The following is a 108,289-nucleotide window of genomic DNA, read 5'->3' on the forward strand; positions in this document are numbered from 1 at the left end:
TAATACTGCAACTGAGTGGTTGAGGTGAGTAAGGACTCACCAGACCAGTAGAACTATACGCGCCTTCGGGGCTATTATCTACGTGAGAGAATATAAGTTCATAGCTTACTTGCTCACGGATGTTGGTGTAAATAGGGTGTCCAGCGACCGGAAATATGCGTCCGGGATTGTGCGTCAATTTGTTGTCTGTGTAATTATGCATGAATTACTCATGAATTTTAGCTCCAACGTGGAATTTCGAAATCTTTTCTTTCAAATTAATTTCACACCCAATTTTGCCATTTAAACACCCATTTTCTGGCCTAAGATGTATTTATCGTAATTTTAAGTGCAGTAGCACAGTAGAATTTTTACTGTCGCATCGAAAAGTGGAATGTCACACAAGGCAATAGAACCGAAATGTCTTGGCTCAAGTGAGATTCAAAAACACGAAAGAATAGTACTCCAGGTGACGTCAACATCATCTTATGAGGTCGAAGCAGCTTCTTGGCAGGATTGAATTAATTTAAATTTTACTTACAATGCGTATTGAATAACCCATTTCTTGTTCTTGTAAATAAATGAATATAATATTATATAAAACTATTGAAGTGATTTTGGGCGTTTTTAAATTCTTATCCATCGTAGTAATCACGCAAGATAAACATGGAATTTTGTAAAATTTTCATGGAAACCCGGGAATCATGCATGCAATTGTCTGCTAATATTGGCTGGAAACCCTGTGCAATTTTAAATTGCGTGGATTAAATAAATCATTTTTTATGAATTAATGCATTTCTGTGGCAAATAATCCCTTGTGGATGTCTTGATGTTTTTTCCGCGTACAATAATTGACCGTATTACCTGCTATAGTTTAGCTCTTGAATAGCTTGACTTAGACTGGGCAAAATAGTCTCTGCATTAATAGTTAATCACTTATTATATTTGCAAATACCAACTACAGTGAAACCTCTGTTTGAGGACACCTCTGATTTACGGGCACCTCTGGCTTAAGGGAAAGGGAAGGGCGGAAGGATATGCATATGTATAAGGATAGAACTTCTAATATATGCATTTTCTCCCTCTCACAGATACTTTTTAGGCACAATTTTTCTGTGCGACAAATCCATCTACCGATTTGATCGATGGATTTTTCTTCCTCATAGGAAAATCCACTAGGATTGGTAAAATATTAATTGCGTTTCGCTTGGTTTCGCTGTTAGTAGGGCCCGCCCGCCTTTGTGACGGTGCGGGATTCCTCGTCCCTTCCCTTCCTTCCCTATCCCCTCCCCGGAGGCGTCGTCGGGCTCTCATCGCGGCGGCGCCTTCTTCCTTGTCCCTTTCCGTCCTTCCCCTTCTGGGTGCAGAGGAGAAAAGCTAGCGCTTACAGTCCCTGCCCCAGGAGTGTATCCCCGTGAGCCCGCCCTAGGGTTTCGTTTCCATTGTGCGACAAATCCATCTAGCGATTTGATCGATTAATTTTTCTTCCTCATAGGAAAACCCACTAAAATCGCTGGCACATTAATTGCGTAAGCTTGGTGTCGTTAGTAGTAGGACCCGCCCGCCTTTGTGACGGTGCGGGATTCCTCGTCCCTTCCCTTCCTTTCCTATCTTTCCCTTGGTGGTGTCGTCGGGCTCTCATCGCGGCGATGCCTCCCATCCTTATCCTTCCTCTGTCCTTCCCCTCTCGAGGTGGCACGGGCGTATAAGTCTCGGACTTGGTTCCCGGCCCTCGAGAGCGTATCCTATGCGGGGCCCGCCCTGGGTTTCCCGAATCCACTGTGCGACAAATCCACAGAGAAAAAATCAATGATAAAGGAGATTGATTTTTTCATTGTGGATTTTTCGCACAATTTGTGCACATCGGGTGACTCTGTAAAGATATCACCGTGACTAGTCCCGGTATTCTTAAATTAATTCACAATTTTATTCTTTTACGCACACGATCGCCATAGATTTTCTGACCGATCTCATAAAAATTGAGAGTTTTGTTTTAAATAAAAGGATTTCATTCACCTGGCTGTGATTCCTACACTAGGATACTTGCGTGGTAATACTAAGCATGAGGTGAGGTTGTCTTCAGCTTAACCTCAATTTACGGACACCTCTCACTCACGGACACATTTTCGAGGACACTTGGTGTCTATAAATGAGAGGTTTCACTGTATCTGCATGAATTTTTTTGGCATATCATCACTCACACATGAATAACTTAATACGTTAACTTTTCATTTTTATATTACTAAATAGTATTTTTATTTGCCTGGGAACATTTTCGTTTCTTTAGTAATTTTCTCGTTTCTGGTCTGAACGCGTGTCTTTGTCCAGAGTGCATAGCCTGTTTCCGGCAAGCGAGAGCGTTTCTGATTAAGGCTAGAAAGAGTGCTGCATGCCTGGTGTGGAATCACCCAGTAACACACACCCCGGTGGTGGCTTGCACAGGGAACCTCTTAAGGCCGCTATACACGGTGAATGATCATGCTGAACGACTGCGTGATCATTCGCAGGATCATGCCAGCAAAATACAACATGTTCTAATTTTCACTGAATGATCATGCGCGTGAAAGTCCATTCGCGAATTGTTCCGTTATACACGATGAACGATCATGCGCGTGATCATACTGAATAATCATGCGTATGAAATCATTCGCCGTGCAAAGCGTCCTGTAGATGTAGATGAAATTTCGAGAGCAAAATCGCCAGGAAGTAAGAATGAGGAGACGAGCAAATGCACTGAAGGAGTAAGTCGATACCTTTTTCTCCCCAAGGGCTTCAGCTACCGTTCCGGTGAGGAAAAAAAGGTTTTTTTTGGAGAAGATAAGGATAGAGACCGATAGGAGGATTGCTCATCAATCTCCATCCTGTTTCACTCACTATTTAATGGGCTGGGTGGGTGGGTGACGTAGGTGGAGTAGAGCAAACAGAGGCGTGAGCGACGTGGAGCTTCGTAAGAAAAGAAGACGGGAAAAATAAAGGCGAAGAGAAAGGTGTCCTTATTTATTTCTCGCGCTGCTTTCCGGTAGGACACCTGATACTTTGACCAGGTGTAGCCGGAGTAACCGACGTGTGTGGAAGATAATGGTTGCGCTACTGAATGTGGAAAGCTGTATATGTTTTTATTGGGGAAAAAGTATTTCCACAAAGTCTAGAAAGTCACTTTCAGTGTACGAGAAAATTTGTTTTCTATCAAAAGGCATGTTATTCATAAGCCTGATTCACACGATCATTTTTTCCATCCCTTTCGAGGGACAACTCCAGCTCCAATGATAGCGGAAAAATGATCGTTTTAGGGTGTCGTTTTCCGCGACGGGTCGAGGGAGCTCTTCACTTTATTTGTAATGTTCTTTTATACTTTGAAGCTCATAAACTAATTCTATAGCTCAATAATTTAACAATTAATAGTTCAAAGTTGTAGTTCAAAACCCCATTAACTTTACGCCGTTTCCGAATGTGCAAAAGACGAAATTTACGCTACATTATTTTGATTTCTGATTCACGCCTTTGATTTCTGTCATTAGCCCTTTTTAATAAGGGTCCTACACGCTAGCAGAATATTCCAAATGCAGGGTTATCATACACTGCGGCGTATTTTGTACTAAGGATACTCAAGTCATCGGAGTTTGAATATATTTTCGAAATTTTTACAATTTTATTTTGGACCTATTGTTTAATGGCCTTAGTGAATATAGCTTCAAAATTCACTTCTGTCGCCACTCTCTTTCAGAATGATTCCGCCTTCTGCAGTCTTCATATTGAGCTCAATTCGTCTCTGAGATGGGTTTAGGAATGATACCTTGGAGGAGCATACCGGCGGGATAGCGTTGCCTTGGGAAGAGATTTGAATTCCATTTCGTGGAGAGCTGGAAGGGTTTTGTTGGCATTTCTGTGATTAAACTTTGAGACCTACTAAACCCGTCGTTATAGGCTTAACCCTTTCCATTCTTCACCTCGCATAGAATTGATTTTTCTCATCGGGCGAACAAGAAATTCACCTTCCTTGCCATTTTCCCATTTGACGGAGAAAAGGAATATTTAGACCTTCCGAATAGGCTGTTTTGTATTTGAGATTCTCCTCTTAGATGTGTCGATTTATCAAAACGTCGCCTTTATTGTTTTCTTGTGTATAAAATTATTAAAAATTTTATTTTTACTAATCATATACTTATATTTATATTAATTATATACTATTTTATAAAATTATACTACGCTGATGTTATATAATTTTATAAAAAAATATATAACATTCGCGGTAGATGTAGCGGTAGATGTAGATGGGGATTAGTTCCATTTTAAAAGATCAGGTATAATAATATAATTAGAATGAGATGGAGTCGGCCATGATACTACTAATATCTAAAGCTACATACTATCCCGTTTCAACCGTTCAGGACATCAGCCGTTTACAAATGAAAAGGAATGTTCTGACGAAATTGCGCCTAGCATTTATTAAACTCCTTTATTTTTCGGGGTAAAAACGTATTCCCTTACACATCCGTACGGCAAAATATCCTTCTTAATTTATCGCTTCCATCATGCATGGATATATAGTGGGGCCCCAATGATATGTTCTCCGTGTCCCCCTAAAATGTACCAATTGATCAATTTCTCAATTGCTCAAGCAATCTAAGCCTAGCGCTCAGCCTCCGAGTCTCTAGCGACTCCCTGCCTAATTCGTTTAACATCTGTGTAACTCTTTCTATACGCCCTTAGCAATTTATGACGAATCGCTTACTTATCTTTACGCCTGTGGTCTTCGTTTCAACGGATACTGAAGTCTTCTGACTTCTTTTCATCCCTGACGTATTAGTATAACGCCCTTGCGTTCGTCATTTGTTATTAATTATTGTCTATATGTTTAGGATTTGCTCAGGTCTTCGAAATTTATCTCTCAAGGTGTCTCTATGTGATAATATTTCTTGAATAGCCTCGTTGTCTTTTTCTACCAGTTCGCCAAAATACTTCTTAGCCATTTTTCGCACCACCTTTTTGGCTGCAGTTACTTGACTAATCGTGTACACCGCTCCATTTCCCAAACATTGTCTTATTTTAAAAATAGAGCGCAGGTGTCGTCTCTCCATTCGATCGATTTTTTCTTTTGTTAGTAAACCCCACCACGCCGGTGCTGCATACAGTAATGATGACTGAATGAATGATTTGTATAGTATTGTTTTTGTTGCTACCGGCGTGGCGTTGATTTTTAAGATGGGGTTTAGAGACACCCTCGCGCCTATGTATTTTGCCAATGTATTATTTAGTTGGCGGTTCATGTTTAATTTCCTATCAAATTCTACGCCCAGGTATGTATGTATTCTTATTTTCTCTCGTCTGTTATCTTCCATTGTGGCCTGCTTCCTAAACATAATCGCGCACCTTTACCAATAGGTAAAGCCTACTTAATGTTTTTAGTACTACCGTGGGGTAGCCCTTGTTGTGAATAGAAAGTGGGAGTCCAATTTCTAAGGGGAGATATGGAGGTGTAATTTGCGAAATACTTCGTGTGATATGTATTATCTTAACCGGAGGAATACTTCATACTAAAATTACTACTTTTCATGATATTTTTCTGTGAGGGAGTAAACGCGTACGTGAAACGTGTGAGCATATTACATAAAACCGTTGAGATAAATTCAACGGTTGAATAACCACTTGTATGGTTAATATTTTTATTTTCCTCAAAGATTACGTGGGAGAAAAAGCCACCCTTCTTTGAGTCCTGCCTGTAATCGACCTCTAGCTGAGAGCAAGGTTGTGGTTAAATTCGTCTGAATGTCACGTCTGTATTTAACTGTTGAAAAAAATCGATTCTAAATCAAATAGATTTTCCGTTTGTGTAAGTATTTCACGTCACTTCAAGCTATGAGTTTCGCTATTCCTTTCGCGGTTAGGTGTATCTTTCCCAGCGGCACTTGCTTTTGAAAGCTACTCATTTGCTCGCTTAATCCTTCCCTTCAGAAAGCTCTCAAGCCGTGAGCTTCATCCAGATTTCGGTGGGCTAAGGGGAGCAGGGCATTAGCCCGTTCAAATGTTCGTCTCAGGCCGAAATGGAATGGAACCACTTGAAACTGCTGTGTGCAGACGTTCCTCGGGAAAATTCTCTTTTTTTTCGGGGACAAAAATTTTCGGGGGTTCTCTTTGTAGAACCCCTGAGTCATCGGACTTGAGAGTCTTACGTTGGATGGATACTGCGTGAAAGTTTCTCCGTGCCGTCTTCCACCGAATTGCCGCTTTCGTCTTTGCGAGAACCGCTTCCCCATGCTCGGTGACTTTCGCAATCGTAAGAGTGAGTGCCGAAATTATTTCCGGTGGATGGTGAGATGGTGCGTTTTCAAAGCTTGGAAAAGGTATGGGGTGTGAGGAATACGGTGTTGCCGGTGGCGATTAGCTCCAAAGTTGAAGAAAAGAAAATGGCTGAGAGAAATGCTGATATTTCGTCGGCTTAAGAGTGGAGTGGAATTTTTCCTGTGATGTATGCTTTCAAGCGAGTATTTTGCCAAGAGAGATATCATCACGAGAGATAAAATCTGTATGCTGTTGAGTCTTCTCATCGAATTGACTGCCACTGTATGCCGCCACCATGCTGACGTCGTAATGAAATATTCACAATATTCAGAATGTTATGTTTGTTTGATGTTTGCCTAAATAAGACGTGTAGTCATGGTAAGAACCCTTGAAAATATCTAAAAGGAGGTAGGTTTGCGACTGCGTGATACGAAACCAAGAATTATAGCCCATGTTACTCTGTAATTTATTGTCATTATAGACAACTTAATTGTAATAATATCGTTTTTATTACATGCGAAGTTAGGACTACCTACAAATTACTTGTTTGACAATCACATACATCCATGCTCTGGATGGTGGTAAGTCCACTCAGGCTGGATTCGAATTCACGAGCTTTAGTGCTGTTTATATGGTTCTATCCTTATAAATGATAGAGGTTTTGCAAGTTGCACTAAAATTTGTTTACTCGATTCATGCTTTCATTTTACTTTTGCCTTCGCCCATACACACTTTACATTCGCCTTTGAAAATGATGTGAAAGCATCGAAAGGCGTGTTTTAGTGACTCGAGTTTTTAGTTGAACTTGCAACGTCCCCTTCATTAATGAAGGATCGCTTCCGCCGCATCTCATCGAAAACTAACAGTTTCATTAAAGTCTTATATTTCTTTAGAAACATTTTCCAGCCATTTGAGTCGACTATAGCGCCATTTTCACGTAACTGGCGTAACTTTACTTCAATTGAAGCATTCGTTTGCTAATGACTCATAAAGTAATTCGATAAGGAGCCAGAATTATTTTTATCATGATACGTATCATGCATTATTTCAGTTTATTTTTTCAAAATAACGAATATATTCCACCATTGATCTATATTTTTTGTATGCCTAGACAAGAACAGTCATAAGAGGTATATAAAAATTTGAATCTTCCAGTAAAACGCTGTAAATGTCCATAAAACGCTGTCTGAATAGCTAATTTTCGTGACCGTCAGTCGATACGATAGAATAAGTAGAGAATATTTTTTGATTTTCATGAAAGTGACGTATGCATAAATTCTCGGACCAACCCCTGTTAAGTTTTTGGAATATCTTTTCTTTGGAGATAAGCTGCGTATGTGCAATCAATTTAAGCTTACTTCATCTAATTAACGTCATAACCTTAATAAACGTTTTTAACGTTTTCAAATATGTGATTGTTTCATAACTTGTATGATATGCGCCACGATGTGGTGGAAGGTCTTAATATTAGTTGGATGAAAAATGACAATATTTCAACTGGATTTATTCAAACATGACGCGTTCCGTTGTTACAAGAATTTGGCACTTGATACTGCTGTTGTAGGGGATCGGGTTGGTGTGGTGGCTAGAGTGTTGGCTTCCCACTCGGCAGGGTAGGGTTCAAATCCCGGCAGCGGCAAAGAATTTTTCAGAGACTACCCTATCCCTGCTCGAGTGTTGTGTGGAGGACATTTCAATCGCAACACTCCGTCCGTCGGATGGGATGTTAAGCCGTGGTCCTCTTGTCGCCTATCGTTAACAGTAGGCTAATGCCGACGCCGGGTTTCTCTCCACCCTTCCTTCCATACCCTTCCCTCATGTCGCAAATGCCCTCGGCCGACGGTCGCCAACTCCAAAACCATACAATACCATGTTGTTGTAACAACGGAATGCGATGTGTTCGAATGGATCCTGTAGAAATATTGCAATGATTCATTTAACTAATGATTTATTCATGATTTTAATAAAGAAGTGGAGATTTATACGTGAATTAGATGGAAGAACTTTTTAGCTTGAGTGTAGGAAATATGAAATGGACTCTGTGAGAAGGAATAATTTTAATTAATTTAAATTTAACCATATCGCTAAAAATTATTTTTGTTGTAGCTAAATGGTAGCATGTCTCTCTGATAGGTTACAGTACGGCTCATTCCAAAGCTAAGTGTGAAGTTCACACAATCAGGCAGACTTAGATCAGGGTTAAGGGGGGCATTCATACTCAAATCAATAAAAAAAATACAGGTTGACCAATGAGAGAGCTATGTGCTAGCCCTTATATGCGCCCCGCAATGCGTTTCATAAAACAGTGAATTTGATCGGTAGAATATATTTTTTTCAGCATCCTAACGTAATTCAGCGAAGAAGGTAGCGTTTAAGGGGACAGCTTGACCGATTTGGGAAATGGTAGGCACCATCTCCACACACGCGTGAGATTTCTCAAGGGTGTAAGAGAATAGTATTTTTATTTTCCTGAGAGGGAGAAGGGGGAACCATATCGCCGAATAGGACGCCTTCTTTTTTCTTTCAAGCGGACCCAAACTTAGCCAATATCAGCCTCGCGTTTCCATTAGTTCACTGGGGAGATTATTCGATACGTGGGAGAAATGGGAGAAGTTGTTTATAGCTCCCGGAGAACATCCCCCATCCCATCATTCCATCCGTCTTTTTTCTCTCTCAGGTGGAGCCGTTGTGCCCTGTTTATCACATAATGGATATACAGATGCGGGCTCAGTTCAGCGATATGGATGGGCTCTGGACCTCAAAACTCAGCATTGAAGTTATTGTTATTACTAATAACTCCAGGCTTGACTTTGTATTTCCTTTCTACTATGGAAAATTAAGATGGAATACTTAGTAATGTTCACTCAACATTTTCACTCATCAGTGGCGTAACTAGGAATATGCTGTGGGAGGGGATGATGAGCCTGTGGGGGCGACCCCCCCGGCAAAGAGGAGTCCGGGAAATTTTATGAAAAATGACCTGCCTGGAAATGCATTTTACATCATTTTGTCACTTCAAATTTAGCTTTAACTGATGCTGTTATTTTATATCAAAACTAGACAATAGTTTTAAATATTTTTTTATTTCTCTGAGGTTTTGGGGGGGGGGGGATCTATCCCCTTATCCGCCCCCATAATTACGCCATTGTCACTCATTATCATCATTAGTCAACAATCCTAGAATTAGCAGTATACCTTAATTATATATTTTGGGAACAGATTGTTGCATGCATGCAATCCCATCATCATCCTAAGATTGGTTTGACGCAGCTCTCCATTCCTCTCTCCTATCCGCCAGCCTTTTCATAGCGACGAATTTCTTCTCTTTTACATCCTCTATGACCTGTCCTATGTAACTCATTCGGGGTCTTCCCTTGCCCTTCTTCCCTTCCTCTTGCCCTTCTACGATTGTTTTCACCAGGCCATCATTCCTCGTAATGTGGCAAACTAAGTTGTCCCGTCTTCTCCTTAAAGTTTTTAGAAGGCTACACTCTTCTTATTACCTCATCATTACTTACTCGGTCGATCCATATTATCTTCATCATCTTCGGTAGCACCACATGTCAAATGCTTCCACCCAAGGTTCACTATAATGCTTAACGGACACGATTCGGGTTTCGTAACGTGGCGAAACCCGTTGTTGCGTAGTTATGAAACACCTGAAGATAAGGCTGCGTTATGAAACCTGAATCTTGTCCATGAAACATATATACGTAGTAAACTTTACTAAGTGTTATTTCAACTGTTTTATTTCCTATTAATCTTATTAATTTAAACCACAATGAATTATACAATAAAATGAACTTAATCCACATTTTCGCTCGAAGGTGGAAAGAGACATGTAACCTTATGGAAGAAACTAACTGAAATCCATTTCCTACTCTGTGATTCGAACCAATATTTCTCGATTACCTGTTAGGTATACTGCGTATCGATAAAAATTATCTGCCTCGTAAGCGAAACCTTTCTTTTCCTTTTAATGTTTAAAATAAAGATTAATTTTCTCAATTCGTTGAATCAATAGAAATTATACTGTTTACATGCAATAGGATTTACGGGCACAACATACTGGATTGAGCTTTAACATTGTAAAGATTCCTCCCACGTCGAATTTTTGTTTAGTGAGATAATTGCCAGAACAAACCTCTCAAATTTAGACCAAATTTTTACTTGCTCTCGAAATGAAAGAAATCCTCTTAAAATCATTTCTGTGAGCAAAACTCCCTGGAGGCGAGAGTCATGTATAGCTCGACTTTTATCGATTTTTCGCGTGTTTCTTTCTCAATTAGATGGGGCATTATGTGCAGCAATCCGCGGTTAATGTGAACGTTCCTCGTTTTACGGGTTTTCACCGCAAAAGGCCGAGAGCGGAAGCTTTTAATCAGGTGAAAGGCCACATCGCGATCATCGTAACGTGAACCGTGGTGTTTGTTTACGATGTTTGTCCGTAAAGTGCTCATCAAGGGCTAGGGTGGAAAACTTTTTTCAGTACTTTTTCAAAGCGCATAAGCCGTAGGATTTTGTAGTGTTCTGTGTAAGGAGATTTTGGTCTGTGGGAATCGGCTTTCCGTATTTGTTTCTCTTTGATCATTTCTCTAATTTTACGGATTATGAACGCAATAGTCAGTTTGAAATTTTAATAACGGGCGTTTCAAATGGATTTCAACGCTTAATGATATTTATTGAACTTAATTTACGGCTATAAATGGCGCATCAAATGAAAGAATTGCTGAAACAGTAGTGCTTGTTGGCAACAATGCACTCCCAATGTTTCCGCCGCCATTCGTTAACCCTCTGTCAGACGCGTCACATTTTGCAACGCAATAGGGTAGTTTTCTATTATTTTTTTATTGCCTACATAGAAAGATTTTTACTCCTGGAGTACGCATGTCACGCTTTTAGATTTTTAAATGAGGATATCTATTTTTCGCGATTAAATTAAAAGTGAAAAATTTCAAGCGCGCGAAAACGCGACGGCTAAGTATGAATGATGGGAAAAGTGCGTGTGACGTCGTTCTGGTTCCCGCTGCCGGCGAGTGAGGTGACCTTGGGGCGAGGCTTTGAGCGCTGATACGATGCAGGCTGCTAGCAGGTAGCAGAGTACCCTACTATCAGGTAGCGCTTGGCTTAAAAAAGGATAATTAATACCTTATCAAACGCAGGATACTTTCCGACCATAGACAGTTTTAATAGGTGATTATTAAGAGATGTTTCCCTGAGCTCTGTGCCTCATGCATGCATTGGTAATCTCAGACGATGTAAAACTCCTATCTACTCGTATAGAAACTAGGTCCCTGTGACGCCATGTGGAGTGGCATCGCATGGGCGCCAATCTGGCCTTTTTCAAATGCGGTTAAAATTGGCCATTGCCATTCGTCTAAACTGGGATTGCTAAAACCAAATAATTTGTATATTATGAATACACTAATGGTGGGTAACGAATCGCAATCAATGCATTTCGTTTTCTTTGATGAAGGAAACTACCCTATTAGTCGCGCGGCGTCTCACCGACCGCGACGCCTGTTTGGAATGGTTAAAGAAAATACATTCCAGTAGAAATAACTGTATTGACTGCAAAAAAAATCATTCATATTATATTTAATGTCATGCATGGGCATCAAATATATGCATAATAGTGATGTAGATATTCATATTAACGAAATACTCAATGCACGTTTTTTTACACCAATAATAGTTTCATTCATGTGATGTATTGATTACAATCATAAATGTTTGAGGTATTCTGACCAATGCCCAAGATTGGGCAGTAGCCCCCTCACCCCCCACCCTCTGTAGATCCGCCACTGCAAGTGTTCAATGTTACAACCATTAATCCAAATTCAATGCCTCAAATAGTTGTTAATAATGCTTGTTTAAATTATTAAACGCATTTAAAAACTTTGCGATGAATATCGCGAAGGAATTAACATGATCATAACATAAGATAGGATGATCAAAGAGGTGACATAGAGCCAAGTTCGTAGAGTGGTCAAAAGCCTAATGGCCTCCTAAATAGATGTGTTGCCGGCAGTTCCCTCAAGGGGTTACAAAAATTTGGGGAGGGGGGGCGGGCCCCTATAATCCCTAAAGCCTTCCCTCCCTTGGATACGTGCCTCTGTCTCTCACTTCCATTCCAGGGTAACTGCGGGAACGGGTTGAAGATGCTGCTATGTTTCACTGCAAAATAGCCTGGACACATCAAGTTTTAGGGTGCTTAAATGATACGCTGTGTTTTATGAAATGAAGAGAATCAGCTCTATTTTCTTCCCTTTACAAAAAATTCTTGTAATCATTGACGTACTCTTGATTTGCAGGCTTAAAAGCAGCATAGAGAGAGGCGAGACGTGTTTGCTGGCGGCATCTGGCCTAGAGCGTTCATCAAGGCTTTGATTCATGCTTTTGATGTGCCGGGGCTTGCGAAAAAATTCGTTTACCGCGATTGCGAACTCCCGAATCCCGATTGGTGAATTTGATTGGAGAACGGGTACCTTTCGCAGGAAACGAGCGTTAACTTCAATGAGATGACGTTTACATCCCTCCCAGGAGATTAAGGTTGAACATGAACCTATCTCGAATGAGAGGACTTTGTATGTCAGTGAATCAATTACCTGACGGAAAATCGATAACATGAATCAGTGATTTGCTGTGCGAATGTATTTCATTCATTTTGAGCACGTCAACATGTTGTAGTCCAATCTGATTTAGACGCATTCATTGTCGAACTCCATGCTTTTGAGCTTTTATCGATTAGGTTTCTATTTTTTTGCTACAAAATGGACACGGATTGTTTGCCAAAATAGTCACAAAATAGTTTTTATACATTAACAGCAATATTTTAAATGTGATTTTGAATATGTCGTTTTTGTTTGAATACGGACCCAAATGAATTATAAAAAAATAGTCGTTACGAATGAATGTATTTGATTATTTTATTTTTATCGCCAATATTAGGAAGAATACGCAATTTTTTCGCCATGAGATTTCTCGTGCGGGAATTCTAAATATCATCGAAAATTATTTCGTGTATTGACAAATGATATTAGTTTTATATCCATCTCTAGTTAAGTGAGAGATAAAGACTTGTCTTTGGATAAGAAAAAATTATCACTTATTTTAATTTAATTATTATCATACCACCGAATCCAACACATATCGGCTATTCATCGGGGTGTTCAATAAATTTAACAATCACTCATACGCGAACAACCATGCTCAGGATATGGGTAATCTATCGAGGCGGTACTCGAACCCGCGACCTCTTATTTGGCAGTCGAGGACTTTACCCCGCCGCCACCGAGGTCGGCGATTAGTTTTTTATCCGAACTTTTGACAAGACCTGCCAGAATTCTTCTCTCACGGAATCACCTTGGATGAACATATTTTTTTTTTCTAAGCTGGCGTCATTGAGAACAAAACCACCCCTTGGCGGCTTTCAAGAGGAGCTGCTATCGTTCACACGCAAGGGACAGAAAAAGGGGAGAGAATATAAGGGGTTTCTGCTTAGCCTGTTATGTTGGTGCGTTGGCAATAGGGGTCGGTTTCAGGAGGACTGGCAGTCCCTGGAGAGAGACGGGGGTGCGTTATGAGAAAGAACCGGAGAGGGTGAGAACGGTGGGAGAGTCATTTATCAAAGGTTGAAAGAATAGGAATAAAGAGAAGCAGCGTGCGTGTTTCATCTCCAAAATTCTCATACACACACGCGAACATATGCCCCCACTCATCTGACAAGGTTTCCCGCGGTTAGGAAGGAGATTGAACCTAAACACGCTGGGGACTTGAGAGGTGAGGGAAAAGAATCGCTGGGCACACCGCTTGCTAAATCCCGAATCACAAGATCATTGAAAAAAGATCGGATGCTTTCCCGGCGTATGCTGGTAGTGAAGGCTATTCGAGTTCTCCACCGGGTTATCTCCTTCATGGCTGCCGACGTTTCGGGGTACGAGTCGTACTCCATCTTCAGGGCTGAGTGACTCTCAGCCCTGCCCTGCCAAGCCCTGCCCTGCCCAGAACTCAGCCCTGAAGATGGAGTACGACTCGTACCCCGAAACGTCGGCAGCCATGAAGGAGATTGCCCGGTGGAGAACTCGAATAGCCTTCACTACCACAAGATCATTTTTTCCGTCCCTCAGAATGATAGCTCCAGCGATAGGTTTTAAGGGACCGAAAGAGTGATCGCTCAAGTCAATATTTTATGAATCCAAGGAGGTTTTAAATATGCTGGAGGGGGTACCACTGGTTCCGAGCGTTGAGCACAGTGTGGCAGGAATGGGGGTGCTTGGGTAGGATAGCCACGCCTACTTAGACCAAAAAATTGATGATCCCATAAGAGTCAATACTGACTATTTGGTGAAATATTCGGTCATGATTGTTGTAACGTTGAAATAAACTGTCGCAAACGAAAACAGCAAACCTTTTTTCTTTCATTATGGGAAGGCTTCGTGAAAATATGCCTCGAATATTTTTTCCCAAAGAAAAAATTATTGTCACTCACCACGGTTCCGCTGCGCAACTAGCTTAGCCGAAAATGTTATGGATGAATATTTTACAAGTGTACAATATCCATCCCCCTGTACTTCTACTGGAAATTAATAAGTTTACAGCCAATGGAAATCTTACGATAGCGGACCGGTCGCAATAGTAGTACGATAGTATGTTCACGACGATATATTATTACCACGATATGACTATATGGACAGTTTAATATACACAGTAGTATGACGAACGATCGGAAAACTCCGACGACAATCAAGAAGCAATTGTTGAATTTTCATTTTATAAATCAGAGGCGATAAAAGGAATAGATTACTTGGTTATTATACGTACTATATTATACGCACACTGTTTGAGACTAAGTCCGAAAATTGTCAAACCAAGATGGCGGAATTCTGACCACGCTTAAAACTCGAGTACAGCGCCTCCAGATATTCACAACCTCCTTGTATGAATCACACTGTCATTCCCACCGTCCTTTTTTTCATCGCTTACTCCGTCACTTTCCGTATTTACAACTGCCATACAATTAAACCACAAGCGTGGCGTTACAACCGCTCTCCTTTAATGTGCTGTGCAAATAGTTGATCTCTCACACATGCTCAAGCTCGTAATCACCTTTCATTTACTTTTAGCCTCACACTTCCCTGCACGAGATGATTTACAAAGCAGTATAACTTTGGTCTTACCATGAGAATTAAAGCTACATATGCGCACTACCCAAAAAGCCGCCTCTAAAGGCAAGTGGCGAGGTATGTGGTAGAGAATAAGCACTTACATGTGTTTGTGAATGGGTGAAAATGATCGATTGACCGGAAAATTTGCGTGTTCCCGCCATGAAACGCAAAAAATACTTCTTTTAACAATTGTATTTTTAAAATGCTTCCGCAGACCATATTTAGGACTGTATTTATACACAAATTTATTTCAAATATCAATTTTTTGTCGTAATGTACAGTAATCAAAATAAAGAATTAAAATTCCTGACTTTACCAATGGCACGAATACTCATATGAAAGTATCTGTGGAGTAATACATTTTCGACTAGAGGATAAAACTGTTGGTCGAAAATTGAAATTGTATAAGTATTTATATTACATTTCTCTACAGCCAGTACCATTTTTGGTTATACGTGGCTACAAAAACTGTGAGAGCTCTTATAAATGCATTGATGGAATCCGAATTAATGATTAGTCTACTCACCTTTTCATGTCGGATATTATTCCCGGTTATCATGTTCAGCGTAGTGGAGTAGCCCTCTAATCTGGTCTTTGACATATGATTGACAGCGCTGCCTTTATCGCATTTGAGATACTTACTGTACGACCATAAATCACATTCTTTCCCACGTCCTTATTCCGACATGCTACTCCTCTCAGAAAGAAAATGGACCTCGACGAGAGTCGTGGACATAAATATTCTTTGCAAATATGATCGAGGAGTGTTAATTTTTTGAGCGAACAACCTGTAGAGGCGGAGAAGATTTCAACTTGAAGCTTTTTTTGCGCTAGAAAGTATTTATTTAGCATTGGTGTTGGTTGTCCATGGCTTTAAGTGCGTGGCTGTGAGCAGACGTGTAGTATATCGATATTTGTTGATTTTCTGCGAGGATGTTCAAAGGCTCGAGCGAGGACGGATTTGAAGGTATTATTTCTTTCGGTGGAGGGTGGCTCCTTTCACTTTCAGCGGGAAAAAGTAACGTTGCGTCTTAAATTCCCATTCAAATTTTTGCATCGAGGCTATTTTAATTTACAAACTTGTACGTTGTACTCTCTCGTCATTAACTGGGGCCGGTATTACCTTTGTATCTGTATTATTGTCCTAAGAGCGACATCCAACAATGAACTTTCGATCTTGAGTGTATAGCCGGTATATTTGAGAAATATCGTGAAAGACGATTAAAGGGTTTAAGCAAATTAACAATTAATAGGAATGAAATCGTAATTGCTAATGTGATCCTAAGAATATTTTTTTAAATAATCTAATGGTGAATGTAATGCAATTTTACTCGTATACAACACCTTGGTACTTTGATATGTATGTATAATAACAATGATATGATTTTATAATTGGCATAATTTAAGATTCTTACTTACGAAGGGAATTCTGCTTGAAATGATATTGTTTTTGAAACAACAAAGCTAAATCTTACTTTTCAATCTCCGCTGAGAAAAACGGGCCTATCTGCTACTTATATGGCTAAACGTCATCGCCTGAAGTGCTGCGAGGAAAGGGGGATGTAATTTTTTTCCAGAGGCGACCCTTACAAATTTGATCGGGGAAAGAGCAACGAAGGGGGTTTGTTTTTTTTCCCTCCACGGGGGTATAGTTGGGCATAATTCATTTTTCAATCCGTATCTCCGTATTATTCCGATGCTGGCTGGTACCTTTCTTAAGTTTTTTTTGTGCATTCCTCTTCTCCTTGAGATTTGAAAGAACGCGTCCATCTGTCGCATTTGCGCGTTACCTTGTAACGTTACCGTGTCCAAACCCTCACGCACGACCTCTTTCGGCAAATACCCGAATTGGCGACCCTTATGTTCGCGATCGTCACCTTTTCCGACGCGGCTTTTCTTCTGTCGCAAACATACTTAACCCTGTTTTTTTCTCAGCAAAAGATTTTTTCTTGAAAGGCCTTGATGACAAACAGACGCACGCAAAAGAAAAAAAGGGTGAAACGTTAGAGGAGCTTTGGGAGACCCTGAATGTTACAAGGGCTCGTAAGGGTTCCCTGATCCTCTCGTTTTCACCCAGCGCCTGTCAGATTGAGAGGCAATGGATTTATCTGCGCGCCGCGGGCGTGTTTTGTTCTACTTTCGTCTTAGCGTCTTTCATATATGTTCTTACTCTGGGGCCTAATTCTAGTTCTTTCTGGATATAGCCAACGCGATGTGTCGAAAAGATTGGCGAGCGGTGACTGAATTCGTATTCTCGTTTTCATTCGCTGACTATTTCGCCAGAAAAGCTTCGATTTGTCCCTCTGGCGACGAAAAAGGTAGTTTCGTTTTGTCTGGCGAGCATATAGTTAATGTAAACATTCGCCAGGAGCGTATTTCCCTAGCGACGACAGTGAAGTCGCTCTAGCGGCTTGGCGAAAGAATTGATGAGAGACCGACTCGTGATTTAATTACAGTTATACACCATTATTATGTTATATTTTTGATCCCAATGAGTTTAATTGTTATTCTAATGTTTGGCAAACAACCTGTGTGTTGTTATACTCGTCTCGTCGTTCTACGTAATTCAATAGATGGGATTAAAAGTGGGTTTGCATTTGAATGAACCGCGAAGCTTTTGTCTGGCAAGCGTATTGTGATATTGTGGGAGTGCTGTTTTTCTGAGCATATAAATGTGTTCGTATTGCTTGGGAAAACTTGTTGCTTCGGTTCTTATGCTCGTAAATATTTCATCGGAAACAATAATAAAGAGACTGACCGAAGTTTTGTCTTATAAGAGCATGCCATGTAGCAACTGAAGTAGTAATGTAGTGGCGAGCATGGCTGTGTACCATGCACAATGTAATAAGGTCAATTCCTGCCATGGCCACTTATTCTTCTCTCCACCACAAGGAAAAGGTTCGCATACATAGCTTTTCGTCTTCAGAGGCAAGTCACTTGAAGTTGTCAAAATATTTTCTATGTATAGGTAAACCTCTCATCTGTTGTTCAGGTCTTATATACACTCACTTCATTTCACAATTAGGCTTTACATTTATGTCCGGCAGAGCTCTAAACAGCATAGGAATTGTATTACCTACGCTGTTATGCCGCCTTCGATGTTCATCCAACATAAGTAGATTATGTTATTATGAGAATATTTAACTGCATTCCTTGCCTATTCTTCCCAAAAATCTTATTCTTGACTTACATAAGTTCCTTAGCGTACGATAAGCTGCTTGTTAATTTCTTCCGTAAAAGACTATAAGAAACAGATAACTCTCTTATTTTTTGCCATGTGGGTTCGGTTAAAATTGAAAATATTAACCCATAAGTTTCACCGGAGTGACTTTTGGACTCATCGTTTAATTCTACGAAAAAGATGAAAAACAAAGAGAACGGTTTTATGTTTAACTACGGAAAACGACTAATGAATAAGCAGTGTTGTACAACAGCACTTAATGTAGCGATTTGACAGTCTCACGCAATAAACAAAACATGGCATAAAATATTTTAGAAATATTATTTGAACTTACGAACGTGCTTCGCGTTCTTCAATAGGGTAGTTTCCTTCATCAAAGACAACGAAAGGCATTGATTGCGATTCGTTACCCACCATTAGTGTATTCATAATACACAAATTATTTGGTTTTTGAAATACCGGTTTAGACGAATGGCAAGGGTCAAATTTTATCCTCATTTGAAAAAGTCCAGATTGGCGCCCATGCGATTCCACTCCACGTGACGTCACAGGGACCTAGTTTCTACACGAGAGGATATGAGTTATACATCGTCTGAGGTTACCAATGCATGTATGAGGCACAGAGCTCAGGGAAACATGTCTTAATAATCACCTATTAAAACTTGCTAAGGTCGGAAAGTTTTCTTCGTTTGATAAGGTATTAATAAACCTTTTTTTAAGCGCTACCAGCCAGCAAGGTACTCAGCTACCCGCTAGCATCCTGCGTCATATCAGCGCTCAGAGCCTCGATCAAGGTCACCTCACAAGGCGGGAGGGGGAACCAGAAATGCGTCGCACGGACTTTTTCCCATCATTCCTACTTACGCGTCGCGTTTTCGCGCGCTTGAAATTTTTCACTTTTCATTTAATCGCGAAAAATAGATATCGTCATTTAAAAATCTAAAAGCGTGAAATACGTACTCCAGGAGTAATAATTAATAATCTTTCGATTTAGGCAGTAAAAAAATAATAGGAAACCACCCTATTGTTTCGGACTGCGGAGGCAGTGTGTTGATCGCTGAAATTATCTTGTGACCATTGACTTATGGGTAATTCGTAATTGCTTACGCCACAGCATATCGCCAAGAGAACGAAGTTACCCGAACTGAAGCTATAGGCGGAGCGAAAAGAACGAGAATAATCGCGGAGAAAATTTTCGCGAAAGACATCGAGTTGCCGTGGCGAAGCGAAGACCCAGGCGAAAGGAGAACGAGAATCACCGCCCTGGACATGGGTGTGTGTGTGATCGTCTGCTGTTTATTTTTGAAACTCCCGATGTAAAGGCCTGGTTGTGCTGTTTTCGGGGGTAATTGAAATGAATAAATAAGTAAAATATGCAAACGATATCAATTTTACATCACCTAAGTGATGGAGACGTAAAAGTGATATTGATCGTATGAAATATGTATCATGGAGACTAAAAAACGAGATATGATGCTGCTTGTGTCTTTTTGGCGAGTGACTGCCCGTGTCCGTTGAACATTCATGGAGTAGTCCGTTTTTCGGAAGAAATCAAATCTAGATTCCATCCACGTAGGGGCTAATTTACCGGGTGAAATGGTTAGGGAGGAACTAACTCTGATCTTCGGGTCGTTAAAGACTCGCGCTCTTGCGTGGTTGGATTGCTTATCTTGCTCTCCTCAAAAATTTTCCGATATTTCCTAAGAGCATACATCGAATTTCGATAATCGAGGCCGGGTTATTAGGAAATTCTTCGTATAAGAATCAATTCCCCGAGTGAATAAACCTACCGATGATGGGAATCGATCATCGAAACTTTGCTCTCATGAAATTGGATAACCATTATGGTAAAGGCTCTTTGTAAAAAAGCTTGAAGGTTTTTGTATCTTATTCTTTTTTCACAAATTATGTCAGAGCTATAATGTCGCTTGATTTAATCGCGGCCATCGCCATTAAGAGGAAGCGAAGAATGAAAAAAGAAAGAAATGGTCGAGCAAACTTTGCTGCTCCAATACTGACAGCTTGCAGGGTCTTCGTTAATAGGTAATACAGTATTGATTGGAGATCTTATTATTTTTTATTATTTAAGTAATCTACCTATTAAGGTAGGTTTCTATGGAGTACTTATGAAGCGTTCTGACAGCCTCCCCTTCCTTCATCTACATCTACATAATACCCCGCGAGCCGCCTAAAAGGCCTGTGGCAGGGGGTGGTAGGACACCAGCCGTTTACAACTATAAAAAAAAGAAGTGCTCTAACGAGGTTGGGACTAGCGTTTATTAAAGTCCTTTATGGTGCGGGGGAAAAACGAATTCCCATATCTATCCGTTCGGCAAAACATCTCTCTTAATTTATCGCTTCTATCGGACCTGGAGATATAGTGTGGCTCTAATAATATGTTCTCTGTGTCTCTCTTAAAGATTTCCATTCTCAATTGTTCAAGCAATCTAAGCCTAGCGCGCAGCCTCCGAGTCTCCAACGGCTCCCAGCCTAATTCGCTTAACATCTGGGTAATATTGTCTGTACGCCCGTAGCAGTTTTTGAGGAAACGCGCAGCCTTCCTTCGTATTTTATTCAGTTCGCGGATTAAGTCTTTCTGCACCGGATCCCATACGCTCGCTGCATATTCAAGGTGCGGTCGGACGAGAGCGAAATAGCACCTTTCTTTTACTTTCTCATCCGAAAATCTTCCCAGAATACGCTTGACGAATCCTAATTTCTTCAGGGCTATGCCGCAAATATTCTTTATATGTGTTCCCCACGTGAGGTTCGAGGATATCGTAACTCCCAGGTACTTCACTTCGTCTGTTGCCTTTATGTTAATACCATCCACTGCATAAACATGGTTAGAGTTGGACGAATTCCGCAAGAAATGTACCGCCATGCATTTGCTCAAATTAAGTTCGAGTCCCCACTCTTGAAATCCTTCATGTACGTCCCTCTTCAATTCTCAATAACGCCTACTGCTTTTCATTCTATCTAAAAATCCTATTCTTTTCCTTCCTCTCAGAAAAACGGCTAGCACTGTTTTCAACCTCTAGCCCTCTAGCACTGTTTTCAACATCCCCTCCCCGCAAAGTACTCTTTTCATCCAGTCCTCCTGTGCCTTCCGTATCTTGATAGGACATATACCTCCATTGATTATGCTCTTCCGTCAGATTGCATCAAAATCTTAAGTCGAAGGCTTATATCATTTCATAAGTGTCACTTAATTTTATGAAACGAATATGGAATAGATGAATTCTTTGTGGCAGTAGGTGTTCTTTCATATGACAAGAAATGAGTATTTGGAAGGCAAACATCATGGGTATTCTCGAAATTTGATTTCCATTTGCCTCAGGTACTTTCTCTTAGGAGCGAAAATTAGAGAAAAATTTAGAGCGATATTGGCCTTATGGCGCCAATAGGGAAATTTAAGTAAGGGTGGTGGCTCGAAAATGTGTACCACGCTGTGCGGTAAAAATTCAAGAAACATGCCTCAAATTCTCTTGGCTTTAGCTCTCAATGACCACGCTTTGTAAGGGTACATGCATGCATAAAAGAAATCTCTGAATTTTCATTGGATTTTAACTATTACAGTCCTGAAATTAAATGAGATAATTTTAACTACTCAGCCAGCACAGATGTACAGACTGGGCCGTTAGTCGTGTGTCATTTTTTAACCTCTTATTTTAGTAACTTCCACCTAAGAAATATTCATGAAAATTGGCGTACTTATGGGGAAAGGTCCTATGTTTTGTTAACTGTAAGCAAATATTATACAATCATGATTTTTTGACCTCACAATGAGGTTGCAATCCAAATTTTTAAATTTGCCTCAAGAGGTTTCAATGTTAAAGAATTCGATATAGAAAAAAGTCTGAATTTCACTGACAGAGATGTCAACTCTAAGGTTTTCGGACAGGAGGAAAAACGAAAATATCTCTTTTATTTGCGAAAATTCAATCTTTGACTCAGTAAGGTCACATTCAAGGTAATAGGGGTTGCAAAAGGAATAGCATACCGACAAAGGTGTCGTGTTGATAACCGACATACCGACAAATGTGTATGTTTTGCCCTCCTTAAAAAGAACTTAGCCTTTTAATACGAGGGTAAATTCAGGAAATTGGTGTTGCTGTTGAAAACGTATTTGTGTCTTCATATCGAGTTGAAAGCCTGTTGTGTGCTAATTCAATAATTTTCATAACTTTCTTGGAGGGAGACTTAAAGGATGTTGGAACAGCAATAATAAGGAATAAGTGAGGGTTATTTTTTTATCAAATAACTTTTAACTTTTTCCTATTATACCTATCTATTTATTACAGTAAGTAAACAGTCTGTCTAAGCCGCATGGCTTATCAGAGTATACACATACAATGCCGTAAGTAGAAGAATGGTGTACGAAAATACTTAAAATGTTACAACTTATTATATTATTATTTGACATTAAATATAGCTAATAAATTTAGGTATTCCACATTTTTGAAGCTACAGGCAGCCATACCAAAGTTGAACATAACCATTATTATCCATGGCATATATTGCTGCCAAACTTTAATTATAGTGTCATATTATCGACATTTCATCCATTGTGAGCATTTACTAATAGCAGTCTGGGAGTTGATTATCAATGCTTTTGCGTACCAGGAATCTCGATTGAAATTCTCAATGTTTTAATTCTCGAAAAATATTTCGAGGATGGCTGTTGAGAGTTAATTTGCAAGGGATGCACTCGAAAAAGCAATTCCCAGTAGTGCATATTCGACGTATATCGTGATAAAACAGCAAATGAGGTTCAGTTAAGTTATAAATGGGAAAGTTGGCGGACAGAGAGAGAGAAGCATTGTAGAAGGCAGAACATGGTAGAGAAATCCATGACGGACGATAAATTTAAGGGTAATATCATTTAATCAGTCAGCTGACGATGGAATGGTGAACTACAATTTCATCTTTAAGTGTATTATGGCTGCTGATGACCCATTTGCTATAAATGCAAGAAATATTTAAAAGTGTTCGAATCGTTTTAAATGACTTTCGTGCAGGAATAGTGAACGGGTATTTTTTTGAATGCCAGTGGGCGGTATCCAATTTCTCTCCAATCCATGCATTTCCATGAAATTAAGCTTTTACTAACCTCTTGAAGCTGAATTGCTACATCATTCAAAAGCACTAAGGCCATGCATCAAATGATTAAACCCGGAAAATTGTATTAGCCAAAAGCGATACAAGCGTTCTCTATGCGAGCTTTTCATTTTCCATAACGACCGATGGAAATCAATTGCGCTAGTACAGCACTTTACCCAGACATAAAGGCTGTTCGATTAAAATCGTTTCGGCCCAGAGCAATGTAAAAACTCGATAAAATTGATCGCAGTTATATTCGAAATAGCTCTCCGAGTCGAAATGCATTAAACGCGTTTTTGGCTGACATGAAACAGATTTTGAAAGCCGAACTCGTTGTTGTTTACTCCTTGCTTCTGTCACCATTTTTAGAAAGCTGGGACTTTCACCTTTTTCATGCATCTATATTTTACACGTGTTGTTGGATGCTCATAATAATATTATCCAACTCAATAAAAACGGTTCTGAGCACAATAATTTTACAAAAAGTTCCAATGACCTACATGACCCATATGTACGCTCTGCAACTGCATTCCGCGGTCCGCATTCAATGGGCCTAAAACTGTATATTGCTTTACCTAACGAATTGAAGTGTGTTAATTTAGTTTTCCTGTTTTGTCCGAAAGGAAGGGAATTCTACTTCATAAAATGTATTACATTGTCATTTCAATTTGCAGTTAAGTAAAACGAGTCGATTGGGCGCTTGAATTCATCAAGCGGGTAATTAGGGGGAGTGGAAACATAGTTGTGTCACATATTTTCGAGTCATGTGCCCATAAGTGGTTTAATATTCAAAAATTTCCCCGCCGTTTTTTGAAAGGGTAAGGAACTAAATTTTTCACTGTTAGAAATATTTGTTATTTTCAATGTGATTTTATTTGACGGATAATTGATTCTTTGATCCATTAAGTTAACCATTGACACATAATCGGAATAAGGTTTTAAAAATTTCAAGAGAGTGTTGATTATGTGGTTATTTTTCAACTGTTAAAGTTCATAAGCATTGTGATAAGCCACTCTTGAAAATACAACGCAGATTCTTTAAATAAATATATAAAGATATTCCACTTGCAAAACGAATATCCATAATGCAGTTTGTAAAATACTGAATTGTAACGATTCCTCTAATTTCTTTGGTCTTAAAAAATAGTTATTCTCAAGATATTCCATTTTGCAAAAAAGATTTGGCATATTTGATATCATAATCGTATCGAATTATCAAGTATACTGACACGTGCATTGAAAATACGCAATCCGATTGATTTACCTTCCAATCTTTGATCATCAACACTAAAATTCCTGGTCGACTATGTACGTGCATGCAAAATCCTATGTTATAACGATTCGATATATTTTAATAAAAAGCATATTCGATATGCATCAATCGTGAGACTACATGCAAAACATATTACCTTTGGGAATTGTGAGGAATACCAAGATGTACCAAGCACCAAATTTAATTGGTCCAACGGATACACTATTCAACTTGTGCCAATGTTATGTATTTGTTATAATAATCGAATCCATTCTTCGATTATACTGGCATTTGTATCGTTGAATCCGCAATGCTATTGATTTAACTTACAGTCTATGGCTATCTTCCACATAATTATATTGGTCAACTATGTCCTTGGATGTAAAATCCTATATGTTATAGCAATACGATATATTTTAAGAAAAAGTAGATTCGATTAATACCGAACGTGAGACTATACACAAAATATGTTTCATTTGGGCATTGTGAGGAATACCAAGATGTACCCATTTGCCAAATTTCATTGGACCAACGTATAAACTAATCAAGTTTTGCAAATTTGCGTATTTGATAGAATAATCGAATCTATCTTGCGATTACACTGCCATCTGTACTGTAAAATCCGCATGGCTATTGGTTTAATTTTCAGTCTGTGTGTCTACTATACAATACCTGGCCAACTTTGCCCTTGGATGTAAAATCCTATATGTTATAGCGGTTTGATATATATGAAGAAGAAGCATATTCGATATATATCGCACGTTAGACAACATACAAAGCATATTTCTGTTGGGCAGTGTGAGGATTACCAAGATGTGCACATTCGCCAAATTTCATTGGTCCAACGGGTATACTTTTCAAGTTATACCAATTTGTGTATATGCTATAATAATCGAATCGATTTTTCGATCATACTGACATCTGTACGGTAAAGTCCGCAATCCCATTGGTTTAATTTTCAGTCAATGGGTATCTACTATTAAATCCCTAGTAAACTATGTCCTTGGATGTAAAATCCTACATGTTATAGCAATTCGATACATTTTAAGAAAAAGTAGATTCGATATATATCGAATGTGAGACTACGTACAAAACAAATTTTCATTGGGCATCGTGAGGAATACCAATATGTACTCATTCACCAAATTTCATTGATCCAACGGTAAATCTATTGAAGTTATGCCCATTTACGTATTTGCTATAATAATCGAATCGATTTTTCGATCATACTGACATCTGTACTGTAAAATCCGCAAGGCTATTGGTTTAAAATCCAGTCAATGGGTATCTACTATTAAATCCCTAGTAAACTATGTCCTTGGATGTAAAATCCTACATGTTATAGCAATTCGATACATTTTAAGAAAAAGTAGATTCGATATATATCGAATGTGAGACTACGTACAAAACAAATTTTCATTGGGCATCGTGAGGAATACCAATATGTACTCATTCACCAAATTTCATTGATCCAACGGTAAATCTATTGAAGTTATGCCCATTTACGTATTTGCTATAATAATCGAATCGATTTTTCGATCATACTGACATCTGTACTGTAAAATCCGCAAGGCTATTGGTTTAAAATCCAGTCAATGGGTATCTACCATTTAATCCCTAGTAAACTATGTCCTTGGATGTAAAATCCTACATGTTATAGCAATTCGATACATTTTAAGAAAAAGTAGATTCGATATATATCGAATGTGAGAATACGCACAAAACAAATTTTCATTGGGCATCGTGAGGAATACCAATATGTACTCATTCACCAAATTTCATTGATCCAACGGTAAATCTATTGAAGTTATGCCCATTTACGTATTTGCTATAATAATCGAATCGATTTTTCGATCATACTGACATCTGTACTGTAAAATCCGCAAGGCTTTTGGTTTAAAATCCAGTCAATGGGTATCTACTATTTAATCCCTAGTAAACTATGTCCTTGGATGTAAAATCCTACATGTTATAGCAATTCGATACATTTTAAGAAAAAGTAGATTCGATATATATCGAATGTGAGAATACGCACAAAACAAATTTTCGATGGGCATCGTGAGGAATACCAATATGTACCCATTCACCAAATTTCATTGATCCAACGGTAAATCTATTGAAGTTATGCCCATTTACGTATTTGCTATAATAATCGAATCGATTTTTCGATCATACTGATATCTGTACTGTAAAATCCGCAAGGCTATTGGTTTAAAATCCAGTCAATGGGTATCTACTATTTAATCCCTAGTAAACTATGTCCTTGGATGTAAAATCCTACATGTTATAGCAATTCGATACATTTTAAGAAAAAGTAGATTCGATATATATCGAATGTGAGACTACGTACAAAACAAATTTTCATTGGGCATCGTGAGGAATACCAATATGTACCCAATCACCAAATTTCATTGATCCAACGGTAAATCTATTGAAGTTATGCCCATTTACGTATTTGCTATAATAATCGAATCGATTTTTCGATCATACTGACATCTGTACTGTAAAATCCGCAATGCTATTGGTTTTAAATCCAGTCTATGGGTATCTACTATTTAATCCCTAGTAAACTATGTCCTTGAATGTTAAATCCTACATGTTATAGCAATTCGATATATTTTAAGAAAAAGTAGATTCGATATATATCGAACGTGAGACTGAATACAAAACATACTACCATAGAGTATCGTGAGGAATACCAAGATGTACCTGTTTACCAAGTTTCATTGGTCCAACGTACACACTTATCAAGTTATGCCAATTTGCGTATTTGCTATACTAATCGAATCGTACTTTAGACACTGCTGACATCTGTACTGTAAAATCCGCAATCCTATTGATATCCCTTCTATGGTCACTCCCTTATCCCTGCCTTCTCTAATATCCCCGCTTTCAAAATTAAGCCTATGTTCTTATATTGGTGACGTAATTGGACGGGATGCGTGTATTTCTTACGGGGGCCTAATACAAAAAGATATAAATTCAAATCGATGTATCTTCAGTAGGAAACATAATTCATCTAAATAATTTATGTGTGCGCATAATTCATTTTTTTCCTTGCATATTGTTAAAATTTTTATTTCCGTAACTATGTAAATAAGCCCAAAAAATGGCTCAATCGAATACAACCTTGTATCGATCATAACTTCGAGTCTAATCAATCGATTCGCCTGATTTAACTTTTGTCGGATGAATGACATTTTCAGTCGTATTTTGTATGACATTCATGTTCAAAACTTGATTAACAAAAAAGTTATTAGCGATTAAAGCGTATCCAAGGAGATTCGTATCGATATAACTCGCACATGAATCGATCGAGCGGAATGGTCATCATTGCAAAAGTTGACCATTTTAATAATATTATTTATCTGAAAATTTCATTCCTCTAGCTTAAACGGTTGCTAAGATATTCAAGATTGCATGCTCCACAAAAAAATGGCGACAATGATTTTTCGCTTGCAGGACATTTTTCGGAATTTAATTATTAATTAACCAAGAGGGATACGGCGAAAGTGAGCTCAAACGTGAGGGTTCGGAGAACCCTCTAACGGTTTTTCTTGGAGATTCCAAATTTTCATATGGCACATGTCTCAACGCCGAAATCCAAGATTGAAAATTCGACCACCTCTACAATGGAAAGTCGAAATCGTTTATTTCTCGGAATTGTGTCGACATATGAAAATTCCGAGATAGCCAAAAAATCAACCAAAAAATCTAGTATCTTGCGTTTCAAGGAATTTGTCCTGCGATGATTGCAAGTTGGTCAAAAAAATTCTTTACGTAGTGCCATAAGAAAAGCATGGGGCACTTTCAAAAAATCATAAAAAATACTAAATATCAATTTTTCGAAATGACAACCACACTGAAAAATCAACCAAAAAATCTAGTTTTCGTCTAGGGAATCTCATGTTCCTGACGCATTTATAAATACCGAAAAAAACCTAAAAAATTTTAGTCCCATAAGGCTCCCATGTTAATTCAAGTCGATATATCTCGAAAAGTAATCGACTTTTTTAAGATTTCAGATTTTTCCTCCCGATGAATTTTTTTTTACTTTTACGTCCAATATTCCATATACCCACACCTATCACAGTTTGGGCTGCTAATTTTGATGAATCACCCAATCAATGAATTACTTTCCAGCTTTAAATAGCGTAATATTTCATTAATCACAGAATTTAATATTGTTATAGCATGTTTGGTGCTAGCAGTTTGTAACTATGCCATAATTCTTTAACCTATCCTATATCATGTACGTGATCGCTGGAAAAATGAAGTTATAAAAATAATAATAATAATTATTATCATGCAAAATTTTCGCTAACACACTAATCACAGATCGCTGAATTGAGTATATTTATGTTATTCAATCATTCGTTCGTGAATTCATTGTCTGAATGGAAGATAACGTTGAATATATGGGGAGCGTGGTTGCCTATTATTACGCAATAAGTATGGCAGAACGTCGGGCTGCTCACCAAAGGGTCCCTGGTTCTAATCTCGGGTGAAACCCTCTACAGACGGATGGCAAAGTGATCGAGGGAACTGCCCTGTATTCCCTGAATTTGTGAATTTCGCACGCCTGTAGCTGAGGTCGGGGTAATTTGTACCCTAACCCATCTATATCAACTTGCGGAATGAAACCTTTCATGATTAATAGTAAACAAATATAAATTATAGACTTCTTGTGGAAATGAGATGAAAATAAAAAAATAGCGCATTCATAAAGAATAGAAAATTCGACTTGGTACTGGATGATCAATATATTAATCAGCAATTATGTGGAGTGATCCTTTATAGATATTGTATTTGGTTATCAAGCAGGCATGACGTATTGGGCAGAGCATAACCCAGTGAAGAAAGTTGCTGCGGAAGTCAGTGTATGTTTTCATGATTCTTTGAAAAGTTTCAGTTATATTTTTACATCATTATGGATTTTGAATTCGACTACAAGGAAAGATACTTATTGACCGACTCATAGATTCATCAACTCATCTATGCACAATAGCCTTAAATACTGGTTGAAGAACCATGGCATATCGACCTCATATTGCACCTGCATAGCAGTGTTTACACGCTAAGAAAGGATTTCTGATAACCTTTTGTATTGCATGCAAAATAAATGCAATTGCACTCACAGATTTAGTAATGTTAACGTAACAGGAAATAATTCCCACTCCATTATTTCTAATACAATAGCGATAGTTTGTATATTTGAAATGATGGGATGGGAATTATTTCCTGTTATGTTAACACTACTTAATCTGTGAATGCAAGAGCAATTATTTTGGATGTATTACAAAATGTTATCAGAAACCTTTTTTAGCGTGCCGGTACGGTTAGACATGCTATGTATGTCGACATGCCGTCGTTATATAACCAGGCTGTGCGTAGATAAGCGAAAGAATCCATCAGTCAGCCAACCACTATTTTTATTTTTAGACGCATAAAAGATTATTTTTTTGAAATGACTGCTCAGTGCACCAGGCGAAATTTCCCCTCGCCCACGTTTCACAAAAGTTTACCTTCATCAGGGATAGACATATAGTTATGGAGAGTACATTTGTGGAAATACTTATTTAATTTATTTTTAAATTCTATACTCAATATCGTTCTGAATATAACCCCTGTAATCAGTTTTTGGGGAATTTGCGTTAATATTCTGAGATATTTTCTTGTTATATAGGTTTTTCCTTCCTCAAAATGTGGAATTTAAATGGAAAAATAAGTATAAGACATAGCCGTTTAATTTTAGCCGTTTTAAATAATAATTAGCCCTTCTCCAAATGTGAAGTCAAAGCGAAAGGCCTGGCCACACGATTAACTAACACGCACGATGAGTAGATGCGCCAATGCATGGACGCGGGAATGAACATGAAAATACTCGTTTCACCGCTCAGATTGTGCGAACGCATGTTTAGAAAATAGAACATGCTCTTATTTGTTCCACGCATTCTTACAGGCTCCGTTCAGGTGCGCCAAAATCATAAATGCATTTACTAATTATCTTGTGCTTGGTAATATATCGAGTAAGTCTCGTATTGTATGTTGCATCAATTACGTTTGGTGATTTTTGCGGTTTTTGGACCCACCTTTCCCCCTTAGTGATGTATCGTGAGGTTTGGCTAAACCCCCTCTCTCTAATCTCACGTTAGATTTATCAAAATACGTATTTTCAGGGTAAATACGTTAATATATGCTTCATTGTGTTAGATTCATTAATAAAAAAAACAATTTTTAGAGTGATTTTAATAGAGAAAAACGTTCAATTCAACCCATTTGCCTCGCAATTTTACACTGTTTCTTACGGAAAAAAAGACGGAACACTTGTCATGATCCTTCTGTCCCTCACGTGAGATTGAGTGAGAATCGGCTTGACCCTCTCCCCTCCCTAAACCAGGTCAACGACCGGGAAAACTGAGAGAATCTGGAATTATACTCGTATTTTCAGTCCCTGGAATCACTCGTAAATTATTCATGAACTTTCACTGGAACCTGGAATTTAAAAATTGTTCTTTCCAAACTCATTTCACATAAAATGTTTTAGCCAGTTCAACGCCCATTCTCTATCTTTTTTTATGTAAATGTATTCTTTACAACGTATCGGTTACGTATATATATAGTGAAGAGAAATATATGTATGGATTTTGTAATATTTCCCAGGAAAACTTGGAAATATGCGTGAAATTTTCTGTTTTGATCTGCTAACCCCTCATGTTATTAATGGATGTCCCCTTACCAGGTTTTCTTTGTCGCCTACCACGTAACCGTCGGACGACGTTTTTCGGCTCTGTGGCGCCACGGAAATTCGACATATTATTTTGCTCCTTTTCTTAGTCATCCTTTCCCTTTTATTCTGCCTGTACGTGACTTCACTTTCCTGCCTGGGCGTCCTTTCTTGACCAACCTCCTCTTGACGGGCCGGAAATTTGCCGCCCGTCGCGTGGCTGGCACTGAATTAGCTTACTCCCTCTATCTCTGCCAGGGATGCGAAAATTCTCCCCTTCACGCTAATGCCCCAATTCTCCGCTCGCCCTCAGGAGGACAGAATGGGAATTGGTGACCATATACTGCAAGGTGCCTTGATGACTGTTCCGTACTATTATCAATCTTTCCGGGAATCATTAATTAGCATTCTCTCGCCGGTGTACACTGAAATGAAATTTATTGAAATAAATTCTTGCAATTTTCCTCGATTATGAAATTTATTACGACCAGGGTAGGGCAAGATGCAGGCCGAGGAGTTTTTGAAGTGCAAAATATCAAAATGTATTTGAAATAAAAAACGCAAAATAGTATTTCATATGCCTTTTGAAATACAGAATGCATTTGCATGAATAGTAAGAGATCTTAAAAAATATTATCTGCAGTGGCGTAGCCAGGAATTTAGTTCGGAGGGGTTCCGGAACGAGGGGGGAAAATGTTTGAAAAACAGGGTACTAAGTAGAGAGTTTTAAACTAATTTTAACACTTTTCATAATCTAAAAATCTTAATTTGTCAAAATAATCTTTTTTAAATTCATGATTTTTCAATATTTTGTTTTCTCTTATGAAGGAAAGTAATTGTGTTTTCATATTTTGGGGGGATGGGTCCGGACCCCCCCTGACCTTTCCCCTCGCTACGCCACAGTTTACCTGCCTTGGCACTGGCAAAATTCTGTTAAAATATTACGAAACATCCTGGAAAGTTGCAGTGATAGTTTGGAAAGCCTGGAAAAGTCAAAATATTTCAGTTAAAGATTAGGTTGGAAACTATGTTCGACTACATAAATGAATGATGGCTATTTTCTCACTATCTTTGATGTCTCAATTTCAATTTTACTTTTTCAACGACGGGTTGAATATTTTTTTCTTGTTTTCCTGATCTATTATGTACGCTTTTATTTCGTACTCAGTAGCTGATTAACTGTATCCCTTTGTTTAAATTGGTTTTGAGTTTTTTTTTTACTTTAGACTTCCCTGTCGCAATTCATCATTGACACACAGCTTCATACTTCAATTTTCCTTAGGTCAGTGATTTTACGTCTAAAATCGATAACCCTATAAATGATCAATTAGGCCACAAGGGTAAAGAGTTTCAGTATGTTTCACTAAAATCAGCTTTCGAATTTCTGATATTGCTCCGTCTTGCGGTAATTTTATCCTTTTACAGCGTAATGGCGTTATCTCCTGCCGTTGTTCCCAGTATCCTAGGTTAATTTTCCTCGCCGTGTTGCTGCATCGGAAGGTACATTTTCCGGTGTTCGCTAGGGTTAATTACTAGGTGAATAGAGGCATAATACGATGGAAACATTACTTTCCGTTACGTTGCTTCCTCGACCATAACATGTTGCGTGATTAAAGTCGAGGTATCAAGATGAGGCGAGGGCGGTTTTTGCTCTAGTCCTATAGCTGGCGCAGTCATTGAAGGTAATTTTACCGCGATAAAAATGAAGTAAATTAGGGCATATCCGTGAGCAATATTCTAGCTCCACGAGTATACCTTATTACGCAAGCAATCTTCAGAAGTTTACGTGGAGCCATGTCATCGTCGTACGCATCAGATGGGATTGCTTACTTTACCCCATCTCAAGTCGACCTTTTATATTCAAGAGGTAAAATAGGGTAAGAAGAGCAGTAAGATGGGCATCGGAGGAGTTTATGTACGATAATTCGTATGCGATGCTTCGACGGAACGAATGATTTGGTACGGCATTTCTGGTATTTACTTAGACAATGCGTATCTTTTTCGTCCCCTGGCATTTCAACATAAGGTTTCCCCGTCGTATGTGTAAAAATGCTGCTCCAGAAAACGCATCCTTCCCGGCCATTCCGTAAAACTTTTCCTGCTCTGCATTTTTCCTCGTCCCCTCCGCTATTTTCAAGAGTTGGCGGGGTTTACAAAAAAAGAGAAAACAAATAAAGCCTCATTTAATTTTTTTACGTATCATTCTGGCCCAACATATGTGTGCGACATAAACATTCAGGTGCATACTTTTTCTTCTTCTGCAAGCGAATGACCCGTGCTTCTCGAAGTTTACGACGACGGTGGTTAAAATGTCCCGGTGCCTTTGTCATTCCCCACCATGTGTTTTTTTTACGTCGTTCACCTCGCGACTGGAGCGCCCTTGTATTATTTAGTTGATATACTGCATGTTCCTAGAGAGAAAGGCAGATGGCTCTTGGGTATACGGTCGGACTAGCGTTACGACTTCCTTTTTTGCCCCCCGTTTAACTTTTACGTTCCTCATAATTTGGATTGCAGCGACCGTCGTAGCTGGGTTTACTTGCCCATCCTTGTGTAAGTAAGATGGAAATGATCATGTTAGAAGCCCTTGCATTTCCACGCTCATTCAGATGAAAAACCTTAAGACCTCCTTTGTGCTTAATGTTTGGATGATTAAATCTGTTTCACGACCATTTAAGCTGATAAATTTCTATTGAATTAATTATTTTTTGCAAATTTAGACATTACGCCTTTCTATATTCCTACAGAGAAATAATCTCTTGAGCCAGCAATTAAAGCCTTTCATGTAATATACTTAAGAGGCTACATTGCTGCCGCTCACTGTTTTTTTGCGAAGAATCACCACTCATTTAAAACTTTAGCAATCGCCTTGAAGGGAATGTAAAGTAGACATTTTACTGGCATTTGAATAAATCGAAAATTTGGAAATTTTACCTCGATAATTATCAATTGATTTTCTTACGTTAGATATACATTGACCCCTTGACCACATTCTGTTCCTAGGTCCTGTTATCTTGCGAATATTACCGCACTTGTGGTGTTCGATTTTAAAATGTCGAATAAAATTATATTCTCAGAGAAGTCGCTCTCACTAAGGGCCTTTTTGAGGAGGAAACTTATGTTTTGTCTGCAGATTACGATTATGAATTTGTATTCGTAAAAAAATAATTCCAAATTTCACAATAGTAATAATAATAATACTGTTTTTAGTCGTCTTGCGAATTTGGGACTTGGAAAGTCCTCTTTTGTATTGAGCCTCTTTAGCATGGACGTAAATCCAAGCCCTTGGACTTGGAAAGCCCACCACTCAAGGGGGACTCGAGATCGCGACCCCTGGGTTAGAAGGCAGAGTAAGTTCACCCTGCCGCCACGGCTAGATGAATTAGTAGCGACACTGTACAGTGGACATACCTTGATGTGACAGAGCTCCAGGAATAACTTTGTGACCCTGGTGGTTCAACCGCCACCCCCTTTCGAGGAAGAGTTGAATTTGAGCAGATTTAAAATAAAAAAAACTCCTGCGTAATCTGGAAGCAATTTTTTTTTGGCGAGGGAGCAATTTTTCGCATCGCTCACCCAATTCCCAGTCTCCCTCGTCGTATTAAAACGGGAAAGTTGCTCCAGGGTTGCCTTCTCCATCGTTCCCTCGCTTCTCCCCCTCTCCTTACTCCCCCCCCTCCCCCCCCTCTCATCCATGAGAGCCCTCGGTCGGATGGAGAGAAGAATTGCACGGGCCTCTCCAATCAGCCTCTTGACGTGCGTTCCTCGTACCGCACTTCCCCATCACTCTCCCTTCGTTCCAAGTCCTGACGTCAAGGCACCTACCTTTTTTTACGCGCTTTTTCTCAACTTGATTCGTCTGTTTGTCTGTTTCATCGATAGAATCTCTTAATTGATTTTTAACCTAGTAGTCTTTCACCCTCCCTGAACTGAATTTATTTTTGGATACCTATGTGGGTTCTATAATATTATCTTTTTGCATTTTAAATAATATATGAGGATCTGGGGGGTACAAGTAATTATTTTCCCAACATAGTTAGGTAAAGTTAATTGTTAGAAGAAATACACAAAAATTGGTTGCCAAAGGATACGAGTGAGTCTCAGTTCTATGCTGACATCGAGTGGAAAATCAAATGCACTATATAAAATATATAATTCTTCTCGTTTGTTTTCTATGCCTAATTTCTTTGCCTAACTGTATGGAACTATTCTCCATTATTTTCACGATTTTTATCTATCACGGATCTATAGACTATTATATTTTATTTATTTTAATTTTTCCCATACCATCGGGTACAGCGCATAGTGGCCTTTTACATTGGGGTTTATTCAATATTTAATTAAGAAATTAATATTCAATTAACAAATTTACATGCACGAACAACCATGCCCTGGGTAGAGACCACCCTCCGAGGCGGGACTCAAACCCTCGATCTCTTGTTTGGCAGGCGAAGAATTTACCCAGCCGGCACTGTGGTCGGCGATACTGAAAAATTTGGTTGAATTCTGAGATCTGGATTACGGAGACTGCACTTATAAGAAGAAAGTGATAGAGCCTTAATTTTTTACTTCGTACGAAGCCTTTGATGTTTTTTATTCTGTGGAGTTTCACTCGTGAAACAGCGGTGGAGAGGTTGACAGGCATTGTCATTGTAGCCGAGTCGATTATCTGCCGGCCGTGATCAGGGCCAGAACTGGAAGTTTTGTGAGGGGGGAAAGATCAGTTTGCCGCCCCTCTCCCCCGATCACTCCCTCCTTCCCCCTCTACCACAAATAAAATGCGAGGGCTGCCCAGAAAGTAATGCACCATATTTTTTTCTTCGACGTTTATTTGTTGCTCATAATGAGAATTACATACACGAAAGAATTATGTTTCAACTACGCACCCTATTATTCCACGTAATCTTTGTCCCGTTCATTGCCCTTCCTCCATCGCGAAACAAGGGCGTGTTTTCCCCGTTGGTACCAATTCTTGTTCTAATACCCGACCGCTGCAACTCCTGGAGCATCGCCAAAACCCCACGTATCCCGTGACGAATTCACCAACCCAGCTATTTAGGCAGCTGTTATGCCGCCCTTCACCATGCCTATTATCTGTCCGCGTAAAACTGGACTCAACCGCGTGCTCCTTCGCTCTTCCGTGCTTCTTTGTTCTTCCGCGCAAACGTTCAAGACTGGTTAAGAATTATCGATGTTTGTTGATGTCTGTTTGCAAATCATATGCTTTTATTTAGTTCGCTTTTCCATTGTTCTCGGCACCTTAGGTCCTTTCCCATGATTACCACTTTAAAACTATGGCAATCAATTTTCACATTCTGGTAATTGCTGACATGGAGGAGTGGTAAGAGCGTTAGATTGCTCTGATGAAGACTCTGGTTTCTTTTGCTAAGTTTTTTGCTGATGAAAGTCTATGACTTCTATGTATTGATTATCGTAATTATTATTCTATTCTTAGTCATTGCTTATGAATAGTTTTAATTTGTTTTTATACCAATATATGAATACAAGTTATAGGAAGACCGGTCGAAATGAATATGTTAACGTGCGTTTTAATACACTTTTCTTTTGCTTGCTTTGCTATGGTTTAAGGTTCCATGATCAACGTTTCCATGGTTGTCACTTGAAAATTATTGTCTAATCATGCTTTAGCTTGAATTGAAATTACTTGGGTATTTGAAATAACTTACCGTATAATGAAAAACTCCAATGGCCGTAACAGGGAGTTTTTCATTTCCCAGTGACTTTGAGGCCGTAAAGCTCACCTTTTTATCTATACTTAACGTATGTTTGCTATTAAGAAGTAATGGACATTATCGTTTAATAATTTATAAATTAATAATAATCGTTAAATAATGCAAATTTAAATATTAATTAACTTTTTAACAAGCTTTTCAAATTTGTCCGCCCCGCAAAATATGCTGCCAGGGGCACGTGCTCCCTTTGCCCCGCCCTACTACTAGTTTCGGGCCTGGCCGTGATTCGTGTTTTACGATGTTGGCGAAGAATCGGTGGCGGTTGTCGTCGAGACATTTTCATTTCTGCTTTGCTCTCGCATTGTCAGTGGCACAGGCGGCGGGAGGTCCATTTGGAACGCCCGAGGAGTGATTTGGGAACGCGGTGAGTGACAGCAGCGTGTCGGTCGTCCGCACGACTGTTTAATCCCGGTGCGTACATCGCTTCCCCGTGGCGCGCACGGAGACGAACTGTAATGAAGAATGATTCGGGCGGTGCCCTTTGGAATACCTCTGGACTTCGGGGTGGAAAGGTTTTGTCTGCGTTCCTTCAATGATAGGAATTGCTCTATTTTTCGTTTGTATTATAGTAGAACCAGTGGCGGATGCAGGATAGGGACAAGGGGGGGGGGGGTTAAGTGGGGGTTAACATTCCAGCTGTAGTGGGGGTGTAGTCGGAAAAAATTAACCATTCTATCTAGTGTGAATGGATACCCAAGGGGGGTACCTATATTCCCTCTTCAGCTCCCCCCCTCCACAGATCCGCCACTGAGTAGAACCAATTATTATCTTTACTCCTCATCCTTACACTGAAAGCAAATATATGAAAATCTGCTTGCAAAATATATAGACTTGTCCATCTCCAATCAGTCATTCAAAGATGGAATAATTAATTCTATTTATTAGAACATGGTTACCATATAAGCATTTATCTATTTATGTAATGTGTGTATTAATAAATAGCGAGATTTTAATGCATAAAAAAAACAAAAAAAGGTACACAAGCCAAATTTGAGTGTCCTTTTTTTGTCTCTCTATGTATTAAAATCCAGTAATGTATTTATTTTAAGTGTCATCGCTAGAAGAATTTTCCTCGAGTTTTCATGTATGTGTGCAGTTATGCTGTGGAGTCTTGCGAAGTTATCTGTGGAGTCATCCGAATTTTAGCTGAAAATCGTAAATACTGGAAAAAATACTGAATACCTCTAACGACTGATGCTGATGTACAATCGAGTTCATCTAGCCGTCTCTTTCCGAATATTTAGAATTACCATATGGTGCTTGTAGCTATATTAGGGTTAGAAATTAGTTGATTCAGATGTGCTTTGACGGATGACGTCAGAAAAGGAAAACCTTTATGTTTTTGAGGAGACTAACATGGTATGACATCAATCGAGTGTTATGAAGTAGAGATTCTCCTTAGAATTCATATCAGAGGTGGCAGCTGACTCTTCCATACTATTAGAAGGCATATGATTCCAACATCCTAGGACAGAGCATAGAGTTATTAACTAATTATGCAACTAAATACTCTTTGGGACGAAGTCATGCACGAGTGCGAAATCCCTTAGGAAAAAATGTTGGTAAACAATTTGTGCGAATTCAGAGGATGTTGGTTGAAGTGCAGAGAAAGGGGAATAATTGTTAGTATTAGAATTTTATTTATGTGTATAAATTGGTGTATTAAGAAGAACGAGCTGAGCTTTATGGGAAAATTTGCTATTCATAGGTAAAAATAAACCCTGCATACACCATTTTTGCAATTGCAGTGAAGTTTTCTCGGGTTTCACACCGGGTCAGGTCCTCCATTTCTCCTTCCAACGTTTCGATGAACAACTCGCCCATCGTATTCAGGGATTCATGTATCCAAGATTCCTGAATTTGGATTCCTGAATCCCAGAAGACGATGGGCGAGTTGTTCATCGAAACGTTGGAAGGAGAAATGGAGGACCTGACCCGGTGTGAAACCCGAGAAAACTTCACTGCAATTGTTCGCCGGGAAAAAACCAAATAATTATACCATTTTTGCAAGTTCACGTTGTGCGCCTTAAAACAGATTTCAGATAAATGCAAGTGCCGCTTTCCTCTTCCTTGTACTTATGTAACAAAAAATATTTGGTATTATTTTTTTAGCGAAGGTTGAAGAGAAGTCATTTGCTGGTGATCTGAATGGAAGAATAAGCCAGTGAACCTTTGGTATTTCAATTTTTCTTATATTTTTACCCATTTTAGAAGTAAGTCCAGGAATAAAAATGTTTTTTACCTGCTTTTTCGGGATGGCTTTTAATACTTAGGGTTAAAGGTGTGCGTAAATTTTATAGCTGTCACCATTTCCAGCTAGAGTGAGGCTACGATTCTTATCATCTTCATAATTACTGAATTCAATTAAGTACTCCCCCCCTCAGGGGAAATGAAGTGAGTCGAGTTCGTGTATCATTCGGTAAGCGGAAATTTAGAAAGTGTTCTGGGGTCCCTCCGTGGTATTCCGAAGGGCTTATTCCGGGGTCATTGTGGTCTCTTAATGATCCTACTCGGAACGTTTAAAAGACCTCTTGCCGCCGTGCAATCCCTTGCGTGTGACATTTTTACCCTCAAATGGATGCCAGATTTTAATCTGGTGATGCTTTATGTGGGTTAGGTACGTGTGGAATAGCTATTGACCTCAAATATGGACTTTTTTTTAACCAGATTCTACCGTAATTAAGGAGTTTAACTAGAATCAAATGTTATGAAAATACTATCTCCGTTTTTTGCGTCGTTTGAAAGTTAATTAGAAAACTATGTAGGTACTGCAAATCCTACTTAGTGCAGAACTTTAAAGATTCTTGTTAACTCCTAAGTTCTTTGAATCAAACGGGTTTTGTTATTGTACAGTTTGCATATATTTACCCGAGATTTATTTACATACCGGAGAGCAATTTAAATAAAATAAGTATGCGTATTTTATGTTAATGAAGTCCTTTCCTTATGTATAAGTTCACGTTACAACACGAGGTAATTAATCCATATTTTATGTTGCTTAACCGAAATTTTAAGCAATTTAATAAAGTAAACCTTCTTAGATACCACCTTGGCCTCGGCCGTGGCCACCGTTGTGACCATACGACGCTCAAGTCTGAATTTATTTGGAAAAAGTAGCTCCATCGTTTTAATGTGAAAAAAAACAAGAAATTAACTTTTTTCTATGTTTTATCAATGTTTTATCGATGAAACCCAAAGGAAGGATGTTTACAGAGTATCTTAATGCAAAGAGAAAAAATTAGAGCGGGTTTTCTATAAGAGCATCATATGCTAAGAAAAGTAGAATGTAGCCATATGACAACGGCGGGCGGAAATGGATTGTGTCTTAAAATTGAGATAAAAAGTCACGTACGGTTAACCGGACAGTATTTATACGTGAAATCTTACAAAATGAATGCATATTTTTGTCGATCGGTGGAAATTCCGGTTTTATTTATGATCCAATTCTTCACATCTTGACCTGGTGGTCAACGCCGTTTACTCTCCTGCATGAAAGACACTGTGAGCTGCCCTCGTCAGTGGGAACGTCTCGCCGTTCTCAGTGAATGCTCCCTTGAAGTCCTCCATGTCGGAGTTCATCATAGCGATCCCAGCCATATTTCGCTGCAGGACCAGTGACGCCTGAAATAGTTCCAAGATAAGCCAGTTATGCTAGTTAGTTATGAAAAAGGTGTTATGTAGCAGCATGAAACTAGAGCTGAGGAATAATATGGTGAAATGCCATGTACAATTGTGCAATTGTCGTTTCTTGTTAACTCCTAAGTTATTTGAATCAAACAGGTTTTGTTATTGAAAAATTTGCATAAATTAACTCCCGGGAGCTATTTTAATAATATGAGTAATAACTCATACGCTCATTATGTAAAAGAAGTCCTTCCCTTATTTATAAGTTCACGTGTTGTGTTATTTGGATGCGATACGCGGACCTTGGGAAGAAGATATAGTGGGATAGGCTTTTGACCTGTGGGTGGGGAGAAGGCTTTAGAGAGTGAAGTGGGTGGATAAAGTGAGGATTGAGGAGATGCTGGAAAGAGTTGGGAGGAAAGAAAATTATTGAGAACTGTAGTTAAGAGTAAGGGGAATTAGATCGGACATATTTTTAGGAGTAAGGAGGTTTTAAATACAGCAGTCGAGGGAACAGTGGAAGGAGAAAAGAGAAGAGGAAGACGAAGACTGAAATGACAGATGCAGTGAGGTTAGGAAGAAGGTATAAGGAAACCAAAGAAAAGTCCTTAGATAGGAGGAGGTGGAGACGGCTTAGGAGACGGCAGAGAACCAATTTATGATGTGGACGATGAAGTCTATGAACACATTCCGCGCTCACAATATTTTAAAGGCAATCCTGCGTAAGTGAAATTTGGGGAAAAATAAATATTTTTTAAAATTTTATATTAACAAAGTGGTCTCACGAGATTTGATGCTTGGACCATATTTTAGTTCTTTTTTCAACAATCCCTCATTTTTCAAAAATCTGGTATCACAATTTTGTAAGCATACCTACCCATCAAATTTGAGATATTTCCCCGCAATACAAGTCTTTATTTCTGCTATTTTTTCGCACTTCATCAATATTGTGAAGAAAACCGAATTAAGCCTAATTATTTTGAGTGGAAAAAACTCTTAACAACACCATAATACAGCCAAAATTAATTTGATAGCGTGAAAATGATTCTAATTTATGCGATTCTATAAGTTTTATTAAATTAAAGTGAACATTACCCGTGTTACCGATATTTTTTACGAAGGTTTTGTTCCCTATTTTGGATAGTACGCTTACGTTCTCATCCCCTCGTTAGTGGCTTCCATGACGTAGATGTTACGTCATATGCACGAAACGTGTTAATGCGAGTTAATGCTTGGAATTTTGAAATATTTGTAGACTTATTGCATTTTATATTATATTTTAGTTTATTTTTATAAGAGCTACGATGTCAAACATCTGTAATGCTGACTGCGTCAGGTTAAGCGGTTCAGCCCTGAAGTTTGATTTTGAGATAAAAAATTGTTGTATTTGCTCGTCCGCGTTATGCATTACCTTTTTTCTCGCCCCTCATATATCGAATAGCGTCATGATTCAGTCTTAGATTTACTGATCGATAGTTTATAATTTGCGTTATCAGAAATAACTAGGTTTTTGAAAGCTTATTGACGGGTATCTTGTGAAGTCAATATTGCCATTGCAAAATATTATAAACCCTTTTCGTAAAAACCATTCTGGATCGGCGTTGACATGCATGACGCCAATAATTACACCAAGTACGACGTAGATATCCCTAAGTCTAAGGGGATTATCATCACAGATATACGTAAAATGCATGGGAGATGCAATTTAGTATTGCAATTTTGCACGCATTATTCCGTTTTAGTTTCCCGAATGATAAGTTTTATGTGGTATATATTTAAATTCAAACTTTAATTTAATTTAATAAATGACATAACCAACAAAGAAAGAAATCCAAGCAACCAAATTGTAAATAAATAAAAACAACATCAGACTTAAAGGTAAATTTTGAATATGTATTTCCATGTATTTTAATGTATAACAACTGTAAAATTGCCTGTATTTAACTAATTTTGTATCATACATTATCATTTTTATAGCCCTGAGGATGGACAAATATAATGTCCGAAACGTAGGCAAAGTTTGAAAAAATAAATAATATTTACATTTGACCCACATCTCGTGATATAAAAAAATATATATATATTTAAATTGTAAATATGAATTATAAACTAATCGCGATTATGAATGATGGTGAGTTCATAGCACGACGCGTATGGAAGCCGCCGCATCAATTTACGTGAACAGGACAGAAGAGCTTAGGACACGCGTTAAACATTGCTGTGTCGCTGTCATGCGGGCGGAACAACAGAGCTAACAAGGGAAGTCAATCAAGTGTCACCACCAGATATCGTTGAAATTTTGCTAGGTGATAGGAAGTGGATATCCATGGATGCATAGTTTTTGTTTTAGCTTGCCAACGCTGAATACTTTTAGAGAGATTAGCGACGGAAATTACCAGGAAAACGCCTAAATTTGGTATCGCGTTTCGGCAACGTGCAGCGCAAAATAGACCCATATCTTTAGTTGCTTGGACGAATAGCCCGGTCAAATTAGACCAAAAAATAGGGGTACCTATATATATTCCCAACAAGCTGAAAATTTACAGGAATGCTAGGTAACCAGTCTAATGAAATCCTGAAAAATCCTAATCGATCCCGTGAGCGAAAAAAAAAATTATTATTCAAAGTGGAAGGTCACAAAATAGGTTCTTTTGCATTTTTGGGCCAAACGGTTAGTTTTACTATAAAGTTGCTCAGACCATAATTGTAGATCAGGAAATTTTCACTATACTTTTTTGTCTACCATTTACAATTTCTGAGAAAAAGCCATTCGAAAGTTAGCTGGAGCTGTCCAATAATGTTCGGATATCGCAGCAATATAGTCATGCATATTACGGAGAATACAATTTCAACTTACTTTCGGATGGCTTTTTCTCAGAAATAGTAAATCTGAGAAATAATAGCGTGACAATTTTGTAGATAATATTCTGATCTACAATTTTGGTCCAAGCAATTTTTATCGTAAAACTAATCGCTTTGCCAAAAAATGCAACAAAAACTATTTTTGTGACCTTTGACTTTCATAAAATTTTTACACCCACGGGATCGATGGGGATTTTGAGTAGTATTCCTTGCGTTCCTGTAAATTTTCAGCTTGTTGGGAATTTATGCAAGGGCCAATGCCTATTTTAACCGGGCTAGAAGAGCACTGACGGTGTACTGTTGCGTCACGGTATGGGTTGCATGCATTTAGGCAATTTCCTTGTAGTTTCCGTCGCTAATGTCTTGTAAAGTATTGAGCGTTGTCAACTGAAACAAAAGCTACACATCATGGGTATCCGTTTCCTATAATTTACCAAATTTTTAACTGAATCTAATGGTTCGTGCTTCGACAATGTTACATCATTGTCAAGTCTGTCCGTAGATATCATCTTTGTTGTCCACTTTGTTGAAGTGATGTGGCAACGTCGACACGCTTCATGTCATTACTAACATATAGTCTGATGATGATCTTTATCCCATTATAACCTTATGCTGCCTCTAAGTAACATCAAAATGTATACATTTAAAACTCTGTAAACGATTGGTTTGAACTATGTGGCCTTTTATGCTGTTAAGTTTAATGGCGAAATATGTCGCTGCCACAATAATTATTATTGAGTAGAAAAATTTCACAATTTTAAAATGAGATGTTTTTAAATTTACTTTCTCCCAGAAGTAGTTCTGGGTCAGAGAGAATGATGGAACGGTTCCGCACTTTGCACCGGAAACAAGCAGTTATATTTTCGCGATTAGTTTAGTGAAGTATAATACCTTAGCCGCCACCGATACTGGGTCTTCGAAGGAAGTCCACTGGCGGGTCTTGCTGTATCCGAACTGACCTCCAGTCTCTTCGTCTCTGCGAATCACCCATCCCTCTGTGGTGTTTGATATCTTCCGCAATATCTGAAGGAGAAAGCATTGGGAGTGGCTCTGAGTTAAGTTTTAACCTGCAGGAAATGAAATGCACATTATATTCCGATCAAGTGGGTCATATTGGTACCGCTACAACTTACTCCAACTCATTAGATAACCATTTATCCAAATTACTCCGTCAATTTGCACAATTGAGCTCTGAAATGTATCGAAGAAGACTATTTGAGAAGTAGAACGAACCTCAGGGTAGTGTTCCAGTTCCTGACCGGATGACTGTCCTGTGAACTTTTTACGCCAGCAATAAGTTTAAAAAAAATATTTTAATCAGCAAGCTGTACGCATGTTTTTAAAAATCATAAGCCGAAAAGGGACTAGCAGGAAAAGTGCCCCAGATATTATGAAAAATAAAACGTATACTCTCAAATTGCATAAAAAATTGCGTTCTCACAAAGTTTGAGGCCTAAACAATTGAAATAAAACCAAGAAATAGAAACATGATTTTTCATTTTTAACCATATCTCCAGTTATTATTTTCGTCAAAACGTTTTCCTAATTTAAAATATGTGTATATAAATATGTTTTATCATCCTGATTTTTTCAAACAGTTTAGACCGAAAACTAAAATGTTACGTAAGTTTTAAAATTTCAAAAATATATTAAACATTTTAGGAAACAATAGCCACGCCGAAAAAAAATAATTATTGTTACCTCTACATCAAAGAACAATTCTAATTTTTTCAGATCTTCAAAAGTACTGGAACACTGTCAAAAACGTGAATATCTGATTTAAGCCATTTTCCCTTATATTAGATATTTGATTTTATTGTTGAGAGCAACGGTTGTTGATCAGTGTCTAATATTATTGATTAAGAATTAATGTTAACAAAAATAATACCTATCACACTATGAATATTCGTAATTAATGTTTATATGTAAAATCTTAATTTCTTCAAGCTTTGAGAAGTACGACATCAGCCGAAAATGATTTTTTCTTATCTGCTGACTCTAATTAGCCATGAGGTTATCGCCAGCGTCTGAGCCAATTTTAAAGACCCGTTACTTCCAGAAGAAAATCATTTTGTGCCTTTTGTGCTTTATTCAAACTGCTAAAATAAAGTTATTTGACGCTGCGTAAAGTATATCTATGTACCCTTGTAGATATATTTTTTGCGTAAATGAAAAAAAAAACATAATGGCCTTCGCACGAACTGGATATATTTCCAGATTTTTTGCCGTTGTTTTCTGTCGATCCACTTGGAACACTGAACTGTAATCAGTGGGATGCTGATACCATCTCCCCAAGTGAAGCCAATAAATTGCGCATCTGTCCATCTTCGTTGACCAAGAGAGTTGCACTCCTTTAAAATGAATGAGATATCGCGCAACCATTGTTCGTATGCAAGGACCATGCGCGAAACTTTGAAATTTTTTTTCAGCCCATGCGTATGGAATGAAGTTGCAACAAACTACCTGGATCAAAGAAGAACACATTTTTGCTACCTCAAATTGCACTTTTGCAAATTTTCCCATTTTAAATACATGGTAGTCTGCTATGTGTGGAGGTCCTGACCCACCCAACGAGCATGCCCCTGATTATTGGGATGTAAGGGAGTGATGGTAAATACCTCTGAATGGTAGAGAATCAACTCTGGCTCCTCGTGGATTCCCTCGTTTCCAGGTCCGCAGACACTGCTGTTGAGGCCTCCGAATTCGCCTCCGTCTTTGGCTCCGCCTTCGTCATCGTCTTCGTCTCCCTCTTCGCAGAGAATAAGGGAAACGCAAAAGGCTGGGATAGCCACCACCAATTTCTCCGATGGGATGCCTTTACTCGTGTATTCATCTACGGCCGATATCTGAAAAGTAATTGGGTGGTTTCCTATTTTTTTATTGCCTAACTCGAAAGATAATTAATCCTGGAGTATGTATTTCACGCTTTTAGATTTTTAAATTACGATATCCATTTTTCGCGATTAAATGAAAAGGGAAAAATTTTCAAGCGCGCGAAAATGCGACGGCTAAGTATGAATTCTGGGAAAATCCCGTGTGACGTCATTCTGGTACCGGCTGCCGCCGTTTGAGGCCACATTGGTGCGAGGTTATGGGCGCCGCTACGATGGAGGCTGCTAGCAGGTAGCCCTTGGCTTACATAAGGATTAACCCTTTCAAACAGGGGAAACTTTCCAACCTGAGGCAATTTTAATAAGTGATTATTAAGAAATGTTTCCCTGATCTCTGTACCACATGCATGCGTTGGCAATCTTAGACGATTTAAAACTCCTGACTACTCGTATAGCATCTAGATCCCTGTGACGTCACGTTGAGTGGCATTGTATGGTCGCCAATCTGGCCTTTTTCAAATGAGCCACGACGAGCAAACTTTGACACTTGATAGGGCCTCCACCTAGCACTCAAGTAAGGATCAGGCAACCTCTGAAAAGTAACATCCACCATCGGTATTTGCACCCGGAACCTCGGGGTATGAAGTCAAAACTCTAGCGATCGCACTGATTGGATAGAAGGGGAATTTTAAGGTCATTGTTTTTAGAGGGGCTCATATGTTCTCCGATGCTTTGGAGGAATGAAATTTTCCTCAGCAATAATGCTTCTTATGCCTGATATACGTGGAGAAGTGAATTTTAAACATTCATCAATTATTTGTAAATATTGTTTGTTCAGATTGTGAAATATAACTTTCATTGGAGAGCTACCATAAAGTTAACAGACTTTTCATTTTGTCCAGATATTAATGGTGGATTAGGGGTGGGGCCCAATAGTGCTGGTTCATTCATAAGTACGGCTATGCGATCCGAAAGATTGGTATGGTGCAACCCTCAATTTCTCTTTATCCAGAGCTGGTCTGTAGTATAATGACGGGAAGTGGTTTCTATTGGAAGATTGTATGAGGGGTAGAGAACGAAATTTTGCGCAATGGTTAAGCGAAATTATCCCCCTTAAATTGCTGCAATTTCCGCCTCAATCCATCCATTCAGTCATAATAATACAATCCTCCTATTGCAATAATATTGCTTTCCATTTTTACCCTTCTTGAGCAAACTCGTGGCCACATATGTTTTCTATTTCGTATAGGATTTCTTCACTGTCTTGCGATATTCATCGCCGGTACGATACAAAATGGTGGACTGTATTTTCTGTCGAAATATTGTGTTCGTGTTCGATTATAATGTTTTGGCGAGTGAATATATAAGATATAATGTATTAGTGCCACATTTATTTTACATTTCAAATGACCAAATTTATTCGATGTTTTGCGATATTAATCGTCGATACGATTCATATTGGAGGACTCTTTTTTTGTCGACATTTTGTGTGCATGTAAGATTATAAAAAAAGTATCACCGTGTTACCTCGAGATATTTATATAAAATTATATCAAACTTTTAAAGAGTGTCCGTCGGAAGAAATCAACCACAGCCGTTAGCATAAAAAAATAAAATCAACGTTTTTACCGCGCATGCAGTCATCTCTGATGGTATGGAATGCCGTGACCATTACAACATATGACACCATGCATAACAGTTTGCTATGCATAATCGTATAGTCTTTGTTGCGTATCTCTTTAGCTTTAATTATCTGTTACTATTTTATTTCTTAATTGATTGATGTCACTATAGGGCTATGAATTTTCTTCTCAACTCATTGTTACGGACAAATCATCATTTTTTTATCAACTTCCAAACTAGCTGAAATCAAAGTCTTACGATTCTGTATGGACATTTTACCTCTTGTGTCGGCGAAACATCATTTTAAGGCTACTTTTAACCTCAAAAATGAAATCATTTTTACAACCTGCCGTCCAGCCTACTTTTGGTGGGCATTTGCCCAGCCATTTATTTCATCGTATATTTTGTGTTACTGTTTACTCGTTCGCCTGAAATGGAACGAGAGTTATTTGAGAAATAAAACAAAAAGGGTTGGGGAAATCATTAAAATTCCTTATCTCGAGGTTACTCGTCCAATGGTTTATAATAATTTTTGAATCCGGATTTCAATCGACCGCCGTAAGATGCGATTATTTAATGAATTATCTTACGTAAAAATTCACGCACTACTAGTAGGTAACATATGAGGTTTCAAGGGTCACAGTTATATCCTCAAGCGATATTGTATAATCTTAGGATTTCACGGCGTATCAGGTGCAGAAAAGTTTCTCGGGTTTTCCTACGGTTGATGTCGTCCATGTCTCCCGACGTTTCGAAGAGTGACTTGCTGATCATCCTCAGGGGATCTTCCGAAGAAGGTCGAATTTCGGAAGATGCCCTGATGATGATCAGCAAGTCGCTGCTCGAAACGTCGGGAGACATGGACGACATCAACCGGTGGAAAACCCGAGAAACTTTTCTGCTCAAGCGATATTTTTTGATTCGATTGTGAATTAAATGGGAAGCGTCATCAGAATGCACTAGAGAATATGAACCAATGAAGACATATTTCGCCGGCTTCTCCTAATCTATTATCCATTAGTGTTAAACACCGCACCGCTAATTACAAAGAAATCGCTAGGCTTGCCGATTAGATTGATGAAATAACTTCCGAATAATATAAATTATTAGACGATTTTCAGGACATTCTGCAGTATTGAAGAGGAAGGGACAGTACTTCTACCAAATCGGAGTCAAACAATTCCGTGTGCGGTATGCCCAACACCTACTTAGCTATATAATGTTAATCCTGGATTTAAATCGAGAGACAGAGAAAAAAGAGCTAAAATATGTGTATCCCATTAAGTAAATAATAAGACTAATGACATAGGCAAAATAGGATACACATAAAAGACTAATCATAGCAAATTGTAATGTACGTCGCGTCACGGCATTCCATACCGTCAGGGAACACCCGTGGACTGCGCGCGCGGTAAAAACCTCGATTTTATTTTGCTTGATGCTAACGGTCGTTGCTGATTTCTTCCAACGGACACTTAGTCGAGGAAAGATACGCAAAAATAAAGAAATTTTTGCGTCCTGGACGGATCGGAATGCGGTTTTTTGCATTCGCTTGCAAAAATTATTTGTAAAAAAGTTACCATATTTTCATTTGGGAGAAACAATTACGAGGAATAAACTATTTCGATTTTACATTGTCGTGATGGACGAATTTTCAAATTCGGATTTCGGCCTTGAGACATGTGCTATATGTAAATGTGGAATCTCCTAGAAAAACCGCCGATGCCATATTTGAATTCAGCGACCCAAAAAACCCCCGGATGCTGCTTGTTTTTCCTTTCCCGCATGAACTCTGGGACAGTTCCACGGAGATGACGTTCGACGGTGTTCCTGAGCCCCAGGTGGTCCGGGTGTCAATTTGAACATCATAATCGTGATCAGCGACCTCAAAAACCCCCGAGTACCCGTTCCGGGCCAGTTCTGACTCTTTTCTACAAAGTTATTACGTTTTCCAAAGGGCGTCTCAGAAATTGCATTTTCCGAGTGCATTTTGGCCTGCAGCAATGCAACTAAAGGTTTCTCCCAAATGAAAATATGGTAACTTTTTTACAAATAATATTTGCAAGCGAATGCAAAAAACCGCATGCTGATCCGTCCAGGACGCAAAAATTTCTTTATTATGGCCTTTTTTCGCGTATCTTTCCTCGACTAACTGTAAAATGATTGATGTAATTTTTATGTAAATATCCCATGTTAACTCGGTGATCCTTTTTTTATAATAATACATGAACATAAAATTTTGACAGAAAACAGAGTCCACCATTTTTTTATCGTATCGGCGATGAATATCGCAAGGCAGTGAAGAAATTAGGTTATATGAAATGGAAAATAAATGTGGCGCTAGTATATGATAGCTTTTACACAATTAATCTGCTTTAAATGATTCAATTTCCAACATCTGTTGAGCACGATATTCCCCGTGGCCAAAAGCGAACTCAAGGCTGTACCGCATGTTCGAAAAATGAATCTTAAATGTGGCGTCACAGGTGGTTGCAATTTTTGTTTAGGTATCACACTTGACAGGCTTTGTTGCATATGTGGTGTAAATATGTTGAGGTAACTCGGTGACCATTATTTTCAATCCTGCATGAACATAAAATTTCGACGAAAAACAGGGTTCGTCATTTTGTATCGTATCGGCCACATACACTACAACTGAATCGTGAAAGTTAATAAGAATTAACAACAATAAATTTCTTAATAATACTGTAAATTTTTTTTGATGCTGAATGACTACCAAAGGTGTGGCATTAGTTTAAAGATGCTGAATTTCGAAAAGAATTCAATGCTGGCAATTTTTGCGAAATTTGGGCAACTTCAAGGCCAAGTAATTTGTTTATAAATTAACCTATGAAAAACAGTATGCGTCAAAAAATGATCTGATGTACAGGCAATAACTGTGCAAAGTTTCAAATTCCGTACTAAAAAAAATCTTTTTCGAGGTTTTGTCCAGCTTCTTTCTATTTCAGCCCAGTGTGCGCCGCGGATATTTTTGAAAGCCGATCAAAATGAGACCGAAGCTGCAACAAAAATCAGCCTTCAATCGGATGAAATTGGGCCTTTCCGATGCGATCTCCTCTGTGGAGACTACTGTCGGAATGAAATGACTTTTATTTTGATGCATTGGGTCTCGTTTCGTAAAATAATATCGTCATTCATCGAATAACAACAACCTGCTACTTACCAGAGCATTTATTGGTGAAAATATCGCGGTTCCTTGTCTTGGCAATGCCCAATAGGAGCCCACCACGATGAGATCAAAGTTCCTGCGAAAGATGCGAAACATGTGTCAAAAACATAGCGTTAGAAAACAAAAATTGGGTGTATCTTCTGCATCATCACGTCTGTACGTTGTTTATACTAGGTAACTGTTTATATAGGTTTTGGTATTTTCTGTAGTACAGGGACGAAGGAAATTTGAACAACATCGCATGAATTACCGCATCATTCAAGGGATACTTATGAGGGATATGTGAAATGTTAAATACTGCATGAATTGTGCAGCTAATGGAAGATGAATAACTCCACATCCAGAACTTCATTGTACTTTCTCTCGTAAATGGCCAATTCGTCGAGGTATATTTTTTATCATTTTTATGATATAGACTTATTTTTAATCATTATGAGCCGCGAAAACTTCAATCCAGATATAGACTTATGTTGACACAAAGAACGTGAAATCTATAGAAAATTTTCGTGAGAAAAAAACTTCCCTGGATAGGGAACCGTACCACAGTAGAAAGATTTACTGCTTACCCGGCGAATAGCCTCGTCATTCGACACTCACAGCTTTGAGGACGATGGCCGAGTCGGACATCGAAACGTTATGCAGTTCCTGACCAGGTGGCGATCCCGAGAACTCTTCACGAATACGTACCACAGTCCATTGGCTTTTCGGGGCCCTAAAAGACAATCCTTTGAGCCTTTGGTGTAAAAAGCAGCGTCATGAATACCGGTAAATTACTTTGGTGAGCGTAATGGTCTGCACAAAGGGCCGGAAAGCTAAAATCCGTGGTTTGGTTCCCGAGGAAGGGGAGTGTTTTCTTATGGATATTATTGTGAATTTCACCGCCGTTAATGCGGCATTACCGTACTGGACGCGGCAAAATAGTAAGAAATTGGATGTTTGAATCCATAAAGGTTGAAATTTTGCTCACTTCTTTGGAATAGGAGCTGAAGTTTTCTATTATTTTTTATTTCCTTCCTTTGTATACATAGTTTCGATTCTATATTTCCTCTATGTTGAGTTGTTATAGGTAATTGAACGATCTACGCCCGTTTAATAGGTGAAAGAAAATAAATTCCCCTAGGCCGTACTCTATGCTGGGTAAAAAGGTGGGGGGTTGGGAATCAGGAAAGATGACCAAAGAAAAAGACGAAAAAGGAAAACTAGGAAAATCACGCTCGCTCCCGCGCACCACGCGGATTTGCTCAGAGGAACAAATTCTATTAAAAAATTATTTAAAAAAATGTCCTCTCTGTGTTTTATACCCTGTTTTATTTATTTTGTTTTTGGTTATTGATCTCCAGAAGTGAGTTGAAATATTAACGAAAATAAAAAAATGTATGCAACACAAGACAAATAAAGTTTTGAAAAATGGGATTATTTGTTAACTCTAAACCATAGGGGGTCGGGAACCCTAAAGTGAAGCGAAATTCTCGAGTTTTTGATTCCAAATCTTTGTTTCTGCATATTTCATGTTTTATTTGTATTATGATTAATGAACATTATTATTATGTTCGGTACTCACCGAGACATTTCCTCTACCATATCGTTTCCTGGGTTGAATTCCGGATCTCTGGGCAGCATAAAGGTCATCAATATGAGTCCTTTCTTCTTTAACTCTCCGCTGAGAACTGGAATGACTTCCTCAAACCCCTCTCGAAAGAAGGAAGATCGGACTGTAAGACTCAAAGAAACTTTCCATATCCACCACAATGTTGAAATCGCAAATTTGCGAGCGTCTCTTACACCACTTCCACTTACAATCGTAAAATTTCGAGCACTTACAGCAATTTCCATCGACTACTTGTTTATCACTTCACCTGCTGAGGGCGCAGTATTACGCCATTCATATATGGAAAAATCTTAGTTTGCCATTATTTTTAACATAGTGGTACTAGCTTCTAAATAAAAAAATGAAAAAAACAAGAGTAAAATCATTCTTTAAATGATACCAAATACCTATCCCTCACGTCAAAGTTTGGTTGTTAAGAAATAACATAGAAGTATTGAATGGATAGTCAATATGAGTCCCTTCTTCGTTAACTCTCCGCCAAGAACTTTAATGTCAGCACTAGGGATCTACAGTACGAATGTGAAAACGGAAAGTGCTATTTTGATGCTGGTCTCGAGAAAGATTTGGCATATTTTCATGGAATTAATCAACTTCATTTTTGAGAAAAAATGTAAATTAGAGAAGCGGTGAGTTGCAGGTGTGCTTATTATTCTTAATATTAGCTCTCATGCAGAAATTGAACAAAAATATTCGTCTTATCTTTTACCGTAATCTTTTACCTTCTTATTTAAAGGTAATTTTTAGAATCTGTCGCGAATGACCATTCGGAATGGCAAAATTTTGAACATTGGTCTAATTTGGTATTTGGCAGTGACTAATAATGGCCCATTGTCAATTGTTTGACCATCAATAATGTGAATAAAATAGTCAGAGCTCGTCATTAGAATTGAAAGAGTAAAAAGTTAAAGTTTGAATTTTTCGCCCGAATTAATAATGGTGATGTAGGGGCTCAAAATAAAGTATTTGGGTTTAAATTCACGACATTCCGCAAGCAAAATTATTTTTATATCAAACTATATTTGTTTGTCATGCATATTTTTGTAGGTCTGGCGATGATTATATATTAGTTTTTGCGTGAAGCCGGCGTTTGGATAATTTTTAAAAATAAAATCTTCAAAGCTTATCATCCGTCATAATGTTCAATGGCGAACAAAAAATTGCTTGAGGAACTGATTTTCATGATGAAGCGGTTCCTCGAGAAAATCTTTGTTCCTCAACGTGGGATGAAAGAATTGTGAACGATAAGATTAAGCCGTTATCTTATTCAATAAATGTAATGAAACTTAACCCAAAAATTGATGTTTAGTTATTAAAAAAATAAGTTATATGCATGAGAAATAAGATGCATGAAAATGATTTTTAAGTATCTAATGAGAGTAAGTTTTTGATTGGAGGTTTCTTGCTCTCGTAAATACCTCATTTTCTCGTGCTCGGAAATTAATGCCATCGAATCCCTGCTCCTGGATGTAGTCAACGACGTTCTTGGCGAAGGTCTCCAGTGACTCCTGGTTTTTGGTTGACTGCAAGGAGGAAAAAAATAGGTAAATAAGCTTAGGTTGTGATTATGCTGTCATCTTACACTATCATGTATTCATAAGCACCTGGCAACCGACATTCGGTATTTTAACTTTTTCTGTTTTCGATCATGGTAGCAACAGATGTGTTGATAGGGAATAATACTGGCCCCTGCATTGAAACCTTTTCATGTGATGTCATGAGGAGCTTGCACTAGACCTGCACAATGAGCTTGCGTTAAGCGACTCACGAATCGCGCTGAGCGTGTGCAACACGAAACAAATAGCTCAAAACCATTTCGCAAGTTATTTCTAGAGGTGAAATTATAAACGGTGTGACGTTAGGGGCTCTAATTGATGTTTAGACCTGTTGCCGCTATGATTATGTTGATAAAGGTACGCAAATTTACGTTAGTAATGGCTGTTAAACATTTATTTGGGTGTCTCACCATAGAGTTTTCACACTTTTAGGATCAAATATAACCTCACCTAAACAAACCATACTCATGGTTGAATCACAGAGTGTATATAGCAATATTAAGTGGATTGATTGTGGGATGAAAATTGAATTCCCATATTACTCGCGAATTTTAAAATAGTTTTTTTATTCAGCTTAGAAAATAAAGAATAACTAGCGGTGAAACCACCGGGAAAAAAGATAAAAATAAACTCGGAAGGACCAAGAAAAAGACTTATTCTATTTTCCACATTACAATACCTGCTCTACATAATGCTGGATACCTGTATTTATTATGCTCTTCTGCACATTTGAATATATTAGGGTGGTTTCCTATTATTTTTTATAGCCTAAATCGAAACATTATTTCACCTGGAGTACAAATTTTTTTATAGCATACAGTACATAGAGTTTCAGATTTTTTAATGACGATATCTCTTTTTCGCGATTAAATGCAAAGTGAAAATTTTCAGCCGCGCGAAAACGTGACGGCTAAGTATGAATGCTGGGTAAAGCCCGTGTGACGTCTGGCTGCTGCTGTGTGAGGCAACCTGGGTGCGCTATATATAATAGGCTATGAACGCCGCTACGATGCAGGCTGCTTGCTGCCGAGCATGGCGGTAACGTAGAGTACCCTGCTAGCAGGTAGCGCTTAGCTTAAGGATTATTAAGGCTTAGCCTAGCTTAAGGATTATTAATACCCTATCAATCGAAGGAAACTTGTGATTTTATTTTCCAGATTATACTACCTGCTCTCCGTTATGCTGAAGACCTGTCTTTATTATGCTCTTCTGTGCATTTGAATATAATAGGGTGGTTTCATATTATTTTTTTATTGCCTAAATCGAAAGATTATCACTCTTGGAGTACACACATCACGCTTTTAGATTTTTAAATGACGATATCTATTTTTCGCAATTAAATAAAAAGTAAAAATTTTCAAGCAAGCGAAAACGCGACGGATAATTGTAAGTATGAATGCAGGGAAAAGCCCGTGTGACGTCTGGCTGCTGCTGTGCGAGGCCACATGGGTGCGAGGCTATGAACGCCGCTACGATGCAGGCTGCTTGCTGCCGAGCATAGCGGTAACGTAGAGTACACTGCTAGCAGGTAGCGCTTGGCTTAAATAAGGATTATTAACACTCTATCAAACGAAGGCAACTTTCCGGCCTTAGGTAATTTTAATAGGTGATTATAAGAAATGTTTCCCTGAGCTCTGTGCCTCACGCCTGCATTGATAATATCAGACGATGTAAAACTCCTATCCACTCGTATAGAATCTAGGTCCCTGTGACGTTTCGTGAATTGGTATCGTATGGGCGCCTATCTGGCCTTTTTCAAATAAGTTTTATATTGACCATTAACATTCGTCTAAACTTGCATTTCTAAAACGTAATAATTTGTATATTGTGAATACACTAATGTTGCGTAACGAATCGCAATCAATGCCTTTCGTTTTCTTTGATGAGGGAAAATACCCTATTGAATAGCTCCAATGTTTCGAATGATGGGAGAATGAGAAGTTTATGGGCATTCAGGTCCATAGGAAAATAGCCTTACTGTTTTGTTCTTTATCACTCCATCGTAGTCGTAGAGATCTAGAATAACTTTGAGGCCAGGCTTTTGCTCCTTCAGAGCCACTGTTCGTTGAACTAGACCTAAAAAGAAAGAAAAATATCGTGTCAAAATAGGAAGATATTACATGTTTTAACAAATTGAAATGAAAGTTTGGGGATCGGGTTGGTTTGGCGGCTAGAGTATTGTGTTCCCACCCCGTGGGCTCGGGTCCAAATCCCGGCGGTGGCAGAGAATTTTTTTCCTACCCAGCGTTGCCATATACGAGGGTTATTTGATAAGTCCGTGACTTTTTGCATTAATCACGTAGTAACTATAAATACAGAAATACTTCCGTTAATTTCCATCTATTACACAGGTCAACAGTGGTTTTGGTGCCGGAGCTTTTAAAGCTGATTCCAAGTATGATTGGGGTGCTGAATCCAAATATGATATTAGTTTTTTCCTATCAGCTCTAGTTTTCAAGATACAGATATGTTGTTACTTACGTAAAAATTTTTTCAATATGATGATATTACATAAATGATAAAACCCACAAAATATAAAGACTTGATTTATTTATAGGAATGTTAAAGCACCTACAATTACAATAGTTTTACAATACAATTGAATACAAATAGTAACATTTTTCACTGAAATAAAACAATTTAAAGAAAAAAAAGACGTAAAAACGTCACTCAACACTACGGAAGCTCCTTTTCGCGATTTTCTTGCACTTTGTTAAAACAGTCTCGTTTTAAGCACCAGCGGTAATCTGCCATCATATATTTATCCCATCTTCCTTGGTAGCGATCTTACATTGTTTTGATTTCCTGGTGAAATCATTCGCCTTGTTTTTCACTTGTGTCGCCTAAATTTTCAGGAAAACAGTCTAAGTGACTGTGTATAGTGAACTTTTATGCTAATATTACATCCAAGTGGTTTAAAGTTAGTGAACATATTGTTTACCAGCTCAAAATAATTCCTCTCGCTTGTGATTTCCCAGAAAAAAATTTATTACCTCAACAAATGAAAGCCAACTGTTTTTTTAAATCTCATTCAATGGCTTGACAAAAGCAGTTTTGTGGCCCATCTGTGTCTGATTTGTGGCCCATAAAAACTACCAGCTTTAAGTTTTTCTATACTTACTTATCTGCGGCATTTTTATTCTTATGTAGCCGAAGCATGGTCCATCCTTTCAAGAACCTTTACAAATTGCTTCATTAAGCCTAGTTTAACATGAAGGGGCGGTAAGGTGATTTTCTCCCGTTCACCAAAGACTTAGCAATAATGTTTTTACCCAATAATTAAGTTTTCTCCTTTTGACCACTCCTTAATCCAGTGGTTTGTCTGTCCCTGCTAGCACAGAGGCACCAGAAACAAGGATATTTTGTGTTGCTAAATTGCTGCCCAAGAAGAAAGTTCACCAATTATAAATCTACACAAATCACCTAGCGATGTCCCTAGTATTTTATCTTCTGTAAGGCCAATACTATTGTATCATATTCTTCTTTCATTTCAGTTGAATGAGCGATTGGTATTGAGCCAAACTTGTTAACATTGTGAAGAACACATTTTAAACTACGCTTGGAGCTATCAATGAACAAACGCCAATCACTAGCTTCATATTGCGGTAGTCCCATTCCTTTCAGAAGACCTCTAACGTCTAAACAAAATGTAAGACTGTCTTCTTGAGTAAAGAGGGGTAGCATATCCTTTTCAATTGTGGGATAAAAATTAATTTTTTGTACCTTGTTCCATTAGATTCTTTTCATGCATCCTTGAAGCTAGTATTTCACATGCTTCCTTCGGTAAGTTCAATTCTCTAACAAGTTTGTTTAGTTCATCTTGATTGATGTTGAGGATTTGTTGGTACTGCCTCGTAGTCACTGTCACTATCGTCAATAGAATCAGGCTAATATTTATCCTCACATACATCTCGTAATGTCTGAAATATTAGGATCGGGATTTCTTCTGAATGGGGTACCGGGTGTCTAGCTGAAGGCAAATCTGGATATTTCCATTTGCGGCGATTGTTTCGATTAATTCCCGAAACATTTACCATGCAAAAATAACAGTCGTCAATATGGTTTGTAGGTTCTCTCCAAACCATTGTCACACCAAGCTTTAAACTTTTCCTTTTTCCTGTAGTTCAATACCGCTGATGTTCTGTACATGTTTTACACACAACATGCGGTGCCTACTTTTTACCTTGGTCACCAAGCTGAACACCAAAATATCCTAGGCATGCACGTTTCACAAAGTCGGTAATGTTTTTCCTATTTTCTTTTAAAGTATATTCCCCACAAATGTAACAAAACACATCACAATGATTTACACAGCTTCTTCGAATTCAGCTCACTTTTAGAGGCTACTTTACAAAAACTTTGAGAATTTGACCATTTGTTTTCGGAAATCCCCTTACGGCTTACTTACTCCCGCCTCTCCATTTTCAAAGACACACTCTCTCTTTACCCTATCCCCCCTTTTTTACTCTTCTCCACTTCTCTGTGATTCTTCCCACGTGTCGTTATTCTACAGTTATGACTAAGGTCCTTTTCCACCGTGGGTTTCCCACATCCCTTAGTTGTATCTTTTCCCACTGCCTCAGCTCTGTGCGCCTCTCTCCCCCTTCTTCAAACACGCCAAATCCTCCCCAACCCCTTTCTCAAAGGTATAAAGGTGATTTTCAAAGTAAATACAGCAGAGTGATTATGAATTAGTTTATTTATAGATTGATTTAAATTTTTAGATTTTAGATTTTCTGAAATATATCAAAAATTTGAAAGAATATAATCATAAAATGCACCGTATCTAAAAAAGTAGAGCTGTTACATAAAAAAGGATATCATATTTGGATTCAGCACCACTAATATTGTTAATATCAGCTCAAAAACTCCCGGCACCAAAAAAAAAGTTTTTTTTTGTTGGCCTGTGTTATTATTAAACAACTGAAATTTTGACTTAGTTTTAAGTAGTTTATTTTTGCGTTTGACGGCCATTAAAAGCAGACTTACCTTGTGAATTTTAGCGATAATGGAAACAAGTGAATTTCGTGCATTAATTAAACAGCATTTTTTGCGTGAAAAAAGTGTCGCCGAAACCAAGAAAAGACTTAATAAATACTTTGGAAACTGTGTTCCATCAATTTCAAATATGAAGAAATGGTTTTCTATATTCCGTTGTGGTCGTACCATCACAAGTAACGTCGAACGATCAGGACGTCCGAGAGAGATCGTCACGCTTGAAATCATCTATAAAACCCATGAAATGATACTGGACGTTCAAAAAATGAACGTTTGTGAGATGAATTATGTTGTACGCATCTCAAATGAGAGCTTATGTCACTATTTACATGAATATTTGGACATGAAAAAGCAATCCACGCGATGGGAGCCGCTTATGTCCACATAGAGCATAAGCAAAACCGTTTGAACTCTTCAAAGAAGTGTTTGGCGATGTTCAAGAGCAATGCGAATGAGTTTTTTCGCCGTTGCGTAACCATGGACGAAACATAAACCATCGCAATATAGCAGGGACTAAAGAACAATCAAGACCATTGATTTCTGTGCGTTAACGTACACCTAAGAATCCTTAGGTGGGTGTGTTGGCCAACAAGGCCATGGCCACAGTTTTTTTGGATGCATGCGGTGTCATTCATATTTTGAAAATGGTAAAAAGATCATCAGCAAATATTATTCAGAGCTTTTGGGCAGATTCGATATTGATTTGATGGAAACAACAACCAAATTTGAAGGGGAAAATAGATCTGGGCCGTCAAAGCATTTCTCGGTTTATTCACCATGGCCAAAATCCATAAATTAGGCAGACTACGAACTCCAAACCCACCCAGAATATTCTCCAGAATTAAGCCCCTGCAACTCCTTTCTATTTCCAAGCATAAAGAAATGGCTAGGTGGTAAGATATTTGAATAAAAGATACAGTGTCCGGCGTGATGCGGTGGAAATCTTTAATATTCAGCTTATTAAAACAACTTGTCTGTTTCCACACTATTTTATTTTTACCGACCATGATTTCGGCAGCTTGTGCTATTTTCATTGTGCCTTGACAATGGCACAAGCTGCCGAAACCATGGTCGGTAAAAATAAAATAGTGTGGAAACAAACAAGTTGTTTTAATAAGCTGAGTAAGATATTTGGGTCGAACCAAAAGGTTATCACTGAAACGAACGCCTATTTTGAAGGTAAATGCTATACTTTAGAAGAAATTATAAAGTTGGAAAAACGTTTTACCAAATGTAATCGGGCTAAAAGGAGTCTATGGACAGAAGTAAAACACTTTTTTGCCGAAAAAATTTATTTCATAAAAAAGTTACGGACTTATCAAACCACCCTCGTATAATTATAGTGACCAGAAAGGAGGACTTTTTCCGATACTTAAAAAATTCTCCCGAACACCGGACGAACATATAAAAACAGGGACATGTCCGGATAAATCCGGACGTCATCCTAGTCATACCTCTTTATTAATTTTGAAATACCCGGTATATTATACCGCTATAATTGCAAATCGCTATTTTCTTACCTAAACCGTCGTCTTCGCGCAGGTCCACATGTCTGTCCCTCGGTGTAACGCGCAGGTCTTCGCCGACCATCAGCCGGTTGTACACTACGTGAGTGCAGAGATTGAGGTCAAAGTCCTCTGGGAAGAATCGCACCTCTTGATGCGGCTTTTTAGCCGAAACGGCCTCGAAGTAGCAGAGCACAACCTTGTCGCCATCTCCTCCGGCCACTGGGTTCCCTGAAGAGATTGTAGAGATGGAAATTTCAAATGTGTTCTTCACTGTAGAAATTGCCCGAAAGACAATTAACTAAGTAACTCAGTCGTTCAGCGTGTTGTCTGAGAAATGTATCGCTAGAAAGAGTAAAATGTGAAATTTTTTTTGTCGTTGTCTCCCGTTTGTGCTAAATGGTTAAGAAGAAGAACTATTTCCGCTCAGCATGCCATTTTCGTGCAACCCATGTATTGTGTTTTAAAACTTGCGCATTCATCTTGTAGTATTCATGGTATGGATGGAAGACCCCCTACGGCTGTAGTGAAGGCTGTTGATCCACCGGGTAATCTCCTCCACGGCTGCAATGGAAGGAAATTACCCGTTGCAGCACCCTAGCAGCCTTCACTGCCAGCATATGCTGGGAAAGCATAAGATCGTATTTCCCTACGCCTGAATTACAAATTTGAAAAATATTAAATTGCGATTTTATCTGATGTGTATTCATGTACAGGATTATCATAATAGAATAGAGTGGTTTTGAATTTTACTTTAAATCAGGGGTCTTAAAGTTTTTATTAAAAATATTGGGACCAAAAATCGATTTCACATCGTTTCCATTCCATAATTCTCCACTTCACTTTACCACCACATCAATTAAAAAAAAAAAAAAAAAAAAAAAAAAAAATTTCAAAGTGCAACAATATTTATTGGTTAAAAAGTTCAATCAATCAATGCGTTTTTATTTGTCTGGTGTGTCGAAATTTGGTTCGGGATAAAATTGCGGCCCGGGGCCATGGGTTGAAGACCATTGATTTAAATGAAAACAGAATCACTTACAATTGATATTTTTTTCTCGAATTTGTCGTCCAAAACAGTTATTTTACATAATTAATAAATGTCAATATGTTTGCCCTTAGTCGCTCGACAATATAGAAACCCGACATTGACATCAGCCTACTCCTAACGGAGGGACCACGGTTTAACGTCCCATCTGACGGACGGTGTGCCGCAGTTGAAGTGCCCCCCTCAAGGCACTCAAGCATGGGATCGAGCAGCCTATGAGAAATCTCTATCCCCCTATCACTACCATCTTCCTATGAATTACTGAGACCACTCCATTTTTTTATGATAACCCTGTTTTCGTTAAATGCTTAGAAGGGTCTAAGGGAGAGGAGTATAGAAAGTTGTCACTGAATATGGGTGAAGATCATCCGAAACAACATGACACGATTGAAAAAACACTCATGACTGTTTATCATTTCATCTTATTCGAACTTAGAAACGTAGATATTGTTGGAAAGAGAAACGTTGTTGAATTATAACGTGTTGCCTTCTTTTTTCACCCTAATGGTTAAGATGGCTCTTGATTCCTGCCGGAGCGGTCATTTTTCGTGGCTTTTGCCTTGTTGAAAACAAACATTCATCACCTTGATATTATCTTGGTACAAGGAGAATATTCTTATCAAAATTTACCTGCCTGTCATCCAGGAAAATTTACCTCTGTTTAGAACTTCCCAGATGTAAACTTTTAATATTTGAGTTTAAGAAAATGTTGACTTAAGTCTATTCTATATACCTGAGACTTTGAAGACGATAAATTAAGTTTGAAACAAGAAATTATTGGCGTAGAAAGATAAAATACGTATGGTCGAGAGAAAAATATCAAAGTTCTTTCGTTGCTCATCCGCATTACTTCCTTTGAGATTTCAGTAATCAAATACGTTTTGCGCCATAATAGTTTATGAATTATTGTGTATAACTTGAGCTCCAGATTCATGTAAAATGTGGGTGAAAATCTTAGTAATCACGTTATTCTCATGAAATTATCAAAATGATTTATTTTTCTTCCTAGATTTTACATTGATAAATTTCACCAAATAGCAACATTTTATTATTATTTTGGGCTCCAATACTTACCATTTGCCAGTAGAGCTAGGAACAGCAGGTTTAACAGACAGAGGTAAACTTTAGTCCCCTGAAAATCAAACAAATGAATGTTTAAAGTGAATCGACCATCTTTAAATGCCTTCAGTATCATTCTCGTATAGTTGCTGCTATGGATATTTGCCTTCCAATTAGGACCTCCATTATTCGATATATACATGTGAATCAGTTAAAAGTCAAATGTGAAGTTTGAACTATAGCCGAGTTTTCAAAGGCCTTACGTTGTTAAAATGATTACTTGAAATATCTCGGCAAGAAATAATTTTCCTGCAAGATAACTAAAAGTTATATAGTTTTTCCGGTGCAGATGAGGACCATAAATACTTTAATAGCTATTTTCAGTTTTTTTATATTATTATTAGTCTTTTTGCATATTTTTAATGCAAGGAATTAATAATGTTGGTGATTTGACAATATAATAAGGAGCATAGAGTAGATTTTAAGTAAGAAACGTCTCCAGACTTTTCACTCTCCGAATTTAATCGGTTATATATTACAGTATATTGTTATTTTTTGTTTTCACGTTTGTAACAGAAGAGCTGATTCTTCTCAATACGTTATCGGTGCTTGAAAACAGCTGAGTATATTTAGCTGATAAATTATCACATTCAACATGAAACATAGGAGCTCATATTTCGTGTGCTTTCGCTAACGCCCCAGAGAAATTTAATTATACGCAACTCCTATTTAATAATCGAAAGAAGTGCATTTTTAACTCACCATTGCAACGGTCTGTGTCTTCCTTGGTTGTTCACGCTACAGGGCAGCTCATGTGAGTGAAGACTACTGGCAATCGAGGTTGAATTGACGCACTTATCTCGGATCTTCGCTGACCTCCTAGCCCACTCTTAGACCCATATTCAAGGCCATAAATCGCCGGGAAAGAATAACAGTGCTTAGGAATAGCATCCCTATGTCGCCACTGATTACTGACTGTTGGTTCATAGGCATGCCTATTCGTTGATACTAGTTGTTAGCTATATTTTCTATATCCATCATCATAGGACATTATTATTGTTTTTATCTCTTCATGAGTAGGTTTAATAGGAATTTGCATGAAATCAGTATCGAGCACCCTCTGAAGTTATAAAAAAATACTACAGTTAACGGTTATTCTTGTTTAAAGTGCAAATTAAAAAAACTCGCTTATTCATGGCTCTATAGCTCCTACGCAAGCATTGCATTACTATTTATAACCAAGAAGGTCCAAATATGGAATATTGAGATTTATATGATGCTCCATAACCCCATGCACTAACTACTTTATTCTTACCAACTACTCTATCTAAGAGGGAGATTAATTGAAGAAAACCTGGAGTGAAATTAGGAGCCACTCATCAACCGCAAAATTGGTGGCTTGCCTGCAATCATTAGGGTAGGAAATGTATTTCTGGTAATTTCATGAGAAAGTGATTGATCAGAAATAGTTTAATAATTTGTTCAGGTTATTCCGCTGTTTGGAAGCTCTTGTCTTCAACAATAATTGATTACCGCAGGACCGAATAAGATTTGCCAAATATTTTGTCCTTACTGCCGGCGTTAAAATGATGTGCCGCTGTACTTTGCAAATTTATATCTGGACTTCATTGCATGCCATAATAATGAATAATACGTCATTTAAAAGGAAATTTTATTCTCCATTCTGATTTATTATTTGTATTATATAGCATATTTTTTTGAAAATAAATGAAAATGTTTCAACATTATCTAGTCCTACAGTTTACCCCGAAAGAAAATAAAGTTGATAGACACAATTCTTACTTTATTTGCAATGTTTCTATGATTCAAAATCTATAAAAATATTGATATTTGTGAATGTAAATAACTTCTATTAATGCCACGTTACCGAACCGGGCCGCGCCGGGCCAGTGCCCGTAACCGGGAAGCAAAGTTTCGCGGGCAAGACGTGGCAACGCAGCATTCATTCGCTCTAGCGTATTATTTTAAGGCCCATATATAATCTGTACTACATAAAAATAATGTATTTTCGCATCATAGAAAATTACAAATACATTAAGAAGTGTTTCTATCAATTCCATTTTTTTTCTTTCGGGGTAAACTGTAGGACTAGATAGTGTTTAAACATGTTAATTATTTTTGCAACAAAATATGCGTTCTAAAATACGCTAAAGACATTTTATTATTCTTTATTAATATTTTCAGCTTATTGTAGAAGATAAATGTTGTAGACATTGTAGTTTTCCCTAGATTGAGTTTCAAAGTTCATGAAGTTGACAAAACGGCTAATTTTACGGTGCGTGGAGCGCGGGATTTATTGCACTCGCGTGTCTACATTTTTGAATTTTACATAATACAAAAAGAAATGAGAATTAAGAATAAAATTTCCATTAAAATGACGTATTATTCATTATTATGGGGTGTACTGAAGTCCAGATATAAATTTGCAAAATACAGCGGCACATCATTTTGACGCCGACAGGAGAATCACTTTATGTGTTTTAAGGAAATGAGCTAAGTAATGAAGTAGGTACTGATGAAAACTCAATTTACTTACTCAAAACAGTTAAGTAAAATTATAAACAAATAAGTAATAAATGTCTTGATAAGTTGAGTAAAGATTTTCAGACAAACATTGTATTTAAAGAAGGAATTCATCCGTAAAAACAGCTTCATGTTCTCCATATTATGGACTTTCAGATATTATGTTCAACTGTTCACACATTATCGACGATGATTCCAGTGATAACCTTTAAGCCTTTCTATAATTTGACACCTAAAAACACGCGAATCTTTTTGGCGTGTTAATCGAAATATTTTAGTTGATGACCGTTTCAATCCCTCGTAATAATTAGAAAATGTCAATTTACTGCACTGAAGAGCGATTCCAAAGACGATGTTGTCACAGAATCCACATTAGATACTTTATTGCTCCAAATCGCAAAAATATAAATTGTTGATGATTTCACCCTTCAAGTTTCATATTTGTTCATAATACATGACTTTTTAAGTGTAAATAGACAAAGACATGGAATCGATATCGAATCTCATCGAGCTACTATTTTACTCGAATAAATTATTATAACCGCCCCTGCTATTATTTTCTATTTTGCTATCCATCTCCCACTTCTCGAGCATTTGGTAATGAAACCATGGAGTTCATGGAAGTTTGAATTCCTTGATTAACAAACACCTATGCGGAGGAAACTTATCTCTTGGTAAGTTTCACGTCAAGGAGCAATGGTTACACTAATTCACAGTGGCTTCTTAGAATTAGAATAAGGAATGACTATGATTGGAATAAACACGTGTCTATATCCGGGTTTTCGATCTCACTGCATAGTTTAACCCGGAGTCTTCTAACAAACAAACACGTTGCCGTGGCAAAATCATGTCATAGTGATCGCTATGTCCACAATGTGGCCTTAGAAACTAGCTTCGTTGGTGTTTATGTGCTTGGAAAGCGACAATTTAACTCTAGGACCACCGGAATAATCTATATTAACTTCGCATTTGTTGGCTATTATTTTCTCTTCAGAAATGGAAATAGTTCATTTCATCATTGGCGTTAAAGAGCGTAGAGATCGGGATATCGTTGTAAATGCCATCGACTAAAGGTTAAAGATTGGAAATCACAGTCACAAAAGCAGCGCCTTCAATTATAGTTCATTCGTACGGGTCGCAGGCACGATCGCTTCCATCCCGTTGCGGCCAGTAATAGCTAGTTTAAATGAGAAATTATATATCTTTTTACTGGTGTTTTTGCGTTGTGAGTGTAATTTTGTGTTTGTGTGGAGAAGAAACTCAAAAATCGACACTTAAGTTAGAGTGAAAAATTACAGGAAAATGATATTTTTCGGGATTAAAGCTTTCGATTTCATCATTAGTGTTTTTTTTTCGTTTTTATGCTTCGTTTTTGACTTATATTTTTCTTATTTACAGCGAAAAAGTAGTTAATGAGTTCATTGAACAGGATTTTTTATTATTCCTATGTTTTGAAATATACATGTTTGTACTACATATTTTGAGTTTTTGATTATTTTTTTGAAAACCTAGATTTGTAAAATTGGTGTAATAGGTAAATGACCTGAAAATAATTGTGTTATTTGTGAAATATGCATATGAAATAGGCTCATAAGTGTTATTTGCTAAGGAAAGGGATGTTTGGCCGGGACGCGGTGGTTGTAATCCCTTTCGATTGTCGGTAATGCCTAATCATCGGAGGTCTAGAATTTTTGATTGGATCCTCCTGTCGAAATTACACGAATCATATTCGTAGGACTCAAATAGGCGTATACATCGAAAGTCTGGCGTTGTCAGTGCAGTGTTTGGTTTTGTGTGAAAAAGAAACTTAAAACACAAGACAAAAAGCAGTTATAGGAGAATACAATTTTGCTCAGTTATAGTTCATAATGGCATATATTAATGTTTTGGACTTGTTTACGCTGTATCTTTTGATGTATTTTTTAAATTTACAGTAAATTTTTTTTACCCAGTTCAGTGTAAAATTTTATCGTACTTTTATTTTTCGTTGTAAGTTCATTAGTTTCATCTTGTACCACAGATTTTATAGCTTTTATTTTATTTTTATAATCTGAAATACAAATTTTATAAAAAGTGAACTGTTGAGGCAATCTAAGTGGTTGGCACTCTGATGATATTGCAGTCCCAGATGTGTGTCAGCAATACTGGAATGAAAATTATTTACGGGATCCTTTTGACGAAAATCCACTATTCATATTCGTGGGAATTTAATTGCCAGATGAAGTTAAGTTTGTCCAACATTTAACCATATTTTACTTGCTCGGTTTCAAATGTTTCTCTCCCATGTACATTGAGGAGATTCACCTCAGACCTTTAAACTGGTATAAGTGGCAGTCGTAGACCTTAGCTCTGAAGCTAAGACGTTTCCTCCTCGAATTGAAAACGCTCACAAATGATGTGATCGTCGATTATAAAGACATAATATGGAGGAAGATTCACATTCGATCGCCCTTTCTTTTTTGTGACGTATGACTTGATTAAAACTTGGAAAATCAGCCTGAAATTATCAGGATAGGTATTTGGTGTAGACCCTCTTCTATAATTTCTTGTATCTTAAAGCTTTCAATTTTACCCCATTATGGTATGGTATTTGGCTGAGGTGACCGATAGCTGAGATAATGTGCTCCATGAGGGAAGGGAACGGAAGGAATGGCGGAGAGAAACCCGGCGTCGGCATTAGCCTGCTCTTTACTAAAGGCGCCAAGGGGACCACGGCTTAACGTCCCATGCGACGGACTAAATGTTGAGCTTGAATTGTCCTCCACACAGCATCCAAGCAGGGATCGGCTAGTCTCTCAGTATTCTCTGCCACCACTTGGATTCGAACCCGAGCCCACGTGGTGGGAAGACAACACTCTAGCCACCGCATCAACCTAATCACCGTGCCCAATTATTTCCGCAGATAAAAATATCTTCTTCTTCTTCTTCTAAGTAGTCAACCCTTGGGTTGGTTTGCAGCAGTCATCCATCTCTGTCTGTCCTCCGCCAGCCTCTTCAGCTCCAGGTAGCTGTTGCAGCCACTGTCCTTCATTACTTGGGTAATGTAACTCAACCTCGGCCTCCCTCTGCCGCTCTTCCCCTCCACAGTGCCCTCTAAAACTGTCTTTACCAATCCATCATGTCTCAGTAAATGAACAACCCATTTATTTCTCCTTGCAGTTAGAATATTCCACAGGTCTGCTTTCACTCCCAGTCTGTCCAGTATTTCTTCATTCGTAACCCGGTCTACCCATGAAACTTTTAACATTCTACGGTAGCACCATAGTTCAAAAGCATCAATTCTTTTTTTCTCTGCTGCTCCTATCATCCAAGTTTCACTACCATAAAGCATTATGCTCCATACAAAAGTTTTGAGTAGATTCATCCTAATCTTGATACTCATGTTTTTTGAAACGTATATCTTTCTCTTCTTGTTGAAAGCTATTTTTGCCTGTTGTATTCTACTGCTAATTTCCCTTTTGCTTCTGGCATCCGTGGTGATCTTGCTTCCTAAATACGTGTATTCTTCTACCTTGTTCAGCTGTGTATTACCCAAGGTTATATGTGCTGGTATTCCTGTTTTGCCAAAATATCTATATTTAAGATAAAGATAGATGTTGACAAGGATATACTCGTATCCCTAGAATTACATGATGATAGATTACGCAAGTAGTAATTAAACATTACTAAATATACTCGGTCTCGTGTGAGTGAAGCGTCCCCTTAAGGCATGATATTCAAGATTCCGTGTACCATATGGGAACCTTGAACTTGGCACATTAAATTTTCCGTGGCCAACAAGTGATCATGGCGAGTGTAAAGCCTCTATTTCAGTCCGTGGTTAACAAGTAAATGGTGACATAATTGGAATAAATAATGATAGCTTAATTTTGCGGTTATTTGGATACTATGCTATTTGTATCTGTCAAATAATTACTTTCAAAATTTTATTATTGCTGATAATTGTTCGCCAAGAAAATTATGTTATCATCAAAAACATTTTTTTATTGTTTTGTTATTTTATTCTATCGCAGGGTTCGCCATTCATGTGTTTTTTGATACCTAAGGTTTGTTTGGTGGTTAATATTTTCAGGTTGTGATACTTACCCTTTTCCTCGACCAATCTTCAAATGTGTGTGACGTATGACCAGAATATAATAAGTACCTTTTAACTAATATTTTTCGCATAAGACTTCACAATCAAAAAAAATACACATAATGAAAATCCCTTAAAACGTTGGCGTATACTGAATTAATATTACAACCAGTTCAGTCAGAAAATAAGATAGAGGTGCAAAAATAATTCACCATGGCAACGGTCTGTGTCTTCCTCGGATGCTTACAATGGCACTATCCCAATACGGCCCGTGCGAGTGGACTCTATTAGCAATTGAGGCCGAATTGACGCACTCATCTCGCATCTGCGCTGGCCTCTTATCCCACTAATAGACCCATATTCAAGGCCGTAAGTCGCTTTGAAAAATTTACAGAGCTCAGGAATTGCATTCCTATGCTATCTTTGTTTACTTGAAGTAGTTGACAAGGGGTTGGTTTATAGGTATTCCTCATCGTTGACTTTTCCAAGCATCAATCCATCATGCTTTGTTTTCGGGTATTATTATTGGTTTCATCTCATTTGTAACAAAGGTTAATTTGAAATAAAGGTACGAAACTAGTTAAGAGCATCCTTATGTATTTAAATCTATATAGTAAATATTGCAACTTCCAGCTCTTCTAGTTTTACGTGAGTATGCATTTTCACTAATTCATTGCGCAATACATTTCGGCAAAGAATCCTATATATCATCAATATCTATACTATCCATTATAAAGATGGTCCGGATTTAGAATTTATGATTATCATCTATTGCCTCCCACTATAATTACTTCTAATAAAGGAAGATATATTTAACCGAATATATATTTAAGCCAATTTATGATGAAGTTATCAAAATTAAAATTTGTGGTTTATCTGCTATCCTTATTGTGGGAATTGTTTTTATTGTTAACTTAAGAGAAAATGGATAACTAAAATCATTCGCATTTTCCATGCGATTTCCCCATTTGGAGACTCATGCCGTTAGCAACAATTGATCTATATAGGAATGAAGTTGGTTTTCGACTTTTGCAATTGGAATTGCTGTTACGTGATTGTAAGGGAATGAGAAAACAATTGCAACATTGATGATAATTCGATGGATTATTGGTACCTGAATTACTTGGCAACGGTTTAATAATATGATTGAAGACTTGTAGACTGCCAATGTATTTAGGAAGAAATTCATGCATGAAAATTGCTTCATGTTATCTATATATTGGAATCTCTATTCCTATGCTCAATTGTCAATAAAAATATAAAATATGGTTCCAATGTCAGGGATCGCTTAAGCCTTTCCAATATTTTGGCACCTAAAATTCGCGGTTCTTTGGACTCATTTACCAAAATATTATAGTAGCGTATAGAACGTTTTCAGTTAGACGTAATGATTTAGGAAATAATAGGATACTGTACTCATTAACGACGGTGTAAGTGGCAGTAGACGCAGAGTTCACGTAGAATTCCATATTACTCTTGTTAAATAGCTATCGCAGAGGTACTATTTACCTCACTCTTTAAGTTTCCCATTTGGGCTCATTCTTTGACTTTTTAGATAAAATTGTGCATATGGCTATCTTATTTAGTGGATACAAAATCCTGTTGAGCCACCGTTTTAGTAGAATAAGTTTTTTAAACCACCGCTTCTATAATTTTCTATTTTTCGGTCTATGATATGTCTCTCACGAGTTTTGTTAGTGAAAATTAGGAGTTCGTATAATTGTCGTGGATGTTAATATACTTTGATTTGTATTTCGTTTTATTTTCGTGGAATGTCATATACTTCGATTTACATGTCGATGGCTAATTTCTAACAACACGTATATCAAAATTTGGCCGGTCTGATTTATGCAGCTAATACTGTAAATAAGCAATGAACTTCAAGCAAAAAACAACTTTTTTTTTGCAAATGTATGCTTCTATTTTAGTATTATGTAATTTGGTTTTTAATTTCAATTAAAATTATATACAATTAAAAAAATAGATGGTTTTTTTTCTCTCCTGAAAAGTTTCTATTTTTGAGAAACGTGTTGTTAGAACTTAGCCATCGATATGGTAGGTATTGTGACGGAAACTTTTTTTTCCAAGAGTAACATCAGGAGACAATGCTTGCATTTATTCACAGCAGCTACGTACAGAATGAGCGAATATTGGTTCCTGACCTTAATTCTAAAATCGATAACCAACCACCCTCTGTACCTTTCCTCGGCTCGTAAGAACACTGGTTGGTTGATTAAATTCATTGCTGCAGCTCAATGAATTAGTTTATTTTGAGTTAAACTTTTATTTCCGTCGGTCGAAAACTTAGATATCACGCTGAATAAGAAGAGTGTGAATGTGATTTGAAACCGGCGGAATTGTTATTTTCTCACCTCGTGTTACTTATAGAGCGGCATTTGGCACTTTACCCAAGCCACTTAAATTAATTACTGGCCTCAGTTGACCACAACTACACAGCTGCGTCGCGGTGTTTATTTATACTTCCTGTTCACCCAAGTATCTCCTCAATGATGCGCCTCTGCTGTACTCAGGGGCGGATTTAGGGAGGTGATGACAGGGTTCTTGACCTTCACCCCTCATATTTCATCAAACATTTTTCATTTTTATTGGTTAAACAGTTTTTGTATCCTTTTCATGGCGTAAATGGAGTGTATATGCAAATGCGTGGCTGCAAGTCCCAAACGTGAGATAAGCTTGAATTGTATTTATCGTAGTGCGTAGGACATAAAGTGCTTTAAGGACTTCAGACTCACCAGGATCGGGTGAGTAAGTTCCTCCGGTATCATAATTTAAAAATGGTTTCGACAAAACTTATTTTATTTGTAATTTTTTAATGTGAGTTCCACATTATTTTTCTGTTTTGTTATAATAAAAAAAATGTAACTGCGTAGACCATACATGATTATGGTGTGGTTTATGTGCAGGGACCAGATAAAATTCTCCTCAATCGAGGATTCATTTACGACTCTTCTTTCTGCAACTTCTCACTACCTCATAGCTACTGCAAACAAAACACCCATCGAGTAAAAAGTTTTCATGTATATAAGGTTGTTAATTTTATTGAAACAAAAATATTTTGTGACGTGCAATTAGTTTTTCAGAGTGAATTTGCCGGCCCCTCCCTTAGGGAGTTTTAATTGCTTACGTCCTTGTGTACCATTGAAATACACCGCACCACAGTCACCAATACGTGTGCCCAGAAAGTAGGGCTAGAGGATCTATTGAACGATTTGCATTATTTTTGTCATCGGAAACTTTATCGGCGTTTGACACTAGGCTATGGCTCTTCATGCAAGGCGTTGAAAGCTGCCCTAGTTATCGGGAAGGTCATTCCTTCCTCGTCGTAGAGGCCTTTGAAGTTCTCCATGTTGGAGTTCACTATCGCGATACCAGCCATATTATTTTTTAGAACGAAAGCAACCTGAAAACAGAAAAATCAGGAATTATGGACTACAAAAACAGCAACTAAGCGTTGCTAATCGTAACCAACTTATCATTGGTGTAACAGACTTAATTTTGTTGAATTTGGTTATAACCGCGTCTGGAGGAATGTTTTTTTCAATGCAATTGATGTTCAACTCCTCCTGGAGAGGAATAAGGAATTATGGACGTAAGAAAAAGATTTGATTGGGCAACTTAGAATTGGTAATTTTTACCAACCTGTCGTTGGTGTAACGGGCTTAATTTTGTTTGATTTTTTTATATCCATTCCCAGAGGAGTGTTTTTTTAATGAAATTTATGTTTAGCGTCACTTATTTAGCGGAGACTCACCTTCTGTCTGATGGATGTGTTGTCTTCGTAGGATGTCCACAAGAGAGAATTGCTGTCAGCGTGGAGCATGTTGGATTCCGGATCCTTGAATATAGCCCAGCCTTCAGTAGCATTGGCCATTTTCCGTATAAGCTGAAGTAAGAGAGTTAGCAGTGGTCAATATCGGGAAAAAAATAATATTGGTAACTGACGGGTCGTATCACATACAGTGGGGAGTCAAACTATGGAATTGTGTAATTTTTAGCAGCTAATCTAAATTATACAGTTTTTAAATTCGTGCAAAAATCCACATTTCCCTTCAAAACTATATCTTTATAAGTCCCTAGTGGCTTATTTTAGATATAAATATTATTTCTTGTTGCGAACTCCAATAATCTTTGTACATGAATAGTGAAATAGGATTTGATTTTTCAAATTTTCAATACTAAAATTTATAGATGTTATTTGAAGATGCTAGGTTTCGCTAAGTGCGCGTAGTGAAGGAGAGATGGCACCTCTGTCTCTTATTTGGATCCCAAGTGTTGCAGGTCCCACCTTTTACGAAGCCGCTCGAAACATTCCGAGCTTGAACGACTGGGACAGTCCCAAAGATGTTTGAAAAGGATAATAATCACCTCTGAGCTGTAGAGAAGCGAATTTGTCTGCGGCGCGTGGATTCCTTCGTCTCCGCTTTCGCAGTATTCGACGTTAACGTCTCGCTGGTTACGATCGCACAGCTTCACCGTGACAGAAAAGGCTGGGATGGCCACCACAAGCTTTTCCATCGGGATACCGGCATCTCTATATCCGTTCACGACCCTTTCCTAAAAATTTAAATAAGATATTATTTCCTTTTTTAGAATTACAATATAATTCTTATAGCGCCCAGCATTGATTTTTTTTAATTCAACCGATTCAGGAATGGCATAGAGGAAGTTCTACTTGTTGAAATGAAAGGTAGGTGCACTTTTCCGCCATGATTTAATGCGTGCGAAGCGTTTCGGCTCACAGAGCAAGCATCTAGCGCTAGACCCCGTCTTTAACCGGAGCCTAGAGGGTACTAGAGCTATCATCTGGTACAAGATGATGGCTCTGTGAGCCGAAAGGCGTAATACGCATTAAAGTATTGTGGAACATTGCAACCACCTTTCATTTCAATTGCTTCATTAGCAAACATATTGTTTGTACGTGGAGCATTAATTTAGTTAACTATATTCCCGCACGAATTTAAAATATTAAACAAGGTTTACATTTAGACACTGGGATAGGTATTCCCTGGGAGTAATTTAGAATTAATCCGGCCATTGCAGCTCTAGGGGTCATTGGCACGAGCATGCCTTAGCATCGCAACAAGGTTTTATCCCAAGGGAAAGGTGTGTGGGAATAATTGTTGAAAAATTAATGTCTCAAAAGAGTAAAAAAAAAAAAATGTTTTGCAAAGAGAATCAACGTTTGGCGAATTATCTGGGTAAACCAAAGGCATGGTATTTGGCATTTAGTACTTTCCATTAACATCTTAATTTATACTGTGAGTTAGGTAAGATTCATATGATTATTTCTTTAGAATGTCATGATTGTTAGAGAATGTTTCTGCTATGACCTACGAACCCTTTAGTCCTTCTAGGAACAATGTTTTCTCGCCCATTCTGGACAAATTTCGTACGGTGAAATCTAAAATAGAATTATAAAGTAACTTTGATAGTACCTGTACGAGTTAAGGTACTCGAAGTAATATGTAACGTGGAGCCCGCAAGGAAAAATAATATATTCCTAGCGAAAATGCGTTGAAGTTGCGAGTACGTTATTTTATGGGAGCAAAAATGTTATATCTACCATACAACGAGCTAAAACAACGGTTCAAAATGCGATCACGCATTCCCGCATTGATTTCTGTTGAGATTAAAAAGAGGTACGTACCAAATTCCTCGGTGAAGACATTATTACCGTGTACCTTGTGGGAAGAGTCCAATACGTGGCCACCACGATAAGGTCGAAATAACTGAAAGAGAAAATAATTCCATATAATTAATGCGGCCATATTTTATAATCGTCATCTCATTTTATATGTATGGTTTTTCCGCGTAATTTTTAGACACAAATTTAATCCTAATGTCGCCGTCAAATCTATTATTTCTTTAACTTGATCACTATATTATTGACGAAGGGGCACTCATCGTCTGCAAGTTAGTCACGGTTCTGCCTAGTATTGAATTTCATTGCAGATAATAATTGAGTCACCCTGGTATTTTTTAACTGCTACGCTGCTTTGTTTAGTATTTCTTACTTACCCATTTTTTGCATAGCAATATTGGAGGCTTATGAAAAACACAACGACCAAATTTTCCTAATGCCATTTTACTGCTCGTCAGAAGTTTGAGCTGAATCGCATTTCACTTATAGATATGCTATGCTATCTATGCCGTAAATTCATTCTGTGTAGATGGCAAGGACTTATTTCGCGTAGAGAACTAACCTTACGAATTAAATCAAATTCCAAGTTGAAATTCAGGTTGAGTGCTTTACTTTCAGGTTCAGCATAACAACTTACCTGGACATAGCCGCTGTCAGATCCGTTTGATGTGGTCGTTCTCTTGGCATGAGTATGGTGATAAGCTTGAGCCCATTTTTTTGAAATTCCTCGTTGATGATTGGAAGTAAGTTTTCCGACGCCTGATTAGAAAAGAGAAACATTTTAGGCAAATTTTTAAGTATCTGTTTGACATGAATCTGCATTGTATTCTAAAAAGTCACACGGGAGTCACAATTGTGACAAAACTCGAAAGACATGGAATATGTGCTTGTAAATTTATTGAATATGATCCTTTCCATATCCTCTTTCGCAAATACATACCCTCAAACCTTGCAGATCCCATCCTAAAAACGTCAATCAGATGATTTTCCATAGCAATTAATGTTTATTTTTATCATGCCAGGCAACTTAATATTAAGAGCCTACTACTATTAAAAATGGTTACACTTATAACATTTTTTATATTACATAAACATTTAAACTTATTTAAAATAAATATTATTTTGGAGTATGAAAAATTGTAGAAGTGTCTGGTTATGTTATGTATATAGTTATGATAGATCAACGCAAGTAAAAAACTTGTGCGGAAGTTTTTTACTTGCGGTGCGGAAGTGCGGAAGAAGGAGGAAAAAAGCATTAGCTTTGACTGGGATTCGAGCGTGGATTCCCCGACTCCCCGTCCGCAATTTACCCAGTGGGTGACTAGGTTCTAGGAAGTTAGGTAGCCCCTCGGATAGTATGTTAAATCATGGACCAGTGGTTAATTACATAGAATCGTTTTTTTTCTGAAATTATATTTTGTATTATAAGAATGATACAAACGCAAGTTTTAGTACACACCTCAGTGTCAGGGTCCTCTTCGTGATACGAAGATATCCTGATGCTCATGCCATCGAATCCGTGTTGCTGGATGAAGTGGACCGCGGTCTTGGCAAATTTTGTCATGGCTGAGCGGTCGCCGGCTTTCTAGTTGGGAATGAGATTGTAGAAAGGGTTAAAAAAAACTAATAGCCGTACGAACTCATAAGTAATAATCATTCGTCTAGGGAATATTAAATTTGTTGTTGACAAGATTGCTTCGTGAATAAAAATCCGACAGTAGCTTAAGTTAGGCAATTTCAGGGGAAAATTGACTTGTCGATAAATCTTTCCTTACCACATTTCTGTATAGCTCTCCCTCACTGTCGTGCAAATCTAGGAACACCTCCAGTCCGGGTTTCCGCTCCTTTAGTGCCACCGTGCGGTTAATAATGCCTGAGGAGTTCATAAAATGTTGGGAATCAACGTAATTTAAACTAAACTTCTAAAAACCCTTGGTACTACTTAAGTAGTACCATGCTAAAATCAAACTTCATACTCTTCAAGTGCTGAAAATGGCTTAGCTATGTGCACTATTACATTGTACGAGTTACAAATTCGCTATTTGCCAGGTGGTAACAGTTTATATAAAATATAAAAATATAGTAAAAGAAAAATACATCACCAAATTGAAACTAGATAGTGAATATTTAAAATAGATATTCATTTTCCGATATAAAGCCTTAATATGCCTTTTCCAATGCTACATGCAAAATATGCTATTTCCAATATAAAGCCCATGTAATATTAGCACTGTGCTGACATGACAAAACGATTTCGTTTTCTTCCACGGATAATTTTTTTTGGTACAACATGTTTCAACATGCTCTACCAAGAAAATAAATCCGTGGAAGAAAACTAAGTCGTTTTGTCATTTGTGAACTTCAAATTCCACAAAGTTGAGCCGGAAACCATTGAAACTTTGTGCTTATTCGCATTATTTTTTATTGTGCAAACATTTCAAATGAGTTTTTATCTATTATCTTTATATCATCTTTATTTATCATAATCTCTAAAATTGAAATCGATTGATTAGGCTTTCATCTTGTGAAAATTAATGCTGAGTGAATAAAAACAAGCTCTGTAATTATTTACAGACATTTTTAATGGTACGACGCATTTCGATGCCGAGGCGTCATTATCGAGTAAAAGGTAATGTATATTTTCCGGCATATTACTTTGTACTCGAGAATGACATCTCAGCGTCGGAACGTGTCGTACTATTATGAAAAAAAATTTTGCGAAAATTTCGAAATTATTTTTATTCATTCATCCCTAAAATTGATATGATAAAGAAATGCATAAAATCATAGAAATGATCCAGAGAGTGGGAAAGGTTAAATAAAACAGAACATTAAAAATGTTATTAAATCCATAGAACACAGAATTACCCGAAGATGCCCGAACGGATGAAACCAGTCTTAAGCCTAAACCACACGATCATTTGTTTCGTCCCTCTTATTGTTAGTGATAACTCGAGCGATCGCTTTTCGCTACCGGAAAATGATAGCTCGAGTGATCATTTTTCTGAGCCACACGGCCCCTCCCGCCGCGCCGCACAGTGGTCCCAAATCGAAAAAAACTGGCCAAAAGTCATTTTTTCGACTTTTTACGAGGAGGTTTTGAATTATGTATTCGGATTCTAAAGGATATCGCCTATAATATTACGTACCTGATAGGTCTGTGTGATTATATTTTGACCTGTGTAACCCGTCAAACATGGGCATGTTCAGCCTAAAACGCCCGAGGCGTAGTAATAGTCGATTTTAGGGTAATTCAACTTAATAAATGACTATTTTAATTTCATGGGATTCATTTGTCAATTTTAATAAGGTAAGTTTGCATATTTGTTAACAATATTATAGTATTTTTTGTTCGTTTCAGAGTTTATTATAACAATATTTAATTATTTATAATGTAAGCTATTTTTGGGCCTATTTCTAGTCAAATGTGTCGATATAGTTTTTTGCCCCTCCGTGCCCCTCGAAGATTCCTATGCTGAATCCTTAGGAAGAGTATGTACAACAAGATGGAGAAAAAAAATCTTGCCTATACTTGTCTATCCGACATCTAGAGGGTTTTAAGTTGAGCGGTGCACCGCTCCGCTGAGGGCGGCTGGCCGGCGGACGGCGGGAGACAGTGGCATTATCGCTCAAATATTCCTGTATCGGTGGTCAAACTTGCATGGTATATACTTAGCATAATTCTACATCTTGTGCGATTACATAAATGGAGTGCTTCACGCCTATCGTATGCACACTTCTCGTTTATGCACTCACCTTCAAATATTCATGAAACCAATGAGGGCCGGTTTTCATGCTCTTAATGAGAAACATTATGAGTGATCAAAAGCGACTACTTACGTCCTTATGCGAGAACCTTACAGTAACCACAAGATGCTTTTCTCTGCAAAACTTTCATCATATTTTTAGAGAGAAGAGATCCCTTACATGCTGTACAGCGTTGTCAGCACGTTATTCCGAAATAAGGTATTGGCGCTAAGGGAAATAAATGCTCCCTAATGCCTAGAATTGTTCACAGAATCATTTCAACAGCCCATAGACGTAGATAGGATTGAATTCGGAGGGAAAAATTCGTCTAAACCCACCAATGGAGCGTGAATCTTGCAAGTGCATTTTTTTAATAATAATGGAATGAGGATGACGGCCTCCCTCACCAGAGCCATTGCATGGATGTGGTGGATATTTCCCACTCAGTTTTACTTAATGACTTTCTTAGTGAAAAAGTGCTGTGCTCCGAACTGTGTTAACACGGCAAACCCGAGAAACTTCTTCTGTCCAGATAATTAAAACACTTGGTTTGCCAATGTTTGGCATTTAAATATCAGGATACACCGGAAACTCAGAGGCAAGTCTATATAAGCTTGTATATCTTTTATTCATTGTCAACTCATAATTTCCGGTTTATTATTGGTTAAAAAGAGACAACTTTTAGAAATCATATTCATCGTTACAGCCGTAAATACTCGTGTTAAATTTGAATTATGGGTGCCGCAAATTTTTTCGTACCTTGCGGTGTACAATAAAAATACAGAGAGAAAAGAATATTAATATGCGAAGATTTAGGAATATGTCGTGGAATATTTGAAAACAAGATTTCGACTGAAAGAAATCAAGCATGCATTAATATTCGGACGCTTTTTGTGATAAGAATGTTTTCTCGAAACACCTGAGAAAGTGGAATCAAAGCTCGAGGACAGATGAGCATATCAAAGAGATGTTCAAAAGCAGGTTGCAGAAGGAAATGAAATTCCCTCCAGAAGCATATCAATATCTCCCTCTCGTATCTAGTGAGTGCGAATGATTACCGCGTATGCACAGTCGGCGAATATATGCGGTGTATAAAAATAATCACTCATTAATCTCAATCATCATATTTTTAAAAGTGAAGTTTAAATTCAGGATTTCGTTTCAGGCAAGATGAAATTACGTGTAAATATAAAATTATAATAAGTAAGAAATATTGGACCCGTTTCCATAGTTTTGAAAAATCTACGAATAAATGATTTATGTGTATGAAATGTAATTATTAATGTGATTTGTAATTTTCACGACAGGTATCGATGAAAGATTTATTCATAGACTTTCAGTGGTATTGAAATCTCTGTCCTGCGGCTATGAGATAAATAATGGAGCCTTCAGCCAGTATTGCATTGAAATAGCTGAGCTGTGCATCAATTATGGTTGGCATAATATTCTGCTCATGGTACATAAAGTGTTGATACATGGAACAGCAATTTCCAAAGAATCCTTTCTTACAATTGAAGTTTTAACGGAGGAAGCATTGGAAATCAGGAACATAGACTTGAGGAAATTCCGCGAGCATTGTACAAGAAAATACCCAAGAATGTTAAATTATGAAGATCTCTTTCGAAGACTCCTTTAAATATCTGAATAATATATATTTTAATTACATCAGGAGTTACAAAAAAACGAGGTCAGCCCATCAGGTGAGGTGAAAATTTGCTAATTTTAAGTGATTCGCAGAGCGACAATGAGTCCGATGGGGTGACATCGGACGACGATTCTTTTAAAATTTGTTCTTTGTGATACATGAAAGCGATTTTATTGCAATTCGAATATTTATTTCCTCAATGTTCTTAATATCAGTCATTTTATTTCATCTAATGTGACTTATCAAATACAAGGAAGCCAAAAATGAGTGAGTGTGCGTATTTTTCAGATTTTGGTATCTCACCGACTATGCTGATGGTCGCGGGTTCGAATCTCACCAATTTCATGTCGTAAATTCTATAATGGGTTTTAACAACAATTTATACATCTTTTACCTGAAAATTATACTATTTTAAGCTCTCCATGAACACCAAGTTATCGCCAATCGCAATGACATCTATATCGAGATTTTCTAAAAATTGTTTAAATAATAACAGCTCAAAAAATGCTAAAATGAAGAGACATCGTAAATATAATGCCAAAATCAGATTCAGACGATCAAAATCAGTTGGAGACACCACCTTTTGTTGCTGTTTTAGCTAAAATTACGACGATATTAATTTTGGCCAGCTTTTTTCGATTTGGGACCACTGTGCGCCGCCGCTTTCTATATCACAGCACTATGTCGTTCATACGATAGTCAATCGTTACCCTGCAATAGCTCCATACGTGAATGCGTTCTGATTGGCTGATATGGGGTTTCAGCGACGGTAAAACAACCAGGCGAGTGATAAAAAAAAAGTGATGGCAATTCTCATCATGGAGTGATCGCGCGCGACGATCATTTCCGAATTGGTCACTCGATTGATCGCTGGAGTGATCACTCGAAAATGACGAAAATAAATGATCGTGTCATTCAGGCTTTACCGATGAAAAGTTGTTTCAAAGCTCCGCATGAAACAAGTGGCTTTGTGCGCAGTCAGGTGAACGGATGAAAATTTCTCTGAACCAAGGATGAAGTTCGCCATGAAAAAATTAATATTAGAAATATTTTTTATATTACATATTTTTCGGTGAACTGCATCATCGTTGTTTATAAAATGTTTTTGTGGCATGTTCATGGGTTTTTAACTTGTTCCGATATTATCGGGAAGAAAACGAACCTCGAAGTTTTCCCTGACTTAATAGAAACTGTGATTTTATATTGTAAGATTTTTTTAAATTCCACAAGGGGTATATAAGTATTAGCATTCTATCAAGTCTAATTTGTTTTAGGATAAAATATTTCATTTGTTGAAATTGCATCACAGTAGATGGGAGATACCAAGGAAAGTTTTCGTACAGACCTTAACGTCTAGACCCTCGTGGTAACCAGAAGATATCCGGAATCTCTACTGAAGTAGATTTAATTTTGAAACGGACAATAGCTTTGTTGGTCGACCTCTTCGCTATAAACTCCTACGTCTTAAATCGTTACATTAAGGGCCGGGATAATAATGTCTGGTTAGCGCTCACAATAATATGATACGACTTCCCACATTACCTGCCGGTGGCTGAGATTTATGTTTAACTTGAAGTCTAATCTCATATGGAATCCAACCAGAAGTTTCTGCCAACGCCAGTCAAAGCTGAAAGCTGCATATTCATATTGTGAAGACCAACCAGACATTATAAAACCGGATATAAATCGTTAAATATCTCACATCGTTACATATAAAATTATTGCATTGGATGCATGTGTTCGTACCTAGGCCGCCATTCTCTAGGAAGTCTAAGCTCTTATTTTTCGGCTCGATTTCCAGGTCCATGGTGATCTCAACACGTGAGTAAACCACGTGCGTGCAGATGGAGAGGTCCAGGTCCTCAGGGACGAAGCGTGACTCTTCGTGCTCCTGCAGGGCAGCGCTAGCGTCCAAGAAGCACATCATATGCTTGGCGCTATTACTTCCATCACCTTCGGAGACTGAAACCAATTTTTTACTTGATGAGAAGAGAGCTATCCATTTGGGGAGGATGGTACGATGAACAAGGTATATTTAATTTTGACTAAATTGTAGAGTAAGTTCCAGCTCCCGTCTTCGGATTCAATTGTCTTTATTCATTTCTAAATAGATAATCAGATATCTCGAGAAGAAACTGATATCGGGTAACTCTAATTTTGCGATTTAGTTAGATGTGGTGCATGATAATCCATTTTTAACTTTTCATCGTCCACTTCGAGAACGTCACCGAATGGAAAGGCGTGCAATGCATTTAAATCAATCTGAAATTCGCCCTAAACAGTCGTCCACTATAAATGAGTCGAAGCGGTATTATACTAAAAAAACAAGCATAAATTTAATCATCAAGGAAGCCTCTGTAACAGTCACACTAAGTTCTTACAAATGAACCGTAAACTTGGGTACCTTTTGCCCTGAGACGTAAAAAGATTCATAGTTTTGTATTTTGACATTTGCATTGAGTTATCCACTTAGTCCTTGCATCAGTCGACAGGCAGCAGAATACTCTTCGCTCTTAAATTAGTTTGGGCTTAAGTTGCATAGAGTAGTAGGTATTTTTTACATTAACCGCTTGTATTATAAGTTGCGTACTTCGCAATGTAATATGATTTTTCCTAACAGAAATGTTTTTTTATTTTTCATTGAAACCAGAATAAAATATATTTACAGTTAGAATAAAGGAACACTTGAAAAAAAGTGTGCTAAGAGATATTTTGTGTTGGTGTCTTAGATTCAACTCTTGGTTTAGAAATAGCTTTGTATGCTTTTATTGGATTGGGCCAGAGTTGCCCCAATTCAAGATGACTTCGGTCCAAATAAAATAAATCCTGGTTTTTGAAATAGTTCTGATTCAGAGATTGAGAAATAGTCTTTGAATTAAGGTACATGATCTGTCAACAATTTTAACCACTTAATTGTTGATTAACTTTAAAATTATATAAGTTTATTTGTTTCCAAGAAATCATGAAAAGCTGGGCCTAATATATCCCAGTTGACGGTACTTCAGTTACAGACGGCCATAAAAATAGGTTCTCTACGTATACCTTGTTGCAGTATTTTCTAGGATGTGAACTTTTTATTCTTGATATAAATAACATGTTCACCCTTTCAGTCATAACTTCCGTCTAAATGGACGCGAACTTAAGGGGATTTTAACCTTCCAATATGTGTGCACCGTCCATAATTATGGACAAAGGTAACAAAAGATTTTACCTGATATATAGCCAAACCTTATAGTATAAGTGTTTATGAGACCGAAATCAAATTTAAATAGGAAAATAATAACATTCATCAAAATGGAGAAAATATATGTGGGGTTGAGAAGCCAAGGGGTACAAGTAATTTTTTTCTCAACAGAGTTAGGTTAAGTTGATTGTTAGAAGTAATACACAAAAACTTTGTTGCCAAGGGATACGAGTGAGTCTCTGTTCAGTGCTGACATCGAGTGTAAAATCAAATGCACTATCAAACATTTAATTGATCTCGTTTGTATTCAATACCTAATTTCTATACCTAACTTACTGTGGAAAAAATAAATAACTTGTCCCCCATCTAACCCACTTATATGTGACTGAAAGGCTGGAACATAGCTATTATTGAAGTATAATTGCGATCAAGGTGTTTTTTCGCGGAAATATTCTCTGATGACCTCGGCCTGTCTCCCCTCCCAAATTGGATATTCCTCTTCACGCCACCCATTTTCATCCTACCAGAGAATAACTATCTCTTCCCTCCCCTCCATTGCTTCCATGGGGAGAATTATTCACGAAAAAGGGATTACAGTACAACTTGGTTATTACGTCAATTAAGGGTCCACACTATTATTAGCGCAATATCAGAGCGACACTATAATAAAGTGTTATTTAACTATATAAGTCTCGGCCTCTGGGCGCTCCTCCGCGTTGAGTTGTCCATAGGTGACGGCAGTTTCTCCAGCCATCCTGCTGACGTCTTCAGGTCAGGTTTTCATGTCACTTCTTACCTGAGGACGCCAGCATGATGGCTGGAGAAAATGTCGTCACCTACGAACTACTGAACGCGGAGGAACGCCCGGAAGCCGAAACTCATACGAAGAAACGCCGCCGAAACCGCTGATCAAACTTGGTTATTTAACTAATTACACAGTAACAACGAAGAAATAAAAATTTATGATTTTTCATGAAACACATACTCAAATGAGATTATTGGTGTAAATACGACAACAAATTATGATCAATAGGGTTGTTATATTCAAATGTTATGTAAAAATTTCATCAAAATTAAGTGTTTTTGTGCAACTAGTATGATATAATGTTTAAGTAAAGACACAGTATGATAGTAAAAATTCAAAGATTTCATGCACCTTTAAATGAAGTCCTACTGCCGAAAGAAATCTGTAATTTTCTTTTGGATATTTCTCTCAGAAAAGTAGATTTTTTTGGTAATTTTGTGGAAATGCTGAGTTGCTTCAAGTGTGGCTGCACTATGTCGCGAACGTCGCACATTTTACTTAGGTTACTTAAGGTTACTTTTTTGCTTGTATCCGGATTGACGTTTTACAAGAGGTTTTGGAAAATATTGACGATAAATCCCAGGTTTTATCAATGCTTACTCTTTAAGTCTGGTGGGACTTTGGAACGATTGACGTTATAACCGTGTTGACGTTACGGCCGAGGCCGTATTAACCAAGTCGCACTATATACTCGTATTTCCCGAAGACTGACCTACCCGCTCCATACTCTCATCCTTACCCCAAGGTGACACCCTACAGATATAGTACATACCGCTCACATGGAGAATCAGGAAGATTAGGGTAAGGTACTGGAAGTAGGATTTCATCATCTGTGGAAAGAGACAAAAGCAATTGATTGATTTCTTTGAAGTTCTATTAGGTATCATCTTAATTTTTAGTGTTACAGTCTCATGCATGAACCTAGTTGCGAGAGTGTAAGGAGTCAGTGGTGGCCATAACAGGAAAAAACAGAATTTTTGCTTAAAAATTGATTGTCTACCATAAAATAGCTTCAATGAATCACAGTTTACTAAGGAAACAATTCATCAGATGCTACATAAGGAGCATTTTCCTTTCCTGGAGCGAGGTATGAACGTTGACAGCAGCAGAAAAATCGGGAGCTCTGCGAAGAATAATGAAGATAGAAAGTACATACGTGATGAGGAAATGCTAAAAGAAGTGGGTGAAAGGAGAGGTATCGTAAAAACCCCGAAAACGAAGGCGGGACAACTTTATCGACCACATGGTGATCTGATGAAGAAAATCGTCGAAGGATCGGAAGAAAACCAAATGAGGAAATGCCAATGAGTTTTAAGAGAAAAGTTCTTTGGGGCATAATAGAGAAGAAATGCGTTAGTATTATAAGTTTTGTAGATCACGTGATCATTTTCTTTCTGGAAAAGTGATCGCTCTAGTGATCATTTTTCTGAATCACACGGTCCCTCCCGCCATCGTCTTTCGCATCACTTCTAATATCACAACTCGTTGTCATAGGACCCGCAGCACGAAATTATATAGCGTGTTTGTTTATCTATGCCGTTCCCACGATTGTCAAACGTTGCGCTGCAATCGCTTTATACGGGAATGTGTTCTATTGGCTGATATGGGGTTTTAGCGACGGAAAAAGCGACCGAACTAGTGATGAAAAAAGTGATGGGAATTCTCATCACGATCGTGATCGCGAAAAACAATTGCCGGCGACGATCATTTTCGAATGAATACTGCAGTGATCGCGATAGTGATCACTCGGAAATAATGGATAAAATGATCGTGCGATTCAGGCTTAAGATAGTCGAGTGGAGAGCTAAATGAAACCAATCTTCAAATTGCCTACTTATGATAATAACGAGTACGATAACAATTTATTCGTTTAGATCGGTAATTCAAAATCGATGGTACGCGTACTCCTTATGGGTACATGACGAACCCGTCGGGGGTAGGCCGAAAATAATCGGTAAAGGCGGACGCCTGGAACTATGTATGTCTTAAGTAGGAAATAGGTATGCATATCATATGGGGTATTTGAAATGAATTTTATATTTATCAAATTATTAATCAGAAAAAGTGTCACCAACCCATGCATTAATATGCAATAAAATGTGCATACTACATTTTTGGGAGTACAATATTAGTTATAATGCATAGATGGGTACTTGAGGAAAAAAACCAGGTTGGGAACCGCAGGTTTAGATAATAGTGGAATTGGTGTTAGGAATCTTACCTTAAGGAACTTTCCCGCTTTCTCCATAGGTTTTTACTCTGCGACTGCAATAGTGAGACTCATTTAAGCGCAAAGCATGAAATATTCATGTGTAGTTGCTCCACTTTTCTTAGACTTAATTTCCTGCGATATTGCTCTTCACCCTATCTGGAGAGAGGATTCTCCTTTGACCTTTTCGCCTCCACTGCTGTTGTTTACTGCAGTTATCACTGAGATGCAGTTAAATCTATTTCAAGAGTCACTGCATTATGTGATAGTGAAATATTTCAAGCTGAAGTAGGTCTTCATTACGCCAATAGTTTTAACCACGAATATTACAAAAGAGGATCACGAAGTCGGGCTCGAAATGTTTTGTCAACCATCGCGTATTTAAATGGGTTTAATGCTGTTTTACACGGAGCACGGAATTGCACAGGTAGGAAGTGCATTAATTATTAAAATTGCGTGGAATTGTGCGAATCAATGAACGAAGTTAGAACGGGCTATTTTGCCATCTCACATCCACGCATTCTCGCATGTGTTCTGGCAATTCACCGCTTTGCACGACGCAATTTTTACTGCGCCTTCGTACACTCGTCAGATTGTTTATTGTAAAAAAAATCTCTATCGTAAAATTTATTGTATATCATTGTATTTTATATTGTTCTCATGTTTTCTTTCATAGCCCTGGTGATAGTTCAAAATAAACAGAAACAATGGCAGAAACTATTTTTGCATCACATACATTGACCTATACTCCGAAAACTTTTTTTTACCATGAATTAAACGAGTTCAAGATAAGAAGGGCTAAAATTAATTAAATGACTCCACAATCATAAGAAATGCACGTAATGAAAATCCCTTGGTACGTTGGCGTATATTGAATTAATTTTACAACCAATTCAGTTAGAAATTAAGATAGAGGAGCATAAATAACTCACCATGGAAATAGTCTGTGTCTTCCTCGGATGCTCACACTGGCACTATCCGAATACGACTCGTGGGAGTGGACTCTATTAGCAATTGAGGCCGAATTGACGCACTCATCTCGGATCTTAACTGACCTCGTAGCCAACTCATAGACCCATATTCAAGGCCATAAGTCGCTTTGAAAATTTACAAAGCTCAGCAATCGCATTCCTTTGCTGTCTTTGTTAACTTCGAGTAGTTGACAAGGGGTTAGTTTATAGTAATTCACACCGTTGACTTGTTCAACAATCTAACCATCATGCTTTGCTTTCGGATATTATTATTGGTTTCATCTCATTTGTAGTAAAGTTTAATTTGAATGTGTATGAAACTAGTTACAAAAATCCTTATTATTTACAGCTATACAATAAATATAGCACCTTCCTGCTCTTCTAGTTTTACGTGCGTATGAATTTTCACTAAATCATTGCGATATACATTTTGGCAAAGAATCCTATATATCATCAATGTCTATACTAACCATAATAAAGATGGTCTGGATTTAGACCATATGATATTCATTCATATGCCTTCCATTCTGATTAGTTCTAATAAAGTGAGATATATTTTATCCAAGAAAAATTAAAGCCAACTTATGATGAATTTGTCAAACTTAAAATGTGTGGTTTATTCGCAATGCTTATTGTGGGGATTGTTTTTATTGTTAACTTACGATATAGTGGAAAATTATACAATATATTTGTAGATTATCCAGGCGATTTCCCCATATGGCGACTCCAGCCGTTAACAACAATTGATCAATATAGGTATGAAGTTGGTTTTCGACTTTTGCCATTGGAATTGCTGTTACGTGATTGTTAGGTAATGAGAAAACAAATCCTACATTGATGATAATTCGATGGATTATTGGTACCTGAATTACTTGGTCACGGTTTAACAATGTGACTGAAGACTTATAGACCAATTTATTTAGGAAGAAATTCATCCATAAAAATTGCTTCACGTTCCCTATATTTTGGAACCTCTATTCCTATGCTCAATTGTCAATACAAATATTAAATATGGTTCTAATGGCAGGGATCGTTTTATCCTTTCCAATATTTTGGCACGAAAAATTCGTGGTTCTTTGGACCCAAAATATTATAGTAGCGTATAGAACGTTTTCAGTTAGATGTAATGATTTAAGAAATTATAAGATACTGTACTCATTAGCGATGGTGTAAGTGGCAGTAAACGCAGAGTTCTCGTAGAATTCCATATTACTCTTGTTAAATAGCTATCGAAGAGCTACTATTTACCTCACTCTTTAAGTTTCCCATTCGGGCTCATTCTTTGACTTTTTCGGTAAAAATATACATAGACTGTATTTTATTGAGCATCATCGCGGCTGCACCTCCGTCCTTTTTCCTCTACATGTCCTCCCCCTTCCGTGGTGCAGGAGTAAAAAGAGAAAGCTTAAAACCCGGCCCGGGAGTGTAACCCGGGAATCTCGATCGTCTTTTATCTTAATGAGCGGATGTAAAATCCTGTTGAGGTACCCTTTAACTCGAGAGTTTTTTAAAACCATCGCTGCCTTAACTTTCTATTTTTCGATCTATGATATATCTCTCACGCGTTTCGTTATTGAAAATTTGTATTTCGTTTTATTTTCGTGAAATGTCGTATACTTCGATTTTCATATCGATGGCTGAGTTCTAACAACAGGTATATCAAAATTTAGCCGGTCTGAGTGAATGCGGCTAATACTGTTAATAAACAATGTACTTCAAGCAAAAAAGAACTCTTTTTTTGCAAATGTATCCTTCTTTTTTAGTAAAATATAATTTGGTTTTTAATTTCAATTAAAATTATATACAATTAAAAAAATAGATCGTTTTTTTGCTCTCCTGAAATGTTTCTATTTTGGAGAAACGTGTTGTTAGAACTTAGCCATCGATATGGTAAGTATTGTGACGGAGACTATTTGTGCCAAGAGTAACATCAGGAGACAATGTTTGCATTTATTCACAGCAGCTACATACAGAATGAGCGAGTATGCATCCTGACCTTTATTCGAAAATCCATTATCAACCACCCTCTTTACCTTCCCTCGACTCGTAAGAACACTGGTTGGTTGATTATATTGATTGCTGCAGCTCAATGAATTAGTTTCTTTTGAGTTAAAGTTTTATTTCCGTCGGCCGAAAACTTAGATTCAACGCTGAATAAGAAGAGTGTGAATTTTATTTGAAACTGGCGGAATTGTTATTTTCTTACCTCATGTTACATAGAGAATGGCATTTGGCACTTTACCCAAGCTACTTATATTAATTACTGCCCTTAGTTGTCCACAACTACATAGCTGTGTCGCGGTGTTTTTTTTATACTTCCTGTTAAGCCAAGTATCTCCTCAATGATGCGCCTCTGCTGTATTCAGGGGCGGATTTAGGGGGATGATGACAGGGTTCTTGACCTCACCCCTCATATTTCATCAAACATTTTTCATTTTTATTAGTAAAACAGTTTTTGTATCCTTTTCATGGCGTAAAGGGAGTGTGTATACAAATGCATGGCTCCAAGTCCCGGACGTGAGATAAGTTTGAATTGTATTTGTCGTAGTGCGTAGGACTTTAAGGGCTCTCAAGACTTCAGACTCTAAGACCTTTGTCGGATGAGAAAGTTCCTCCATCCTCAAAATTTAAGATTTGCAATTGACAAAATTTATTTTATTTGTAATTATTTCAAGTGAGTTCCACATTATTTTTCTGTTTTTTTTATAATAAAAAAAATGCAACTGCCTAACCCTTAAATAATTTTGGTGTGATTTATGTACAGGGACCAGATAAAATTCTCCTCAATAGAGGATTTCTTCAAAACTCTTCTTTCTGCAACTTTTCACAAGGTCTAGTCTACTGCAAATAAAAAAACTAATGATTCAATAGTTTTCTTTTATTCAAGGTTGTTAGTGTTATCGAAAAAAAAATATTTTGGGACGTGCATTTACTTTTTCTGAGTGAATTTGCCGGCCATCTTCTCAGGGAGTTATAATTGTTTACGTCCTTGTTTACCATTGAAATACACCGCACCATAATCATCGAGATATTTGCCTAGAAAGTTGGGTTAGAAGATCTATGGAACGATTTGTATTATTTTTTCATTTGAAACATGGTCGCCCTTTGACACTTGGCTATGACTCCTCATGCAAGGCTTTGGAAGCTGTCCTGGTTATCGGGAAAGTCATTCCTTCCTCGTCGTAGAGGCCTTTGAAGTTCTCCATGTTGGAGTTTAGTATCGCAATACCAGCCATATTATTTCTTAGAACGAAAGCCGCCTGAAAAAAGATAAATCAGCAATTATGGATGATGAAAAAAAACAGAGTAACTAAAAGTTGCTAATCGTAACCAACTTATCGTTGGTGTAACTGGCTCAATTTTGTTGAATTGTATTATATCAATGTGTGGAGGAATATTTTTTCAATGCAATTAATTTTAAACTCCACCCAGAGAACAATCAGGAAGTATGGACCTAAGAAAAAGATTAGATGGAAACTTGGCGTGGTTAATTTTTACCAACCTGTCGTTAGCGTAACGGGCTTAATTTTGTTTTAATTTTGTTATATCCATGCCCAGAGGAGTGTTTTTTTTAATGAAATTAGTGTTTAGCGTCACTTATTTTAGCGGAGACTCACCTTCTGTCTGATGGATGTGTTGTCTTCGTAGGATGTCCATAAGAGAGAATTGCTGTCAGCGTGGAGCATGTTGGATTCCGGATCCTTGATTATAGCCCAGCCTTCAGATGCATTGGCCATTTTCCGTATAAGCTGAAGTAAGAGAGTTTGCAGTGGTCATTAACGGGAAACTTTCATAAGGTAATGCCGGGAGGACATTTTCTGGGTACAGCTTACCAAATAAAATTGGTGACCGACGGGCCGAAACAGATAGAGCAAGGAGTAACACTAAGGAACAGTGTAATTTTTAGCAGCTAAACTAAAATATTAAGTACACATTGAAATTCGTGCAAATATCCTTATTTTCCTTCAAAACTATATCTTTATAAAATACTACTTTATTTATTTATTTTTAAATAGAATGAATTTTTTGTGGCGAAACCCAATAATAACCTTATTACATGAACAGTGAAATAGGATTTGATTTTTCAAAATTTCTATGTTTAAATTTACATAGGTTATTTGAAGATGCTAGGTTTCATTAAGTGCGCTGAGTGAAAGAGAAATGGCACATCTGTCTCTTATTTGGATCCCAAGTGTCGCAGGTCCCACCTTTTACGAAGTCGCTCGAAACATTCCGAGCTTGAACGACTGGGCCAGTCCCAAAGATATTTGAAAAGGATAATAATCACCTCTGAGCTGTAGAGAAGCGCCCTTGTCCGCGGCGAGTGGATTCCTTCGTCTCCCATCCCGCAGATTTCGGCGTTAACGTCTCGCTGGTCACGATCGCACAGCTTCACCGTGATAGAAAAGGCTGGGATAGCCACCACAAGCTTTTCCAGCGGTACACCGGCTTCTTTATATCCGTTCACGACCCTTTCCTAAAAATTTAATCAAGATATTATTTCCTATTCTAAAATTACAATATAATTCTTATAGCGCCCAGCATTGATTTTTTTAAGTCCAACCGATTCAGGCATGGTATAGTGGAAGTTCTACTTGTTGATATGAACGGTAGGTGCACTTTTCCGCCATTATTGAATGCAAGTGACACGTTTCGGCTCACAGAGCTATCATCTAGCACTAGGCACCGTCTTGAGCTGGAGCCTAGAGGGTACTCTAGCCATCATCCGGTACAAGATGAAGGCTCTGTGAGCCGAAAGGCGTCACACGCATTAAATTATTGTGGAAAATTGCAACCACCTTTTATTTCAATTGCTTCAATAGCAAAGATATTGTTCGTTCCCTCGTGAGACATTAATTTAGTCGACTAATATTTCCTCTCAAATTTAAAATTTTTAAAAAGATTTACATTTACAAGATTTACATTTATATACTGGGATAATGGGATATGCATTCCCCAGGAGTAATTCAGAAATAATCCTGCCATTGCAGTTCTAGGGGTCATTGGAACGAGCAAGCCTTTCCACCGCAACAAGGTTGTATCCCTAGGGATAGGTTTGTGAGAATTATTGTTGAAAAATTAATGTCTCAAAAAAGTAAAAACAAAATCTTTGCAAAGATAATCAATGTTTGGGGAGTTAAATGGGTAAACTAAAGGCATGGTCTTGGGAATGAAGTAATTTCAATTAAAATCTAAATTTATTCTGTGAGTTAGGTAAGATTTATGTGATTATTTCTTTAGAATGTCAGGATTGTTGGAGAATATTCCTGGTAATACCTACGATCCCTTTAGTCCTTCTACGAACAATTTTTTGTCGTCCATTCTGAACAAATTTCGTACAGTGAAATCTAAAATAGAATTATAAAGTAACTTTAATGTTACCTGCACGAAATTAGTTACTCGAAGTAATATGTAACGTGGAGCCCGCAAGGAAAAATAATACTATTCATTTCCAAATTGCGTTGAAGTGGTGTGTACGTTTATTTATGGGAGCAAAAATGTTATATGCACCATACAACGAGCCAAAATAACTTTACGAATGCGAATTTCCGCATTGAGTTCTATTGAGATTAAAAGGAGGTACGTACCAAATTCCTTGGTGAAGACAGTATTGCCGTGTACTCTGTGGGAAGTGTCCAATACGAGGCCACTACGATAAGGTCGAAATAACTGCAAGAGAAAGTAATTCCATACAATTAATGTGGCCACATTTTATTATCCCTTATCATCTCACTTATCCATAGTTTTTTCGCGGAATTTTTAGACACAAATTTAAACATGATGTCGCCGCCAAATCTGTTATTTCTTTAACTTGATCTATACATTAATTTTACATTGTATCCATTATATTATCGGTTATGTTGACAACGAAAAAATGTAATTATTTACGGCTTTGTTCGGAAGTCGTTCGCAGGCTGTTGTTCTGAAAAATGATTTCTTAAATACAAAAACAAATAATTTTACCCTGCAATTATATTTAAATTTTTATTCGAGTAATCAGTAAAGTCCTTATGCATGATGTGATCATAAAATAAATATTGTATTGAAATTGATTGTTTTGAATGAGAAAATTATGCCATAGTGCACTTCAATTTGAAAAAGGTATCGGATATGCTGATGCGTATCCAATTTTTTTATTTATACTATTTGTTTTCTGATTGTCAAATTCTTTGTCATGAACAGCTAAAAATGAGTTAGTTAGCGCTAACGACTAACTAAACTTAAGATTCGAGCTATTTATGTAACTTATGTGATGCTGTCGCTCGTAATTTCTCTTAGAAACATGATTTTTCTCTGGAACATGACGTTCTACTCCGTAGCCGGAAATACTCCATGTAAGTATTTGCTTAAGGGTATGGCTCAATTACAGCACCATCGGAGAAAAAGTAAAATATCAAGTCGCCTAGTGTAGGCGAAAAAAAACAAAACCATGTTCGGATGCTGAAGTAGCTAGTTTCGCTGAATATCGTTTGCAGGTATACTTTTAATGAGCTTGTCAAAAATTACTCTAAAAAGACGAAGGCGTCATAATGGCATGTTATTGAGGCATGAGAGAGTGATTCCAGGAGTAAAAGCTTCCATCATAGAGTAATGCCTTAGGTATTTGAGTTTTTCAAGACCTCAAGTAATGTCAATTCCACACTCTTTAATCTTCGTCACCTGTGAAAAAGTTTTCCTGCAGAAAAAGTCAATGACATGCAATATTTTCCTCCAGCTACCAAAATAAATATCACTCAAAATTGCGCGATATTTCTGTACAGAATGCACTGCCTTACGCCCTGTTTCACTTCGGTCGACGCTCGGCCGAAACCCACCTCAAATCTAGACCGATGATGGAGATCTAATGTGGTTACTTCGCTCGTCACCAAAGCCTGCAAATTATCTTCTATTCAGTTAATTCCTATACTGCTGATTTTATTATTTTCTACTTACCCATATTTTCCATAATAATATTACGAGGGCAAGTCAATTACTATCCGCAATTAAGTTATATGTTTGTTTATTTGGGTAGTGCTGTCGCTTTACGTTGAAGGCGCATACTTAGCTTCTCTGTCGTTATGTATTCGCAAGTTTCAAGCTGCTAGGTTAGTTTCAGCTGGCCAATGGCCAATGCTTCTGCAGGCTGGGCTGTACATGGCTGCTCCGCTTTCTATTTGCACCAAAGATGAGCAACGTTCAGTGATCCATTTTTTGTGGTCAAAAAGCGTATCAGGGGCCGAAATTCATCGAAGACTTTCGGTACAGTGTTGGAACAATGTTTTGCCACTACGGAGTGTCTACGTATGGATTGAAAAATTCCAAAATGGTCGCACAAATGTCATCACGATGAAGGAGCCGGACTACCGTTTTTCGCAACAAACGAAGAAAAAATTGAGCGTTCACGTGAAATGATTCTCTTAAGCCTGAATCACACGGCCATTTATTTCATCTCTCTTAATGATAACTCGAGCGATCGCTTTTCGCGACCGGAAAAATGATCGCTCGAGTGATCATTTTTCTGAATCACGGTCCCTACCGCCGTCCCTTTTCGCGCCATTTCCGATATCACAGCTCGTTGTCATAGGACCCGCATCACGAAATTATATGGCGTGTTTATGTTTACCCACTTAATCACCTTCATAAATGTTTTTTGATCATGCTTAGTTAGAATATGACCTTTTTTGTATTTTACATTTTTATCCAAATATCATATGGCATAGTTTTCTCTAAAGGTAATTCTGTCACAAATGGAATTGCCCATAAGCAATATTTCCACTTTTAATTAAAACGAACGCATGGTAAGTAGATTACAATACGAAAATAAATTCCTATAGAATAGAAACATGTTGCGAGGAACTTAAAAAATAAAATAAATTCCTACGAGCCAGACATAGTCCCTATATTATTCAATTCAATTGCAAAAAACGTTGAGAGTATATTCCACTGTAGCACTCAATTCATGATTAATGTAACGACTTTACGAAATACAATTAACTGTAGTTAACTGCATTTTAATCGATAAGTCATTACATAAAGCGAGGAAACACTGCAAAAAGTAGACACACTAAGCGAGTAAACATTGCAGTCACACGTCGGATTGTATATATTATAGATGCCTATCCCGCGATTGTCAAACGTTGCGCTGCATTCGCTCTATACTGACATGCCTTCTGATTGGCTGATATGGTGTTTTAAAGACGGTTTCACTGACGGAAAAAGCGATCGGACGACTGATGAAAAAACTAATGTGAAACATCACCATAGGAGTGAACGCGAAAAACATTCGCGTGCGACGATCATTTCCGAATGATCACTCGAAAATTACGAAAAAAATGATCGTGTGCTTCAGGCTTTTAGACAGACGACTAACTATTGACGAAGGGGCACACATCGTCTGCAAATTAGTGACGGTTCTACCTAGTATTGTAATTCTTTGCGGATAATAGTTGACTTACCCTGATATTTTTATTCAGTTAACTGCTACCCTGGTGAGTTTAATATTTGCTACTTACTACCCATTTTTTGCATAGCAATATTGGAGGGCTATGAAAAACGCAACGACCAAATTTTCCTAATGCTATTTTACTGCTGGTCAGAATTTTGAACTGAATCGCATTTTACTTATGGGTGGACTATGCTATCTATGCCGTAAATTCATGCTGTGCAGATGACAAGGACTTAGTTCGCGTAAAAGCACTATCCTCACTTATCAAATCAATTTCAAAGTTAAAATTCAGATTGAGTGCCTTACTTTCGTTGGACTTACCTGGACATGGTCTCTGTCAGATCCTTTTGATGTGGTCGTCGTTCTCTTGGTATGAGTAAGGTGATAAGCTTGAGTCCATTTTTTTGAAATTCCTCGTGAATGATTGGAAGTAAGTTTTCCGACGCCTGATTAGAAAAGAGAAACATTTGAGGCAAATTTTCAAGTATCTGTTTGACATGAAATTGCATTGTATTCTAAAAAGTCACACGGGAGTCACAATTGTGACAAAACTCGAAAGACATGGAATATGTGCTTGTAAATTTATTGAATATGATCCTTTCCATATCCTGTTTCGCAATTACATGCCCTCAAAACTTGCAGATCCCATCCTAAAAACGTCAATCGGATGATTTTCCATATCAATTGATGTTTATTTTTATCATGATTTTACTTTATTTTAAGGGCCCACTACCACTTAAAATGGTTGTGTACATAACATTTTTTATCTTACATAAATATTAAAATTCTCTAAAATCAATATTACGTGTTTTGCAGTATGAAAAATTGTAGAAGTGGTAAGTGTTGTAAAGTTATGATAGATCTACGCGAGAAAAAACTTGTGCGAATGTTTCACAGATGAAAAAAAATTGCCTTGAATGAGATTCGAACGCGTGTTCCGCGATTTCCCGTCAGTAATTTAGCCAGCGGGTAACTAGGTGAAGTTACTACCGTGGCTTGACCCGGTATATTTAAATTAGTAAAAAACTCGTTAAAATCAGCGGAACAATAATTTCCTGAAGATACCTTCACGGTAAAAACCAGTGGTACCAATTAGAAATTTGTTTGTGAATTTCACATAATTATTAACGTATAACCATATTATCTAGTAGACCAACTTCCATGGACACATGCCATGGAATGTTGTTTTTATGCTTTAGGAATTGTTCTTTCCTGATTTCCCTTCAGAGATATTTGTCGCTGTGGCATGTCGCTGATCTCAGTTTTTAGTATACTATCGTTTATTATAATATTTACCCCCGGCGTTTCAATGACGAGATTAGCTTGTCATGTGATTCTGATGCCAAATCGCGGAATGACGACTGTAGCTCGTGATTTTTCATAATTTTAGCACTATTTATAGGAACAATATAAATATTTTGAAAGTTAAGCAATGTTAAAATATCCATAATGCACATAAAGAACCCGTATTTCGTGACATATGATGCATTGGAAGGGGTAAAATGATTTTACATGGATTATAAACAACAAAATATCATTATTAGTTGTACTTGGCAACCCGTAATCAGCAAAAACAATCAACAACCCACTCCTCCAACCTCTCGCTCCCCTCACCCCACCACCTGACACAGATACCTATACATATATATGAATTTAAATTCCCGACTCTTCAAAATTCCTTGAGAAAGCGACCAGCATCGGCCGGGAAACGTTGCGGCCTCCCAAAAATTGACGCGGTGACATAGCCCAAAAGTTTTTATTCTACAAACAAAATATCATTTCATTGCCTAACAGTCCATTTAAAAAGAACCACGGGGAAAAAAGTAGACGATAGGAGCACGTTATTCGAAATAAATTGAAGGGGAAGAGCACGATAATAAATTGAAGGTTAAAAATTGGAAATTTTCGCATGATATCATCATGGTAGTAACAAGTCACGAAAAAAAAGACAAGATACGACCGGTCGACCGGTAGTGATACGTCACATTAAATTTTCCCATTGGATTCCTTTTAAATGTAAAATCGACCACATAATGTGTAACCCATAGAGAAATTATCGTAGAAGTAATAGTGCGAAAAACTCGCTCTCTCCACGAATATTCCATATGCCTCAAAAGAAGACCGTACGAAGTAAAAAACAGTATCAGCAGCAGAAGTCATGTCTTGATTTCTTTGGGTTGGCGTGGTGGCTGGCGTATTGGCTTCCCATCCCTAGGGCACGGGTTCAAATCCCGACGGTGGCAGAGAATTTTGAGAGACTGACCGATCCCTCTTTAAATGCTGTGTGGAGAATATTTCTAGCGCAACAATCCGTCGATCGGAAACGGCATTAAGTCGTGGCCCCGACTTATAGTTAGTATCGTTTAGTTTCTGAAATCAGATTTTATAATAGTAATAATAATAAACGTCTTTATTGGGCGAGATTGGGACTAGAGAGTCCCATCTTCCATCTAACCCCTCGTCAAACATGAAATGTATGCAGTTAAATACATTGTCAAGTTGCTCATGAAATTACATGCAGAGAAATTACATAAAAATAAATAGAAGTTCCATTATCAATTAGCAAATGAAATTATAAGTTAACAAAGTTACTATTGACCAAGTGTAAAAAGATGGTAGTGAACGTGGGAAAAACCTAAGGATATTGACTGTCGTCCTTATTGTAAAAAACCCACTGCAGGAAAACGCCCACAAAAGAATGGATGATACCAACGAAATTTTGAGTACATACCTCAGTGTCAGGGTCCTCGTGGTGATTAGAAGATATCCGGATGCTCATGCCATCGAATCCGTGTTGCTGGACGAATTCGACCGCGTTCATAGAAAATTTTATCATGGCTGAGCGGTTGCCGGCTTTCTAGTAGGGAATGAGATTGTAAAAAGGGTTGAAAAAAATAATAGCCGTACGAACCCATAAGTAGTATAATGATTCGTCTAGAGACTATTTATGTCAATGGGGTTACTATGGGGGGGTTGGGGTTAGGGAAAGTATCCCCCCCCAAAGCGTCAGAGAAATCAAAAAAAATATTTAAAAATCTTGTCTGGATTTGATGTATAATAACTGTATCTGCTGAAAGTTAAATTTTAAGTGCCAAAATGATGTAACATGCATTTAAGGGATGTTATTTTTCAAATGTTTTTCTTCACTCCCCGTTTTCTGGGGGGGGGGTAGCCCACACTAACCCCCCCTTATCCTCCCCAAGGCCCCCACATCCCCCCAAAGCATATTCCTAGTTATGCCACTGATTTAAGTTTTTGCTGACAAGATTTCTTCGTGAATGAAAATATTACTGCAGCTTAAGTTAGGCAATCTCAGGGGAAAATTGACTTATCGATAAATCTGTCCTTACCGCATTTCTGTATAGCTCTCCCTCACTGTCGTGAACATCGATGAACACCTCCAGTCCGGGTTTCCGCTCCTTTAGTGCCACCGTGCGATTGATAATGCCTGAGGAGTTCATAAAATGTTGGGAATCAACGTAATTTAAACATGGAGTACTTTTAGCATGGTACTACTTCAGTAGCACCACGCTAAAAGCAACTTCTGACTCTTTTAAGTGCCGAAAATGGCTTAGCTAAGCAAGCTTTGTGCTCAATTTACAAAACGACTTCGTTCTCTCAGAGATTTATTTTTTTGGTAGGTACAACACGTTTTGTCATTTATGGACTTCAACTTCCACAAAGTTGAGCCGGAAACAATTGAAGCTTTGTGCTGATTCGTTTTATTTTTCTTTGCGCGTTTTACTTTTCTATGTTTATATTTGAAATGAGTTTTTTTATTATCTTTATTTATCATAATCTCTAAAATTGAAATCGATTGCTTAGGCTTTCCACTTGTGAAAATTAATGCTGAATGAATAAAAACAACCTTTGTAATATTTTACGGACAATTTTTCATGGTACGACGTATTTCGACGCTGATGCGTCATTCCCGAATACAAAGGCATATTATTTGTATTCGAGAATGACACTACAGTGTAGAAACGTGTGGTACCATTGACAAATATCTGCGAAAATTTCGAAGTTATCTTCATTCATCTCTAAAATTGATATTATAAAAAAATAAATTAAAATCCTAAAAATAATATGGAGTGGGTAGGAAAGTTTTAATAGAGCAAAACATTGAAAATGTTGATAAATGCATAGAACACTGAATTATTTGAAGATGCCCGAACGGCTGAAGGCTGTCCTACCGATGAAAAGTTTTTTCAAAGCACTTCATGAAGCAAGTGACTATGTGCGCAGTCACATGCACGGGTGAAAATCTGTCTGAACCAAGGATGAGGTTCTCTACGAAAAAATTTATATTTGAAATATTTTTTTACATTAAATATTTATCGTGATGAACTGCTGAATCATTCATATCATTGCTGAATGTGATTTTTTTTGTTTGTTCATGGGTTTCTAACTTGTTTTGATGTTATCAGGAGGATTACATTCCGCGAAGTTTTCCCTGGCTATAAGAACTTTTATTTTATTTTGTACGATAATTTTTTTAAAATTCCACAAGCGGTATATAAGTACTTGTAGCAAATCTAATACGTTTTAGGATAGAGTCTTTCAGTTATTGAAATTGCCTCAGATAGAGATTCATAAGGAAAGTTTTCGTACAGACCTTACCGTCTGGACCCTCGTGGTAACCAGAGGATACACGGGATGTCTACTGGAGTAACTTTAATTTTGAAACGGACACTACCTTAGTGTTTCGACCTCTTCGCTATGAACTCAACTCCTACATCTAAAATCGTTACATTAAGGGCTGATGTTATACTGTATGGTTAGCGCTCACCATAATTTGATACGGCTACCCACATTACCTGCCGATGGCTGAAAGTAATGTTTAACTTGAAGTCTGATCTTATACGTAACCTAACCAGAAGTTTCTGCCAACGCCAGTTAAAACTGAAAGCTGCATATTCATATGGTGAAGACCAACCAGACGTTATAAAACCGGATGTAAATCGTTAAATATCTTGCATCGTTGCATCAAAAATTATTGAATTGGATGCATGTGTTCGTACCTAGGCCGCCATCCTCTACGAAGGCCAAGCTCTTATTTTTCGGCTCGATTTCCAGGTCCATGGTGATCTCAACACGTGAGTAAACCACGTGCGTGCAGATGGAGAGGTCCAGGTCCTCAGGGACGAAGCGTGACTCTTCGTGCTCCTGCAGGGCAGCGCTAGCGTCCAAGAAGCACATCATATGCTTGGCGCTATTACTTCCATCTGCGTCGGAGACTGAAACCAATTTTTTGCTAGATGAGAAGAGGGCTATCCATTTGGGGAGGATGGTATGATGAACGATGTACATTTCATTGTTAGTAAATGTCAGAGTAAGTTCCAGCTCCCGTCTTCGGATTCATTCCCGTCTTTTATTCATTTCAAAATAGGTAATCAAATATTTCAGGATATATCGTACACTTCCAGGACATCAGCGAATTGAAAGGCGTGCACTGCATTTTAAATCAATCTGAAATGCGCCCGAAACTGTCGTCCACTATAAATAAGTCGAAGCGGTATTATCCCAAAAAACAAGTATAAATTTTATCACCGTGGAAGCCTCTATAATAGTTACAATAAGTTCTTACAAATGAACCGTCAACTGGAGTACCTTTAGCCCTGAGACGTAAAAAGATTCATAGTTTTGTATTTTACCATTTGCATTGAGTTATCCACTTAGTCTTTGCATCAGTCGGCAGGCAGCAGAACAATCTTCACTCTTAAATTAGTTTGGGTTTTAGTTGCATAGATTAGTAGGTATTTTGTACATTAACCGGTTATATATACATCGCATTTTAATATGATTTTTCCTAGCAGAAATGTTGTTTATTATTTTTAATTTAAACAAGAATAAAATAAATTTACAGTTAAAATCATGAAACACTTGAAAAAAGTGTGCTAAGATATATTTTGTGTTGGTTTCTTAGATCCAACTCTTGGTTTAGAACTAGCTTTGAACCATTTTATCGAATTGGGCCAGAGTTACCCCAATTCAAGATGACTTTGGCCCAAATAAAATATATCCTGGTTTTTTGAATAGTTCTGATTCAGAGATTGAGAAATAGTCTTTGAATGAAGGTACATGATCTGTCAACAATTTTAACCACTTAATTGTTGATTAACTTTAAAATTATATAAGTTTATTTGTTTCCAAGAAATCATGAAAAGCTGGGCCTAATATATCCCAGTTGACGGTACTTCAGTTACTGACGGCCATAAAAATATGTTCTCTACGTATACATTGCTGCAGCATGTTCTAAGATGTGAAATTTTAATTATAGATATAAATAGCATGTTAACCTTTTCAGTCATAACTTCCGTCAACTGGACGTGAACTTTTTAATTTTTTTTACATATTTTTACATATTTTAACTATGGACGGGCACATATATTAGAGGGATTTTAACCCTCTAATATATGTGCCCGTCCATAATTATGGATATAGATTATGACTAAAGATTTTACTTGAAATATAGCCAAATCTTTTAGCATATGTGTTCATGATACCGAAATCAAATTTAAATGGCAAAATAATTATATTCATCAAAACGGAGAAAATATATGTGGGGTTGAGAAGCCGAGGGGTACAAACGATTTTTTCCTCAACAGAGTTAGGTAAAGTTGATTGTTAGAAGAAATACTCAAAAACTTAGTTGCCAAGGGATACAAGTGAGTCTCTGTTCTGTGCTGACACCGAGTGAAAAATCAAATGCACTATTAAACATCTAATTGATCTCGTATATTGTCAATACCTAAATTCTATACCTAACTCAGTCTGAAAAAAAGAAATCACTTGTATCCCTTGGCTTCTAACCCACTCATATGAGACTGAAAGGGTTGAACATAGTTATTATTAAACTTTAATTGCGATCAGGGTATTTTTTCACGGAATAATTCTGCGATGACCTCGGCTTGTCTCCCCTCCCAAATTGGATTTCCCTCTTCACGCCACCCATTTTCATCCTACCATAGAATACTATTTTCTTCCCTCCCCTCCCATGCTTCCATGGGGGGGAATTATTCAAGAAAAAGGGATTACAGTACCACTTGGTTATTACGTCAATTAAGCGTCCACACTAATATTAGCGCAATATCAGAGCGACACTATAATAAAGTGTTATTTAACTATATAAGTCTCGGCCTCTGGGCGTTCCTCCGCGTTGAGTTGTCCATGAGTGACGGCAGTTTCTCCATCCATCCTGCTGGCGTCTTCAGGTCAGGTCTTCATGTCACTTCTTACCTGAAGACGCCAGCATGATGGCTGGAGTAACTGTCGTCACCTACGAACTACTGAACGCGGAGGAACGCCCGGAAGCCGAAACTCATACGAAGAAACGCCGCCGAAACCGCTAGATCAAACTTGGCTATTTTACTAATTACACAGTAACAACGAAGAAATAAAAATTTATGATTTTTCATGAAATACATACTTTAATGAGATTATTGGTGTAAATAAAACAACAAATTATGATCAATAGGGTTGTGCTATTCAAATTTTATGTAAAAATTTCATCAAAATCAAGTGTTTTTGTGCAACTAGTATGATATAATGTTTAAGTAAAGACACAGTATGTTAATAAAAATTCTAAATTTCAAGCATCTTTAAATGAAGTCCTACTGCCGAAAGAAATCTGTAGTTTTCTTTTGGACATTCATTTGAGAAAAGTAGATTTTTTTGGTCATTTTGTTGAGATGCTGAGTTGCATCAAGCGTGGCAGCATTATATCGCGAACGTCGCCCAGTTTTTAAAATTTTTTCGAAGATTACTTTGTTGCCTGTGACCGGATTGACGCTATACTAGAGATTTTGGAATATATTGACGATGAATCCGAGGTTTTATCAATGCTTACACTTTAAGTTTGGAGGGACTTATGAACGATTGACGTCATAACTGTGTTGACGTTACGGCCGAGGCCACATTAACCAAGTTGCACTATATACTCGTTTTTCCCAAAGAGTGACCTACCCGCCCTATACTTTCACCTTTACCCTAAGGTAATACCCTGAAGTACATATGGTACATGTAGTAGTGAATTTTATATAGTACATACCGCTCACATGGAGAATCAGGAAGAGTAGGCTAAGGTACTGGAAGTAGGATTTCATCATCTGTGGAGAGAGACAAACGAAAGTAATTGATTTCTTTGAAGTGCTATTAGGTATTATCTTGATTTTTAGTTGTTACAGTCTCATGCATGAACCTAGTTGCGAGAGTGTAAAGAGTCAGTGGTGGCCATAACAGGCTACAAACTGAATTTTTGCTTAAAAAATTGATACTCTCCCTGAATATAGCTTCAATGAAGCACAGTTTACCAGTTTTATATTTTGCTTAAAATTTGCGTCTTACTTTCTTTCTAATTGGAAAGTTTAATTAGAGCCGAGAAGCACATAACTAATGAAGAAATTAATCGGATGCTAAATATGGAACATTTTCCTTTATGGGAGCGAGTTAAGGACGTTGACAACATCAGAAAAATCGAGAGTTCTACGAAGAATAATGAAGATAGAAAGTACGTGATTAGGAAATGCTAAAAGAAGTGGGTGAAAGGACAAGTATTGTACGAGGGTCGTTCAATAAGTCTTTAGAAAAAGGTAGAAAAACAAATTATTTTGGGTCACTTTTTTATATTTTTCAACTTTGGCTCCTTTTAGATCGGCAAATTTTTAATATCATTAAAAAAAAACATTTTAAGCCGTCCAAAAACTAGAATTTCGGGATCTCCTCAAAATAGAAATTATTTTTGGCGATTACCTACCCCATGGACGTAAATCGTTTTCTACAAAGCTATTTATTCGAGTTGAGAAACGATAAAAAGTCACTGAGGGTCAAATATTGTTAATACGGTAAATTTTGTAACAATTGGAACTTTAGTTCCGTAATTTTGGCCAATGCAACTGCATAGGTGTGCAACCATGCATTGTCTTGTTGAAGGAGGAACTTTTTCTCTTTCAAATGAGGACGCATTTTTTTATTTCTACCAACAACGTGTCCAATAGCGATGCATAAAACTCTTATGTTTTCGCTTTTCTCTTTTAGAGGTAATCGATGTATATTATCCAGCACCCATGCCAAAATTTCGTTGCCATGACCAGACCGGCCCATTTCACCATATTCGCCTGCTTTGGAGCCTGTTCACCTTCAGAATTCCATTGTTTCGACTTTTTTGCCTTTGTAGTGTAGTGATGAATCCGTATTTCATAAAAAGTAATGTATTGACGGGAAAAGTCTTCAGGATTGCGGCGGAGAAGCGCCAAAACAGCCTCGGAGTTGACCACGCGATTTCGTTTATTCTCCACTGCGAGCAAACGCGGCAGTCATATTGCCGAGATTTTTTTCACACCCAATTTTTCGTGCTAACTTGAAGCGAATCTGCATTGCGATATGCCTGTGGCCTCAACTATATCGCGCACTTTGATTTGTGCATAATTTAGAACCATATCGTGGATATTGTCTATCATTTCGGGCGTAGACACTTCCGAAGGGCTCCCGGAACCATGTTTGTTGTTTTGGATGCACAGCCACTTTTTAATTCACTTACACATTTGTAGGTAATTGTAAACACAAGAGCAGATGTGACATGAACTTCATTCGGCTAAGATTTGATTTATTTAGGCGTTAACCTTGAAAAGAAGTACTTGATCACCGCACGAAACTCAATTTTATCCATATTTTGAAAAAAAAGGAAATTTATTCATAACAATCGGCAGCAACAATGTGACTATGGCATGGATACTACTGATACTTTAACAGCTGACTAGTAAAGAGTGCGGCTTACTGGGAAAAATTAATTTTAAGTGTGCAATCTCTTGGATATTCTAAGGACTTATTTAACGACCCTCGTAATAACTCCGAAAACGACGGCGGGACAACTTTATCGGCCACATGAGGCATGATGGTCTGATGTAGACAATCGTCGAAGGATGGGAAGAAAGGCAAATGACGGATCCGAATGAGTTTTAAGGGAAAAGTTATTTGGGACAAAATTGAGGAGAAATGCGTTAATGTTATAAGTTCTGTAGATAGGATAGTCGAGTGGAGAGCCGAATGAAACCAATTTTCGAATTGGCTACTTATGCTGATAATGAGAACGAAAACAATGTATTCGTTTAGATCAGGGTTTCAAAACCGGTGGTACGCGTACCACTTGGGAGTACACGACGAACCCGTCGGGGGTGCGCCGAAAGTTATCGGTAATGGCGGACGCCTGGAACTATGTATCTCTTAACTAGGATATATGTATACATATCATATGGGGTATTTGAAATAAAGTTTCTACTTATAAAATTGTATATAATTAAAAGTGTCACCAACCCTAAGTTAAATTATGCAATAAAATGTGCATAATACATTTTTGGGAGTACAATATTAGTTATAAATACATAGATGTACTTGAAAAAAAAAAACAGGTTGGAAACAGCTGGTTTAGGTAATAGTGGAATTGGTGTTAGGAATCTTACCTTAAGGCACTTTCCCGCTTCCTCCATAGGTGTTTACTCTGCGACTGCAATAGTCAGACTCATTGAAGCGCAAAGCATGAGATATTCATGTGTCGTTGCTCCACTTTTCTTAGACTCAATTTTCTTGTGATATTGCTCTCTACCCTTTCCGGGGAGAGGATTCTCCTTTGACCTTTTCGCCTCCACTGGTGTTGATTACTGTAGTTATCGCTGAGATGCAGTTTAATCGATTTCACGAGTCAATGTATTATGTGATGGTGAAATATTTCAAGCTGAAGTAGGTCTTGATTGCGCGAATAGTTTTATCCACGAATATTACAAAAGAGGATTATTAAGTCGGGCTCTAAATGTGTCGTGAAACCACCGCACATTTAAATGGTTTTAAGGGCGTTTTACAGGGGGCACGGAATCGCGCAGGTTGGAACTGCATTCATTTGTAATATGGCGTGGAATTGCGCGAATGCATGGACGAAATTAGAACGGGCTACTTTGCCATCTCACGCCCACGCATTCTCGCATGTGTTCTGGCAATTCACCACTTTGCACAACGCATTTTTGACTGCGCCTTCTTACACACGTCAGTATGTGCAAGTATGTGCCCCGTGAAAAACGGCCTTTACAAAAGTCGCCACTGGCATCGCTGACGGACAAATTGATCCGAGTTTCACTGCAAAATTAGCTATAATTAGCTGTTTTAACCGACATTTATATACGTAATCATATGATCTATCGATTTCATAAAGGTTTAATGTAGTGTGTGTTTTTAGTTTTAGTGTAGGGATGGTCGGATCGGATACCTCGGATCCAAATATCCGCGGATGTTGCCCTTCATCGGATACATCGGATACAAAGTTGCGGAAGACATCGGATCTGGATCCGAAATTTTAAATAATAGCTTCAGTGATGCAACGCCCGATAAGGGCGGAAATAGTTCCGATTCTATCTTCGAATGCGCCGTGGCATGCGATTCTTGTCCTACTCATGAACCGTTTTGTTTAAAAGCTCTCGCAGAGGTTCCGTAGAGAATTTCAGCCGTGGAAAATAAAAATAGCAAAATACGACCGGCACATAGTGTAACTCTTCCCAAGAGATTGAACAATCATTGGGGGAACCTCAGCGTCAGGAATTTGAAAATGCATTAGGATCCGAAAATATCCGATCCGAAAGATCCGGCTCCGAAAATTAAGGATCCGATCCGAATCCGGATCCGAAAAAATTCCTG

The 108,289-nt window shown here is 37.7% G+C and overlaps 3 protein-coding genes across 4 annotated transcripts; all 3 read right to left on the minus strand.

Annotated features, from left to right (window-relative positions):
* Positions 1-40,790: 40,790 nt before the first annotated feature.
* Positions 40,791-64,201, minus strand: LOC124160938 (probable chitinase 10). The gene is made up of 10 exons (XM_046537074.1): positions 64,106-64,201; positions 63,359-63,416; positions 61,252-61,467; positions 56,712-56,809; positions 54,596-54,700; positions 53,133-53,260; positions 51,566-51,647; positions 46,546-46,773; positions 44,819-44,950; positions 40,791-41,062 (listed from the first exon to the last, which is right to left on the minus strand). The coding sequence occupies exons 1-10, from the start codon at positions 64,106-64,108 to the stop codon at positions 40,919-40,921; spliced, it is 1,194 nt and encodes a 397-aa protein (XP_046393030.1). The 5' UTR covers positions 64,109-64,201; the 3' UTR covers positions 40,791-40,918.
* Positions 64,202-73,005: 8,804 nt separating this feature from the next.
* On the minus strand, positions 73,006-88,190 carry LOC124160941 (probable chitinase 10). Of its 2 annotated transcripts, none has more exons than XM_046537077.1 (10): positions 88,147-88,190; positions 85,778-85,835; positions 82,763-82,978; positions 77,400-77,497; positions 77,084-77,209; positions 76,262-76,383; positions 75,631-75,712; positions 74,349-74,537; positions 73,735-73,866; positions 73,006-73,383 (listed from the first exon to the last, which is right to left on the minus strand). In XM_046537077.1, exons 1-10 carry the CDS (start codon positions 88,147-88,149, stop codon positions 73,240-73,242), a joined length of 1,170 nt encoding a protein of 389 aa, XP_046393033.1. In that variant the 5' UTR covers positions 88,150-88,190; the 3' UTR covers positions 73,006-73,239. The 2 variants fall into 2 exon arrangements, with proteins under 2 accessions (XP_046393033.1, XP_046393032.1); XM_046537076.1 differs by lacking the exon at positions 88,147-88,190 and adding an exon at positions 87,227-87,376.
* A 2,855-nt stretch (positions 88,191-91,045) lies between these two features.
* LOC124160940 (probable chitinase 10) lies at positions 91,046-107,183 on the minus strand. Its single transcript, XM_046537075.1, has 10 exons — positions 107,068-107,183; positions 104,661-104,718; positions 101,632-101,847; positions 99,961-100,058; positions 99,342-99,467; positions 96,932-97,056; positions 93,774-93,855; positions 92,474-92,662; positions 91,803-91,934; positions 91,046-91,445 (listed from the first exon to the last, which is right to left on the minus strand). The coding sequence occupies exons 1-10, from the start codon at positions 107,092-107,094 to the stop codon at positions 91,302-91,304; spliced, it is 1,197 nt and encodes a 398-aa protein (XP_046393031.1). The 5' UTR covers positions 107,095-107,183; the 3' UTR covers positions 91,046-91,301.
* Between the last annotated feature and the right edge of the window lie 1,106 nt (positions 107,184-108,289).

This window comes from Ischnura elegans, chromosome 6 (genome assembly GCF_921293095.1).
Source record: "Ischnura elegans chromosome 6, ioIscEleg1.1, whole genome shotgun sequence".
NCBI classification, from domain to species: domain Eukaryota; kingdom Metazoa; phylum Arthropoda; class Insecta; order Odonata; family Coenagrionidae; genus Ischnura; species Ischnura elegans.

Excerpts from the sequence above, each read along its gene's own strand:
- LOC124160941 (XM_046537076.1), bottom strand. The coding sequence starts at position 87,253 with ATGGAGAAAGCGGGAAAGTTCCTTAAG. Across the intron at positions 76,384-77,083 it reads AAGAGGACCCTGACACTGAG|GCGTCGGAAAACTTACTTCC; the intron begins GTGTGTACTAAA and ends TTTTCTAATCAG. Across the intron at positions 73,384-73,734 it reads ACACATCCATCAGACAGAAG|GTTGCTTTCGTTCTAAAAAA; the intron begins GTGAGTCTCCGC and ends TTCTGTTTTCAG.
- LOC124160940 (XM_046537075.1), bottom strand. The coding sequence starts at position 107,094 with ATGGAGGAAGCGGGAAAGTGCCTTAAG. Across the intron at positions 93,856-96,931 it reads CTGACAGAGACCATGTCCAG|TTATTTCGACCTTATCGTAG; the intron begins GTAAGTCCAACG and ends TTTCTCTTGCAG. Across the intron at positions 91,446-91,802 it reads ACACATCCATCAGACAGAAG|GCGGCTTTCGTTCTAAGAAA; the intron begins GTGAGTCTCCGC and ends ATCTTTTTTCAG.
- LOC124160938 (XM_046537074.1), bottom strand. Across the intron at positions 53,261-54,595 it reads TCCGAGCACGAGAAAATGAG|GGGTTTGAGGAAGTCATTCC; the intron begins GTATTTACGAGA and ends TTCTTTCGAGAG. Across the intron at positions 44,951-46,545 it reads TGATTCTCTACCATTCAGAG|ATATTGCGGAAGATATCAAA; the intron begins GTATTTACCATC and ends TTTCTCCTTCAG.